This window comes from Oncorhynchus mykiss, chromosome 12, assembly GCF_057628025.1.
Source record: "Oncorhynchus mykiss isolate SJ-2025 chromosome 12, ASM5762802v1, whole genome shotgun sequence".
Taxonomy (NCBI): Eukaryota; Metazoa; Chordata; class Actinopteri; order Salmoniformes; family Salmonidae; genus Oncorhynchus; species Oncorhynchus mykiss.
Window position 1 is genome coordinate 32,118,452 of NC_143033.1, and position 113,308 is coordinate 32,231,759.

The 113,308-nt window shown below is 42.9% G+C and overlaps 1 protein-coding gene and 1 long non-coding RNA gene across 2 annotated transcripts; both read left to right on the forward strand.

Moving 5' to 3' along the window:
* Positions 1-1,452: 1,452 nt before the first annotated feature.
* Positions 1,453-2,906, forward strand: LOC110537444 (uncharacterized). The gene is made up of 2 exons (XR_002475626.3): positions 1,453-1,714; positions 2,544-2,906. It is a non-coding gene; the product is annotated as an uncharacterized LOC110537444 (long non-coding RNA).
* Positions 2,907-37,176: 34,270 nt separating this feature from the next.
* Positions 37,177-98,364, forward strand: LOC110537445 (nuclear receptor-interacting protein 1). Its single transcript, XM_021623497.3, has 2 exons — positions 37,177-37,490; positions 91,720-98,364. Exon 2 carries the CDS (start codon positions 92,189-92,191, stop codon positions 96,041-96,043), a length of 3,855 nt encoding a protein of 1,284 aa, XP_021479172.3. The 5' UTR covers positions 37,177-37,490; positions 91,720-92,188; the 3' UTR covers positions 96,044-98,364.
* The last annotated feature ends 14,944 nt before the right edge of the window (positions 98,365-113,308 follow it).

The window sequence follows — 113,308 nt, forward strand, 5'->3', positions numbered from 1 at the left end:
ACATCAATTTTAGAGCTCTCATGATGAACAGAACAACATGTCTTCTCCTCAATCACTCAGCCCCCCTCCACCCCCCATGGAGCAGAGAGAACAGCTCTCATCACCCCATCTGCAAGGAGTTCCTTCTTGATTTGTGTAACGCCTCAGCATGTGCATGATCAGAATAAAAATACATCTGAAAGGAGACACAACTTATGTAAACAGACAAAGCTGAAAGGAGGATTGTTTAAGTTTGTCATGGCAATGCCTGCCCAGTACTCGCTGCCTGCCTGCGTTAGTAATACAAAAAAAAAATGCTATTGAGCTGCATCACCATTCTGTGTTCACACGCTCAGATGTTTCATTATGTTGCATCTCATCTATAAAAAGGAGGATGTTTTGTTGATTTTACAAACAGTAAGAAGATTAATCTTTTATAGTGCATGGATCCAAATAAATCACACGCTAACAGGGCTCAGTATTGTTCAGTCCTGATATGAGAATGAACACTGACATGTAGGATACAGTCTGAGTGTTGCTGCGAGAGGATGAATTGTCTTTAAGTCGGCATTGGCCTTCTTCTGACCCATACTCCTTTCAAAGGGGGCTGTGTAGGAAACAGCTAAGCACCCTGACTAGTCATGCCATGTTTTAAACCAGGACAAGGACAAAAACAATGAGCTGTTCAGCCCGAGACAGCTTCAGGGAACAGCAGTGAGTGGGAGGAGAGTGAAAAGATAACATCACAAAAAAACACAGAGACAAGAAAAGGAGAGGAGAACAAGGCAGAAGGAGGAGGAGGAGGAGGAGGAGGAGGGGAGAATGGGCAAGCAGGGATCAGGGTGACCCCGTGCCAGCCGCTTGGGAACATGTTCTGCTGAAGCCGGAGAAAGGCCTAAACTAAACTACACCAAGTAGTAATCTCACCACCACAGACACAAATCCTGGGAATCAGTCTTGACGCCAACTGACCCCTCTCCATGGAACAGGGCTATGCTGCTCTCCCAGTCACCCAGTCCCATAGCACAGAGGAATGGGATGACTCTGACTCTGAGGAGCCACGCGGTCAAACTGCTCATAAAAGCAGCACCAGCTCCAATCTGACCTGACAGCAGTCAGTGGGATTAAATTGACAGGGCTCCCTGTGATGTCCATCTGCCCTCTCATAAAGGCCCCATTAGGACATTGTAAGGAGAAGGTAGGAGAAAACACTTAAACAACCACGATCAAAGCCCCACTGTCTTTCTGTCACACCTGTGATGATGGGCTGGTTTAAAGGGTCAATAGAAGATTCAAGGGAAATTTCACCGCTGCTCTATTTCACTATATATGTCCATAGATATGTTTTTAAAATATCAGATGTGCCATGAAGATTTTGAATTTCCTCACTGCACAAAAATACGAGCATTTCTGCATCTTACCGGTAGAAACGGGCCAGCTGCATTTACTGGTTGTAAGCAAACCACAATATCCAGAATTCATAGCGATTTCAGGACGTGGAGAATCGCCCGGTGGAGAAGTAGGGTATCCAATTGATGGGTGAAAAATCAAAATGTCTGATTTTGTAGCCAGCACTTTCAGCTAGTTCTAAACGGAATTGAAGTCACAACTGATGGGGTTGCCATGTCGTCAAACATTGAAAAGTGATGCTATTCCAGTGAATTTCCCCTTCACTTCAAAGAGGAAGGCATCCGATCAGCCGACATCAGTGCAGCAGAAAAGAAGGCAAGCTGAGGTAACGTTATCTAGCTAACTACCATCGAACTACATTTGTTTATCTAAACCAAAATCTAGCTAGGTAGCTTTTATAATGCGCTGGCTAGACATCCCAAAGCATAATAATGTAACTAGCCAGCTGCTATCTGGCGATGTTATTTGAAACTTTGCAAGCTAACATTAGCTTCGTTAGGTTACGTTAGCTGTCTAGCTAGCTAACTGCCGCAGAGGCTAACATGACTAGCATTATGGGTTTTATTTAAAGTCTCACCCCATCAACATCTGCAGCGGCAATAAAATCAAGCTCAGGGGGGTTGGGATATGCAAACAAGACAAAAATAAGGGGAGTGGACCCGTTGGGTAGATAAAAGCTTTCAGGCTGGAATAAGCTCAAGCTCAACATCTGACTTTGAAACAAGCCAGGACAGCCAAAGGTATTTATGAAAGCACAATACCCTCTCGAGAAAACAAAATCACCAATAGCTAAACTATCTACAAGACAAGTGTCCCTCCAACTTTTTACACCCTTGCATTCAGTTCTTTGGTATGAGGGAGAGGGGCTGTTAGTATACTCATCTAGCCTATTTACTCTATTGTTGGCAGTGCTTGTCTACCCAACAGCACAACTGTAGGTGCTCACACACAACTATACATGACTAGATGGTCTACAAGTCAAGCCCCCCCCCCTCAACCTTTTCACATCTTTGCTAATAGCCCATCGCAATGCCTTATTATTGACTGTGTGTAACAAAACACATACCAGTCTACTGTACCCTTTTTTGTTTAGAGATGAACATGGTTTATTGTATGATTACACACCCCCATGATAAGTCATCGTGTCTTTCCAGGAGACTTGGAGTACATATAAAGCTTCTGCAAGAGGTCGAAGCAGTGGGTGGTGAAGAACACCGCCACCGCGCCAAAGCCTGCTAAACCAAATGCCATTACCCAACACAAGAAGAGGTTCACCAGCTGAAGAACATTCAGGACCCTGCCTGGAACATTCAGGCAACACAACATACATATTCAGTTAGACTGATGTTGTAGTATAATATAGAATGCCCAGTATGCTCACAACTGCATTGTGGTATAGATATTTCTAGCTCTTGTACATATGTATATAATGGTGTTATATAATATTTTTGAATGTATTAGATTCAGTGAGTAAACAATTCCAGGTGCATCAGAAACCAATAAAGTGTTGACTTCAACTTCTGGATGAATTCATTGTGATATTCATGACATGTATTTGGTTAAACTAGCTTCAATCTTCCTGATAAAACAAATCATGCAAGGGGTTGGTGTATCATTTAAACTTTAATTTGTTGCCAAGGAAACATGTTTTAATAAAACAGTAGATTAGTCTGTCGATATAGCAAATAATTACCCGTGGCTTGTATTCAAGGCGTGTATTTGCTCTGGAGACCTAGGTGCGTTTACACAGCAGTATGCAGGAACAGTTATGGCAGTATATGACATACAGTAGAAGAAAAATATACCACTAATGCTTATAATGAATACTACAGTTCTACCAAGTGAATACTTGCATATGGTGTGTGTGGATGGTGCAGTGAGGTGTTCGGAGTCACTTTGATACAAGGGGAGATTGTTGTTATGGGACCTTTCACATCTTTTGAGAGTCATCAACTTCTTTGTATCCAAGCGATATTGTCTGCAAGAGAAAGATGAAAACGCTATCAGACATTCATGGGCAATCGTTGTGTACTGTCTGTATTCCTACTGTAGCAGCATGGTGTAGAAATATGAGGTATCCCACAGACACACATTAGCTAGCTAGATGGATACAACACACAGGTATAGTTACTCCAAGACTAATATGAGTCATACAGCCAAAGTCATTCCTTTACTCTCCACCATCAAACATTTCTCCAGTTTTGCTCCTAATGAAAGGCACTGAGGCTAGCTCGGTTAGTTAGCTGACTAGCTATAACGTTAGACTACAGTACATTTTAGGTATAGCAAAGACAGTTAGCAAAACATGAATCCATTCATTTTTAGATCAGGCAGCAGGCTCAATCAACCAATGGTGTCATTGTCACAGCTATCAGGGCACAAAAATTCAGAAATACAGCTGTATTGCATAATTATGTCTGAAACACCCTCTCATCACTCGTAATTATGTAAGGAGACTGGAAAAACACCCCAAATAGTGTCTAGCGGTGAAGTTCCCCTTTACCATGTGATGTTTCCACCAGGGTTGGGGTCAATTCCACTTCAATGAGGAACATTGGAATTTCAGTTTACTTCCTGAATTGAAAGGGAATTGACCCCAACCCTGGTTTCCACTGTTCAATTTAAAGTTCATTCCAAATTCGACCTCGTATCAGCCCTTGTATTGTATTCGCTCAGTTGATTACATTTTATTGGCAGTGTCTGTCTAGATACATAAAAACAGGCTTAACTGTGAGATCATGTTTATTTTTTTTTTAACCAGGTAGGCTAGTTGAGAACCAGTTCTAATTTGCAACTGCGACCTGGCCAAGATAAAGCAAAGCAGTGTGACACAGACAACACAGAGTTACACATGGAGTAAACAATAAACAAGCCAATAACACAATAAACAAGTCAATGACACAGTAGAAAAAAAGAAAGTCTATATACAGTGTGTGCAAAAGGCATGAGGAGGTAGGCAATAAATAGGCCATAGGAGCGAATAATTACAATTTAGCAGATTAACACTGGAGTGATAAATGAGCAGATGATGATGTGCAAGTAGAGATACTGGTGTGTAAAAGAGCAGAAAAGTAAATAAAATAAAAACAGTATGGGGATGAGGTAGGTAGATTGGGTGGCTATTTATAGATGGAATATGTTCAGCTGCAGCGATCGGTTAGCTGCTCAGATAGTTGATGTTTAAAGTTGGTGAGGGAAATAAGTCTCCAACTTCAGAGATTTTTGCAATTTGTTCCAGTCGCAGGCAGCAGAGAACTGGAAGGAAAGGTGGCCAAATGAGGTATTGGCTTTGGGGATGATCAGTGAGATATACCTGCTGGAACGTGTGCTACGGGTGGGTGTTGTTATCATGACCAGTGAACTGAGATAAGGCGGAGCTTTACCTAGTATAGACTTATAGATGACCTGGAGCCATTGGCGACGAATATGTAGCGAGGGCCAGCCGACTAGAGCATACAGGTCGCAGTGGTGTGTGGTATAAGGTGATTTGGTAACAAAATGGATGGCACTGTGATAGACTACATCCAGAGTAGAGTGTTGGAAGCTATTTTGTAGATGACATCGCCGAAGTCGAGGATCGGTAGGATAGTCAGTTTTACTAGGGTAAGTTTGGCGGCGTGAGTGAAGGAGGCTTTGTTTGTGAAATAGAAAGCCGATTCTAGATTTTATTTTGGATTGGAGATGTTTAATATGAGTCTGGAAGGAGAGTTTACAGTCTAGCCAGACAATGTGTGTTGTTGTTCCACAGGATCCATTGATAGACCCATCCCATCTTGAGGTTCTCTCACCTCATGTTTAAATCCATCTCATTGAGATGTAATGGCAAAGCCATCTACAATCCTTCTTCCTCCCTTGGCCCCTTGTAAACACTTCTGACCTCTCCCTTTGGTCCTTTGTTAGTACAGCAGTGCTTCAGGATATACTGTCATTTGCATTTTACAATTGTTAAACAAATACCCAGCCATTGCTCCCTCTTCTACCACCCAACGTGACCCTGCACCCACCATTGGTCTTCTAGGTCACCTAAATGTAAAACCAGGCACACTGCAAAACTTACTACAAGAAAGAAGGAATACACTCAAAACCACAAGTGATCCTTTAAAGATGGAATTTGCATTAGGGGAAACAGCACCACTGTTCACCCCCAGTCCCTTTGTTTTTGTGCAGCATGGTAAAAGCTCTGATGAAAGTCTGACGACCAAAAGCTTAGCTTATTATTTTAAATCGAAAATTGTGCATTGATCCTGAGTGTGCGAAGACTTCTTTTCATTTCAGTGTTACTCTTTATCACCTGCCCCTCAGCAACTGTCGGGTGTGCGACAGATTCTCTCAAGAGTAACGTTTGCTAAAAAAAGTTGCTGTTCTATCGTGCGTATAATGATGTCTGCATTCACCTGAAGATAAGACTTTCTGTACAAGACATGCTAACATATGATGGGGGTACCTGGGTTGCCGGTTTGCCTGGGAGCGGGTCCCTGGGCAAGAAAAAGTTGAAGAGGCCTCTGTGCTAAAGTACTGTTTTTTCAGTGATCAATGACTGAACACAGATCACTCCTTCATAGTATCATGCAGAGTTGTGGACTCGAGTCAGACTCGAGTCACAAATATGATGACTTGCAACTCGACTGACTTTAACACCAATGACTCATGACTTGACTTGGATTTGACCCTTATGACCCTCCCCAAGCCCAAATATGAAAAATTATACTATTAAAAAAAAGTGTGCAGCGCATCAACTCTTCATTTAACGGATTACCGTTTGAATCGGACAGCAGCCAATCAAATTGTGTCAGCTGAGAAAAAGTTTTGCGTGGCAGTGCAGAGGAACGTCGGAAGAGTGAATTCAGATGGAGCCCTTGGAAAGAATGATACCCAAAATTATTATTTTAGGATATAAAGATGACGCTGTATCAACAAAAAACGGATTGTAACTTGCAAAACATGCGGGAAGAAAATTATAGACGGAGGTGCAACAATTTCCAACTTTGTTCGACATTTGAAGCTGCACAAAGAACGGTAAGTCGTGGCTAATATAGCCGACAGCTATATATTTTATTACTTTACTGGTGTAATATGTAGGCTAACGTAAAGTTAAATAAATGAGCCTCCACACAGTCAGTCAGTGCGGGAATGTGATCATTGCACCCAAGATTGAGCTACAACTGGCTAGGCAGTTAGTAGCCTAAATCCTGCCTGATGTTACTGCTCTTCCTAAAACCATTGACATACGTTAGCCTACTGTAACCACAGAGAGAGAGAGTGTGCGTGTGTGTGTAAGGTTGGGCAATTGTGTACAAGCCTACATCGCCTGATTGCGCCCCTTAGCGATCCTCGAATGTCAATCACTATTAGGGGGGGTGTGTCTTTCTTATGGCCTCCCATGTATTTCCATGGAAATATAACGTTTATTTGGAAAGTAATTATTATATAGATATTTTTAAAAGCATTCATTATTTGTGTAAATGTAATATACTATTACCCTTGTTAAAAATATGAAATTGTATTACATTTGGTGAAGAGCACATTATGACTTGTTTAGGACTCGAAACTCAAAGTTTAGGACTTGAGACTTGACTTGATACTTGACGGTCTTGACTTGAGACTTGACTCGGACTTGCCTGTCTTGACTTGGGACTTGAGTGTTAAGACTTGAGACTTACTTGTGACTTGTAAAACAATGACTTGGTCCCACCTCTGGTATCATGGATGTACCAGGCATCATTGAACTGAATGCGATGAGTCATTGTCTCATGTACATTAGCTGATGATGTCAGCAGTGGAGTGGGAGAGGAGAGGAGATGGGCAGTTGTATTGCATCACGGCCTCTCTGACGTTACAGGATTTTGGTGCTATAGTACACTATAGAGAGAGGCCTGTCGTATTGGGTGTGTGGTGTGTTCGACTGGAGATCAATAACAGGCACCTGGCGTCGGGACAGGTAGACTCTGGTGTGCTGCAGTGCGCTCTGGGAGTTTCCTCTGGGGAGGAGTAGGTCACAGGGGTGAGGAGCATGGCAGAGCACTGGGCTGCTTGTGTTGTTTAAGATGGGAGGACAGGCGAGGAGAGCGTGGTGTGTTTGTGTTGCAGCTGCTGATGCGTGAAATGGAACTCAGGTAGCCAAGCGGCCCTGAGGCCTTCCCTGTATCTTCCGCCCACTGATTACTTTACTCTATAGATTTTTTTCTCCACTCTTCCAGTGATCTGGGACGAGAGAGAGAGAGAGAACCATGCAGGTCAAATTGATTGACCTGCATGGTCCTGAGGTTCAGCGATTGACAGCAGAACCTTAACATACAATATGCTCCTCTTAGTGTGATAGCTAGCCTTTATGACCAACATCCTGCTTCTACCAGTAGCTCTATTTCACAAATCCCTTCAAATGATGTTTTCCTAGACAAACATACTGTGATGCACGTAAAATAGGAAATTACCCATAGGTACAATTTTGAATAGCACATTAAGAATAATTTAAGCACATCTAATATGTTCAATTCGTACTAATATCTTCTTCTCATTTCACGTAATGGTTGTATGCATGGTGTGTGCTTAGTATTATTTCCCATGCTCTTATCAAGGTCTAGTAACCTGACTTAGCTAGACAGATACACCACTGGTCAAAAGTTTTAGAACACCTACTCATTCCAGGGTCTTTCTTTATTTGTGCTATTCTCTACATTGTAAAATAATAGGGAAGAGATCAAAACTATGAATACCACATATGGAATCATGTAGTAACCAAAAAAGTGTTAAACAAATCAAAATATATTGTAGATTTCAGATTCTTCAAATAGCCACCCTTTGCCTTGATGACAGCTTTGCATACTCTTGGCAATCTCTCAACCAGCTTCATGAGGTAGTAATCTGGAATGCATTTTAATTAACAGGTGTGCCTTCGTAAAAGTTCATTTGTGGAATTTCTATCCTTCTTAATGTGTTTGAGCCAATCAGTTGTGTTGTGACAAGGTAGGGGGTGGATACAGAAGATATTACCCTATTTGTTAAAAGACCAAGTCCATATTTTGTCAAGAACAGCTCAAATAAGCAAAGAGAAACGACAGTCCATCATTACTTTAAAAGACATGAGTGTCAGTCAATATGGAACATTTCAAGAAGTTTATTCAAGTGCAGGCGCAAAAAACTATCAAGCGCTATGATGAAACTGGCTCTCATGAGGACCGCCACAGGAATGTGAGACCGAGAGTTACCTCTGCTGCATAGGGATAAGTTCATGACAGTTATCAGCCTCAGAAATTGCAGCCCAAATAAGTGCTTTACAGAGTTCCAGTAACGGACACATCTCAACATCAACTGTTCAGAGGAGACTATGTGAATCAGGGCTTCGTGGTAGAATTGCTGCAAAGAAACCACTACTAAAGGACACCAATACTAAAAAGAGACTTGCTTGGGCCAAGAAATATGAACAATGGACATTAGACCGGTGGAAATTTGCCCTTTGGTTTGGAGTCCAAATTGGAGATTTTTGGTTCCAACCACCATGTATTTGTGAGACTCTGTGTGGGTGAAAGGATGATCTCTGCATGTGTATTTACCACAATAAAGCATGGAGGAGGAGGTGTTATGGTGTGGGTTGCTTTGCTGGTGACATGGTCTGTGATTTATTTAGAATTCAAGGAACACTTAACCAGCATGGCTACAGCAACATTCTGCAGTGATACACCATCCCATCTGGTTTGGGCTTAGTGGGACTATCAATTGTTTTAAACCGGACAATGACCTGACACACCTCCAGGCTTTATAAGGGATATTGTACCAAGAACGAGAGTGATGGAGTGCTGCATCAGATGACCTGGCCTCCACAATTCCCCAACCTCAACCCAACTGAGATTGTTTTGCCAACAAGTGCCGAGCATATGTCGGAACTCTTTTAAGACTGTTGGAAAAGCATTCCAGGTGAAGCTGGTTGAGAGAATGCCAAGAGTGTGCAAAGCTGTCGTCAAGGCAAAAGGTTGCTATTTGAAGAATCTCAAATATAGAATATATTTTGATTTGTTTAACACTTTTTCGGTTACTACATGATTCCATGTGTTTTTTCATAGTGTTGATGTCTTCACTATTATTCCGCAATGTAATAAATGTTAAAAATAAAAACAAATCCTTGAATGAGTTGGAGGCAAATAAAATGCATGCATTATACAGTATATACAGTACGCCTAAAATGCATGTCAGAACCTATAGTGGTTTGCGAATGTCAACACTCACCTAAGTGTCAGTGATATTGTAGTTATATTATAGAATAGAAAACCATGTCTTCACTTTTCCATAGAGCTTCCATAGTACGATATTGTTTCTGCATATGGTATGTGGACAACACACCAAGTGAACTTCTCACCATTGACCAATAGCACCCACAGCCTTACAATTAAATCCCATCATATGGACAGAGAAGGATAAATGGTAGATAAGTTGTTCAGCGTTAAAGAGAAACATCTCAGTTTAGGCAGGCAGGGTGAGAATAATCCGATCCCATGCGTTAGCCATCTAGGTGATAGATAAGGTCAAACACAATAGTATTATTGGGCCATCATTAGGGCAGGAACCCTGTGAAGGCCACTGTCGTAATTAAGACCTGGGACCTGCGCTTAACACCGGCACACTCTAGGTCTGGAGAGTGATAAGTGCTTGATCCTGATCAATAAGACGCACGTCACTGTTGCCACCCGCAAAATCAATATTGTTTTATTTGTTGTTACAATAGGCTTGTCTGGTTGCAAATAATGTTTGAGTCGCAGAGCTACTTTGGAAGTGGAACCCATACTCTAGAGGTCTGCCCCAGTCCGCTTTAATGAAGAGGTCAGTGATTGTCTACATTAGTGTCCTTTCTCTAGCCCACTGCTGAGGTACAGGTGACCTCTCTCTAGTCTCTCCAGCCTCACCAGCCCCACTATACTGCAGGGGTTACTCAGAAGAGAGAGGAGTGAGGGCATATGACTGGTCTACAGACTACAGACAAACATGCTCACCATCCTTCCTCTGCGTTGGCTTGACCAGACATGTAATTATTCATCTTCAAAATTATGCAATAGTAGGGCTATGCGTGCATACTCATAGTTATCATACTTGTTTTACATGTAGTACCAGACATCTTTGTTCTAATGTCAGCCAGGGTCAAATGAAGTGTGACCACTATTTCAATAAGCATTTTTATAGCTATGAACAGTAGGCAACTTACTGTACTGTAGTACTTAACATCTACTGTAGCAGTGTTAATTCTCCCAGACACCAAGAAAGTCTTTAATATAATTGCCACTATTGTCTTCATTAATCATCTTCAAATGTTCTATGCAAGTGTTGGTGGCTTGAGTTCATCTGGATTTAGCAAACATGATGTCCCGTATTAAGAGCCTAATTGTAGTGCTAGAGACATGATTGCGGGAGGAACAATGACTTATAGATATAAATCAACAGATTTGTGGATGGTGGGTAGTTGCGATAATAGACGGAAGGTCAAGAATAGAAGGTCGTTGTAGACTCTCCAAACGTATTGGTTTAATGAGAATGTACTGTGTCTTTCTGCAGTGTGATCATACAGTTGCTCATGCTAATGTTCCTCTTGCTAATGCAGATCTCACCTCGATTCTAGTCTTACCGTCTCCAAATTGTATTTTGGGCTGATATCGATACCATTCCCATGCTTTCACTGACGTACTGTAACATAGAATAGTATAGGTATTTTGCAGTGTCCATTTTTAATGCTATTTCATCTAATTATGTTTCATAGCACAACGCCTTTAATCTGATAAAAATGTCTGATGCAATTTTATGGAAATATTAGTCATGTTATTTATGTTTAAAGATTAAACCATGCTTATGTATTTTGTCAAATATTGCAGAATGATTATGTTGATGTTATCTCGTGTAGGTTTCTGTATCCCCCTGAACCCCCTTTCAGACATTGTGTTAACCATATATGGCTGTAAACATTACCTTTGTCTGACCTCGTCATGCAAATTAGTTCAGTCAGTCAGAGGACAAACAGGAGACACACAGCAGCACACAGCCTGCTACCCGCATCTGTCTGTCATCCCCTAACCAAACACACACACACACACACACACACAAACCCACCCTCCATTATCACTGGGCTTTCATAAAATCAAATCAATAATGTAGCACATAAGACACAAACGCCTCAAAAGATTTAAAACCTCCATTACCGCCACCTCCATCCTCACAATCTGCACCAACTTAATTACGACACTGTGCCACAAAAAATTTGCTACCCCAAACCACAAACCATTTCACCATTCCCCCATAATTCACCTGGGCTCGCTCCTGCGCTTCATCCTGGCCAAATGGCAGGGCTAATAAGGCTCGATAGCTCTCCTTGATTATTATCAGTGACTGCTCGGTCAGGAACCAGCACCCCTCTGCTGGCCCTGTGTGCGTGGGATGCTGAGGCCCCTTGGCCCTGTGGCAGAGCAGCCTCACCCCTCTGACACACACACCACCACACAGGAGAAGAAAGCAGAGAGTTGAAGGGGCTGAGCTAGTGTGGGTATTTCCTCCTGCCCACAGCCGCGCCCCAGCGCCATGGCTCAGCCGTACCTCCAAGGCCCCAAGGCTGTTCTGTCTGTTCAGCATCTCCCTTTAACCTTCATCTGGGAAACAATAAAACAAGAACAGAGAGGAGGGGAGGGGAGGGAGGGGAGAGAGGTGTGTGTGTGTGTGTGTAGGTATCTGGTGTGTGTGAGATAGAGAGAAATGCTGGGGACATTTAACACATCTCCTTAAGCCAGTGTATCCTTTATTATCTTTGGCAGCCCTTATTGGTCCTGCTAATCAAGTGAAAGGGAGTAACACTGTGTCAGGGGCTAACACACTCCGTGTGACAAATATATTATTAACTGGAGGGAGACGGGCGACCTTGCCAGTGTCACCTGAGGACCCCGTCGGCACTCGCTCTGCCATCAGGAAACGACCTTCATATTAAATCCCTGAAGAGGTCAATAAACTAAATAATTCACAAAGGTTATTCGCTTTGCGCTGAAATCTGCTTTTTAAAAAAAAGAGCGAAGAGAGAGGGGGAAAAAGAAGACAGCAAATCTTTTAACTCCTCAGTGACCAAAAGAGGGCTGGGTGTGTGTCCTTGTCAGAGTGCAGTCTCTTTATCATTTGGGGGTTTATATGAGCGTGTTAGAGGACGATGTAAATCCTGAATCTCTCTCTATTTCCTCACCGCTGTCACTCCGCAATCGATCCGTCATCCTGTGTCTGTTTCAGTGTCAGCATGTGTGTTTGTGTGTGTGTGCGTGAGAGTGGACCAGAGCCTTCACAATAGGACCAGAGCAGGCGTGCTTTTGAAAACTGTTATGAATCTTTTTTCTCTTTTCAATTTATGACAAGAGATACCGATCCGAGGCATTCTATGTACTTCTCAAAAGGCAGTTTCAAAATCATTATGGACATTTACAGTTTTCATTACACCAGACATAATGCTATCACTAAATTATCACATCTATTCAATCCCCCCGCATCTGCAGGGGAAGGTGGCCGAGCTACAGAGGTGTTTGCCAGACCTTGAAACATGCCGAAAATTGGTCTTCTTCCGAAAACATCTGTAGCGTCTGAACAGTGTGGACTACAAACTATTATGGAAAGGGGAGACTCTCAGAAACACAATGGTCTCCGTTTGGCTCTACGACTCCCACAAGTGTCACGGGACTCGTCTGAGGGAAACCCGTACAAACTAATAGAAGTATGGAGGTAGTTTTGTGCTTTCTTATATCTCCTAGATAAAGGACAGACTCATCTAAATATTATTTCTTATGATTTAGTTTTTTACCATTCATGAATTTGTATTATTCAATGCATTTCTATGGGCTATAGTAAGTAGCAAAGGACAAATGCAATATTTTAACAAATCATTTTCAAATATATATTTTTTATATACCTAAAGGGGTCCTAAAATTCCAAATCAAATAACTCAATTATCCAGGGTATGACCATCTTAAAACAAATCCATATGCTTAGACTTTTAGAGGTTAATGAATTATGATGACTTATCTCCATTACCATTTCAAAGTGGTGGTTGTATCCTGTTTGTGATCATCCACACAGGCTATTCCTGTGTGCAGGAGGTATAGCCATCACGGCTAAAGGTCAGGGTTAGAAAAAGAAAACTGGGAACCAAGCCAGTCATTTATTCTGAGATAAAGTCATTCACACTTTAGTCGTTTACCAGATGCTCTTATCCAGAGCGACTTACAGTAGCAAGTAGGGTTAAGTGCCTTGCTCAAGGGCATATCAACAGATTTTTCACCTAGTCGCTCAGGGATTCAAACCAGCAACCTTTCAGTTACTGGCACACAGTGCTTAAGTGCTATGCTACCTCCCACCCTTATTGATGTCAATCCCCAATTACTGGAAATCTGTCTGGACATTTAACCGATCGCTGGGGCTGTGCATATACTCAGTATTTCAAAAGTAAAGGTTTTGGTCATCAACACAGCAAGGTCAGTAATAGATCTTTGTGCATTTCACTTTTATGATGTTCTGTCCTACCCTGTAAAGTCCTCACACATGTTCTCTATGCATGGGCGATTTTAATTTATTTAAATGTCTCTTTAATATTGTTATGTATAATATTGTATTCATTATATATTTATGGGATTTCATACTGTATCTATAGGTTGTTTATCTTCTGTATCATTGTGTTCTAATCCTCTCGCTCCAGTAGGTGTTAGTAATATTCTAGAGCTTAACCATGTGACTTGTTTGCCCCGGTTAACCCCTGACACTTGATCAAATCCTCTCATACTATATAGAAGATAGTATGTTTGTCAATCTTGTTGTTTTCCTCAGCTCTCATTTATTCACTGGTATTATTGATCGAGCAGTAGAAACTACAGCAGTACAGTAGGTTAGATTAGTAGGGGCTGACAATGCTGTCCAGATGGTAGTAGAGGTGAATCACAGGACACTGGTAGTTGCCTGGCTGGTGTTGGCCTACCCTTGAGCAAGGAGAACCTAGCAGTTGGTTAACAGTGCACAGGGTGTTTAGGACCAACACACAACACAACACACTGTCTTGAGAGATGACTTGCTGTATGTTAAAGCAAATAGTGCAATGTAAACCAATTTCCCAAACATCTCGTCGGTGGTGATTTAGCAGGACTTATTTTCCCATAAACAAAAAAATATGTCAGTTTGAAATCCCATCTCCATGAAGTTGACAATGCATACGCAATCACACACAAACACACACACACATACATACACACAGCGAGTTTTGGACTGTTAATGCACGTAATTAGACATTGCGTAACTGACATCTGGAACTTGCTGACACTCTTGTAATTTTCAGCAAATGCAGCAACTCTTGAGGCATCCTATACATCAAGGGGCTTGTGCTGCTAACCTGGCAAGGCAACGCTGTTTTAGCTGCTGCCTTCTTTAGCGTCAGATATTTCACAGCTCAAAGAGTCTGGGAAGTTTTTAATGTGACTGTAATGTCTGCTCTGTGTCTCTGGCGTTCTCTGGGCTTTGAACACACTGGGGTATCAGACACATCAGTGCCATCACAATGTTGTCATGAGGAACGCACACAGGCACACAGCTTTAAATAACACTAGCAGACTAACGTGTTCAAGGAGCCTGCCATGAAAGGATGACAGAGGTATCAAAGGTTGTTGAGTAAATGTTTCTCCCGTGTTCTTTTTTTTAGTGGCACATGTAGACATAGACTGTAGTGCATAGAGAGGAGGAGGGGGGAAAGGCAGAAAAATAGAGCTAGTAGGCAGTAGAGAAATAGAGAGAAGAAAATTGAGCGATTGAGACACACAAAGGGAGACAAATGCTGTAGATGAAGGATAGACAATTGAAAAGGGGACAGAGAAGGAGTGAGCTAGAGAGGAAGAGAGAGAAAGACTGGGATAAGAAAGCAGTGAGAGACAGGCAGGGTGTGGTGGATGAGAACGTGTGAGAGACAGGCAGGGAGAGGGGGATGAGAAGGTGTGAGAGATGGGCAGGGAGAGGGGGATGAAAAGGTGTGAGAGACGGGCAGGGAGAGGGGGATGAGAAGGAGTGAGAGACAGGCAGGGAGAGGGGGATGAGAAGCAGTGAGAGATAGGCAGGGAGAGGGGGATGAGAAGCAGTGAGAGAGGCAGGGAGAGGGGGATGAGAAGCAGTGAGAGATAGGCAGGGAGAGGGGGATGAGAAGCAGTGAGAGATAGGCAGGGAGAGGGGGATGAGAAGCAGTGAGAGATAGGCAGGGAGAGGGGGATGAGAAGCAGTGAGAGAGGCAGGGAGAGGGGATGAGAAGCAGTGAGAGATATGCAGGGAGAGTGGGATGAGAAGCAGTGAGAGAGGCAGGGAGAGGGGGATGAGAAGCAGTGAGAGATTGGCTGGGAGAAGGGGATGAGAAGGATAGACTTTAACTGTCTGAAGGACAAAGCTAGTGACCCGCGGATCATTTAGAGGATTGCCTTTCAGTTTCACAGCAAGGTCAGGCTGCTTATTTTACCTCAGTGTTTTCACTAATCTGCTTTTTGTCTGACGCACACAAACACACACGCAGCAGGCCTTGCACACACTGTAGACACAAACACTGTATACACTCACCCACACTCACTGAAACTAAGCCTGTCTCCTACTGTTTTAAAACAATAAGAGCCTTGGTAATATGCATTGTATATAAACATAAACATTAGAATGAGGCTGTGCAACTACATGAGCATTATAGTGCAGTACTTGCCATGATTTTCAGTTGAGTCCCACACACCACTTTCTCAATTCTAATGGGTATAATAATATTTTCAGGGTTTCTTTTTTTAACATTATTACATTATTGTTACACATCTGACTTGAGGTGTTTGTATAATAATACAATGAGTAAAAAAAAAAGTACCATGGCTAGCTAGCAGGAGACACTACATTTCTGTCAACACATTTAGTGATGATGATCAGGGAGGCTGCTGCTAAGCACTAGCATTCCCTCAGGGCCTAATGATGGTGCTGCTGGAGGATTCGCTATTTGTACTACTGGGCTTTAGGCTCACTCTCCCTCTCTCTCTCTGTCACTCTGATTTTTGTTTCTCTGTCGCTCTCCTTGTCTCTGTTTCTCTCTTTTTCTCTCTCTAGGTTGCTGTTTCTCTCTCTCTCGTGCTTTTTCTCTCAGCCCTGAATTAAAACCCTACAGAGAGAGATTAGCATGATATCCGTCCTACAGTCCGTACAGTCCTTACAGTATGGGCACGTATTATTATTTTACAGTAGAGCCAAATCTCTCCCGGAGCACAGTTAGTTATTTGAACCCAATATGTGTGTCCCATGCTGATCTGATAATGACTGAGCAGGGTCAATAGTAGTGATGGGGGGGAAGAACCGATACAGTTACATATCGCAATATTATTTTGGACTAGCTAGTGCTAGTCAGATGTACCTGCGCACAAACTCTGGTATTTTTAATCCAGTATCTTCTTTGTAAATATCCAATACATTAAAAACTAAAAAATTATATTTGGAGAATAGCAAAAACAAGCAAAAATTACCCCAGCCATTATTAGTTGATATAGCTTAATTTACCTCAGTCGACCTACATACTGTACACATAGCCAATAAGCTATACAATTAGCCGCTACACATTAACTCACATTAACTCAGCACTAGGATATTTATCTTTTTTAACAATACAAAACATACACATACAAAACAACAACACAGAGACACACACAAACCTCCACAACATCACCCCAGCCCAGACCCACCTCCTCACACACTCATAGGCCAGCGCCCATAACACTCTCTGCCACATGGCTTCAAACTGCACCATTTTGTTACACTCTGTCACCCACGCACTTTCAACATTTAGATAATAAAGCATTTGACCTTTGCATTGTGTTAACGATGCAGGATTGATTTCCAGTTTTTAAGTATACGTTTTTTCAAGATGATTGACGAGTAAAGTCCAACCCATCGGGTAGCTCCCGAGTGGTTCAGCAGTCTAAGTCACTGCATCTCAGTGCAAGTGGTGTCACTACAGTCCCTGGTTCAAACTCAGGCTGTATCACATCTGGCTGTGATTGGGAGTCCCATAGGGTGGCGCACAATTGGCCCAGCGTCATCCGGAGTAGGCCGTTATTGTAAATAAGAATTTGTTCTTAACTGACTTGCCAAGTTCAGTAGGTTAAATAAATAAAATATCTCATTGCACCCTAATATCCCATATAAAATATTAGCCAATCAACATTGAGATCAACTGTGAATGGTCCAGGTGCACCAAAAAAAAGTGTCAAGGGAAGCCAGTTTGGATTTGGCATCACTCCTATCACAGAGATATATTTCATTGAGAGAAACAATTTGAATTGTGTTGTTGTCCTCCGGTGGCTAGCTAGCTAAAATTGATGCTTTCCTAAGTTAGCCATGGATGGAGATGGGGATTTGGAATTGTGGTTTAATTTAATTCACCGTACTAGCCAAAGATTATAACGGCGATTCTGATTCAACCATAAGAAACATTGTACCCCTGGACTGAGAGGATGGAATTTCAATATGTAGCTAGATGTAGATGGCTAATGTTAACTAGCTAACGCTGCCCATGAAAGGAAGTTAGGCTAGCGAGCAAGCATTTTAGCCTAGGACAAAAAAATAAAAGTGTGTACTGTATGACAGACTCATAGACCAAAAAAATAAAAAAATAAATGTCATCAATATGAAAGAGAGGAGGATGGCATGGCGTTTATCTAAAAGTAGGGTGAGTCAACATGTTTTTTCTACTTACATGAACACAAACACACAAAAAAATCAGAACCATGGACAGCCACATCATACTTAGCTTACGTTGATTGGATTAAATCGTTTTTGGCATCTTTTAGTTGTCACTGTATTAGAGTAAGCATAGTTGATTTGATGATGTTGAAATGTTAAAGTTGAAATGGTGCAGGATTTTTTTTTATATATATTTTTTATTTCACCTTTATTTTCCCAGTTAGGCTAGTTGAGAACAAGTTCTCATTTGCAACTGTGACCTGGCCAAGATAAAGCATAGCAATTCGACACATACAACAACACAGAGTTACACATGGAATAAACAAAATATACAGTCAATAATACAGTAGAAAAAAAAGAAAACAAAATAATCTATATACAGTGAGTACAAATGGGGTAAGATAAGGGAGTTAAGGCAATAAATAGGCCATGGTGGCGAAGTACTTACAATATAGCAATTAAACACTGGAATGGTAGATGTGCAGAAGATGAATGTGCAAGTAGAGATACTGGGGTGCAAAGGAGCAAGATAAATAGCTGCTCTGACAGCTGGTGCTTAAAGCTAGTGAGGGAGATATGAGTCTCCAGCTTCAGTAATTTTTGCAGTTTGTTCCAGTCATTGGCAGCAGAGAACTGGAAGGAAAGGTGACCAAAGGAGGAATTGGCTTTGGGGGTGACCAGTGAGATTTACCTGTTGGAGCGCATGCTACGAGTGGGTGCTGCTATGGTGACCAGTGAGCTGAGATAAGGCGGGGCTTTACCTAGCAGAGACTAGTAGATAACCTGTAGCCAGTGGGCTTGGCAACGAGTATGAAGCGAGGGCCAACTAACGAGAGCGTACAGGTTGCAGTGGTGGGTAGTATATGGGGCTTTGGTGACAAAACGGATGGCACTGTGATAGACTGCATCCAATTTGTTGAGTAGAGTGTTGTAGGCTATTTTATAGATGACGAAGTCGAGGATTGGTAGGATGGTCAGTTTTATGAGGGTATGTTTGGCAGTATGAGTGAAGGATGCTTTGTTGCGGAATAGGAAGCCGATTCTAGATTTAATTTTGGATTGGAGATGCTGAATGTGAGTCTGGAGGGAGAGTTTACAGTCTAACCAGACACCTAGGTATTTGTATTTATCCGTGTATTCTAAGTCAGAGTCATCCAGAGTAGTGATGCTGGACAGGCGGGCAGGTGCGGGCAGTGATCGATTGAATAGCATGCATTTAGTTTTACTTGCATTTAAGAGCAGTTGGAGGCCACAGAAGGAGAGTTGTATGGCATTGAAGCTTGTATGGAGGTTAGTTAACACAGTGTCCAAAGAGTGGCCAGAAGTATGCAGAATGGTGTTGTCTGCGTAGAAGTGGATCTGAGAATCACCAGCAGCAAGAGCGACATCATTGATGTATACAGAGAAGAGAGTCAGCCCGAGAAGTGACACTCTGCGGTTCTAAATCAATAGTTGTTTAGTAGTCTGAAAATGTCGGAAACATTAACTTTCTTGACCATGCTGTAGGTCATGTAACTGTTTGTTACATGCAATATGCTTTGTGGACTTCACCGGACAGAGGTTGGTTTTATGATGAAACAAAGGTGTGATTGAATTTATTCTGCCACTGTGTCTTCTTATTGTCTCGGCCTTAGACATATATCACGGTCACAAGGCAAATTAACTAACAGGTTATAGGGCACACAACGCAATTATAATAACACATATGTTGTAAAATGGCTTTTTTTCTGGCTTGGCTTCCCCAGTGATTCTCCAGAGATTTTATCCACACACCGCTACTGTCACGCCCTGATCTGTTTCACCTGTCTTTGTGATTGTCTCCACCCACCTCCAGGTGTCTCCTGTTTTCCCCATTAGTCCCCAATGTATTTAACCCTGTGTTTTTTGTCTCTCTGTGCCAGTTCGTCTTGTTTTGCCAAGTCAACCAGCAGTTCTCCTATCTCCTATTTTTCCCAGTCTCAGTTTTTTCCTAGCCCTCCTGGCTTTGACTTTTGCCTGCCCTGATGCTGAATGCACCAGCCTGACCACTCTGCCTGTTCTGAGTCACTGTTAGTTTTACACTTAAGAACAACTTTGCCATTGTGCCGTAGAATTTGTGAATTTTGTCTCTTATGTCATGAGACTAAATTAGTATATACTAGATTAAACATACATTTTTGTTAACTGTAAAATTATTATTATTAATTATGTTCCAACATTCCCTCCATCTTGTGCCAATATCAGTTATTTTTAAGCCTTGGTGTAATGTTTGTCGTCAGAAGGAGACCAAGGTGCAGCGTGGTAACTGTTCATGATTCTTTAATTACTCAGAACACCAAGCAAAAAGAATAATAAGAATAACGAACGTCATGTTCTGCAGGCTTCACAGAGCTAACAAAAAACAAAATCCCACAAACACCAAAAGGAGAATGACAACTTATATGTGATCCCCAATCAGAGACAACGATAAACAGTTGCCTCTGATTGGGAACCACACTCGGCAAAAAAAACAAAGAAATAGAAAACATAGAAATAAAGAAACTAGAATGCCCACCCTAGTCACACCCTGGCCTAACCAAAATAGATACTAAAAGACTCTCTATGGCCAGGGCGTGACACTTGGTTCCAGTAGTTTTTTTTTTTCTAAGAGATTGTCAGTGTGATAGGCTCTCTGAAAGGTTTTGTATATCTTACTTATTATATGAATATAATTTTCTGACTGAAATAGGATTCCTTCAAGATTGCTCTGATTTCATGATATGAAACTTTTCTGTTGCATGTATTTGAAAATATCTACATTGGTCAGTCCAAAATTGTTTTTTAATTCTCTCATGGAAATAGATGTATTTCCTATTACAAAGTAATTTATGGTTTCTGAGCCTTTAGTTCTCCATGTGGGCCAATTTATCAATGAATTCTGAAAAGCTATCCAAGGATTGTTCTACAGGGTTGTGTTTTTAGGGAAAGATATTGGTTCTAGTAGAATACATTTCATTTTTTTCCATATTGTTATTGTGTTCTTAACTATGAAGTTGTTCATTTTCTTAGCTTTATCCTTTGAAAATAGACACGTGAAAAGATTCTAGGGATGAGCATGCGCATCTTAAATATGTACCCATTATTCCTCTTTAGTGCATTTAACTATATGTTGCAAGTAAAAGCCCTGGGTGGCAAGTTGATACAATTCCAAGTCTTGAAGGTTAAAACCACTCTCAGACTTAGGAAGATGTAAAATATTCAATTTGATTCTGTGTTTTATTTGCCCATACCATTAAAAAAAGTCTTATGACCGAGTAGACTTTTTTTAAAGAATGTCTTCGTGGGGTAATTGGTATTACCAGGAATGAATATGAAAACTTTGGGAGCCATGCAATTCTGAGGTTTATTCTACATGTAAGATTAATGGAATGATTGTTCCATTTAATTAGATCTGCTTTTCATATTGTTGAGTAATGGAATAAAGTTACTATTATACATTTGTTGTTTGTTGTCACTTATTAAGCATCCTAAGTATTTTATATTTTTTGTGGCCCACTTAAAGGTTTGCTGTAGATCATGAGTTATTGTTTTTTTCTCCTATTGCCATTATTTTGTTTTATATCCTGAGATTTTAGAGTATTCTGAAAATAAAAAACAGGGTAACATTGAGTTTTCAATATTGGTCAAGTATATCAGGAGATTGTCAGCATATAAATGTAGTTTATATTCATGTTTACCAACGCTGATACGTGTTACGTTTGGTTCCTGCCTAATTCTTTCTGCAAGCGGTTCAATTGCCAGTGCAAACAGGAGGAGGGAGAGGGGACATCCCTGTCTTGTGCCCATTTCCAAAGTAATTCCATCAGATAATGTTATTATTTGTGTATATTTTTGCTTTAGCACATTTATATAATATTTTTTATTACATTTATTATTTCTGCTGGAATGTTGAAAGGCTATTCAAGATGGTCAAATGCCTTTTCGGCATCAACAACCATTATTGATCAAATTATATCTTGTTTTTTAGCATATTGTATTAAATTGAAACATGTCCTTGTATTTGTTTGTAAGTGTTTATTTTTATTAAACCCTGTTTGATTGATATGTATCAAGTCTGGTAAGACTTGGTGGGACTAGGAAGCACTGGTGGGACTAGGAGTCTGGTGGGACTAGGAAGCACTGAATTGAGTGACGTGTTGTCATTTGTGTAAATAGAGCTGCTACAAAATGTTAAATATGGGAAAGCCATCCATTCCAGTGTCTAATATTTATTTCTGGGTGATCTGTTTTTAGTGATTTATTTTTTGTCTGCTGATAATTGCTTCAGGGTTGTTGAGTCTAAGAAGGCCGTAGGATCAGTCTGACTGTTGTCTAATTCTAACTTATATTGATTTTCATAGAAGCTTTTAAAATGGTAATTCATCACATTGTTGTTTCTAATTAACACATTGATATCTTTATCTTAAAAAAATATAACTGATTTGGCATGTACTTGTTTTGTGAGGGCTGAGAGATGTTTGAGGTTTATTTGTCATTAAGTAGTATTCTTTATTTGAGTTTAACCTGTAGTTGTTGGCTCTCTGTATTGAATACTCAGGGAGAAAAAGGTGTAGATTCACTCGTAGAGCACAGCAGGTGTTTATTTCGCCTTCGAAGGAGGCAGGAATCGTGGTAACAGGCAGGCAAAGGTTATACACATGTAGGAAAACAGGTAGGTGAATCAAAACTAGGACTGAAGGCTATAACTGGTTCTCACAAATGAGCTAGTAAAAAGTTAAGTAGAGTCAAAAATGAACAATGCCTCACAAAGGCACGAACAGAATGAACTGAACTAAATAAGGAGCTGATGAGACCATGTGAGTAACTAACACAGGTGAAATCATTGAACAAAAAATGAATGACAGGGCTACATTCACGAACACAAAGAAACAGGGCTACGTTCAAGAACCCAACCAAACAGAACACAAGGTTGACTAAGAAAATAAATACAGAACCTTACACTCTCCAAAAATAAAATATCATATTCCTGCTTATGTTCAGATATTGTACTGATTTTTTATGGGCTTGTAAGGGAGATATGAGTCTCCAGCTTCAGTAATTTTTGCAGTTTGTTCCAGTCATTGGCAGCAGAGAACTGGAAGGAAAGGCGGCCAAATGTGGTGTTGGCTTTGGGGATGACCAGTGAGATATACCTGCTGGAGCGCGTGCCACGGGTGGGTGTTGTTATCGTGACCAGTGAGCTGAGATAAGGCAGAGCTTTACCTAGCAAAGACTTATAGATGACCTGGAGCCGACAAGAGCATATAGGTCGCAGTGGTGGGTGGTGTATGGGGCTTTGGTGACAAAACAAATGGCGCTGTGATAGACTGCATCCAGTTTGCTGAGTAGAGTGTTAAGCCAAGCTTGTCCAAATCTCCCATCCTTGCCCACCCAAGCTTGTCCCTACCTCACATCCTTTAAAAAAATGTTTAACCTTAATTTAACTAGGCAAGTCAGTTAAGAACAAATTCTTATTTACAATGATGGCCTACCGGGGAACAGTGGTTCCCTTGTTCAGGGGCAGAATGACAGATTTTACCTTCGTGATTTGATCCAGCAACCTTTCAGTTCTAACGCTCTAACCACTAGGCTACTTGCTGCCCCAAATCCTTCACCACCATTAACCAACCAAGCCACGCTTGTGCCAATCTCCCATCTTTTCCCACCATCCCTATCTCTCAGACACACTCACCCATCCATCCATCGACTTCCTTCCCACCCAACATATGCATTCACACACCCCTTCTCTCCCTCCCACCCTCCTACACATATTCATATTCACCATCCCTCACTCTTCCTTCACACTCCCATTCATATACACAAACACACACACACACACACACACACCTACACTCCCACACGCACACATCCATTGAACAGTTATTGACATACATGCTATATTTTACCCTTTGAATGATCTTTTCAGTGTCCATGTAGCCTATTGGCATCAGCTACTTCTATCGTTACTTCATAGAGAAGAACAGTTATTTGGGGAAAGTAGAGTATAGATTCTATTGGGGGAGGGGGAAAGGATATTGTCTTAATTTATGATAAGCTGGTCTTAGGCATCAATGTATGTAGCCTAGTGAGCTCATCGTTTCTTCCTACTTTGTCCTATTCTCACAACAGGGGGCTCTCCTCCTTCAACTGGGAAGGTTTCTTGTAGCTTGATTAGGGCTTCATTGGCTGTTATGAACTCCATCCTTTGCGTTTTCTTCCATACCGCAGCCCAGCCGGGATGCGGAGCTGAGACTTGATCCTCTCTTCCTCCAGCGACTGTCTGATCGGAATGTATTCCTTGCGTCTCTCTCTCAGCTTAGCAGAGGTCCTGGAGGAATCTAATGGACCGGCCGTGGATTTTGATCTTCTTTCCCCCCTGTGCCCTCAGAATGTTTATTTTGGTCTGATAGTTCCACAGTTTAAAGATTACCATGCGTGGGTATTTAGCATTCTTCTGTTTCACGTCAATCCTATGGCATCGTTCCAGATCATCTAGTGATATATCCACATCAAGTTCCTCTGATATCAGTTTGACCACGTGGCTGGAAAGGTGTCCTTTTTCTCATCTTCCGGCAAGGACAATATTCTCATGTTGCTTCGTCTCCTTCTGTTTTCTTGCTGGTCCAATTAATATTCTAAAGTTTGCAACTTCGTTTCCAAAAGGTGCATTTTGTTATCTTGTTTGTTCATGCGCACGCCTTGTTTGTGGGTGTCTAACGTGATAGCCTCTATTTTCTTTTGAGTGAATCTGCTTTTGTATTAACAGATTGTAGCAGTTTGTTTGTTTTGGTGTGCATTGAGAGAATTTTAGCTATGTTTTCGCTATTGTTCACATTTGCATCTCCAAGTTACTCCTTGTCTTTTCCTCTGGGGGAAGCCATGGCTTGTTGGATTCGTGTCTCTACACCCGCTTTACCAACAGATTTGTTCGCTGTTGTACATAACAAATCTCTCACACTCTCCCAGTTGTTTGTGGATATGTTGATTTATCGATTTTAGAGGCTTAATTTAAACTATGTTGTCTGATTTCTACTCACTCCCCATGCGTCCTTTTGGTACGCGCATGCACCTCTTCTGAGAAGTATTTTATTAACAAAAGTTAAACAAATATGTTTGCTTTACAGAACTTTTTGTTGCAGTTTTACTGCTAATTTCCTGAAATTCTACACATTTTGCCATGACTTATGTCATGTGGATATGATATCTTAGTCAGAGGGACTAACAAAATCAATGGGGCCTCCTGGAGGTCAGGGCACATGGGCACCTGCCCTGCGTGCCTGACTGGTCATTTGCCCATGATTACCACAAGTTTAGCTAGCTGGCTAGACTAACTAGACTAATTTACCAATCACCAATCTAAATTTGTTGTACTGACATGGGCTAATTGGGTGACTGTCAGTGAATGACATATAACAAGAGGAAAACTGCTGATGCACAGCCAAGTTTCAAAATTGCACCTTGTGTATTCTACTCTCAACAGTAAAAAAAAATTGTCACCAAAAATTACGAGGTCCGGAATTCAGTGTCCTCATATGTGGCTACAGCCCTGAATAGAATGTTAACATCCCCCCGTTTGAACTGGTGGAGGAGGGATGGGTGGAGAAGTGGATGGGTAGGTGGGTGGGTGGATGGAGGAGGGATGTGGCCCCAGCTAGTCAGCCAGGGCTGGGGAGCCAACAGTGTTGTCTTTGGGTGCTCGCTCTACTGTGTCTGTGTGTTTGTCCCATTCAGGCAGCAGGAGGAGGGAGGGAAGGAAGGGTGAGGTGCCTCTGTCCCTGACATTTGACTCCCCTGTGCTCAACCCCCTCCCCTCCCTCACCCCTTCCTCTCATTAAAGGCCTCAGTCAAACCAAGTAGAAGGTAAAACCAAAAACATCTCTCTGAATGAATCAAAGGTCTTCGAAAGCCAAGTCAACAAACAGAACACTGACCATCTCGAATCCCACCGTACCTTCTCTGCTGTGCAATCTGGTTTCCGAGCCGGTCACGGGTGCACCTCAGCCACGCTCAAGGTACTAAACGATATCATAACCGCCATCGATAAAAGACAGTACTGTGCAGCCGTCTTCATCGATCTGGCCAAGGCTTTCGACTCTGTCAATCACCATATTCTTATCGGCAGACTCAGTAGCCTGGGTTTTTCTAATGACTGCCTTGCCTGGTTCACCAACTACTTTGCAGACAGAGTTCAGTGTGTCAAATCGGAGGGCATGTTGTCCGGTCCTCTGGCAGTCTCTATGGGGGTGCCACAGGGTTCAATTCTCGGGCCGACTCTTTTCTCTGTATATATGTATCAATGATGTTGCTCTTGCTGCGGGCAATTCCCTGATCCACCTCTACACAGACGACACCATTCTGTATACTTCTGGCCCTTCCTTGGACATTGTGCTATCTAACCTCCAAACGAGCTTCAATGCCATACAACACTCCTTCCGTGGCCTCCAACTGCTCTTAAACGCTAGTAAAACCAAATGCATGCTTTTCAACCGTTCGCTGCCTGCACCCGCACGCCCGACTAGCATCACCACCCTGGATGGTTCCGACCTAGAATATGTGGACATCTATAAGTACCTAGGTGTCTGTCTAGACTGTAAACTCTCCTTCCAGACTCATATCAAACATCTCCAATCCAAAATCAAATCTAGAGTCGGCTTTCTATTCCGCAACAAAGCCTCCTTCACTCACGCCGCCAAACTTACCCTTGTTCTCAACTAGCCTACCTGGTTAAATAAAGGTTAAATAAAATTTAAAAAAAATAAAAATAAAATAGTTATTTTCACTGTATTTGCTCTTTCTGTGTGTTATGTGCCCACCTGGAGCATTAGCAAGATATGTCCAATCAATTCACTCTTACAGTCAATTCTAACATTTAAAAAATGACAACATGTTGTTGAAAAATAGGTTGAAGTACAGACATGTTGGCAATTCTAGTAGTTCAATAAAACATCATTTTTAAGCAAATTAAAAGATTTTTCATCCACTTGACTTGAAGACAGATGGCTTCATCCACTTGACTTGATTTGGCAGTGTATACATTAATGGTATATCTATAGCTCATTATACTTGCAAATGGACTCCGGGAGGGGCCATAAAGCACAAGGTGAAAGAGTAATTAGATCACCCAAATATAAGTAATAAAACCTCACACACAAGACAGCATGTCACTATGTATCACTAAGAAAACTCCCATTATATGTGTAAACTGATAGGGTAGCATTTATAGCTGTGTTATCTGTGTTAGGGGGTTAGGTAGATGCTGGTGCTACGTAACCAGGTCCATGTACTATAATATGTACTTACCGCTCGCACAGTGGCCTACTTGCATACATGCACGCACACACACACACACACACACACACACAGGAGGAGGAGAGAGAGGGCCGTGTGATCTTTGGTAAACAAGGCCAGGTAAAAGGGAGGGAAAAACACAACAGGAAATATGCCTTGGTTTTAGTTCTGTGGTTCCCGTAATAAACTGGGGTGTCAGTATCAGACCCAACTCAGCTAATAAGATGGCTGCCATTCAAGGCTAACAAAGGAGAAAGAGAGCGAGAGAGAGAGAGAGAGAGAGAGAGGGGGAAGGAAGAGAGAGAGAGAGACAGCAAGGGGGCACTGAAAAAACATTGCGTGTTGTGTTGGCAGGCATTCCAGTCAAATCCCTTGGCAGTTCAGAGATGTTGTGAGGCCCCGCCTTTGCCATCTGATATTCAAATGTAGGGGAAACCGGAGCAGAGCTCCTCCCAGACCACCCGCAGAACTGCCATGGATTAGTCAAATAGCACCAAGTAGGTCAACAAGATGCAGGGGCCACTGCACGTACAGGGGGACAGACAGGCAGCGCAACTCACCCAAAATGCAGGCTGGTCTAGGCCAGCTGGAGTCACTCCTCACTTCTCACACACACACACACACGTTCATGCACACTCACACACACACAATGCATGCTCCTACACTCAGTCCCACACTCACATGGTTAGGCAGTGACCTGTTTTTCTCATTTTGACAGTGATCCAGAAACAGCTCTAAAATTCCTCTTGATTTGTGAAAGCAGTAGATATGGGTTAAGCACTGGATGTGATGTGTAGAAAAGCATTGGGAGATGTGAACATTCCCTCTGCTATCAGCAGTTTCAAATTATGACAGAACACTGCTTCTCCGAGGCAAAGGAAAACGTCAATGAGTACACTGAATTCACTTTTACACTATTCTTAATATTCAACAAGAAATCAATAGGGTTTATACAGTATGTGTTTAACAATTTAGTCTGTTGATTAGCAGCTTTTCTATTGGTGGTTGTTTATGTTGATTTTTCACTGCTCATGTATGTGCATCAGACAAGTATATCAATCACATTTTCTTCACAAGCAAGTCTTTATTTCAGGTACAGAAAGAAAATGGTTTCATGCTAGATGGCCTTGGTGTTTTACATAAACTAGAGTGCTTTGTGTTGCCTTTCCTTTCCATGCCAATACCACAGGGGAAGTACAATGAGAAATGAGACATCAGTCCCAAACATCATAATATCCCTCACAGAGCAGCGTGTGGAGTGCAGATCCCTTCATAGAGATCAGTAACCCTCAGAAGAAATACAACATGGAAAAACACCCATCACACAGAGAATGGAGCCGTGAGCCTTGACATACCATGAACTTAGAATGTAGCGAGAAATGTCATATTTCTAAGTATAAAGCTGTGGTAAATAACTCCACATCAATGTGTTAAAAATATATTTGAAAACAGATTTGATCATTTAAAAAAATCACACATGCTTCTATGTTCCAAAGTTATTTTGATGTACTTGACCTGCCACCATAGCAAGCTTGGATTCCAAGACCTGTGTTATTACACATTCCAGGAACAACTGATAGGGATTCTTGTGGGAAAAGAATGAGGTTATGGTCATGATGCAAAGTCAAGGCTGACCTTTGTGTTGCTCCCCACCATCTTAGATAATAAGTCTAGCATAGATAGTATATTTTCCCTTTCAGATATGCAGTCAACTAGAGGAGAAATATCTAATATCCTCACATCCTCCCCTTTTCCTTACCAGAGAAAGATAAAAGAGGTGACACAAGTGTCAAATAGCTGTCCATCAACTAGGATTAATTTGTGCAAATTGGTAAATCCAGCATGTTTGCATGAGTGCTTATATTCCATTATTTAACACTTACACCATAATGACAGTAGCAGCAGTTGATGGACTTCCGTATTTTTTATTTGCCTTATATACTTTACATAGATCCTCAATTATGTTGGACTCATTGTTAATTAATCCATTCTACCATAGATGCCAGTCAGGGTATTTATTAAAAAATATTTCCTTCAAGGAGGGAGAAGTCAAATATTCAGAACTTCTAGAAAATGTTAGATGGTTGTGAAGAATCTCTGCTAGTCACAGTGTTATATCATCTGTGTGTATTTACTATTTTTCCTGTCCTTTGTTTGGTGCACCAATAAAGTCAGTTTAACTTGTTAACGAGTAATCCTCTCCTTGTGAGACCTAGAACCGTAGAAATTGGTTGAGTAGACAGTACACAACTTTTAAGGTGAGTATTTGATGGAAGCCAAACAAATTATGTTGGTTGAACTTTTCAAATTGGGAAAATATTGAAAACGTTTGAAATTGATACAGTCAATCAGTCTACAGTCAGTAAGGTTGAATTCCAGACAATTTTCAATAGTGTCTCCATAATGTTCTAGTCGATTAAGATTGTAAATTTGATCAAAACAGAACCTCAATATATTCTATTTCCACACCTCAAGTTTAAAGGTCAAAGTACAGCTCTATCCATTCTATTTCTATACATGGGATGTCACTATCATTCTTTACTAATTTGAGTCCAAAGGTTACAGTATATTGTGACTTTCAAGAGTCCTTCTCCTATCCCAGTTTGCACCTGCCTGCCCCTCCCTCCACTCTAAACCGTAGGAGACGTTCTGGCTGAAATTGGGGAGTAGAGGTTAAAGGTGTGAGGTTAATGTCTGCTGGCACTCTGTCTCCAAAGGAGAGAGCCAATCAGGCATCTGAATTTCAACTCTCCTCTGTTTGCAATACTGGGTTCAGGAGACCAGCCGTGGAGCACCACATACCTTTTGTGTAAAGGTGGTCACGCTGCTTGCTTGGCGAGTACCACTTTCTCCCGATTCGGCACATAACTGGCTCGAGAATGGGACCTCTGCTTCACAGGCACACATGACCGTCCTCCCTCAAGCCTCTCTACCAGTCGTGGCATTTAAAAGCTAGCTATTGAGCGGTGCAAACATGGACACTTAAGGCTGAGGAGTACGTTTTACACATCTCTGTGTGCTACATTTGCATTTGGATTCATATAATTTCCATGTCTCTTTATTTCTTCATTGAAATGTTAAGATGGAATGTAATTGCACAAAAGCTTTTTTTTAGGGGGGGGGGGTTATTTCGGCCTATATCACAAAATTTAGAAAAGGCTGCTGCCTTCCTGAAGACAAACAATGTATACGAAATGCTTCAGTCTGGTTTTAGACCCCATCATAGCACTGAGACTGCACATGTGAAGGTGGTAAATGACCTTTTAATGGCATCAGACCGAGGCTTTGCTTCTGTCCTCGTGCTCCTAGACCTTAGTGCTGCTTTTGATACCATCGATCACCACATTCTTTTGGAGAGATTGAAAACACAAATTGGTCTACACGGACAAGTTCTGGTCTGGTTTAGATCTTATCTGTCGGAAAGATATAGGTTTGTCTCTGTGAATGGTTTGTCTTCTGACAAATCAACTGTAAATTTCGGTGTTTCTCAAGGTCAGGTTTTAAGACCACTATTGTTTTCACTATATATTTTACCTCTTGGGGATGTCATTCGAAAACATAATGTTAACTTTCACTGCTATGAAGATTACACACAGCTGTACATTTCAATGAAACATGGTGAAGCCCCAAAATTGCCCTCGCTAGAAGCCCGTGTTTCAGACATAAGGAAGTGGATGGCTGCAAACTTTCTACTTTTAAACTCGGACAAAACAGAGATGTTTGTTCTAGGTCCCAAGAAACAAAGAGATCTTCTGTTGAATCTGACAATTAATCTTAATGGTTGTACAGTCGTCTCAAATAAAACTGTGAAGGACATCGGCGTTACTCTGGACCCTGATCTCTCTTTTGACGAACATATCAAGACTGTTTCAAGGACAGCTTTTTTCCATCTACGTAACATTGCAAAAATCAGAAACTTTCTGTCCAAAAATGATGCAGAGAAATTAATCCATGCTTTTGTTACTTCTAGATTAGATTACTGCAATGCTCTACTTTCCGGCTACTGGATAAAGCACTAAATAAACTTCAGTTAGTGCTAAAAACGGCCGCTAGAATCCTGACTAGAACCAAAAAATGTGATCATATTACTCCAGTGCTAGCCTCCCTACACTGGCTTCCTGTCAAGGCAAGGGCTGATTTCAAGGTTTTACTGCTAACCTACAAAGCATTACATGGGCTTGCTCCTACCTACAGTATCTCTCTGATTTGGTCCTGCCGTACATACCTACACGTACGCTACGGTCACAAGACGCAGGCCTCCTAATTGTCCCTAGAATTTCTAAGCAAACAGCTGGAGGCAGGGCTTTCTCCTATAGAGCTCCATTTTTATGGAGAGACGCAAACTCGGTCTCAACCTTTCAGTCTTTACTGAATACTCATCTCTTCAGTGGGTCATATGATTGAGTGTAGTCTGGCCCAGGAGTGTGAAGGTGAACGGAAAGGCTCTGGAGCAACGAACCGCCCTTGCTGTCTCTGCCTGGCCGGTTCCCCTCTTTCCACTGGGATTCTCTGCCTCTAACCCTATTACAGGGGCAGAGTCACTGGCTTACTGGTGCTCTTTCATGCCGTCCCTAGGAGGGGTGCGTCACTTGAGTGGGTTGAGTCACTGATGTGATCTTCCTGTCTGGGTTGGTGCCCCCCCCCTTGGTTTGTGCCGTGGCGGAGATCTTTGTAGGCTATACTCGGCCTTGTCTCAGGATGGTAAGTTGGTGGTTGAAGATATCCCTCTAGTGGTGTGGGGGCTGTGCTTTGGCAAAATGGGTGGGGTTGTATCCTTACTGTTTGGCCCTGTCCGGGGGTATCATCGGATGGGGCCACAGTTTCTCCTGACCCCTCCTGTCTCAGCCTCCAGTATTTATGCTGCAGTAGTTTATGTGTCGGGGGCTAGGGTCAGTTTGTTATATCTGGAGTACTTCTCCTGTCTTATCTGGTGTCCTGTCTGAATCTAAGTATGCTCTCTCTAATTCTCTATTTTTTTCTCTCTCTCGGAGGACCTGAGCCCTAGGACAATGCCCCAGGACTACCTGGCATGATGACTCCTTGCTGCCCCCAGTCCACCTGGCCGTGCTGCTGCTCCAGCTTCAACTTTTCTGCCTGTGATTATTATTATTTGACCATGCTGGTCATTTATGAACATTTGAACATCTTGGCTATGTTCTGTTATAATCTCCACCCGGCACAGCCAGAAGAGGACTAGCCAGGTTCCTCTCTAGGTTTCTTCCTAGGTTTTGGCCTTTCTAGGGAGTTTTTCCTAGCCACGGTGCTTCTACACCTGCATTGCTTGCTGTTTGGGGTTTTAGGCTGGGTTTCTGTACAGCACTTTGATATATCAGCTGATGTACGAAGGGATATATAAATACATTTGATTTGATTTGATTTAATTCCTGGATGATAAAAAAAATCTAATCTCCTGTGTATCTCATCCAGAGATTCAGATGCTAATCTGCCCCAGTAACCGCTCACTGATCCCTTGCTCAAGTGGAAGGTTAATCACAGTTGAATGGCTATTTTCAAGTATTTAATGGAGGAATTTAGGTAGCCTAGCATTTAAGAGCGTTGGACCAGTAGGTGAAAAATCTGTCGATGTCCTTTGAGCAAGGCACTTAACCCGAATTGCTCCTGTAAATCGCTCTGGATAAGAGCATCTGCTAAATTACTAAAATGTTATAATGATGAGAAATTCCACATTTAGACATGGAAAACAACCGTGCTAGTTACCTTTATGAAACAATTTGTCATTTTAACACTGACAGTTTGGCTTCTTGTGGGGTTTTCTTATAATATAATGTTTTCTTTAAGTTTTAATTAGTTGATGAGTAAGCACTTTGTTAGAGAAAGATTAATAACATTCTACACAAGAATACCAATTATCTTTGTGATTTCCACGTTTTATTTTTATTGTATTTTTTATATTAATCTATTATTGTTTTGTATCACATCAGCTATTCAGGATTCTTGTATTGCTTTATTAGGTATCACAGTTATTTTGGTAATGTCCCATGATACAAAATCTAAACCTAACACTTTTGAGTGTTCTGCATGACAGAGCAAGCAAGTGTGTTGGGTGTTAACAAGATTGTAACTAGTGTGTCCTGTAAAACATCAGAGTGCATTTACAAATGGCTCTTAAATGCCTTGTTAATCAGCCCCCTTAAACATCCCATACCGTCTCCTTTTTTCTGTCTTTTTGATGTTTGCCACACTCCCACTATCGTCACGGTTATCCTTATGACTGCCCTGATCGACTTCACCCTCACCACTTCCACAGTAGAATGTATCAAACAAAGCATGATGTCTATTACCAGAGACTTTGTTTTGTGTGTGATTATTTTCCAGTATTACTCTGTTTACCAGCAGACTTCTTAATATGGCCACAAAAACAGCCGCAGGCTGTCCTGCCCCTTGGGTCAAAGTTGGTGGTTCTTTGAACCACATTTCTGTGAAAAGCTTTGGGGCAGAGGTCAGGGGAGTTCTGGTGGGGGAAGGAATGAAAGGGAGGATATTATGTCTCCATTCATGTGGCATTTGAGGTCAAAGTTCAAAGATGAAAGGTCACTTAAGTTCAGACAGAGGTTACGAGATACTGTTTAAATTGCTGAGGCAGTTTGCTGCCCCTAACCTAAAGTCTGCCCTCTCAGTGGTCAGGAAGAAGATTCTAGATGTATTGTGCACATTTAGTTAGACAATTAATTTGCATACATCTTTATTCACATAAGGATATCAAAGTTACGCCTGTTTCAAGTGTAGTATCTAGTCAGACAGTGCTAGCCATCAACTGAGTGAATACAAGGTTGATATGAGTGCCAGTTTGGACTGAACTTTAATCTATGAGGCCTACATTAACCTCAGTTACACTGTAAAATGCAAACTAAAGGTAAGACTTGCCGTGAACAATGACCTTGTAAAGTGCTATACAATTTACCTCAGTGACAAGTTGAGTGTCAGTTCTGTATATAAAACTGACATTTAATTTAATTGCTGTATAAACATTATGGTGAGGTTATGAGGCATAGTATCCATTGGTTACCTAAATGCTGAAGCTTTGTGTGTGTGTGGGTGTGTGTGTGTGTGTTTGCACATGCACATGCACATGTGTGCGTGCTCGTGTGTATGTATGTATGTACAGTATGTACACTACTGGTCAAAATTTTTAGAACACCTACTCATTCCAGGGTTTTTCTAAATGTTTTACTATTTTCTACATTGTGGGAACTCCTTTAAGACTGTTGGAAAAGCATCCCAGGTGAAGCTGGTTGAGAGAATGCCAAGTATAAATATAAAATATATTTTGATTTGTTTAACACTTTTTTGGTTACTGGTAGTGTATGTGTGTGTCCTGTTTAAAAAAAGCCAATAACATGGAATGATAAAGATAGTAAAAGATCAGTGAGGAGGGAGAAAACTGCACTGCCCATCACACCTGCCCACCCTCAACACCCTCAGTCTGAAAATAAAAATAAAATATTTTCTCTGGAAGAAGGGCTGTGCATAAGAGAAGTAGGTTATGTTGTTGTGTTTTTATTCATGACAGAACACGGAGATGTTCCCCAGGTTCTCTGAGACATTTTGTTCAAGGCTAGATGAGATAGAAGACTGTCTGTGGGCCATCACAGTAGATACCACAGAGATTGTCACGACATGCCACAAAAAAAAGGAACTAAGGCTAAGTAATAGTAGAAATTCACAAAGTAAAAGGGTCTGCTAAATTGCATATACAGTACATTTGGAAAGTATTCAGACACCTGAATACATTTTGTTACGTTACAGCGGTCTAAGGCACTGCATCTCAGAGCTAGAGGCGTCACTACAGACACCTTGGTTCAAATCCAGGCTGTATCACAGCTGGCCGTGATTGGGAGTCCCATAGGGTGGAGCACAATTTGCCCAGCGTTTGGCCGGTGTAGGCCGTCATTGTAAATAAGAATTTGTTCTTAACTGACTTGCCTAGTTAAATGAAGGTTAAAAAAATAATTATAAAATGGCTTAAACAATTTTTTCCCCTCATCAATCTACACACAATACCCCATAATGACAAAGCGAAAAAACATATTTGTAGAATATTTAGCTAATTAATTAAAAATTAAAAACAGAAATACCTTATTTACATAACTATTCAGACCCTTTGCTTTGAGACTCGAAATTGATCATCCTTGAGATGTTTCTACAACTTGATTGGAGTCCATCTGTGGTAAATTCAATTGATTGGACATCATTTGGAAAAGGCACTCACCTGTCCATATAAGGTCCTAGAGCTAGTGCATGTCAGAGAAAAAACCAAGCCACGAGGACTTGTCTTGTCTCGGAATTGTGTTCCGAGACAAGATTGTGTCGAGGCACTGATCTGGGGAAGGGTACCAAAAAATGTCTGCAGCGTTAAAGGTCCCCAAGAACACAGTGGCCACCATTATTCTTAAATGGAAGAAGTTTGGAACCACTAAGACTCTTCCTACATCTGGCTGTTCGTCAAAACTGAGCAATTGGATGAGAAGGGCCTTGGTCTGGGAGGTGACCAAGAACCCGATGGTCACTCTGACAGGGCTCCATAGATCCTCTGTGGAGATGGGAGAACCTTCCAGAAGGACAACCATCTCTACAGCACTCCACCAATCGGGCCTTTATGGTAGAGTGGCCAGACGGAAGCCACTCCTCAGTAAAAAGCACATGACAGCCCACTTGGAGTTTGCCAAAAGGCACCTAAAGGACTCTCAGACCATGAGAAAAGATTTTCTGGTCTGATGAAACCAAGATAGAAGTCTTCGGCCTGAATGCAAAGTATCACGTCTGGAGAAAACCTAGCAACATCCCGAAGCATGGTGGTGGTGTGGGGATGATTTTCAGCAGCAGGGACTGGGAGACAAGCCAGGATCGAGGGAAATATTAACAGAAAAACGTACAAAGAGATCCTTGATGAAAACCTGCTCCAGAGCGCTCAGAATCTCAGACTGGGGGCGAAGGTTCACCTTCCAACAGGACAACGACCCTAAGCACACAGCCAAGACAATGCAGGAGTGGCTTCAGGAGAAGTCTCTGAATGTCCTTGAGTGGCCCAGACAGAGCTCGGACTTGAACCCGATCGAACATCTCTGGAGACACCTGAAAATAGCTGTGCAGCGACACTCCCCAACCATCCTGACAGAGCTTGAGAGAATCTGTAGAAAAGAATGGGAGAAACTCCCCAAATACAGGTGTGTGAAGCTTGTAGCGTCATACCCAAGAAAATCTGTTTTTGCGTTGTCATTGTGGAGTATTGAGTGTAGATTGATGAGGGGGAAAAACTATTTAATCTTTTTTAGAATAAGGCTGTAACGTAACAAACTGTGGAAAAAGTCAAGGTGTCTGAATACTTTCCGAATGCACTGTATATCCTTTCTGTCCTTCAGGGTTTGTAAGTAAACCCAGTTTATAAAAAGTTAATTAATTGATATTATTTGAAATTAGCCATGTGTATACTAGGGCTCCCGAGTGGCTCAGCATCTCAGCGTCACTACAGACCCTGGTTCAATTCCAGGCTGTATCACAATCTACCGTGATTGGGAGTCCCATAGGGCGGGCACAATTGCCCCAGCGTTGTCCAGGTTAGGGTTTGGCCGTGATTGTAATTAATTTGTTAATAACTGACTAGCCTAGTTAAATAAAGTGTCAATAAAAATGTATGAACTAATATTAAAAATATTATAATTATGCAACATTTGAGTTGTATTGTATTTATAAGTAGTTTATAATGAAGTCTAATGATACAGTACATTTGGAGAGTAGCAGGAATAGGTTGCTAAAGCCACTGCTCCTTTAAGGGTGGTGTCAGCGGCAGAGAGTAGGAGTGTCGCCTCTGCTGAGTTCTCGGGAGCAAGGGGATTCCGAGAATAAACAATTCGTCAGACTCGACTACAGGTCGCAGAGCCTGATTACTTCGATCCAAATCGTTTTGAAACAAATCTACCGTTTGATATTCATTTTTCATCATTAATGCGCGTTAGAGAAATGCGACCTTTTTACTGAGACTATCGGATGGATTTCCTCCTGTCGAATAATGATGCGGCTTTTCGGTTGAGTGGGGTCCACTGCCAGCCAGCGGTGTAGACAAACCCAAGCAGGTAGGCTACGTGCCGAGCTAAATGTACAGAATAGGCTGTGGAATTATTATGAGTCTGTAAAATCCGCAAGCACACAAACGGGGTGTGTGTCATGGATTTAACATGTTTACACGATGTTTTCATGGATTGAATGATGTTTATCTCTCGAGCCCGAGTCTATGGGCGCATACTGGTTATAGCGGTGTGGACGCTGCGTAAAGAAATCGGAATAAATCAGCCAGTGCTGTGGTGGTAGTGTCGTTTCCATTTTGTTAAATGACATCAACGATACATTACAGCCAGTTTGAGTTGATTTCCTTCTCAACCCCCCCCCCTCCCCACCCCTCCAAAAAAACGAATCACCGCACGTAGACATTTTATATTTAATATTTGCCATAGCAAGAGCCAATGTTTTTGTCGCCAAAATCTAATGCCACAAACATGAATCATTTAGCTTGCTCGTGCTGGCTACTTTGTTATTCCGTATTTTTGTCACATTCTTGCATTGTCGTTACAGTGTTGTTACAATGTGAAATTGTTGTTACAGTGTTTGTTGTTACGGTGTTACAATTGTTGCACTGTCCTCGCTGTAGTCTAGTTTACGTATAAAAATTATACAAAATGATAGGCCACAGATATCTGTTCAGTTTAACCTGCATTCAAATGCTGCATAGGACTAGTAGCCTACTAAGTAACCAGGTGTATAGCCATTACCTACTGATACAGATAATGAAAAGTATTTCTATGAACATTAGTAAATAGGCCCAGTAGGCTATTGATATTATGACTGTATGACTGTCAGCATCAGCTTGGCTCTTTCGTAATGTGCTCCATTGTATCCAAATTAGTCATAATTTCAGAGTTTTGTGTGGTGGAGTCTAGCATTTTAAATGCATTATAATGCTTCATATTTAAACTGGATTCACTCTTGCTGATGATTCTCAATGAATATTTTGTGCGTCCTTATTCCTTGTCGAAAGTGACACAAATGTTTGGCATTGCATGCCTCAAATGTTAATTCAGCATTGGTACACTGCCTGGAATAATGGACAATAGCAAAATGTACTCACTTTATTTTTAGAGGATTATTTGATATTCAGTTCATAAACCAGACTGTACATTGTGGATTTCTACACAGCATGTACTGGTGTCATCGTATTACTACTGCTTAATTATTTTATTATTATTGGTGGAGTTGTTATCTACATGTTAGATCATCTTTATTTTGCTATGGTTTAATTCACAATCTAAGTAGTAGGCTAATGACAATTGACAGGTAGACTGGATTTGAACTATTCCAGGGTTTGGAACAGTGACTGGTTTGGAGTAATCATCACAAGATGTCATCTTGTTTCTTTTGACCATGGGATCAGTGGAGAGACAAAAGGTCAGGGGCTGAAGGTTGGCCGGGGGGAGTCACAGGGGAGCGAGAGGGCAGGAACACACTGTTAGTTCAGGTGTGCTTAGCCTTAGCCACCCTGGCTAAACTTCCCTCCAACAACAAAGCTGTTTACTTATCATGATTTGGAACACATCAGCACATTCATATGTGTACTAAATGTACATTTACAGCAAACTTGGGTGGATTAGTCAAACATAGGCCTGAGCTTTGTTGAAGTGAACTTGTCTGACTTTTGAAAAGTTTAAATACTCTGTCTGTCTGGGGTTCTGGCTTTTAGTCCTCCTTTTGTGAAGTGTTTAAGCTGCTTAATTATTTGACCTGATCTTGTACAGGATGTTCAAGGGTAACTGCGTATAGTGCTCTGTACTGTACTGGAGCCATAGATAACTAAAACCTCCACATTTAACATAGCCTTTCTCTTGAATAATCTGTCTTCAATAATGTGGTGCACATGTCAGCCATCTTCCTCCTTTACTGAGCTAGAGTACTGTACTTTACACAACTTGTTTTGTTGTTGCTATGGGTTGTCTAAGGAGCCACTGATGATGACTGATGTGCAGTATCCCACCACAGAATCAGAAGATATGTAAATGACAAATATGCAAATTATGTTAGGTCTGCTGAACGGTCACAATACTGGACTCTGGACCCTGGTCTGACAGATCAAGGGTCTATCTTCTCAGGACAATACATTCATCTACCTTTCGGGGACCACTTTTGGCTCGTGAGCGCTACTTTCAGAACTACTGGCTAAAAAGTATGCAAAGTACTGGAGAATCTCTTTAATGCAATGTCTTTGCTATAGTTTATGTATTCAAATAACACAGAAGAAATATACCCCAATTGGTATATTAAGGGTCAAAGAAATATGCAATTGTAGAGGAAGGTGTTTATAGGCCTATACTGTTAGAGTGTGTGTGCATATGCGTGTGTGCATACATCCATTCCTGTGTGTGTGTTTGTGTTGTGTGCTGAGCCACTGAAACGAGCTAGCTGTGTTTGGATTACACTCAGTCTCATGTGTCAGGACAGTGTAAGGTCATTTGTCAACTATCTGCATACTGTAAACTACTGGGTATGACAGGTGTCATAGTGTGTCCATGATAGGTCTGTGTAGGCCTTATGAACGTGTGGTCGGAGTCAAGCATTTACTATCAGGCCTTTAGGTTGTTGTAGATTAAATCATAATGCTGATTGTGTTGCAATGACTAACCTCTTAACTGTACAATACTATAGTACGGTCATTCAGTGGCTACTCATTAGACATGTTGCTTGGGTAAAATACACTCTGATCTCTAACAGTAGGCCTAGATGGTGAATTAGTGGAGTTGAAATACATTGTCATGTCGATCATGCTTTCACACCATCACTCCAACTCTCCTAGGCTGTCTTTTCCAATCTGGGAGAGGGCGGTAGGGAGGAAGAGAACCAAAGTCAATGGGACTCATTTTGATGACACGGCAGGAGCAGCTAAATGCGTCTTTATTGCTGTGGCTCCTGAAGGCAGGCAGGCAGGGTGGAATGATGAAATGGAGGGATGAAAGATGGAAGGAGGCTAGAGCAGGCAGGAGGCAGCCCCGCTCCCCCCACCTCACTCTCCCCCACCCCCCGCACCCTGGCCTTGGAGCACTGACAGGGCCTCTCAATTATCCACACACATTGATTGTTACTGATTGCGATTGCAGTACATTATTTATCACTCCCAAAGTGATCCACAGAGAGAGGGAGAGATGCAGGTCAGATAAATGAAGCATGTAACCCACACGAAAACGTTGCACCCCATTTCAGAAACAACAGCTGTGGAACCTAACTGTGCCGATCAATAAAGCAGGGACAACGAGAGAGCAGAACAGTGCTACGTTGTACTATTAAACACATACTTTTGCCTTACTACTGCTGAAATGTGGATATAAAGCCCAAACCTACAGGGTGATGTGAGTAGACCTAACTGTCTCCTTGGGTTGGTTAGTGTGGTCACAACAGAGGAGTAGGGTAGAGTTGACTTTCTCTCCCTGCTCCTGAAGTAGAGATGGTGGCCTCAGGCTGTGGAGGTACAGCATAAAGCAGAAAGCTTATCCTATGTGTGTGGCTGCTGCAGCAGGGAGAAGGTCTCTTCACTTCTTACTTTATCACAAACAGGCCAATTTTACTGGCCAGGTAGAGTGTGGGTGCACTGCAAATTAAACAGGATCAGACACTCATGAATACAATAGAATACACTAGTTGTAACTGTAGTTGTTCTGGAGCAAATTAGGGTTAAATGCTTTGCTCAAGAGCACATCGACAGATTTTTCAACTTGTCAGCTCGGTATTCAAACCAGCGACCTTTCAGTTATTGGTCCAGCACTCTAACCGCTAGGCTACCTGCTGCAACACAGAAGAACACAGCTAGGAGGTTAAAGGTTAGCACAACAAGTCACAAAGTCCGATTAGGATGTCAGAAACACCACAGGATTCTTGCGGCCTTAGGGGAGTGTTACTCAACTGTCTTATTTTAACCAGGTTATGTGCAGGGACTGAGAGCAGAGCAGATTTCAGAGCTTGGGGAGAGAGAAGCTGTCCAGGCTAAGTGAAAATGCCACTCATTGCTGACGAGTCCCTGGCCTTGTGAAGGTTAGTGGCTTGTCTTTGTAAGCTGAGGGATTGATGCATGAGTCTGTCTGGCGAAGAATTCAAAGTCCAAGGCCATCGCAGGCAGGCAGGCAGGCGCAGTCCCAGCACAGCGCTCCCTCCCAGCCAGCCTATCACAGGGGCCCTGTCCTTCCCAACTTCTTAGCAGCCTGTCCTTTTGGGACCTTGAAGCAGCCCAGGCAAGGACACAGCGTCTGGTGCAGTAAGCCTGTGCTTTACGTAACGCTGCCTGCCCGGCTTGCCTCTGCTTTAAACATGGGCATATGTGACTTCCTGACACCACGTAAAGTAGCGCAGAGCAGCACACATCCCCCCGGCCCCCAGCCTAGCCCCCTGGATAAGGAGGGGGCAGAGAGATCCCGGTAACTTTATATCTTTCTCTTTTAAAAGCTTTCGTTTGAAATTAAATTTCCCAAGTAATTAACTAAAGAGGAGTTTTCAGAGTTGATTAATGAATGATTGATATATTGCACAGGAAGACAGGAGAGGAAAGGAGGGGGTGGAGGGGTGCATATACTATATGTGCTGTGGGATTGTGTCTGATTTATTTCCCTCAAGAAGGGCTGTGTTCGGGAAAATTGAAATGGTGTAAAACGTTATCCCTTGAGTAGTTAGCTGTAATACTCCAAGACCAAGAAAGAGCACCGACCAGAGAGTTCATAGTGCACAGTGTGGCGGTCAATATATGTCAACCCACGCTCACACATACACAGACACGCACACCTTGTTGTCTGACACTATAGGCAGACTGAAATCTGAGTCATAAGACTTTGCAAGTGAGATGAAAGAACAGAGCTAGGGTCAAGTTCAAAGGGAGTAGGATAATGATGACATCACAGTGACTGTGTGTCTGTTTGTGGTAGTAAGAGCTGCTAGCTGGGATTCCCCCAGTCAGTCGGTGCTTCTTTCAGACACACATCCTTTATCGTTTTGGTGCTGTGGAAACAACCTGATCCCTTTTGTGTACTGTACTCCCCAACACCTCCACACCACCAACTGTAATTGTATAACTTTTGTGAGCTCTTTTAGGCTTTTAGTGATGAGGCAAGCTGTTGCTGGGCAACAGGGGACCTTGTGCAGGTGGCTGTGCTGTGGGGAGTTTGAGGAGATCTACAGTATAGCCTACTGCACAGACATGCTACTGAGAGATAAATGGACTATGACATAAAACCAGCGAGAATTTCAGCTTCTAAGTAAAACAAAAGAATCCTAAATGGTTTATTCACCTACTGACTACATACCAGTAAATGCGTTATTACATTTTGGAGTGATACTTTATACATGACAAATGTAACATGTTGCCCCTTGCTTTTCAGACAAGAGTTCATATGACGTTACAATATCTTGCCTGAACATGCATAGCCTCTCACACATTGATGAATAGTATTTTTCAAGACAAATAACATTTTATTGGTCGCATACACATACACTGAGCATACCAAACATTAGGAACACCTTCCTAATATTGAGTTGCATCCCCTTTTGTCTTCAGAACAGCCTCAATTCGTCAGGGCATGGACTCTACAAGGTGTCGAAAGCATTCAACAGGGATGCTGGCCCATGTTGACTCCAATGCTTCCTGCAGTTGTGTCAAGTTGGCTGGATGTCCTTTGGGATACTGTTGAACATGAAAAACACAGCAGCGTTGCAGTTCTTCACACAAACCGGTGCGCCTGGCACCTACTACCAGTGGTGTAAAGTACTTAAGTAAAAATACTTTAAAGCACTACTTAAGTATTTTTTTTTGGGGGGGGGGGGGGTATCTGTACTTTACTTTACTATTTATATTTTTGCCAACTTTTACTTTTGCTTCTCTATATTCCTAAAGAAAATAATGTACTTTTTACTCCATACATTTTCCCTGATACCCAAATGTACTTGATAGGAAAATGGTCCAATTCACACACTTATCAAGAGAACATCCCTGGTCATCCCCACTGCCTCTGATCTTGCGGACTCACTAAATACAAATGCTTTGTTTGTAAATGATATCTGAGTGTTGGAGTGTTGGAGTGTTGGAGTGTTGGAGTGTTGGAGTGTGCCCCTGGCTATCCGTCAATAAAAAAGAAAAAAAGAAAATGATGCTGTCTGGTTTGCTTAATAAAAGGAATTTGAAATGGTTTCTACTTTTCCTTTTGATATTTGAGAAATTCCATTTACTAATGATACTTAAGTATATTTAAAACCTAATACTTTTAGACTTTCTCAAGTAGTATTTTACTGGATGACTTTCACTTTTACTTGAGCCATTTTCCATTAAGATATATTTACTTTTACTCAAGTATGACAATGATGTACTTTTCCTACCACTGCCTACTACCATACCCCGTTCAAAGGCACTTAATTAAATATTTTCTCTTGCCCATTCACTCTCTGAAAGGCACCCTTACACAATCCATGTCCCAATTGTCTCAAGGCTTTAAGTTGTCTCCTCCCCTTCATCTACACTGATTGAAGTGGATTTATTAAGTGACATCAATAAGGAATCATAACTTTCACCTGGATTCACCTGGTAGGTACATTCATTAGTAGAGTAGTGATACTAATGCAGTCGTTGTGTGCATCCCAATCAAGGTCTGCTTTTCTGCCTGCCCTGTGCAGCGTGAGAGAGAGAGGCCATTTGAGAGAGGAGAGAAGGTGTCTGCAGGCAAGCGCTATGACCTATTACTTAGTGAGAATGGACTGGTGACCAGAAGATTGCTGGCTCATACTCTGCTGTTCTCCTTAACCTGGATTCGGCCAGTAAATATCTAGCATCCCCCCCCCCCCCCCCCCCTCTTCTGAAAATTACAATTTTTCAGAAGGAGATGTAATCATGTGACACACTTCACCCAACATTAACATGACTAAGAGGGGGCGGGGGGGGTGACTGACTGACTGTAGCATGCAAGCAGAGCATGCAGCTGTGGGTGTTGTCCCCCTGTTGGCCAATCAAACCAGTCAACGGTTGAACATGGTGGAGGTCAACTTGTTAGAGCCAGGCATCCCCTAGTCTCTACCCCTCGGGTGACTCCTGTCATGATCTGAGCTGGAGCAAACAAAATGAAGCCCCACTAGTCCCGCCTGAGCCCTGGGCCCTGCATGCATTATTGTAATGGCAGCCAATGGCAGGTCAGGCAGGTTTAGTCAACATCTCGATCACTGATCCCAGGGCATGTCAGTTTGAAGGTCAGTCTGTGACTAAAGTGATTCATGTCCTTGCAGGATTCATGTTATTACAGTTGTCTTGAGTCAGTCCTCTCGGCTACTGCAGCTGTCCCACTCTTTAAACTGTACCTGCTCCTGCCATACTTCCGCTTTCTTAGATGCTGACTGCTTTTCAGAGTATTTTTACTCAGTCATTATAGTATTTTTGCCCTTCTGATGTATTTGCCATATGTGCTGCCTAGTGAATGGAGCAACCTGATCTCTGTGTTAACACCACATTAACACGTCCCAATGAAACTCTACGATTTCCATGAAGTGTGTAATGATACATTAGGCAGCAATCTCTCACTCACTCAGTATTTCTCCTCTCTTTCATTCTCTCTCTCTCTCTTTCTCTCTCTCTCCGCCTCCCTCACTTTCCCCTCTACCCTTTTCTCTATCTACACAAATGTAGTTAGTTTGAGGTTATAGGACTTTGGCTCAAGGGTTAATTAGATGTTAAGTTCTTTTTATGGAATAAAGTAGGCTTTATGAGCTCAACGCATATACAAAGTGGACGGAAAATCTGTATTTTCTAAGGTAATACTTGAGTGATAACAGAACTGGGTAACATAAAAGGGGTATTTTCAGTATGTAACCTAGGTGTTTTTCATACAGACAGACAGTCAGACAGACATTTTAATAGAAGGGTTAACATGTAGGGTTAGTAGCCCATGAGTAACCCTCAGCTTGTATACCTTGTTAGCATGTCAAGATATGGCAGTAGCGCTGCACAAACACACAGCAGCTTGTGCAACTGTATTTACAGTGGGGCAAAATAGTATTTAGTCAGCCACCAATTGTGCAAGTTCTCCCACTTAAAAAGATGAGAGGCCTGTAATTTTCATCATAGGTACACTTCAACTATGACAGACAAAATGAGAAAAAAAATCCAGAAAATCACATTGTAGTATTTTTAATTAATTAATTTACAAAAACCTGTATGTCCATATCTACCTCAATTACCTGGTACGCCTGCTCATCGTCTCGGTACTGGTGCAGTGTGTACATAGCCAAGTTAGTGTTACTCATTGTGTTTTGATTCCTTGTGTTATTATCATTTTTTTCTTCTATTATTTCTGTTTTTTTCTCTCTCTGCATTGTTGTGAAGGGCCCGTAAGTAAGTTAGTATACACCTGTTGTTTAACCAAGCATGTGATAAATAAAATGTAATTTCATTTGATCCGTTACTGATGCTAATGTACAGCTTGTGTAACATGGTTCGTCTATACCAGAGCTGTTCTATGTCGGTCCTGGTTTTTCTTTCTACCTGGAAGTTAATTGCAATCACCTGGTGTCCCAGGTCTGAATTAGTCCCTTATTAGAAGGAGAGGACGAAAAACAGAAGTGTGTTGGCTATCCTGGACCGACATTGAACAGTCCTGGTCTGCACGCACCCACGCATGCACACACACACACACACACACACACACACACACACACACACACACAAGTGCTTGTGTCTTTATGTGGTTTAGCAAAGCCAGGCCTCTCTCTCTCTCTCTCTCTCCCTCTCTCTGTGTAAGCCACCTGCCGTTCCATTCAGCAGCATTGACCTTGGTGATTATGAGATCAGGCCTGACCTACACCCCAAAAACAGGTTTAGATTGTTCCACTTACTAACTTTTCCTAGGGAATGTCAACCATCAGAGGCCACATCAACCTATCTGACACACATTCACCCACAAGAGAAAAGGCCATGTTCCTCTGTTCTCACCTGCTGACGTTGCTCATTCACATCAGTTGTGGGTGTCTTGTGTTTTTGTCCAGGGTTTTGAGCCAGGATAGGCCAAGCGTAGGGGAAAGTGAAGCAGTAGCAGGGTTCATGATGATGACTGTGTCTTTGAGGCTACATCAGGTCTGTGTATTAGCAGCAGCAGCACAGTAGGTCACCATTAACACGCAGAGGCTTAGCACTCTGCTGCTGAAAGTCTAGCGCTGGGTCAACCTGCTCTCTTTGCTTTTAAAGTAGAATGTCAGGCAACGGCTAATGCTATTCAGTTCACATGCAACCACATAGCAAATGCGCTGCTGCTTCCACCGGTGTTACTCGGGTGCTTGTCCACACTGGGATGAGACATGGGCTGAACTAGCTTACCCACCACTGGGTAAAATCAATATGTTTGACGAGTTATCGCGGAGTGCTTTGTGAAAACGAATGATCACGTTAGCAGATAATTGTGTTGTTGCTTGGTACTCTAATTGCCTTTATAGCATCATGCATGTGTCTCTGGCTGACATTCGTTCTGCCTCACATTATACCAGTCCTGGATTCTCCTAACTGTTATCAATTCAAACAGTGTCAGTTTTGTATTTTAGACCGTTGACGTGCCTTGAACTTTGTTGTTGTTTTTAAATATGTTTTATTGTGTTACAGACGTTAAGTAACATGCAATCCCTCATGCACTAGTGCCTGTTGGGTAGTGTCCCAATTGGCACCCTATTCCCTATTTAGTGCACTGCTTTTTGTTTTCAAAAGCCGTGTGGCTCAGTTGGTAGAGCAGGGTGCTTGCATTGCCGGGGTTGTGGGTTTGATTCCCATGGGATCTAGTACCAAAAAAAATTATGACAAAAAATGTCAAATGTAGATCATCCTCAGGAACAAGAGGAGTTGTTGTCATGTTATCTGCTGCTGTTGTCACTACAGCTAACTGAAAACCATGGCTAATTCAGGGGAGAACTCATGCATGACTGAATGCTGGTTAATGAAGAATTGTGTAATGGTGGTGATACCATGAGCTACAGTGTCAGGTATTACATTGAGGGGCTAGAAATGCTACTAATTATTCTTGTCCGATGGCATGTCATACCTACCTGTACGGGTGTTAATAAATTAGTAAAAAAGCACTGTTTTAAATAAGGCAAAGGATCCCATTTAACATTCTGAGTAACAGATGAGCAAATGTTCACCTCCGAGCTGAGTAGGGGTGGGGTGGGATGGGTGTGTGTGTGTGCATGCATACGTTCATGCATGCATGTGAATGCAGTAGACTGGCTGGTGTTTGTGCCCTGGGAGCAGTAGGTAGTTGTTTAATGAAGGCGTGGGAGGATTGCTCTTCCTACTGTACATACAGGCCAGGCCAAGCTGATAAGGGTCAACTCTGCTTCAAAGGCCACAGGAGCGAGATCTCACAAACACTAGCGCTCATGAGGGTAGTCTCTTGTCTCTTTCTTTCTTTGTCTCTCTCTCTACCCCCCTCTCCTTGTCTCCCTCCCCCACCCCTTTGCGCTCTCTCTCTCTCTGTCTCCCTTGATCATACTCTGCAGAACTCCTAGCACAGTCTCAGGGAGAAAAAGAAAGAAAGAAAAGTGGGTCAGGGCGACCTATTTTTTCCCACAGTTCACGGAGGCAGAGAGTGGCAGAGTTATCATCAGTTAGACTGTAGAGGAGGGAGGAGAGCCGAGCAGAGCCTGATAGGGAGGCAGGGCCCTGGCTGTCACGAGACACAGGCAGAGGCAGCCACTCAGAACTGGGTCAGCAGCAGAGGCTATGTCTTGTAAACGGCTTGTCATACAGGGTAGAAAAGCTGCAAATGAACCATAGATTATACGCCCCAAGCTGAGCGCTGAGGTCTCTCCTCACCATTCCTCAGCCCTACATCACACAGAGACACACACCACACACACAAATATATACACTACACACCCTACAGAGAAACACACACACACGGATGGCCTACAGTAGTGTATGAGTCTGTGAAGTACTGCCACCTCCTATAAGCTCCTCTGTTCTCCCCTTCATCTCTAGTAATAGCATTTGATTACTGCAGTCAAAACTGACAAGCTCAAAGCCAAGCCAGTCAAGCCACACACACTCAGAAGAAATGAAGCTCTTTGCATTCTCTTCTTCTGACCTCAGCTTGTTATTTGTCTAAAAATATCCCAGATTTCTCCCAGAATCCTTCCCCCCTCATCACATTCAGGTAAGGGTATTTACAGTGCAGTTGTCCGTGTTCAGTGGTAGCTAGCTCCTGGTGGATGGGTGATGGGACAATACTAATGCCTACTCCCCCTGAAACGATAACCATGCATATCGTTTGTATTTCCAAACAACTGTCATCTGATTCTGGATTCCCCTGTTATGTAATAACTGATAGGTCAAGCAGTACACTCTTAAAAATAAAGGTGCTATCTAGAAGGGTTATTCGGCTGCCCCCTTAGGAGAAACCTTTGAAGAACCCTTTTTGGTTCCAGGTAGAACCTTTTTGGGTTCCATGTAGAACCCCTTTGTGTTCAGTGTAGAACCCATTCCACAGAGGGTTCTACATGGAACCCAAAATAATTATCCCTGGAACCAAAAAGGTTCTACCTTGAACCAAAAAGGGTTATCCTATGGGGACAGCCAAAGAACCCTTTTGGAACCCTTTTTTCTAAGAGCGTAGCATGTGTATGTATGTATACTATCAGTCAGTGTGTAAGCTAAGCCTTCGTCTGATGTCATCATTTTACATCCAAGGCAATCTCCATTCTCCATCGAGGAGCTAAATTATGAAGGCCATTGATGCTATGGGAGATTGACTACTGAGCAACACCAGCCCATGCTGATTCCCCTCACATCCTCATTAGTGTTGGAAGATATCACGATAGTATCCTCTATCGGCAATGATTGCCAGCCATTGACAATGATTGACAGCCATTGTTGATTGTGACGAGGTTGTGATGTGACAGATGATGGTTTAGCCTATTTGAACTTGACTGGCGCCATAGTTGGATACAAGAGACATTCCAATTAATTTGCCTATTCCTATTTGCTATAGCCTATTTTAATGAATATGTTAAATACAGAATGCAAGAGGGGAATGTAGGCCAGAGAGAGAGAGAGAGAGAGAGAGAGAGAATTCCACCAAAGCAGCACAATGTCGGATGCGTAGGCCTCATACCCTAAACCTATTCCTTTTTTTTTTATATAGGCTATATTACGGACACTCCTTAACTATCGCGCGTCTAGCAGTAAAAAAAAACGTATATTCCCTTCTATCTCCATTCGATAGGCAATGAATAGTACTTTGAGCTAGGCTACGCTTTCATCATTTCATGCATGTATTGCTTTCTCCCGATCAAACAATGAATGAATCCAACGGAGTTCCATCTCAAAAAGTTATTTGAATAGCCTAAAAATGTAAGGTAGCCAGAGGACTATTAATGAGAGAGGACATACAATATCAATAGCCAATAGAAAAATCGAATTTCAGCTTATTAAGAAAGAAATTATCTGTGTGGGGCGGAGAAATCTCTCCATGCGAGGTTGAAAACCAAATGGCCCATCCAATCATAAAAGCTTTAAGACAAGTAAAAGTTATGAACAGTAGCCTATTTCCCAAATATTCGAATAGCCTAAGAGTGTCCGTCCGAAAGTTGCCACTTTCAAAAAGAACAAGAAGGAAAGTCAGAGTCTAAACTCAATTACAGCTTTATGAGACATTGAACAAACGATAATAAGAGCAGAGGATTAGGCAAATAAACTATTATTATCCAGTTCAGAAGACGGTAGATTTTGCTTCTATCCAGCCCATGCTTTATAACCTAACTCGGCAAGACAGCCTGTTCCTCATTAGTTGACTGTCACTTTGCTTGGTGATGTGCTCGCCAAACTGACACAGACAGACACACTCAAACCTGTTTCATGCTAAAGCTCCACCAGAAAGGAATATTAGAAAAGATTTGCTTGCACTTAGCCTCTGTCCAAGCTTTCAACAACATTATCTTTCGTCATGATTCGTCCAGTTGAATGATGCGATTTTGAGCTATAGCCTAACAGTGATTTTTAGCTGTTTTATTTAAAACATTTCACAGGGGAAAAAAGGTTGGCGAATAGGGGGCGATACCATCAATATCACAATGTTTTCTAAGTACATAATCATGATAGGACAAAGGTTGACATCGCCCAAACCTAATACCCATTTAAACCCTGTGAAATACACCACAGTCACTCACTATAAGTTATTGGTATTGACTTCAACACAAATGTATTAATTCACTTGGCATTGTTTATGTCTCCAAAAAGACAAAGCAGGATAAGCAGGGGTTGACTTGACAAAATGTTTTCTTAGAAAATAATTGCCTGACTTTGCTGAGCTGGAACCTTGGAATTGAAATCAGGGCTTATCCTTGGATTGGATTTGTTTATGGACCAATTCAATGTTCAGACAGTCCGGTAGCTCTCATTCATATTTCACTATGTGGAACAGAACTGCTTGTAATGAATCTCCTAGGCATTATAGAAGAGAGGTTCCACACCCCAGTCAGATTTTAGGCTTCTCGTCCTCCACAGTTTGAGAATACTTTTGTCATATTGAAATGTGTGATTATTATCATATTAATAAACACAGAGCTAATTTCTCCACTGTTTGTAACTGTTGATAACCGTCCTAGGATAGCTAGTGGTAATTAGATGTTTCACTAACAGCAACCTCATTAAGCAGTGGCACTAACAACACAACATAGAGTCATGTCCTGAGGTGGGGAGCTATACATGGAGTGTGTAGTGTAGGATTAGCTCTTAACTCTCTCTCTCTCACATGCACACACACACACACACTGCTCTATGAAGTAGTCTCGCCTCCCTTTGCTTGTTATTCCTAGCCTCTGAACTTGTCTCGGTAAGAGAGCACCTTCCACTAATTGAGGAGTCTGTTTGTTGCTCATGTCACCAAACAAGAGTCCCTGAGGACACTCATATGTCACTGTGTGTCTGTCTACATGTGTTGTGTGTGTGTGTCATGTGCGTGGCATTTGTGTGTTTTTCTATATTTGTGTGAAGGTGAAACATACTGAGCAGTAAACCAGTTAGATCCAGAGCTGGGCCTGGCCTCTCCAGCCAGTACCAGAGCAGTGTTTAGTGAGGGGGCTACAGCCGCCATGGTGCCTCTAGCAAATGGTTTCCAGCAGGCCTGCCTGCGTATGACATGTGATAACATTACAGTCATGAAAGGTCAGGCATGAAGGGAGCTGCAGGGGAGAGGGCTGGGCCGGTAGTGCGGGGGGGGGGGGGGGGGGGGCTAAGCCTGTCTCTCTGCTGCTCCCCCTAGTACACCCCTCAACACAGACCTGGCACACACACACACGCACATTGACACACAGACACTGATACACGCACACACACAACACTGAGATTCCTGGAAGTTGTATTAGCTTTAAAGGCGAAAAGTCCACCCCGCATTTCCTTCTAGTTCACATATTGAAACAGCATCTCTTGGTGCAGTGTAAATATTAGCTCTATTCCATGAAGCTGGCTGACCTGCACTGTGCATCATGTTGAAAGGGAGCAGTGCTCTGCCTCTGTGTGCTTTACAGTAGCTTAGGTTGAGTTTCCAACCCAGGTGAAAGTAGCAGTAATGACTGGCTAGTATGACAGTACAGAATGAGAGGAGGACTTGGTTCAGTGAACCTTGGTGTAGGGATGTGTACAGTTGTTTGAATATCCGAACGGACGTTAGTATTCAAATACTTTTTATTTAACCTTTATTTAACTAGGCAAGTCAGTTAAATAACAAATTCTTATTTACAATGAAAGCCTACTGGGGAACAGTGGGTTAACTGCCTTGTTCAGGGGCAGAACGACAGATTTTTACCTTGTCAGCTCGAGGATTCAATCTAGCAACCGTTTCGGTTACTGGACCAACTCTCTAACCACTAGGCCACCTGCCGCACTAATACTAGTGTGAGTTTTCATTTCTGCGGCCCAAAAAATGTATAGGCTTATTTTAACACTGAAAATACTTTTTGTAAATTAAAATAAAATAGTCATGTGATGTTATTACGTACAATGATATACCATGATCAATTTAATAAATAAAACTTTCCAATGTAGTTTTTAGGAATTGTGCCCCCCATAAAAAATACTTGGAGCTCTCTGGTAGTCTTCATGTGTGAAGCTTGTTGTTTATGTTGGCCAATCAAAGCAGCTCAATTTGTAGCAAGTGTAGTGAGAGTTCACTAACGCAATGCAAGATGGAATAACATTACAGAATTAAAAGTTAGCTAAAGGAGTAGGCTACAATGAGCAACCAACAGGTAGGCCGTTGGCATAAAATATGGCCTCAATTAGCCTACATAGCAAACTTCTCTTGGCTACTCCAGTCAAGATAGGCACTGTTATATGGTATGATAAATAACATAGTGGCTGTTACAAGTTAGGTAGCCTTGGCTGTCTGCCCCCCTCTGCTCGCTCCCATCTCACTGGCACCTCCCCAGCTGCACTAATAGAGCGCAAGCCTCAGCCTCACCCTCGCACAGCAGTGCTCAATATCCGGATACCCGCCAAAAATGTATGATACTATTCTAATAGTGAAATTATTTAAAATCCCTACCATGGTGTTGTTTACCCATGTAAATGTCACATTTCTTCACCATGACCTAGCATTCCTGCCAGTCACCATGGTTTGCCTGTTCATATCGACTGCCAACTGTTTAGATGCTTCTCCCCTTTCTAGTTAGTTAGAGAGGCAACCTATTCAGCTGATGATTCAACACAAAGCTGTCAGATATCTAAAAGAGAGAGCAATGGGATGTTTGTTGGGAGAACCAGCACAGAGTCCTTGTGCCAACAGCCCGGAAGTGAAGGGGGGAAAACAGTCTGGGATTTCCTGGTATGTACCCAGCTAACAACAAATGTACCCACAACTTTAGAGGACGTTCCCATAAGAGCTGTCAGATATCTAAAAGAGAGAGCAATAGGATGTTTGATGGGAGAACAAGTACAGAGTCCTTGTGCCAACAGCCCGGAAGTGAAGGGGGGAAAACAGTCTGGGATTTCCTGGTATGTACCCAGCTAACAACAAATGTTCCCACAACTTTGGAGAATGTTCCCTTAAGAGTGTCATTAGGTCAAGGTTTTCATAGGAATATTCCTGTGATGTGCAAGTAATGTTTCCAAGAGACTATTCCCTTAATGTCAAATAGAACTTACCCAGAACCAGGTTGCCATGTTTTCAGATCATAAGATATTCATTCATGTGGGGGCAGCAGGTAGCCTAGTGGTTAGAGCATTGGACTAGTAACCGAAAGGTTGCAAGATCAAGTCCCTGAGCTGACAAGGTAAAAATTGGGCATTCTGCCTCTGAACAAGGCAGTTAACCCACTGTTCCTAGGCTGTCATTGAAACTAAGAATTTGTTCTTAACTGACTTGCCTACTGAAATAAATGTGTCCTGTTTTCTCTGGGTTTGGAGAATTTTCCATCAACGTCCCACCAAACATGGTTGCCATGTTCTCAGAACATAAGATATGAATGGTTTAAACACGTTTCATTGGAATGTTGCAAGAACATTTGTGTCCAAAGAAAAATGCATGACAAGATGTCTTGTTACTCTTGCCGAGCCAACCGTGATTGGTGAACCACGGATCCATTCATAGCTCTTAGTCTATTGGCAAGGGATAATCACACACAGCACTTTTAACATACACATCTTCAACTTACATACTTGACACACTTTGACATACATGATTGCATTGTGCGTGTTCATTTATACAGTAATTATTATTCAACATGTCCGCACAAAGGATGTGAACTCACAACCTCCTGGTTATGTTACCCCAATCTTCCTGCTACGTCACCATGTCCGTGTCAGGTCTAAACTAATCTGACTATTCTCTAATCATTGATTTTATTTACTTATTTAAGCAATTGAAGGGCTTCCTTTATAGTTGTCTAATGTTGGTGGGGCATATTAAGTTGTTTTCATGATACTCCTGAATGACTATTATCAATAAAATATGTTTAACAGAGCTGAGATTTACTTCAAAGTGCATTCACAATATTGTTTAGACCTAACATGTTGTTTCAGATCTACACAAGTGCCTAGGTAGGAGGGTTTGGGTTTCATCTGGACAGGGCCTAACTATACTAACCCAATAAGCACATGCCCTAGAGATATCCCTTATTGGGACAGCGGTTAGGGCATTTGATGTTGGTGGCCTGGGTTTGAGACCTGCTAGGGAAGTCATCCTATTCTCAAATTCTATTGCACATTATACCGAAACTTAGGTACACTATATATACAAAAGTACGTGGACACTCCTTCAAATTAGTGGATTTTGCTGTTTCAGCCACACCCATTGCTGACAGGTGTATAAAATCGAGCACACAGCCTTGCAATCTCCATACACAAACATTGACAGTAGAATGGCCTTACTGAAGTGCTCAGTGACATTCAATGTGGCACCATCATAGGAAATATTTGTCCAGGTAAAAATGTATTTGAACCCGCTTATCACGATCTGACATAACGGTAGCCTACTTTTTGGGCTTTACATTGGAGATTTGCAATTTTTTCATGGTTGTAAGGTCGATTGCATTTTGAACAAAGAGCCATTTGGGAGCCAAATGAGCTAGGTCTGTTATGTGAATGGATCCAAATGAGTTGGCTAACCAAAAAGCCCATAACTAATTCACTAGCCACAAAGTCAGATTCCACAGCCATGCTCTGCCTCACGAATGACGTCATCCCTTTCTTAAAGAGAGAGCGCACACTTATATAAAAGAAGAGCTTGCTTCTTCTATGCAAATGTTGTTGATCAGTACAATAAAATAATATTTTCTCCTAACAGTTTTCAATAAAATAAGTCCTAAATGGAAGGGATTGTTTGTCATTTGTAGCCCCATGAAATCAGCTAAAACAAGCTTAACATACAGCGTTTATCAACTTACTTATTTGACACCCTTAGATATACTTTACACTGAGTGTACAACACATTAGGAACACCTGCTCTTTCCATGATATAGACTGACCAGGTGAATCCAGGTGAAAGCTATAATCCCTTATTGATGTCACTTGTTAAATCCACCTTAAGTCCATGACTTTGTTTTTACCAATCTAACTACAGAACAATATAATGGTAATAATTTATTTGAATGATAAATCTCTATTGCACCTATTATACAGGTGAATGTATATTAAATCAAATCAAATTTTATTTGTCACACACACATGGTTAGCAGATGTTAATGCAAGTGTAGCGAAATGCTTGTGCTTCTAGTTCCGACAATGCAGTAATAACCAACGAGAAATCTAACCTAACAATTTCACAACAACTACCTTATACACACAAGTGTAAAGGAATGAAGAATATGTACATAAAAATATATGAAAGAGTGATAGTACAGAACGGCATAGGCAAGATGCAGTAGATGGTATCGAGTACAGTATATACATATGAGATGAGTAATGTAGGGTATGTAAACATATAAAAGTGGCATTGTTTAAAGTGGCTAGTGATACATGTATTACATCAAGATGGCAAGATGCAGCAGATGGTATAGAGTACAGTATATACATATGAGATGAGTAATGTAGGGTATGTAAACATTATATGAAGTGGCATTGTTTAAAGTGGTAAGTGATACATTTTTTACATACATTTTTACATTATTAAAGCGACTGGAGTTGAGTGAGTATGTTGGCAGCAGCCACTCAATGTTAGTGGTGGCTGTTTAACAGTCTGATGGCCTTGAGATAGAAGCTGTTTTTCAGTCTCTCGGTCCCTTCTTTGATGCACCTGTACTGACCTCGCCTTCTGCATGATAGCGGGGTGAACAGACAGTGGCTCGGGTGGTTGTTGTCCTTGATGATCTTTAAGGCCTTCCTGTGACATCGGGTGGTGTAGGTGTCCTGGAGGGCAGGTAGTTTGCCCCCGGTGATGCGTTGTGCAGACCTCACTACCCCCTGGAGAGCCTTACGGTTGTGGGCGGAGCAGTTGCCGTACCAGGCGGTAATACAGCCCGACAGGATGCTCTCGATTGCGCATCTGTAAAAGTTTGTGAGTGCTTTTGGTGACAAGCCGAATTTCTTCAGTCTTCAGAGGTTGAAGAGGCGCTGCTGCGCCTTCTTCACCACGCTGTCTGTGTTGGTGGACCAATTCAGTTTGTCCGTGATGTGTACGCCGAGGAACTTAAAACGTACTACCCTCTCCACTACTGTCCCGTCGATGTGGATAGGGGGGTGCTCCCTCTGCTGTTTCCTGAATCCACGATCATCTACTTTGTTTTGTTGACGTTGAGTGTGAGGTTATTTTCCTGACACCACACTCCGAGGGCCCTCCCCTCCTCCCTGTAGACCGTCTCGTCATTGTTGGTAATCAAGCCTACCACTGTAGTGTCGTCTGCAAACTTGATGACTGAGTTGGAGGCGTGCATGGCCACGCAGTTGTCGGTGAACAGGGAGTACAGGACAGGGCTCAGAACGCACCCTTGTGTGGCCTCAGTGTTGAGGATCAGCGGGGTGGAGATGTTGTTACCTACCCTCACTACCTGGGGCGGCCCGTCAGGAAGTCCAGTACCCAGTTGCACAGGGTGGGGTCGAGACCCAGGGTCTCGAGCTTTGATGACTAGTTTGGAGGGTACTATGGTGTTAAATGCTGAGCTGTAGTCGATGAACAGCATTCTCACATAGGTATTCCTCTTGTCCAGATGGGTTAGGGCAGTGTGCAGTGTGGTTGCGATTGCGTCGTCTGTGGACCTATTGGGGAGGTAAGCAAATTGGAGTGGGTCTAGGGTGTCAGGTAGGGTGGAGGTGATATGGTCCTTGACTAGTCTCTCAAAGCACTTCATGATGACGGAAGTGAGTGCTACGGGGCGGTAGTCGTTTAGCTCAGTTACCTTAGCTTTCTTGGGAACAGGAACAATGGTGGCCCTCTTGAAGCATGTGGTAACAGCAGACTGGGATAAAGATTGAATATGTCCATAAACACACCAGCCAGCTGATCTGCGCATGCTCTGAGGATGCGGCTGGGGATGCCGCCTGCAGCCTTGCAATGGTTAACACGTTTAAATGTTCTACTCACGTCAGCTGCAGTGAAGGAGAGTCCGCAGGTTTTGGTGTCAGTGGCACTGTATTGTCCTCAAAGCGAGCAAAGTAGTTGTTTAGTCTGTCTGGGAGCAAGACATCCTGGTCCACGACGGGGCTGGTTTTCTTTTTGTAATCCGTGATTGACTGTAGACCCTGCCACATACCTCTCATGTCTGAGCCGTTGAATTGTGACTCCACTTTGTCTCTATACTGACGCTTAGCTTGTTTGACTGCCTTGCGGAGGGAATAGCTACACTCTTTGTATTTGGTCATGTTTCCGGTCACCTTGCCCTGATTAAAAGCAGTGGTTTGCGCTTTCAGTTTTGCGCGAATGCTGCCATGAATCCACGTTTTCTGGTTTGGGAATGTTTTAATAGTTGCTGTGGGTAAGACATCGCCAATGCACTTGCTAATTAACTCGCTCACCGAATCAACGTATTCGTCAATGTTTTGTTTGACGCAATGCGGAACATATCCTAGTCCACGTGATTGAAGCAATCTCGAAGCGTGGAATCAGATTGGTCGGACCAGCGTTGAACAGACCTGAGAGCGGAAGCTTCCTGTTTTAGTTTCTGTCTATAGGCTGGAAGCAACAAAATGGAGTCGTGGTCAGCTTTTCCGAAAGGAGGGCGGGGGAGGGCCTTATATGCATCGCGGAAGTTAGAATAACAATGATCCAGGGTTTTACCAGCCCTGGTTGCACAATCTATATGCTGATAGAATTTAGGGAGTCTTGTTTTCAGATTAGCCTTAAAATCCCCAGCTACAATGAATGCAACCTCGGGATATGTGGTTTCCATTTTACATAGAGTCAAATGAAGTTCGTTCAGGGCCATCGATGTGTCTGCTTGGGGGGGAATATACGCAGCTGTGATTATTATCAAAGAAAATTATATTGGTAGTTAATGCGGTCGACATTTGATTGTGAGGAATTCTAAGTCAGGTGAACAGAAGGACTTGAGTTCCTGTATGTTGTTATGATCACACCACGTCTCGTTAATCATAAGTCATACACCCCTCAGCCCTTCTTCTTACCATAGAGATGCTTGTTTCTGTCGGCGTGATGCGTGAAGAAACCAGGTGGCTGTACCGACTCCGATAGCGCGTCTCGAGTGAGCCATGTTTCCATGAAGCAAAGAACATTACAGTCTCTTATGTCTCTCTGGAATGCTACCCTTGCTCGGATTTCATCTACCTTGAGACTGGACATTGGCGAGTAGTATGCTCGGTAGCGGTGCGTGATGTGCCCGTCCCCGGAGCCTGACCAGAAGACCACTTCGCCTGCCCCTTTTACGGCGTTGTTGTTTTTGGTTCGCTGGCTGGGAATCGATCCATTGTCCTGGGTGGTGGGCAAAACAGAGGATCCGCTTCGGGAAAGTCGTATTCCTGGTCGTAATGTTGGTGAGTTGAGGTTTCTCTTATATCCAATAGCTCCTCCCGACTGTATGTAATAAAATCTAAGATTACCTGGGGTACCAATGTAAGAAATGACACGTAAAAAAACAAAATACTGCATAGTTTCCTAGGAACGCGAAGCGAGGCGGCCATCTCTGTCGGCGCCGGATATATTATTTAATAGGAGTGCGTGCATGCATTGAAAAATTCTATGCATACACACAAGTGACATCAGTAAGGGATAGGGTTGCACATTTTGGGGAATATTCAGAGGTGGAAACTTTCCGTGGGAATTAACGGGAATATATGGGATTTAACTGGAATATGTGAAAATTAATGGAAATATAAGCAAATTAATATTAATACCATTTAAATGTAAATGTTTTTTGCATTGGATATATTTACCATATCATATGGAGACAGAAATATAAACCTTTACCTTATCATAAGTAGACATAATTGCAAATGATTAAATCCTTCCAATAGAAAAAAAATATATAGATTTTTTCAGAATTTAACTTTAATTAAATGAGTTGACTCTTCACATGGGATAATTTCACTGAACAACAAAATGGAATATTGAATGATCCCCAATGATCCATTGCATCTCCCAAAAACATTTTCAGCATACATCTGTAAAATGATAGTCTAGAAACTAAAGCTTTGGTTGTCTTCCTCTCAGGCTTCCATGTCTTCTCCCTGGACCTCCTCAATGTCCACCTCTTGAACATCAGACTCTGAGGCCTCATCTTCAGTCACTTTCCAACCTTGTTGAGGATGGCTCGTTGTCAGGCTCAAAAAGCCTCAAATTTGCCCGGATGGCGACCAATTTCTCAACCCTTGTATTGGTCAGCCTGGTGCGTGCTTTGGTGTGTGTTCCCAAACAAGGACCAGTTGCGCTCTAAGGTGGCTGATTTTGGTGGGATTTGGACGATGATGGAGGCAACAGGGAAAAGAGCCTCAGGTCCACAAAGTTCCTTCCACCAGGTAGCTGATGAGATATGTTGGCATGACTGCCATATTGCATCTACATCCTAAAGCCCTTGCTTGGAAGTGTACTTCGCCAGATTGCCAAGAACCTTGCCCTCATCCAGGCCAAGGTGGCGAGACACGGTATTGATGACACCATAGGCCTTGTTGATCTCTGCACCAGACAGGATGCTCTTGCCAGCATACCTGGGGTCCAACATGTACGCTGTGGCGTGTCTGGTCGTCAGGGAGAAGTCTTCACGCTTTTTGATGTATTTCAGAACTGCAGTTTCCTCTGCTTGGAGCAACAGTGAAGTGGGCAGGGCAGTATGGATTTCTTCTCTTACATCTGCAAGCAGAGTCTGAACAACGGACAGGATAGCATTGTCTCCCTCAATCCGTGCAATGGCTACTGCTATAGATTTCAGGAGTTTCAGGCTGCTTACCACTCTCTCCCAAAATGTATTATCCAGGAGGATCGTCTTGATGGGGCTGTTCGGCAGACTGTGATATATCCATTTCTTGGAGAGACTCCTTCCCCCCTGGGCAGCATCAATGTGGTGCTCTTATTCTCACTTTGCTTGGTGAGGTAGATTGATGCGATAACTTAATGACCCTTCACATACCTAACCATTTCCTTGGCTCTCTTGTAGAGTGCATCCATTGTTTTCAGTGCCATGATGTCCTTGAGGAGCAGATTCAATGCATGAGCAGCACAGCCAATGGGTGTGATGTGAGGGTAGGACTCCTCCACTTTAGACCAAGCAGGCTTCATGTTCGCAGCATTGTCTATCACCAGTGCAAATATCTTCTGTGGTCCAAGATCATTGATGACTGCCTTCAGCTCATCTGCAATGTAGAGACCGGTGTGTCTGTTGTCCCTTGTGTCTGTGCTCTTGTAGAATACTGGTTGGGGGATGGATATGATGTAGTTAATTATTCCTTGCCCACGAACATTCAACCACCCATCAGAGATGATTACAATACAGTCTGCTTTCTCTATGATTTGGTTGACCTTCACTTGTACTCTGTATCCAGCAAATGAGTAGATAAAGCATGTCTGGTTGGAGGGGTGTATGCTGGGCGAAGAACATTCAGAAATCTCTTCCGATACACATTGCCTGTGAGCATCAGAGGTGAACCAGTTGCATACACAGCTCGACCAAGACATTCATCAGCATTTATCTGACTACGTTCCTCCATTGAGTCAAAAAAACGTCTGATTCCAGGAGGACCATGAGCTGTTGCTATCGATAAGGTGTCTGATTCATTATTTTCACCTCAAATATAAGTAGAATTACTTTTGCCAGAGGTTTCTTGTTGTGAGCCCTGAGGGAACTTTATGCACTTGGCCAGATGATTCTGCATCTTTGTTACATTCTTCACATATGATTTGGCACAGTATTTCTAAATGTACACAGCTTTTCCTTCTACGTGCCTGTGGCATTTTCCTGTAAAGATTAGAAGATAAAAATCAGTAAAACAAATACAATTCCATGTACAAATAAATAGCTAAGCAGTTAGATTAAACAACTTCTTTGTAATAAATGTTTTAAAATGAAACATATATGGAAACAGGTGAATTGACACTCCTCGGTTAGCAGGCTCAAGCAAGCTAAAACCCACATGGTAGCAAAAACTAACTAGCAGAAATTGTTAACAAGTTAAAAATTATTTAAACACACTTTGCTGTAGGCTACTATTTACTAGTTAACAAAAAAGAATGTATGTCATATAAAATATATTCACCCCACCCAGTATTGTAATAAAACCTTACCAGAAAGCATGTAGTCCTTAGCTCAGACACATATAGTAGTGTGGGCTCAATAGCATCTCATTAGTGTACAAGATCTTGAGAATCAGCTGTACATGTGATGGAAGAGTTCACTGTGCATGCAGAGGGTTGCAATTCCATTGAATTGGGGATAGTTTAACCAAAATATGCCACAAGACCTAGAATTACCTTATGTGTATCCCACAAAAAAGTTTCACTGTTATAAGCTAACATTTTTGATGAATTTAAGCAAAATTCCCCAAATTCCTGGGCTTAACTTCCCATGGAAAATCTCCGGAAATATTCCTGGTGTTCCTAATGTTTTGTACACTCAGTGTACAGTATGTCTAAGGGTGTCAAATAAGTTGAAAAGCCTGTATGTTAAAAGCACTGGGTGTGTGTGTGTGTGTGTGTGTGTGAGAGAGAGTATCCCTAACTTTGGCAACAGACAAAAAGAGCTGGGAATCAGTGGATCAGTGGTTCACCAATCAGGGTGTTGATGGGCTTGGCAACAGTAACAGGACATGATGTGTAATGTAACACATTTTTGGGGGGGAATGTTTCCTTGGCACCGTCAGGCGACGCCCTGACAACTGATACACATAAATGTTCTTGCAAAGTTCCCATGAAACGTGTCAAGAACATTAATATCTTATATTCTGGGAACATGGCAACCATGTTCTGTGTATGTTTAGTGACGTGTTGTTGGAATATCAAATCAAAATCTAATTAAACGAATATGTCACATACTACGTAAAGAACAGGTGTAGACTAACAGTGAAATGCTTACTTCCCAATAATGCGGGAAAAAAGAGAAATGATAGAAAAATAGAAAAATCATAACACAAGTAATAAATACACAATGATTAATGATAACTTTGCTATAGAAACGGGGTACCAGTACCGAGTCGATGTGCAGGGGTACGATGTAATTGTACATATAGGTAGGGATAAAGTGACTAGGCAACAGGATAGATAATAAACAGTAACAGCAGCATATGTGACGAGTCAAAAGTGTTAGTGTAAAAAGGGTCAACGCAAATAGTTAAAGTGGAACTGACAGCGGTTTAATTACTTTGTAATATATGAAACAAGCAGACAATCATAATATCAAAATTCCCATTTTATTCTACCAACCCAGCTTTATAAGAGGTTTTAAAAATAGGTTCTATTTGACTCAAAATGTAATAACGTACAGCAAAGCCTTGTTGGCAGAATAGATGGATGCAGTTCAATCCATGATTAATATTAAATCACCAATAGTCCCAAAAATATTGCCATCAGGTTGTAAATCACAGCTGGCCTGGAACATTGTTTGCTTCCTCCACCCATTCGGAATGCATTCAGATGTATTTTGTGGCTTTGGACGATAGCTTGCGAATTATCTAAATTTGCGCTGTTGCTACTTTCTGTAAACACACTCCAGTTCAAAGCGAATGATGGCAGTCCCGTGTGGCAAATTACTTATTTGCATAAAGGCAAATTGCTCTGATTTGCTATGGTGCAGCGTTCTGCATAGACTTCAGTCCTGGATGAGACAGATGTTTTTATTCGGTTTTATTTACTGCAGTGTCTATTAATTGTCCAAACACACAATTTCCCACTCTGTATTGATATAGAATTGTCACAAATGTCTGACTGTACGTCATTCCCAAACATTCTATGAATTCATGAAAAATGACCATATCTAAGGCCTTCCTTCAGAAAATGTTTTTTAAAAAGGTGTCCTATTGTTATGCCCTGACCTTAGAGAGCCTGTTCATTTCTCTATTTGGTTAGGTTATGGTGTGATTTTGGTGGGCATTCTAGTTTTCTATTTCTTTGTTGGCCGGGTATGGTTCCCAATCAGAGGCAGCTGACTATCGTTGTCTCTGATTGGGAATCATACTTAGGCAGCTTTTTCCCACCTTTAGTTGTGGGATCTTGTTTTCTGTTTAGTTACTGTTGCCTGAGAGAACTGTGCGTTGTCTTTTTCTATTTTGTTAGAGTGTTTTGTGAAGTAAAATCATGAACACTTTCCACGCTGCGTCTCTTTCTACCAACAACGAGAGCCGTTACACCTATTCTTTCTATGGGTGTATATGAACATATTTTAATAAGATTTCATGTGGCTAAAACGCTGTCAGTTCCACTTTAAATAGTTAACCAATAGCTACCCTGGCATTTAGCAGTCTTATGGCTTGGGGGTAGAAGTTGCTCAGGGTCCTGTTGGTTCCAGATTTGTTGCATCAGTACCACTTTTTTCACCTTTATTTAACCAGGTAGGCTAGTTGAGAATAAGTTCTCATTTACAACTGCGACCTGGCCAATATAAAGCAAAACATTGCAACACAAACAACAACACAGAGTTACACATGGAATAAACAAACATACAGTCAATAATACAATAGAAAAAATCTATATACAGTGTGTGCAAATGAGGTAGGATAAGGGAGGTAAAGGCAATAAATAGGCCATAGTGGGAAAATAATTACAATATATCAATTTAACACTGGAGTGATAGATGTGCAGAAGATGAGTGTGCTGGTAGAAATATTGGGGTGCAAAGGAGCAAAATAAATCAAATAAATAACAGTATGGGGATGAGGTAGTTGGATGGGCTACGTACAGGTCGAATCTCTGAGCTGCTCTGACAGCTGGTGCTTAAAGCTAGTGAGGGAGATATGAGTCTCCAGCTTCAGTGATTTTTGCAGTTCGTTCCAGTCATTGGCAGCAGAGAACTGGAAGGAAAGGCGGCCAAATGAGGAATTGGCTTTGGGGGTGACCAGTGAGATATACCTGCTTGAGCGCGTGCTACGGGTGGGTGCTGCTATGGTGACCAGTGAGCTGGGTTAAGGCGGGGCTTTACCTAGCAAAGACTTATAGGTTACCTGGAGCCAGTGGGTTTGGCGGCAAATATGAAGCGAGGGCCAGCCAACAAGAGCATACAGGTCGCAGTGGTGGGTAGTGTATGGGGCTTTGGTGACAAAATGGATGGCACTGTGATAGACTGTATCCAATTTGCTTAGTAGAGTGTTGAAAGCTATTTTGTAAATGACATCACCGAAGTCAAGGATCAGTAGGATAGTCAGTTTTATTCTAGATTTATTTGGAGATGCTTAATGTGAGTCTGGAAGGAGAGTTTACAGTCTAACTAGACACCTAGGTATGTGTAGTAGTCCACAATTCTAAGTCAGAACCGTACAGAGTAGAGGTCGATCGATTATGGTTTTTCAACGCCGATACCAATACTGATTATTGGAGGACCAAAAGAAGCCGATACCGATTAATCGGACAATTTTTAAAAATCTATTTATTTATTTATTTGTAATAATGACAATTACAACACTACTGAATGAACACTTTTATTTTAACTTAATATAATACATCAATAAAATCAATTTAGCCTCAAATAAATAATGAAACATATTCAATTTGGTTAAATAATGCAAAAACAAAGTGTTGGAGAAAAAAGTAAAAAGTGCAATATGTGCCATGTAATAAAGCTAACGTTTAAGTTCCTTGCTCAGAACATGAGAACATATGAAAGCTGGTGGTTCCTTTTAACATGAGTCTTCAATATTCCCAGGTACGAAGTTTTAGGTTGAGGTTATTATAGGAATTATAGGACTATTTCTCTCTATACAATTTATATTTCATATACCTTTGACTATTGGATGTTCTTATAGGCACTTTAGTATTGCCAGTGTAACAGTATAGCTTCCGTCAATCTCCTCGCCCCTACCTGGGCTCGAACCAGGAACACATCGACAACAGCCACCCTCGAAGCATCGTTACCCATCGCTCCACAAAAGCCACAGCCCTTGCAGAGCAAGGGGAAGAACTACTCCAAGTCTCAGAGCGAGTGACGTTTGAAACGCTATTAGCGCGCACCCCGCTAACTAGCAAGCCATTTCACATCGGTTGCACCAGCCTAATCTCGGGAGTTGATAGGCTTGAAGTCATAAACAGCTCAATGCTTTAAGCACAGCGAAGAGCTGCTGGCTAATGCACGAATGTGCTGTTTGAATGAACACTTACGAGCCTGCTGCTGCCTACCATCGCTCAGTCAGACTGTTCTATCAAATATCAAATCATAGACTTAATTGTAACATAATAACACACAGAAATATGAGCCTTTGGTCATTAATATAGTCGAATCCGGAAACTATCATTTCGAAAACAAAACTTTTATTATTTCAGTGAAATACGGAACCGTTCCGTATTTTATCTAACTGATGGCATCCCTAAGTCTAAATATTGCTTTTACATTGTACAACCTTCAATGCTATGTTATAATTATGTACAAATCTGGCAAATTAATTACGGTCTTTATTAGGAATAAATGAACTTCACACAGTTCGCAACGAGCCAGGCGGCCCAAACTGCTGCATATACCCTGACTGCTTGCACAGAATGCAAGAGAAGTGACACAATTTCCTTAGTTATAAGAAATGTGTGTTAGGCAATATGAACTAAATATGCAGGTTTAAAAATATATACTTGTGTATTGATTTTAAAGAAAGGCATGGATGTTTATGGTTAGGTACACATTGGTGCAACGACAGTGCTTTTTTCACGAATGCGCTTGTTAAATCATCACTCGTTTGGTGAAGTAGGCTGTGATTCGATGAGAAATGAACAGGCACCGCATCGATTATTTGCAACGCAGGATTATTACTAGATAAACTAGTAATATCATGAACCATTTGTAGTTTACTAGTGATTATGTTAAGATTGATTGTTTTTTATAAGATAAGTTTAATGCTAGCTAGCAACTTACCTTGGCTTCTTGCTGCCCTCGCGTAACAGGTAATCAGCCTGTTAAAAGAACATCCACAATCGGTGTCCAAAAATACCGATTACCGATTGTTATGAAAACTTAAAATCGGCCCTAATTAATCGGCCATTCCGATTAATCGGTAGACCTCTAGTCCAGAGTATTGATGCTGGACGAGCGGGCAGCTGTGGACAGCAATCGGTTAAAGCATGCATTTAGTTTTACTTGCATTTAAGAACAGTTGGAGGCCACTGAATGAGAGTTGTATGGCATTGAAGCTTGTCTGGAGGTTGGTTAACACAGTGTCCAAATAAGTATACAGAATGGTGTCGTCTGCGTAGAGGTGGATCAGAGAATCACCAGCAGCAAGAGCAACATCGTTGATGTATACAGAGAAAAGAGTCGGCCAAGGATTGAACCTTGTGACACCCCCATAGAGACTGCCAGAGGTCCATACAACAGGCCCTCCGATATAGCACACTAAACTATGTCTGAGAAGTAGTTGGTGAACCAGGCGAGGCAATTATTTGAGAAATCAAGGCTGTTGAGTCTGCCGATTTTTATTTTTTATTTTACCTTTATTTAACTAGGCAAGTCAGTTAAGAACAAATTCTTATTTTCAATGACGGCCTAGGAACAGTGAACAACAGATTTGTACCTCAGCTCGGGGGTTTGAACTTGCAACCTTCCGGTTACTAGTCCAACGCTCTAACCACTAAGAATGTGGTGATTGGCAGAGTTGAAAGCCTTGGCCAGGTCGATGAATACAGCTGCACGGTATTGTCTCTTATCGATGGCGGTTATGATATCGTTTAGGGCCTTGAGCGTGGCTGAGGTGCACCCATGGCCAGCTCGGAAACCAGATTGCATAGCAGAGAAGGTACGTGGGATTTGAAATGGTCGATGATCTGTTTGTTAACTTGGCTTTCGAAGATCTTAGAAAGGCAGGGTAGGATGCATATAGGTCTGTAGCAGTTTGGGTCTAAAGTGTCTCCCCCTTTGAAGAGGGGGATGACCGCGGCAGCTTTCCAATCTTTGGGGATCGCAGGCGATACGAAAGAGAGGTTGAACAGGCTAGTAATAGGGGTTGCAACAATTTTCGGCAGATCATTTTAGAAAGAGAGGGTCCTGATTGTCTAGCCCGGCTGATTTGTAGGGGCCCAGATTTTGCAGCTCTTTCAGAACATCAGCTATCTGGATTTAGGTGAAGGAGAATTGGGGAAGGCTTGGGCAAGTTTCTGTGGGGGGTGCAGGGCTGTTGACCGGGGTAGGGGTAGCCAGGTGGAAAGCATGGCCAGCCGTAGAAAAATGCTTATTAGTGCAGTGGGCAGCTGGGAGGAGGTGCTCTTATTCTCCATTGACTTTGCAGTGTCCCGGAACTTTTTTGAGTTTGTCCTATGCAAATTTCTGTTTGAAAAAGCTAGCCTTAGCTTTCCTAACTGCCTGTGTATATTGGTTCCTAACTTCCCTGAAAAGTTGCATATCGCGGGGGCTATTCGATGCAAATATAGTACACCACAGGATGTTTTTGTACTGGTCAAGGGCAGTCAGGTCTGGAGTGAACCAAGGGCTGTATCTGTTCCTGGTTCTACATTTTTTGAATGGGGCATGCTTATTTAAGAGCGTGTGGAAAGCACTTTTAAAGAGTAACCAGGCATCCTCTATTGATGGAATGAGGTCAATATCCTTCCAGGATACCTCGGGCTAGGTCTATTAGAAATGCCTGCTTGCTGGAGTGTTCTAGGGATCATTTGACAGAGATGGGCGGTGGTCGTTTGACCGCAGACCCATTGCGGATGCAGGCAATGAGGCAGTGATCGCTGAGATCCTGGTTGAAGACAGCAGAGGTGTATTTGGAGGGCAGGTTGGTTAGGATGATATCTATGAGGGTGTCTGTGTTTACAGATTTGGGGTTGCACCTGGTAGGTTCATTGATCATTTGTGTGAGATTCAGGGCATCAAGCTTAGATTGTAGGATGGCCGGAGAGTCCCAGTTTAGGTCGCCTAACAGCCTTGGGCTCTGAAGATATATGCGGGGCAATCAATTCACAAATGGTGTCCAGGGCACAGCTGGGGGCAGAAGTTGGTCTATAGCAAGTGGCAACGGTGAGAGACTTGTTTTAGGAAAGGTGGATTTTTAAAAGTAAAAGTAGACAGAATTCTGCAGGCTATCTCTGCAGTAGATTTCAACTCCGCCCCCTTTGGAAGTTCTATCTTGTCGGAAAATGTTATAGTTAGGCATGGAAAATTCAGGGTTTTTGGTGGTCTTCCTAAGCCAGGATTCAAATACGGACACGACTTGCCATGCAGTAGGTGAGAGAACAGTCTATGACTTGGGTGGCTGGAGTATTTGCCAATCTTTAAGGCCTTCCTCTGACACCGCCTGGTATAGAGGTCCTGGATGGCAGAGAAGTTGATCCCTTTGATGTACTGGGTAATTTGCACTACCCTCTGTAGCACCTTGTTGTCGGATGGCAAGCATTTGCTATACTAAGCAGTGATGCAGCCAGTCAAGATGCTCTCAATGGTGCTGCTGTAGAACTTTTTGAGGATCTGAGAACCATGCAGAATTTTTTCAGCATTCTAAGGGGGGAGAGGTGTAATTCATTACCTGCTCAACTACAGCCTCATCAATGTGGATGGAGACGTGCTCGGCCCTCCTTTTCCTGTAGTCCACAATCAGCTCCTTTGTCTTGACGTTGAAGGAGAGGTTGTTGTCCTGGCACCACACTGCCAGGTCTCTGACCTCCTCCCTTTAGGTCATCTCATCGTCGTCCGTGTCAGGCCTACCACCGTTGTGTCGTCTGTAAACTTAATGATGGAGTTGGAGTCATGTGCTGCCACGCAGTTGTGGGTGAACAAGGAGTACAGGAGGGGACTAGGCACACACCCCTGAGGGGCCCCCGTGTTGAGGGTCAGCTTGGCAAATGTGTTGTTGCTACCATCACCACCTGGGGGTGGCCCGTTAGGAAGTCCAGGATCCATATACAAAGATAGGTGTTTAATCCCAAGGTCCTTAGCTTAGTGATAAGCTTGGAGAGCACTATGGTGTAGAATGCTGAGGTGTAGTCAATGAACAGCATTATCATGTAGGTGTTAATTTTGTCCAGGTGGTAAAGGGCAGTGTAGAGGGCATTAGAGATTACATCATCTGTGGATCTGTTGTGGCGGTATGCGACTTGGAGTGGCGCCAGGGTATCTGGGATGATGGTGTGGATGTGCGCCATGACCAGCCTTTCGGAACATTTTGTGGCTACAGATGTACAGATTTAGACCGGTTACCTTGGTGTTCTTGAGCACAGGGACTATGATGGTCTGCTTGAAACATGTAGGTATTACAGACTGGGTCAGGGAGAGGTTGAAAATGGCAGTGAAGACACTTGCCAGCTGGTCAGAGCATGCTCTGAGTATGGGTCCTAGTAATCCCCCTGGACCTGCAGCCCTGTGAATGTTAACCTGTTTAAAGGTCTGACTCACATCGGCTACTGAGAGCGTGATCACACAGTCGTCCAGAACAGCTGGTGTTCTCATGCATGGGTCAGCTCATCTGGTAGGCTCCCTTCACTGGACCGATAGCTGCTGGGTTTCCCTTTGTAATCCATGATAGTTTGCCACATCCGATGAGCGTCAGAGCCAGTGTAGTAGGACCCGATCTTAGTCCTGTATTGACGCTTTGCCTGTTTGATGGAGGGTGTAGCGGGATTTCTTATAAGCATCCGGATTAGTGTCCCACTCCTTGATAGCAGCAGCTTTAGCTCAGTGTGGATGTTTCCTGTAATCCAGGGCTTCTGGTTGGGATATGCACGTACGATCACTGTGGGGATGATGTTGCCGATGCATTTATTAACGAAGCCGATGACTGATGTGATAAACTCCTCAATGCCATCGGATGAATCCCGGAACATATTACCAGTCTGTGCTAGCGAAACACTCCTGTAGCTTAGCATCCGCTTCATTGGCCACTTTGAAAGCATCTCTGTGTGTGGAGTAAGGGTGATATAGAGCTATTTCACCTCTTGTTGCACAGATGATATGCTGGTAGCAATTAGGTAAAGCAGAGTTCAGTTTTCCTGCATTAAAATCACCGGCCACTAGGAGCGCCGCCTCTGGGTGAGCATTTTTTTGTTTGCTTATGGCCCTATACAGCTCGGTTGGTGCGGTCTTAGTGCCAGCTTCGGGTTGTGTTGGTAAATAGACAGCTACGAAAAATACAGATGAAAACTCTTGGTTAATAGTGTGGTCTACAGTTTATCATGAGGTATTCTAGCTCAGGCAAGCAGAACCCTCAGACAACTGGACATAGGAATGTTCTTGCAATGTTCTCATGAAACGTCTAGAACCTTAATGTCTTATATTCTGAGAACATGACAACCATGTTTTCTGTATTTTTCATGTGATGTTGATGAAATATTCTAGTTACCTTCAGTGGATAGAATGTTCCCCTAACTAACACAAAACTAGACACTCAAACATTAGGGGAATGTTATGGGTAACATTACAAAAATGTTCTCTCTCCCTAGAATTGTTAGCTGGGTAAATAACACCTCAAGTGGACCCCTGCTCTGTCCTGGGTCAACCGCACGCACGCACGCACGCACGCACGCACGCACACACACACACACACACACACACACACACACACACACACACACACACACACACACACACACACACACACACACACACACACACACACACACACACACACACACACACACACACACACAGTGTATTCCAAAAACACTCCTCTCCTGAAATGGCATTGGTGCTCCAGCCAGTAGAATGAGGAGGAGGGAGGTTTAAAAATATATCCACACAACCAGGCCGTTCAGACATTTTGATATTCTGTCTCTATCTTGGTCCGATCGGGAGGTCTTGATAAACCTCTTCCCACCGTGGGGACAGATAAGAGCAGCGCAGATTGAATAAAAAATAGCTAGGGAGAGATGGAGGGAACAAGAGAGAGAGGGGTACAGAGGAGGTCTGAGATGTCTTTTAAGTTTGTTTTGTCTTGCAGATCCAGTTCAAGGACGCCCGCAGGCGAGGCAGCGGCAGCTCTCTCTCTTGCCGTGCCAACGATGCCACTCAAGGTCATATGAGCCAGCCCTGTGATATTAAACAGGAGGGGGGAGGGGTGACAGCAAGGGAGAATGAGGGGGGGGGGGGGGCATAGAAAAACATCACCCAACCAACAACTCCCTTCCCTTTCTACTGAGTAGCAAGGAGAAACAACCTTTAACTCACTCCACCATTCAATTTCTCAACATTTGGTTTTAACGTGAGTTTTGTTGGAGTGGGAGTGTGACTGAGCTGGTTTGGTGATCATGAGTAACCTTGCCTGAGACCTGAACAGTTGCATTGGCACCATGAGTCACTGCCAAGACTTTGGCATGGTGGCCTATTACGCTCTTCTGGCATACACTGCAGGAGTCTCAGGTTTGAACCTTGTTGATCACAGGGGCACAGGGCATTTTAAGGGCTGTAATGAGTGTCTTATTCTCTCTCGCCTCAGAGCCCAGAGATGATTGGATAACTACTTATCCAACTGTTGTTGTTGCCAGCAACACACACACACAGACAGAGCTATTTGAGTGTGATAAATCAGGTGATGGAGGGATAGTACAGAAAAGGTCTTAAAGGTTCGATGCAGACATTTTTATCTCAATATCAAATAATTTCCCTTGCACTGCGCTGCTTTGTAACCTTTTGCTTAGTTGTTTCGGTGGAGTGTCCCTTGTCATCTCTTCTGTAATTAAAGTAGTCCCACAGTTCGCTTCTGCAGCTGCTGGTGTGGAGGTATGTTTTCGTTTGAAGAAGCCATTATGTCTGCATTTCTCTCTCTCGCATGCTTCTCAAAGGTGGCTCACGCTGTGTCAGTTGCATGTGCAAGCGTAGCCTGGCTAGCTACTGCCCACTTGAAAAGATTCTGATAAATTACTAGACAGACTCGATCCTCTCAATTTGTATATGACATGAGACACATTTGACAGTAGAACTGAAAGTAACACAAATTCCAGTACCAAACCGTTGTTTATGTACTAGTATCAGCAAAGCACCAACTCTTTTGTATACTGTGCAACACTAAAAGAGGCCTCTTCATTGTATCCTTGCCATTATGGTGTCTGTGACAGCATTGAAGCGATCTCCATTTTGAAGTAGTCCATTTTCATCTTCACGATTGCCTGATCGCTCCTGATGACCCAGTTGGACATGAATCTAACAGGGTCACCAGGAGGGATCAGCCAATGAAGTTGGAAGTCCCACCCAGTTGACTACATTAAAATGGTGGAAGCCCTCATTGGCGCTGCCCATGCTAAAACTGCCTTTTGACCACTAGAGGCCTCTATCATTCTCTAAGGTAACAATTACTGTAAGCACCTTACTGTGATTGTTTTAAATGAAAATGGTCACAAAGAAACAAAAATAGCTTCTTAGCAAAGAGTATCTGGGAATGGTCTGTCTGGGAATGGTCTGAATGGGGAAGGGAAAACTGAAAACTAGTTGTTATCGGCAGAGAGGTATGGAACTCTCTTTCTTATTGGTCTATTAACTACACTGAAACTGAACAAAACATAAACGCAACATGTAAAGTGTTGGTCCCATGTTTCATGAGCTGAAATAAAGGATCCCATAAATGTTCCATACACACATCCTTTGTCAAGATAAGGAGCTGAGGAGTATTTCTGTCTGTAATAAATCCCTTTTGTGGGGGAGGGGGGGGGGGGGACTCATTCTGATTGGCTGGGGCTGCCTCTGCAGTTGGTTGGCCTGGCTCCCAAGTGGTTTGGTCTATGCCCTCCCAGGCCCATCCATGGCTGTGCCCCGGCCCAGTCATGTGAAATCCATAGATTAGGGCCTAATTAATCTATTTCAATTAACTGATTATATAAACTGTAACTCAGCAACATTTTTGAAATCGTTACATTTTGCTTTTACATTTTTTGTTTAGTATAATTTACCACCTGGTAGACCAAAACTAAGCTCTTACACTAAAAGTGCATTATAATAATTTTCACAATTTCACAGTATTATTCCTACCTTATAGTGTGGAAATATATATATATAACACAGGAAAATCTAGTTTTAGGCTGCACTGTGCATTTAAAGTTCTTTAAAGATCCAATGGTTGTGGTCTCCAAATCCTCATCTGTTGACTTGTGTTGGCTGGTAGGAGTTAGAATACTGAAGGGATAACCCATTCATTCTGCTCTGGACAAACTGGAGCTGCTAACAAAAGAAAGTCAACAGGGTGCCTATTCTTGCTTCAAGAAACCTTCTGATGTTTTACTGAAGACTAGGCTGTTTCTCTTTTTAGCAGCTCGGTTATTAAGAAGCATTATACCAAAATGGAGTAAATTAACCTTGTCTACACAGACTAACTACAGAATGGTGCTTGAGGGGATGGCTGCTGTTTTACGGGCTCCTAAACAATTATGCTATTCTGTGTGTTTTTTCGTGTTGTTGTAATCTTTTTTCTGCCACCATCTCCTATGACCGAAAAGAGCTTCTGGACATCAGAACAGCGATTACTCACCTCGGACTGAATTTAAAAAGTGTATTCAGAATCAGAGGCGAATCAGAGGTGAATGGATAATCCGCCTTTACCATCTGTCCTACTGGCGAACGTGCATTCACTGAAGAATAAACTGGATGAGCTCTGTTTGAGACGATCAAACCAATGGGGCATTAAAAACTGTAATATCTTATGTTTCACCGAGTCGTGGCTGAACGAGGTCATAGATAATATACAGTTGGCTGTGTTTTACGAGCATCGGCAAAACAGAACTGTAACCTCCTGTAAGACTGGGGTGGCGGTCTGTGTCTATTTGTCAACTAAATCTGGTGCGCGATTTCTAATATTAAAGAAGTCTGAAGGTTTTGCTCGCCTGAGTTAGAGTACCTCTTGATAAGCTGTAGACCACACTATTTACCAAGAGAGTTTTCATCTGAATTTGTTGTATTTATCTATTTACCTCCACAAACCGATGCAGGCACTAAGACCACACTCAACGAGCTATATAAGGCCATAAGCAAACAAGAGAATGCTCACGCAGAAGCGACACTCCTAGTGGCTGTGGACTTTAATGCAGGAAAACTTAAATCCGTTTTACATCATTTCTACCAGCGTGCCACATGTGCAACCAGACGGGAAAAAAACTCTAGACCACCTATACTCCACACATAGAGACGCGTACAGGCTCTCCCTTGCCTTCCATTTGGCTAATCTGACCTTAATTCCATCCTCCTGATTCCTGATTACAAGCAAAAACTCAAGCATGAACTACCAGTGACACGCTCAATACGGAAGTGGTCTGATGCCACGGATGCTAAGCTACAGGACTGTTTTGCTAGCACAGACTGGAATACGTTCCGGGATTCTTCCAATGGCATTGAGGAGTATACCACATAAATCACTAGCTTCATCAATAAGTGCATCTACGACTTCGTCCCCACAGTGACCGTACTACGTACACTACCATTAAAAAGTTTGGGGCCACTTAGAAATGTTGTTGTTATTGAAAGAAAATCACATTTTTGTCCATTAAAATAACATCAAATTGATCAGAAATACAGTGTAGACATTGTTAATGTCGTAAATGACTATTGTAGCTGGAAACGGCAGATTTTTTTATGGAATATCTACATAGGCGTACAGAGGCCCATTATCAGCAACCATCACTCCTGTGTTCCAATGGCACGGTGTGTTAGCTAATCCAATTTTATCATTTTAAAAGACTAATTGATGATTAGAAAACACTTTTGCAATTGTGTTAGCACAGCTGAAAACTGTTGTGCTCATTAAAGAAGCAATAAAACTGTCCTTCTTTAGACTATCTGAGTATCTGGAGCATCAGCATTTGTGTGTTTGATTACATGATCAAAACGGCCAGTAACAAAGAACTTTCTTCTGAAACTCATCAGTCTATTCTTGTTTTGAGAAATGAAGGCTATTCCATGTGAGAAATTGCCAAGAAACTGAAGATCTCGTACAACGCTGTGTACTACTCACTTCACAGAAGAGCGCAAACTGGCTCTAACCAGAATAGAAAGAGGAGTGGGAGGCCCCGGTGCACAACTGAGCAAGAGGACAAGTACATAAGAATGTCTAGTTTGAGAAACAGACGCCTCACAAGTCCTCAACTGGCAGCTTCATTAAATAGTACTCGCAAAACACCAGTCTCAACATCAACAGTAAAGAGGCGACTCCAGGATGCTGGGCTTTTCGCTACAGTCACGAGTTTCAAGATATGAATTATGAAGTAGATTGTTTTAGTTTTTTGGCACCTGCCCCCTGAAAGGTCTGTGCACGGACCTAATCGCTAGTTGAGTCATACCAAAGACTTGAGAAATGGGATCCGATGCATCTACTTGGCACTCAGCATTAAGGAGATGGATTGATTGTAAGGCCCTACTTACATCAAGCTGCCTCACTCTACAGAAACAGTAAATAGGCTCCTGCCCTATGGGCCATTCTGGTTCGGACAAGGCTACTTAGACAAGAAGACGGAAACAAATCTTTGGTAACACTTGGTGTATATAGTCCCCGATAGATGTTTTATAGATGTTTAACTAGTTAACTTAACAAATGCTGCTACTTTTCAAACTAGCTAAACATGCTGAAACCGAACCACAAACAACCTCCCCCATCTCAGTCAGTCTCACTTGTTCGATTTAGATATTTTTTGTTGTTGATAAAACAGAAAACAATTTAGAGAAAACAATCAATAAGGAGCAATGGCGGTTGGCCAGGGCATAAATCTTGCTGCTTCCTGTTTGGCAGGCAGTACTCATTGTATAATTTCTGCTGATTATTTCTTCCATTACTAAAAACAGATGTATTGGGAGATGATGAGATATCCAATTAGGGGCTGTTTGTCAGCCATTTGATATCTGGTGTACTTCGAGACACAATGTTAAGTCCTCTATCTCGCTGTCTGTCTGTCTCTCTGTCTGTCTGGTGGGGCTTCCTCAGAACTTCTCTACCAGCATGGCTGATTAGACAGATGGTTTAGTGTGGATAAATTGTGGGACAGCTACCATTAAATTTAGAACACCCTATGATTATCCTCAACCAAGGGAGAAAGCTTTGGGAAACTTGCTGTTCTTTCTTTCTTTCTTTCTTTCTTTCTTTCTTTCTTTCTTTCTTTCTTTCTAGACAAGTCTCCTTCTACCTCTCCTTTATCATTTCATCACATCTGCAGGCTATTGATAGAGAGGAGACATTGTCATTGACAAATCTCCCAGGGAGAGAGAGAAAGAGAGGGGGGGGGACTCTTTGAAATGTCAAACTCAGCCCCAGTGGAAAGGCTGTCAGTGAGCTCTGATAATGTCCAGTGTTAGTAAGAGAGAATGGCATAGGTGGTGGTTTGATATTAAACGTAATGTAACGCAAATAGTGACTTCAAAACCCTTCCTGACCCATTCCTCCTCCTTCTCACGTTAGAGGTCAGACACACCGAGAAAACTGACGGCCGATAGGTACTTAGCACAGTAGGAAGCCTTCTTTCAATTGCTAGAACAAAAGACGTACCTGCTGCGTACCGCCCTGATACCGATGAACCTTCCATTTCTACTTGTAAAATTGGCCTGCACGTCAGTGGCCGACAACTTGACTTTGAGCCAATCAAAGAGCACAAACCTCCACGAGGGGTGGCCGACCGGAGTGACGAGAAAAAGTACAAAAAGAGGCTGTAATCCACCCCCTTTTCATCATAATTGTTCTAACTAAAACAATAAACCTGCATAATACATCTTACTTTTCTAGACCACGTTTTTAAACAAACATTACAATAATTCACTGTGGTAATTTAATGATAATTCTTCTTCCGGTGTTCTCTGCATTGTGCATCACATAAAGAGTGAAGAAATGCACGATACAAATCAGTACATGATAGTAAATAAGGTTATCCAAACAATAATTATATCCCTAGAGAAGTAAAATAATATACATACATATGCATACATACATACACTACCGTTCACAAGTTTGGGGTCTCTTAGAAACGTCCTTGTTTTTTAAAGAAAAACAAATTTTTTGTCTATTAAAATAAAATAAAATGTATCAGAAATAGGGTGTAGATATTGTTAATGTTGTAAATGACTATTGTAGCTGGAAAATGATTATTTTTAATGGAATATCTACATGGGCGTACGGAGGCCCATTATCAGCAACCATCACTCCTGTGTTCCAATGGCACGTTGTGTTAGCTAATCGAAGTTGATCATTTTAAAAGGCTGATTGATCATTAGAAAACCCCTTTGCAATTATGTTAGCACAGCTAAAAACTGTGGTCCTGATTAAAGAATAGCAATAAAACTGGCCTTCTTTAGACTAGTTGAGTATCTGGAGCATCAGCATTTGTGGGTTCGATTACAGACTCAAAATGGCCAGAAACAAAGAACTCTCTTCTGAAACCCGTCAGTCTATTGTTTTGAGAAATGAAGGCTATTCCATGCGAGAAATTGCCAAGAAACTGAAGATCCCATACAACGTGTACTACTCCCTTCACAGAACAGCGCAAACTGTCTCTAACTAGAATAGAAAGAGGAGAGGGAGGCCCCGGTGCACAACTGAGCAAGAGGACAAGTACATTAGAATGTCTAGTTTGAGAAACAGACGTCTCACAAGTCCTCAACTGGCAGCTTCATTAAATAGTACCCATGTAAAACACCAGTCTCAACGTCAACAGTGAACTTTTGAATGGTTGTGTACATACATACATACAGTGCCTTGCGAAAGTATTCGGCCCCCTTGAACTTTGCGACCTTTTGCCACATTTCAGGCTTCAAACATAAAGATATAAAACTGTATTTTTTTGTGATGAATCAACAACAAGTGGGACACAATCATGAAGTGGAACGACATTTATTGGATATTTCAAACTTTTTTAACAAATCAAAAACTGAAAAATTGGGCGTGCAAAATTATTCAGCCCCTTTACTTTCAGTGCCGCAAATTCTCTCCAGAAGTTCAGTGAGGATCTCTGAATGATCCAATGTTGACCTAAATGACTAATGATGATAAATACAATCCACCTGTGTGTAATCAAGTCTCCGTATAAATGCACCTGCACTGTGATAGTCTCAGAGGTCCGTCAAAAGCGCAGAGAGCATCATGAAGAACAAGGAACACACCAGGCAGGTTCGAGATACTGTTGTGAAGAAGTTTAAAGCCGGATTTCGATACAAAAAGATTTCCCAAGCTTTAAACATCCCAAGGAGCACTGTGCAAGCGATAATATTGAAATGGAAGGAGTATCAGACCACTGCAAATCTACCAAGACCTGGCCGTCCCTCTAAACTTTCAGCTCATACAAGTAGAAGACTGATCAGAGATGCAGCCAAGAGGCCCATGATCACTCTGGATGAACTGCAGAGATCTACAGCTGAGGTGGGAGACTCTGTCCATAGGACAACAATCAGTCGTATATTGCACAAATCTGGCCTTTATGGAAGAGTGGCAAGAAGAACGCCATTTCTTAAAGATATCCATAAAAAGTGTTGTTTAAAGTTTGCCACAAGCCACCTGGGAGACACACCAAACATGTGGAAGAAGGTGCTCTGGTCAGATGAAATCAAAATGGAACTTTTTGGCAACAATGCAAAACGTTATGTTTGGCGTAAAAGCAACACAGCTCATCACCCTGAACACACCATCCCCACTGTCAAACATGGTGGTGGCAGCATCATGGTTTGGGCCTGCTTTTCTTCAGCAGGGACAGGGAAGATGGTTAAAATTGATGGGAAGATGGATGGAGCCAAATACAGGACCATTCTGGAAGAAAACCTGATGGAGTCTGCAAAAGACCTGAGACTGGGACGGAGATTTGTCTTCCAACAAGACAATGATCCAAAACATAAAGCAAAATCTACAATGGAATGGTTCAAAAATAAACATATCCAGGTGTTAGAATGGCCAAGTCAAAGTCCAGACCTGAATCCAATCGAGAATCTGTGGAAAGAACTGAAAACTGCTGTTCACAAATGCTCTCCATCCAACCTCACTGAGCTCGAGCTGTTTTGCAAGGAGGAATGGGAAAAAATGTCAGTCTCTCGATGTGCAAAACTGATAGAGACATACCCCAAGCGACTTACAGCTGTAATCGCAGCAAAAGGTGGCGCTTCAAAGTATTAACTTAAGGGGGCTGAATAATTTTGCACGCCCAATTTTTCAGTTTTTGATTTGTTAAAAAAGTTTGAAATATCCAATAAATGTCGTTCCACTTCATGATTGTGTCCCACTTGTTGTTGATTCTTCACAAAAAAATACAGTTTTATATCTTTATGTTTGAAGCCTGAAATGTGGCAAAAGGTCGCAAAGTTCAAGGGGGCCGAATACTTTCGCAAGGCACTGTACGTACGTAACATGACATAACATATACAGATAAATAAATACTGATAAAGGAAACACATATAATTGTATGTGTGGGGTACAGAAATAAGGTAGTCATTAAAAAACAAACATTTTAAACAGTATTATTGTACACAGATTAAGTCCATGCAACTTATTATGTGACTTGTTAAACACATTTCTACTACTGAATTTATTTAGCCTTGCCTTAACAAAGGGGTTGAGTACTTATTGACTATAAATTTCAGCTTTTCATTTTTAATTAATTTGTACAAATTTCAAAAACATAATTCCACATTGACATTATGGGGTATTGTCTATAGGCCAGTGACAGAAACATTTATATTTAATCCATTTGAAATTCAGGCTGTAACACAACATAATTTGGAAAAAGTCAAGGGGTGTGAATACTTTCTGAAAGCACTGTATGTCCTCCATTGCCTCCATTGCCTCCCTCGATCCCTCTCTCTCCCCTGCTCTCTCCGGCTCTGCTGTGCTAGGCTGTATGTGTGTGTCTGTGTGCGTATGTTTGAGGGTGACAGCTGCCTAATTGGGCATTCTCCCCTTGTTGGAGCGGCTGCCTCTCTTCTCTCCTCCAGCCTGGGCCGGGGCTGCTGACGAATGGCAGCGGATTACAGATGAGGACACGGTGACCCCCCCGACCTTGCCGCACTGTTGCGCGGGAGGGAGGAGGTTTAGGAAAGGAGAAGGGGCGTGGGGTGGGGGGGAGGAGCGAACTGCATCGGGTCACCGGAGTATGAGGACAGGGGAAGGTGGGGACTGCCAGGTGGCTGCGTGGCTGATGACAGAGTGTCACATGACAGGGGCCCCATGTCAGTATGTCAAGGGCACAAGCCTTGTGGCACGAACACTGCGGCATTTTCCCCTTCTTTTATTTATTTATTCACACTCTGGTTGGGGTATTGGTCAGTTGGGCAGCAGCAGCAGTAGCACAGACGATGGCAGATCCCTGAGTGTGAAGAATTTAAATTTCTACCCCTACTCCCTTCCATCCCCTTCCCCTCCGCCCCACCCCCCTGCTATGCGTGTTAGACTACCAAGGTGAGGTTGCGTCCTCTTGTTAAGAGCGATTAATGGCACTCGTTATGTACATAATGAAATATCCCTGCTGATGCGTAGGGTGGCGTTCTTCTCTCCTATCTGTGCTCCACGGCTGGCCTGTCTCTGTGTGCACACACACTGGGACCGAGGACGCACTGCTCCTACCTCCACGTAGAGAGACAGACAGACACACTAGAGGAACTGTTTGATACTGTGGAGACAGATAAAGAGACAGAGAATGAGACCCCCCTCATAAACCATCTCTGTCAATTCATGGTTGTCGAGTTTGTGCCCTTCATTTGAAATGTACACAACACCATGAAGCAGTGTTCATGAAGTGTGTTCAGAGAGAGAGAGAGAAAGAGAGATAAAGAGGCATGGTTTGCCAAAGGTTCCATTTTGACTGTAGGTGTAAATTTAGCTCTAATCGTGTTGTGCTGCGAGTTATTTTATAACTGTTCTCCTGCTGCAGCTTTTTTATGCTGACCTCGTTTTAGTAGGGCCAGACACTTCTGGGTTGTTATAGGTTTTATTTTGACCTCATTGTGTGAGTGGATGAGTGTGTGAGTGTGTGTGTGTATTTGTGTTTGTGTGTGTATGTGTGGCTGTGCTATTCAGTGCCTGAGTCAAGCTGTGCGAGCTCTTTAATCCCACGGCCCGGTGCACGTAGGCCTGATTAGTGGCAGCAGCTATCTGTGCAGAAGACAGCACGCTCTCCTTTAGCGTTTGGTCAGGTCTGGGGCACAGGGGGATGTCAAGTCATGAGAAAGGTGAGCGAGGAAGGAGAAAGAGAGAGGACGAACAGAGGGAGGGAAGGAGAGAGAGAAGAAGGAGAAGAGGGATGAGAATGAGGGAGGGTAGGGCAGTATAGGGCCTGATTAATATTCTGCAGAGCGCTCCTGCCAGTAGAGCACATTGATTACTACACTTTACCTGTATCAGCCTTCACAGCTAAGGATGACATGGTAGGGGAGAATTATGTGTGTCTGTGTTCACCTCACAATCAGAGAAGACTTGTGTTAGCTAGCCTACAGTGCATTGCTTAGGATAGCATTCACTACAGACTGCTACTGAATTATTAATTTTCTATTCACTTCCTGAATTAAAACGGAAATGAGCCCTAACCCTGATCAGGGCCGTATGGAAGGGTGTGTAGCTACTAGCTAGCTAGCAGAAGTACTGTAGTATAATAGCACTGAAGTGTATGTGGTTTAGCTCAAGCTGTAGCACAAGCAGGGCCGGCGTTGTTGGCTGGCCTTAGGGGGCCTGGCCCGCCGTACCGTACCTCCTTGCCCGTCCAAATAAAATATTTAAATATTTATCATTTATTTGACTGAGACGCTCTCCAACAGAAGGATTCATCAATCTCAGTTAAAGCATCCGATTGAGCGAAACAGCTCCCCTCTATGGGAATAATATGCAGACCTAAGCTTGTCGCCTGCCTTCGCCCCTTTGGGACAAATACTCTTATTGTTGGGGCGGAGACATGAGCATCTCGTCATTATATACAGATCTTTGGTTCCAGCCTCTTGGAAAGGAAAGTTTGCTCGTGCACAGTGCACTGTCGGGATGCTAGATTGTCCTAAAGTAAATTGATATTTGGCCAAAATTATATAATTACTCCTGTCTAAATGAAATCATTCAAAATACTTCATCAAGGAGCATGACTTAGCCACAGAGGATCATTAGCTTCTTTAAAAATGTTTTGCTGTGGATCGTTTCAAATCACAAGTGTGTTTGGGAAGCCCGCAATTTGGGTAGTGCATGTGGTAATAGGTCTAGCTGATTGAGGTGCGGCTGTCAGTGAAAAGCATATAAAATATGTGTGAAGATAATGTGTCTTGAGTGTAATTTAAAATGTTGCATCTAGAAGAAGGGTGTGTGGTGAAGATATGGTGTCTCTCTCCAGAATGCATGCGTATGTAGGAAAGTGCCCATTTGGCAATGTCTGATTCTGATTGTCTTAACTCACCACGTACACCACACATTTTTTCTTCGCCTCATACAAGTCAACGAAGTCAGTTTTTTAGCATCCACTGCGAATGATAGTTCCACAGCATTTGAATCTTTCCAACACTTCTAGCCTCGATGATCACCAAGCCGGGTGAAAGAGCAAAATATCATGATCTGATATGATCACATATCCAGTGGAAATGCCATAAAAAACAGCTTTCTGTCTTGAGCTCAGGGGCCAGGACATTTTCAGGGCCCAGAATAGGCTAGTTGATACAATGTTATAAGTTCGCAAGAGACAGCATCAGGCCGGACCAAGTGATGATTTGATACAATGTTGCACTTCACTAGCAGTAGCTCAAGTCAAGACAGATAAAAGAGAGGCAGACAGGTAGAATAAAGAGATGAATGTGATTGAAAGAACCAGAATTTTCATCAGGATATTTTCTACTGTTTTTATTCATCAGCTTTAGGCCTATGTATTTTACTTAGTTGACGATGAACGTTATAGGCTTACTGCTGCGTCTCTGACTTCTATGCTCTCATTTCTTTAGCCTCTAATGGATCACAGTGTATCAGTTTGTCCATATGGCAGAGGCTAGTGCTCTCAGCATACAGTGCCTTGCGAAAGTATTCGGCCCCCTTGAACTTTGCGACCTTTTGCCACATTTCAGGCTTCAAACATAAAGATATAAAACTGTATTTTTTTGTGAAGAATCAACAACAAGTGGGACACAATCATGAAGTGGAACGACATTTATTGGATATTTCAAACTTTTTTAACAAATCAAAAACTGAAAAATTGGGCGTGCAAAATTTGGGCGTGCAAAAAAAACTCACAAGCTGCCTATGGTGCACACAAAGGAGGTCCTGTGAAAAAACGTGCCCCCCTATGGAATTCAAAGGCCCATCCAACTGATTCGTTCTGGCACCGGGTCTGAGCACAAGGAGTACTGGATCTAGCTTAGAGCTCCAGGGGTATGTGTAGTCCTAATCGTGTTGAGGTGTCCTGGGATGTTTATTGGCATATGTTGGCTTCTGGCTTGACAACTAGATTGGTGCTGCTGCTGTGCTGCCTGCCTGCTCGAAAATGTCTTCCAAAAGGTAATGCATAATTGTGGTTTCCTTTAGTGGGTTAAGTGCACTGTTTAATTGTGTTTAATTGTGTGACTCTGAATGAGATGATGAGATGATGTTCTTAGTTGTATCAAGAAACAGAAAAAGTAGAGTGGTGGAAAGAGAAATGATATAGCCCATTGTACCCAAATCATGCCCCACCCTGCCATTCCCAGAGCTCACTGTGGGCAGAAACATTAGAATGATTGAAAGACTCCTGGCGAAGTAGGTCACTGGAGGCATTGTGAATTGTGGAACGATGGGCGAGAATGCAAAGATGTTCCCTCTTTTTTTGTCACTTAGTCCTCTGTCACAGGATGGCTTTCCTATTCACAAAGCATCCCATAATTACTCATCTTATAATCAGCAGATTACTCCTTTAAACTAATAAAGACCTATCCTGCTGACTCCCACAGAGAGAGAGAGGGAGCTGTTTAGGATAGAAGCCAAGGATATTATGGAATTTGTTCATTAAAGGCCAGGGTTTTTTAGCATGGTTTAGTAGCCAATGTTCTGGGCAGCAGCAGCAGCCTGACACAGGGAGGGACAGATGATTTCAATGGGAAAGTGGCCTATTTACCTCAGCCATTATCATCATGATCGCCAGCCCAGTGGTCTGGTTCAATACATTCAAAGGGCTTCTAGATGACTAGATGTGTCCTTTGGCTTCATGGCCCTGGGCTAATCAGCTGTTCTGGCTTCCAGTTCCTCCAACCTCAATCACCCTCAGCTGAGGCCGCTTCCCATGGAAAATGGCTTGTTGCTTTGGGGTGGGGATTTTTTTGTGCGTACTTTGAATAGACAATGTTAGCGTAAGATTAGCATGGAGGCCCAATAGGAATGAATTGGTATAGATTGGTAGCGGCCACAGCTCATTAAGATATGGGAATGTGTGCGTGTGTGTTTTAATCAACACACTAATTCCCCAGCCCTCTCTCTCTCAGGAAATTGCCCTTGGGTGGGTCTTCCACCGCCACACAAATATTTACTATGGACACAAACATTTTGATAGCCTTGCTGTTCTATTGTGGACCCAGGGCCATGCAGGCCATCCATGCAGGCCAGGGTACAGTGGGGAAAGAGTGATATCATCCAGGGTCATCTGGATTTAGCTGTGTCCTCCCCTCTGATCATCCTGCCAGTCTGCTAGGCTCTGAATCGCTAAGATGACTCATCAATGTGCATGAATTATTTTCTGTTGTCCCACTGAGAACTCTTTGTACTGATGTGTACAGAAGTTAAACCTCCCTCTCCTCTCGTCAAGGCCTGACACTGACATAGGCCAGGAACTGTAACTGGGGAACTCTGTTCGCTTCATGTTTAGTCAGACAGTGATGTTAGTGTTAGGTCATCACGCAATGTTCATATTCACATGTTAGACTGGGGAGTATGGCTGTTTCAACAGGATGGTGTGTGTTTAGAGTGTGGACGAAGTACATCTTTGTGGTTTTGAGTCCCACGGTAATGTCGGTGCGTTTTGGAATTCTAACACCTTTTAAACATTGTTTGAGCTACAGATTGCTAGGTTGTTGCATTGGATTTCTCTATGTCTTCTAGAGGTCGACCGATTATGATTTTTTTAACGCCGATACCGATTAGTGGAGGCCCAAAAAAGCTGATACCGATTAATAGGCTGATTTTATTTATTTATTTGTAATAATGACAATTACAACAATACTGAATGAACACTTGTTTTAACTTAATATAATACATCAATAAAATCCATTTAGCCTCAAATAAATAATGAAACATGTTCAATTTGATTTAAATAATGCAAAAACAAAGTGTTGGAGAAGTAAAAGTGCAATATGTGCCATGTAAGGAAGCTAACGTTTAAGTTCCTTGCTCAGAACATGAGAACATATGAAAGCTGGTGGTTCCTTTTAACATGAGTCTTCAATATTCCCAGGTAAGAAGTTTTAGGTTGTAGTTATTATAGGAATTATAGGACTATTTCCCTCTATACCATTTGTATTTCATATACCTTTGACTATTGGATGTTCTTATAGGCACTTTAGTATTCCCAGTGTAACAGTATAGCTTCCGTCCCTCTCCTCCCTGGGCTCGAACCAAGAACACAACGACAACAGCCACCCTTGAAGCAGCGTTACCCATGCAAAGCAAGTGGTGTTTGAAACGCTATTTGCGCGCGCTAACTAGCTAGCCTTTTCACTTCGGTTACACCAGCCTCATCTCGGGAGTTGATAGGCTTGAAGTCATAAACAGCGCAATGCTTGACACACAACAAAGAGCTGCTGGCAAAACACACGAAAGTGCTGTTTGAATGAATGTTTACACGCCTGCTTCTGCCTACCACCGCTCAGTCAGATACTTAGATACTTGTATGCTCAGTCAGATTATATGCAACGCAGGACACGCTAGATAATATCTAGTAATATCATCAACCATGTGTAGTTAACTAAAGATTATGATTGATTGATTTTTTTTTTATAAGATAAGTTTAATGCTAGCTTGCAACTTACCTTGGCTTACTGCATTCGCATAACAGGCAGTCTCCTTGTGGAGTGCAACGGTCGTTATTGCGTTGGACTAGTTAACTGTAAGGTTGCAAGATTGAATACCCCGAACTGACAAGGTGAAAATCTGTCGTTCTGCCCCTGAACGAGGCAGTTAACCCACCGTTCCTGAAAATAAGAATGTGTTCTTAACTGACTTGCCTAGTTAAATAAAGATTAAATAAAGGTGTAGAAAAATATATATATTGGCAAAATCGGTGTCCAAAAATACCGATTTCCGATTGTTATGAAAACTTGAAATCGGCCCTAATTAATCGGCCTTTCCGATTAATCGGTCGACCGCTAATGTCTTCTGCATCTGCTTATACAAACCATTTGCTAGAGCGGTGTTTGTGAGCTAGGGCGGAAACAGAAACAGTTATTCTCACATAAATGTCTGTAAAGTCTGAGCTAATTGAGATTCAAACTATTATGACCTCACATTTTAAAAACTTGAGACTCTCAGGAACACATGTTTTGCTTCTATGACTATGACACTCACAAGCCACACAAGTCGTTAGAAGGGAAGAGATTCTTCTACATAGAAGATCATAGGAAATCATTGTGTCTATAATACTCTAATAAGCTCACATAGTTGCTGTCACAAACTATAAACTTCACACAGTTGTCACTAACTATATTATATATTAATTACACACTGGGCAAACAAATTATATAGTTACAGCATTCTTTTTAAATACATTTTTTATCATGTTTTTGCTATGTGGACCTTATTTGTTTATTGACATTTGTCAATAAATCTCATGAATGCAACTGTTTTGTGTCAAATAGTTTTGTCTTCTACTTGTAGCTCTGGTTGTCCTTAAAAGAAAATGGTAAAACTCTTCCATGTGATGCAAGCAGATTAATAAAAGTGAATTTCAATGTTTTCACTGTGGGAGGCCTGGGACCAATGGAGTTCCTTTTTTCTTTAGTGTGTGTGCGTGTGTGTGCGTGTGTGTGTGTGTGTGTGTGTGTGTATGTGTGAGAGAGTGAGAGTGAGAGGGAGTGTGTGCACTATGCATGAGTTGTTTGGTCAATGCGGCCTTAGAATTGGGTCAGAGTGCCCTAGTTCTTGTGTGTGTGTGTGTGTGTGTGTGTGTGTGTCCGTGTGCGTGCGTGCGTGTTTTCCTTGTTACTTGGTCCTGATTTACTTATCTCTAACATAGTCTTTGGTTGTGGTCTCACGCTGTTCAGTAGCATGTTATTCTCTTGTTTACCTCTGCCAAGGTTAGACAGAGCTTTTAATTTGACTTTCCCACTGTGTGTAAGTTCACTTGTGTTCCCAGTTTGAACAATTGCATTTGGTCAGGTTGGCTTTTTGTCTTATTTAATCATGTCAGGCCCGGGCCATATTGAATTTACAAATGGCCGTCACGCTGCATGTGTAAGTGAGGTACCCTGTTGAGTATGTGCAGCAGGTTGGCCTGCAGATTACATGATATAATAGTGTTTAGGCATCGTCTCTCCTTTTAAATTCCTTTAACCTTGACTCCCCTTTAATGCAGGGAGAACACATCTGCCAGGCTAGTGTCAGACGTTAGTGATACACACCGCTCGGGCTGCATTGTCACTTTTTATTAACGCCCAGAGCTTTGCATGGACACCAGCTGTTGCGTCAAGTGGAAAGCCTGGGCGGTGTGAATGACCTTGACTTTAACTGCCTGCTCCTGTGGCTCTTCCCCTTTTTAATTCTTTTGTTTTGACTCATACATTTTAAATGGCTTAAATGGATTACCATTCCTGACAATGAAGGTCATTTAGGAAACTCTCATTTTGAGGAGGGTGGGGAGGGGGATGAGTGAGGGGGATTGAAGGTCAGACTTGGATATCTAATCCCTGACATCTGCATCGGGTCGTATTCATTCCAGTTTTCTGGTTATTCCACAGATGAAATGGCTGATGTGCACTGACCTTCCTGTTCCTAGTGCTTCTAGAGAAACGGAGGAGAGGAGAGGAGAGGAGAGGAGAGGAGAGGAGAGGAGAGGAGAGGAGAGGAGAGGAGAGGAGAGGAGAGGAGAGGAGAGAGCAGTACAGGGGAGGAGAAAGGAGGAGAGGAAAGCAGAAAGTAGAGGAGGAGAGCGACCAGTCAGTCGGGGGGATGATAAAGCTCTCGTCTCCATAGCTATCTTCCCTTTCGCCCATGGCCACTGTAGTAAAAATCACTTTAGAATGCGTTTAGGTGTCATTGCGTGACATTGTCAAAGATAATGGATAATCACCACGGTAACTGGAGTCGGTGGAGGGTGGCTCATTGGCCCTCTGGTGTCTCACCATGGAGATGGGGAGAGGGGTCATGTTTTGGGGGCCAGGAATGATATGACATGTTAACAGATGCGTAAGGTCATTTTCAATATATACACCAGGCGAGATAATGTAATAGTAATACACACGCCGTATCGCCTGTGCTGCTGAAAGCAGAGGGGGGTCTGGGCTTTAGGGGCTAGGCTTAGATGACAGGCTCCATATATTAAGGTCATTTATTTGTTCACAGTGCACAGTGCTGCCCCTGCAATTCCAGGCCTTTTTTTTTTTTACCTCTGTCATGGCTGCTGTCAAGGGCCCTGTCCTTCACAGTTCCCACCAACCCCACCTATCCACAGACAGAACAGGGCACCTACCTACACTTAGATTTACGTTATGAACACAGTCCACTTTAGGGTCCTTGTAACCCTTTATTACATTTTATTTCCAGTTGATTATTATATTTTGATGGGTTATAGACAAGCTCAATGTCAAGCCTAAAATACCTTGCCACCAGCCGAGAATATATCCGGTTTTGAACATGCTGAAAGTATGTAGGCCAGAATGCCAGTTCATTTTCAGGGTCTTTCACATTTGTAGAATTTTTTCCATGGTTTGAGTCTCAAGCACACACACACACACTGTCTCGACAACTAATCTTGTGCTGACACACAATTCAGTCCCATTCAAAATACCATTTTCCCTAACCCCTAAACCTAACTCTAACCCTAACCTGAACCGGAAAACCTAACCTTAACCTAAACCTATCCCTAGCTCCTAATCCTAACTCTAAAACTAACCCTAGCTCCTAAACCTAATTCTAACCCTAATGCTAATTCTAACCTTAACCCTAAACCCCCAAGAAATTGCATTTGACCTTGCGGGGAATATTAAAATGTCCCCAGTTGGTCAAATGTTTATTTGTTTACTTTTCCAGTATAGTTAAACCCTGCCACATATACACACACATACACACAGGTCTCTAACTAAGTGACTATGTTAACTTGACAGTACACATGTATTTAAGTGTTTACTGCTCCTACCAAAAGCATTCATTGTGTTCCTTTTTTAATTGAGTTAAGCCCTCGGGTCGGCCAGCATGGCGGGAAAATAGACCTAATCCTGCCATCTAAGATTAGCAGGACAGCAGACGTCAGATGGTCTGTCGCTCCAGTCCAGGGGGTGAGCAGGTTGGCTTTTGTTGTGGTCAGATTTGGGTCAACAGCATAAAGCTGGCCTTGAACTGTAATCGACGCTGATTGGCCAATCTCAATTAAGTCATTTCTGATCTTGGCCATTCGTGTTCCTTGGCCAGACGTGTTCCCAGACGTTTTTCCTTAAATCCTTGAGTTACAGGCTGGGGTTCCTTTGCTTTTCTTGTTCCACCCTAGTATTTAATTGCAGGCTGTCGGTTGGGCTAGCTGATCAACTGTTATCCCACAACTAATTCCCAATTATTTTCAAGGTTGCACTTTGGTGGACTTTATAGTTGTGCCAACCTGTGGACCTGGGCCATCCCATGAGATGGATTTCACTCAGATTATAGACAGCCTACTGTGCTGTTGTTGATCCTAGCTGCTTCATTACGCATATTAATAAATAGGTTAGACTGATTGCATCATCACTGACCTCCAGTCATTATGATGGGCTATACTGTCCTGTACCACGGTTAGTCTGCATCATCACTGACCTCCATAATTAAGGGATAAGGCTAAATCCTATCTGTCCTTTCGTTGCGACCCATATTATTTAGGTTAGACAGCATTATCTATGACCTTCATCAAAATCAAGGGCCTCATTGTAATCAAGAGGTTCACTATACTGACTCCTGTCGTTGTGACCCTGTATGTCGTCCATCCGGCGAGTCACACCGAAGGTGGGGAGAGACGTTGGGAGTCAGGGAGAGACGTTGGGAGTCAGGCAGGCAAGCAGGAAGGTAGCTGAGGTGGCGGTAGAAGCTCTGTATTAATTAACCCTGATGGGCCACGGCTCTGACTGTGTGACGTGGCCCGTAACCATGGAGACCAGCCTGACAGGGTTCACACTGCGGGTCTCTTAGGACATTGCCATGTCAACTGACAACAGTGGTCCGTCGCCTGAGTGTCAGTGTCTTGCCCTCCTGACAGTGGCACAGCCACAGTGTGACAGGTGCACCGGATCCACACACACACACACACACACACAAACACACACAAATAAACAAACACAAAAACACACACACCTGGCAGCTCGACCGAGCCATATCCTGTCTCTTCTCTGTAGAGGCCAGTGTCAGTACTGAGGAAACCTGTGCTGGCTTTGTACATAATAACCGGGCTCATGTCAAGTCAATGCAGTTCTGGTTTTGTGGAATACCTTCAGCTCTCATGTCATTGACAATGATAGCTGAAGTGCGGGTCCATATCTTGTCCAGACAGGGATCAACTGAGGCAGGTGGTGATAAGGCCAGTGCTCTCCATAGGCACCAGGGCAGCCAGGACTTTACCCAGGTGGGAGAGCACTGAGCCACTATACCCTCTGCGGCACTGGTGTGTGCGTGTGCGTGTGCGTGTGTGTGTGTGTGTGTGTGTGTGTGTGAGAGAGAGTGAGAAAACGGAGGCAGGGTAGTGTGAGGTGCTCAAGTGCAGGAGGAGTGGTAGTAGGGAGGGAGGAGGGATAATCCACTCAAATGACAAGCTGTATAAGAAATGATTCACAGCTCTCACAGGCCCTTCACTTTTGAATGAAAGCACAGACGCATTGCAACGAGGGCCTTACAGCTTGAAGACCAATGTTTAGGTAGTGGTAGTGGGTTTGAATTTAAAAATGTGAATAAAATCTGACCCTAATCTACATTTGTCGTCATCGATTCAGTTGAAATAAAAAAAGACACAGGGATTAGGGGTTACCATGTGCAGTCAAATTGAAATGTTGCCAAGTAACAGGCATGGTGGACAAGGTGTTGAAATGAATGTGATGTAGTGCTGCAAGTCCCTGCTTCTCACGCTGTTACTCTCTCTCTCCCAATCTCTCACTTTCTCCCTCTTTCTCGCTCTCTCTTCCCTCTCTCTCTTTCTCTTCCCCCTCTCTCTCTCTATGTCTCTCTCTCTCTTCTCTCTGCTCACATAGGTCCCCCCTCTGAGATCAAGTGAGCGGAAAGGCACCACGGAGTGAACCGCTCTCAGGCTTCCTGACAGACAGACATCCGAAACATCCGCAACCACGGAATGCATCAAAATCACTGTGGTGGTGAAACCCGCTGACTCCTCGTTCCTCGCCGTTCGCTGCATAAGCTTGGACCCGGGCATTCTGGGAGCATTCTGAGGCACACAGGAATGCCAGTAACGGCTGGGTGAGAGCCCCTAAATGGCTCCGGTCATGGCCACAGTTTCTTTGTGTTAGTGTCATTTTCCACTTTGGAGAAGGGAATACTGTACATTGAGCCAGTGGAATCCAGAACCTGTAAAATACTCTAGAACCTGCCCATGTACATCCTCACCTCTTATCAATATCTGGAAGTTCTGTACCTGATGACCTAGTGGACCTTGTTATTCCCAGTAGCAGTGCTGAACCATACGAGGGGATCCTAGTATTGAACATGACTCATGGGGAGGAGCCTGGCCCTGAGACACACACGGATTCAGCTGTTCTAACTTATCTGGAAGGTTTACTGATGCATCCCGTGGCGGCTGGGCCTGGGGCCACGGCAACCCGGAGATCGGAGGCTCCCCACGGGCACGGCAACCAGATGGAACAGGTCAACAAGGCGGCCCGGCCCTTCCAGCTGCCCAGCCACAGTCCTGCTATTGCCGCTGTTCAGAAGGCTGGCAATGGGAACAGTCCCACACTGCACCATGGGGCCTCCCAGAACCTGAAGAAGGCCCGGCTGCTCCGCTCAGGGCCCTGGAACGAGCCTGGGGCCCAGAGGCTAAGCTCCCCCCCTGTGGAGCTGAACGGCCAGGGAGGAGGAGGAGGCGGCCTGCAAAACGGGGCCCTGGAGGGCTCTCCTCACGCTGGGGAGAGCACACTGCTTGCCTCCCTACTCCAGTCATTCAGCTCCAGACTGCAGAGTGTGGCCATGTCGCAGCAGTCCACCAAACCCCCCAGCGAGCACTCCCCGTCCACCGATCCTCCTCCTCCTGCAGACAAGGAGCAGCTCCCCTGCTACGGAATGGCCTCCAGCCGCCTCAAGGGCTTGATGAGGAAGACCAAGCTGCAGAACCACAGCAGCACGCCTTACAGCCGGCGAGGCCACAGCCACGGCCACAGCCAGGAAAGGTCCTGTGAGTCCCCCCGCTCAGTGCAGAGCAGCACGCCTCCCTCCGCCCCCACTGTTGCTGCTGCTGCCACTGATGCTGTGTCCTGTGCTGAACGGCTCAAAGCTGTGGCCAACCTGGTGAAGATCCGCTCCAGCCCTGCCCCCTCTCCCAAGCCCAGTGTGGCCTGCAGTCAGCTGGCCCTTCTGCTGTCCAGTGAGGCCCACCTGCAGCAGTATTCCCGGGAGCACGCCCTCAAGGCCCAGCTCTCTGGACGCTCGGCCAGCGAGAGGCTGGCCGCCATGGCAACGCAACAGACCCAGGACAAGAGACCGCCCAGCACAGAAGATGCTCCGCCCACCAGCGCCACCACCACCACCCTAGACGTGCTAAGCTCCTTAACCTCCCAAAACGGGACAACGACAGCAACACTCCCCCGACTGGCACTAAACTCCAGCTCCAGCCAGCAGAGCCCCTCTTCTCTGCTGCCAGTCCACAGCTCACCACACCCAACCCCCCCTCCTCTGTCCCTCACCCCCAACACCCAGACCCAACCCCAACCCCAAACCCCCACTAGGGAGAAACGGGGATTTGATTCGCGCGCCACCAGGCCCCCCCAGACCTGCAGCAGCCTGCTCCTGCTGCTCCTCAACAACCACAACAACCAGAAACAGCTGACTAAGAACGGGCACCTTGAGGACGACTGCGGGGTCCTGCCTGCCAGCCGCAGCTCCTCAGTCACTTCTGACAGTGAGTGCTCTGTCCAGGAGAAAAGCCTGGCCAAGAGAGAGGAGAGCTGCAGCGATGCAGAGATCTCCTTCTCCAGCTGCTCGCCTATTGACCTCTCTATGAGGAGCAGGGCTAGCACCAGAGCTCCAGAGACCAGGCCTAAAGCCACCTCCTCCTCCACGTCTGCTTCTTCTTCTGCTGTTTTCTCCTCTGCCCCCACTGTCTTTTCCTCTTCCACTACCGCTTTCTCTTCCTCCTCTACTGTTCACTCCTCTTCCTCCACCACTTTCTGTTCCTCCTCGTCCTCGTCTCTAGACAAACTTACTGAGTCCCTTCTAAACAAGTGGAAGCCGGATCCCTCCGGGCCGAAGGTCACCCAGGTTAAGAAGGAGCTTGAAATGAGCCCAGACCTTAAATCCCAGCCCAAGGTCACTCTCATGCAGCTCCTTCTGGAGCGCAGGAATAACGACAAGGTAAACAAAATTGTGGTTAATCCAGATTTGCAGCATGACGCAACTCTGTCCAGTCTGTCACGGGTCCCACTTAAATCACTGGCCCCCTGGGAAGAAGTTAGGATACAGAGCCCTCTGGACAGACCAGGCCCAGCCCTTCCCATGTACTCTCTCAGCCGAGACCCCAGCAGCACCTCGTCCCCGTTCTCCTACCCCTCTCCCTATGTCCAGTCTAGCCCTCTGGATCTATGTAAGTCCAAACCCTTCCCTGTTGAGAAAGCTGCAACTGAGCCGGCGTTCAGCGCCAGCAAACTGTTACAGAACCTGGCCCAATGCGGCACCGCCTCACCCTCCCCGCCCATGGTTCCCAGCAAAGTACCCTGCCAGGATCTGGAGATGGGTGGTGGCAGGCCTCTGGCCCTGCTGGAGAGGCTCAACGCCCCCATCCAGAGGAACACAACATGTACCCCCCTCTCAGACGGGCCCTCAGGCAGTGGCACACCGTCGTTCAGCCGTTGGGGGGAAGTGTCGCCCCCAGCATCCCAGATCGAGAATCTTCTAGAACGTCGCACAGTGCTGCAGCTCCTGCTGGGAGCAGGTTCCTCCTCTACGTCCTCCGTGGCCTCAGCCACCCACAGAGACTGGTCTGGTGGGAGGGGCAGTGTGGAGACGGCGGCAGGGGGCTGCTATGAGAAGCCCCCTGGCACTTCTGTCATCTGTGACAACTCCAACGGGCCTACGGCAGCAGACGTCAAGGTCAAAACTGAACCGGGGGAGGAGGGCCTGGACCTGTTGTCCTCTGCTGTGTGTGAGGATGTGACGAGCCAAAAGAGACGGGGAGGAGGAGCAGTGTATAACTACAGGCATAACCCATTCTCTGAACCCCAACAGGACCTAAAAACAGAGCCCCGGCCCACAGAAGTCATTGCTAAATATGGCCTCCTGAGCCAGCTCTTAAAACAGCAGAGCGCTACCTACTACACCAGCGCTGCACAACTGCAAACAGATCGCCGGCCCAGCCCTGTCCATGTAAAGGAGGAGCAGAGAGACTACCACCACCAGGGGCCCAGCCCTAAAAAGATACGTCTCTGCACGGAGCTGGCTGAGAGCCTGAACAATGGCAGCCCTCAGCGGGCAGTGGTGGACAGTGGAGGCAGCTACAGCTACAGCAGCCTGGTTCACAGCCTGGTCCATAAGCAGATACAGGAGGAGCCTGACTACCACAAGGCCCTGAGGGGCCCTAAAGTGGAAGAGACCCCAGCCAGGAGCCCCAGCAGTGAAGCTCTCCTCCCTAGGGAGAGCCGGGGCTTCAATGTGCTCAAACAGCTGCTCTTGTCTGACAACTGTCTGAAGGAGCTGTCCCAGCATCCCCGGGGGGGACCCAGCCCCTCTGTCCTGCAGGCCAACGGTAAAGCCAATGGGAGCGTCCTTAACCTAAATCAGCCGGGCTACAATCACCACAACCTCCTCAACCTCCCTACCCTGCCCTGGCACCACCCCAACCCCCATAACTCCCTCAGTTCAGGGCCTCCCACCCACCTCAGACCGCAGCCAACAACCCCCCCAACAGGGGACAGCAGCCAACGCTCCCCCTGGGGGCGCCACACTGCCCTCCCACCCCACCAGGACTCGCCCAAACGGGACCCCACTCCAGTGAAACGGGAGCCGGAGAGTCCAGGGCAGTGGGCAGGTCGGGACCGGGAGGAGGAGGGCTCTGATTCGAGCCCAGACTCCCCCCGGCTGACCCGCTCCAACCCCATCCTATACTACATGTTGCAGAAAGGCAGCGCTCAGCTGAGGAGGGAGGGGAGGGACCAGGCAGAGGGGACCCAGGGGTCAGTGCCAGGGGGGGTGAGGGTGAAGGAGGAGCCGGGTACTAACAGCAATGATGCCTACAACCACAGACTGAGCTCCACCACCACCTCCACCCAGCACTCCTCCCTGTCCCCTCCCTACAACAACGACAAGCACAGTCACAAGAACTATAGGCTGAGTGACTCATCTGATAAATGGTAGTTTTATGAACGAATGACTTTTATGAACTAAAACATAAAAAAGACACAAGGGGGAAAAGATTGCAATGCTTCTTCTTTTTCTTCCTTTTTTACTGACTTGCCAAATTCATTTGTAGTTTAATGAGAAGAAGTAACAGCAAGTAATGCAGGAGTGAGGATTTTGAAAGAGAAGAACAGAGAAAATGAGTTCAAGGCATTCGTTTCATTATTGTATCATAATTCTAGATGGCTCAGGTTACAGGATGGGTGGTACGATATAGCTCTACTTCAACAGAATGTCAAATTATGTGCACCAAAATAATCGTCAAATTTGAACGTTGCCCACTGGTGATTTCCATACAGTATGTATTTCACATTCTCAAATGATTGAAAGAAGGCACCATTCATTTTACTCCAATGATTTGTGCCTGTATTGCACACATATCACTATTCTGTGTCCTCTTTGTTGCTACTCGTAAAACATTGATGAAGAACATTTCCAGCTACATTTATTATTGATGACTCCACAAATGTTAGCGCTCAGTTCACTGCATATTTATTTATTTTTTTAGATTAACAGAGAACATCACTTTTAGATCAGACTCTAAATAAAGTCATACCGGGGCAAGCACAGCAGTACATTAAAATGTACAAGTTAGAGACATTTTTAAAGGAAAACCTTGTGAACAATGTTAATCAAATCCACTAAAGGTACCTAGAGTTCCATTCTGTTTGAATGCTCTGTATTGGTTGCTACTGTAACTTCTCCTCAAGTGTGATTTAATTTTTTGATCATCAGTGAGTCAGCTGTCAACTGATAGACTGGGCTCATGTGGTCACAACGCATTGCATTTTGCTTTGATCTGGAATGAACTTGTTGAGGCTTCGTTTTGACAGTGCAAATGCAAGGTAACATTGTCTTAATAGATGGTAATACAACGGGTAATACAGCTATTACTAAATAGTAGTAGTAGAGGGTGTTTTAAAACCTTGCCGAGCCTACCTGTGGGGTATACAGGTTCGGCGCAACAGTTAAAAGACTGCAGTGTCTGCATTACTGTTACATTCCAAATGAATTCTAAATTAACACAGCTCTCTCACACATACTTCATCTTGATTTTGAAATATAAATTCATATTCTGAAATAAATAATACAGTCTCATTTGATATTGTACCCCTGAGTTTGCACTGTCAAAGTTTAGCTCTTGGTGACCTTAAAAATAATATGTTTATGGCATGTAATGAAAAACTGTCAGTGTTGTTATCCGTTGAGAATTTGACAGTTTGTGAAGCCTATTTTGTGTTTATTGATTCTCGTGCTTTATGGACACCATTTACTTTTTTTGCGGTTTCTTAGCTCATATTAAAATGTCTAAATATTTGCATGGAAATAAAGAGAAAACCGCAGGTACATTTGAAAGCAGCAGGACATGACGTGAACCTGCCACCCAAGAATCATTGAGATATTTTTGGTGTCTTTTGAGGGCTTATCTGATGTCTAGCTCCTTATTTTGATTGTACTGTTTCTGGTTTCAGTTTCACACACTGCTGTCATGCATTTAGTCTTACATGTGCTATTTTTTTATACATATACATATGAAGTACATATGAAGTAGATGTTTCTTCTATTATTAAAACATTTTCACAATGGTTAAACATATTTGTGTAAATAGTACTTTCATTATGAAAGATAACTATTTTGTATTGTTGAAGAAAAATATATGACCCTAGTTTTTAATGCCCTGAAAAATGTAAATATGAATTCAATGCCTATTAATGTACATACATACAAATGGCAGAGGATACTATGCCCGTTTTTTGTTTGGTTTGTTCTTTGCATGTGTCTATGTGGTAAATGATAATCTATCTTGCGCCGTGTTGTGTAATACTGTCTGACTCTCCTCACTGCTGCCTGTTGCATGCAGACGCATGGGAACTACCTGTGTATCCCTACTGGTGATGGGGCAAAATGTCAAGTCTTAAAATAGGTATTTTTATCACAGAGAGAGGGTCATTTAGAACATGAACAGTCCCTAAATAACCACAGACTGCTGAGCAAGTGGAGAAAATGTGTGAAAATAAAACGTGCATTGAATATTTTTGTGATTTTATTTTCTGTTACTGGTTGACGACAGAGCTCGGATGGACGGCGCTTGAGGGTTTTAGCGGATGAATGAAGTACAATCATCATTGTGCATCGTGCATCTGAAACATGCATTTGTAGAAAAAAAGATGTGTTTCGTTTTTCCATGTGACAACCTGAAACATTATTTCATTTTTTATGTTTGAATTTTTTTGGTGTTCATTTGCACTGATATCTCCAAAATAAAGTACTAAAATGCTTGACTGAGTTATGCTCCTGTTTCACCTTCCCTAACTATAATATGTTATTATATTACTACTGTATTTCATATTATTTATTTAATGGTTTATTCCTCACACATTGAATGGTTCTTATTTATTTGTTTTAAATTTCTCTATATTCCCACGCACATAAGGTCAGTGTCAGTGCGAGTCAGTTGCTGTTCAGTTTCCTCATTCATAGTCTATTCTGAGTAATGTGGACGTGATCTATTTTCTGAGTTCAGAGAACTTTGATTCTGAGTTCTTTGCCAGATCTTCACAAAGGCAGGAAAGGCATTGAAAAGAGTGAGGACAGGAGTGGAGGTCAGCAGATGTGCTGCATGCATCATGGTATACCCTTTGAAGCTGAATCCACATCACATTTCTTCCTCAGACTAAAATAGATCACATTATATTATCGCCATAAAACCTGAAATCCTGTTTTCAGACATTTCATGAAGCAGCAGCTCTGCTCAGAGACAGAAAACAGCCCTTAGTGAAAGAGAAGGAAGAGAAAGAGGAGAGAGATTTTTTAAAGGTGCAAGGAAGTTCACCCCAAACTTTCTTTGTCCCTGGGTCCTGAATGTTGAAGTCCACTAGGTGAACAGCCAGGTTTTTGTCCGTCTGCAGACAGTGCACTTTTGAAATCCTGCTTGGTTTTCTAAGCAGCCCTAGCCTGACTAGCTTCCCCTTTATTTAATCCTCCCCATGACTGGCTGCACTCTCTAAACTCTCAGTAACCTTTCCCCTGGGTGAACTTCTCCCTCCCAAGATCCTTATCAAGGCCTGAACTGCCAATAACCCCTCCATTTCCTCCCACTGCCATAACAGCGGTGAGCATAAAGGAGGCAAATCACAAGTTTAAACCGAGGTCAAGGTGTAAAACTTGACAATCGGCTGTTTGTCTGTGCTTCCCCCTTTGATTTCCTGACCTCAGCATGGGGCCAGCAGGATGTGAACGCAGCACAGCAGGTCACCAATGATAAAACTGAGTCAAACAAGGCCTTTTGATGTCAAGAGAACTTGTCTTTTCTCATAGGCTTGTCAGAGGCCTCAAAAACAAGTTCCCGGTGTCATTTAAAAAAGCTCACAGCGTGAAATAGCTCACAATCGATGATTGTGATTGACGGTGAACTTCTTCAAGCTTATAACACATGCCGTAATTATCCTCACAGCATGAAAATTATCAATGGTCAATTGCTCGCGCTTTGCTTCAATTCTGCTTCCAGGTTATCTGTGTTTCTTAGGTGGATAACGTCAGTGCCTGATTGAAATTGACACTGTAAACATGAATAAATAAGTATTATCACTTTCAAATATATTATCGACTCTTTTGCGCTTCTGTCATGGCTGGCTACCTAGCTAGTGTCGGGTAACTTTAGAAACTGTGGTGAAAGGCAAGAGTTGGCTGTTTATGCATTAGCATAGTGATTGCTGCATTAGCCGCCAGTTTGTTAGCTAGTTGTATAGATGGCTGCGTTCGTGCATATCTCTCACCCTCTCTCACCCTTGAATTACAGTGCCTTCCACATTTTGTTGTGTTACAGCCTGAATTCAGAATGTATTAAAAAAAAGTTCTACCCCATAATGACAAAGTGAAAACATGTATTTAGACATTTTTGCAAATGTATTGTAAATTAAATACAGAAATATGTCATTTATACACCCCTGAATCAATAATTTGTAGAACCCTTTGGCAGTGATTACAGCTGTGAGTTGTCTCTAAGAGCTTTCCACACCTGGATTGTGCAACAGTTGCATATTATTGTTTTCAAAATTCTTCAAGCTCTGTCAAATTGGTTGTTGATCATTGCTAGACAACCATTTTCAGGTCTTGACAAAGATTTTCAAGCAGATATAAGTCAAAACTGTAACTCAGCCACTGAGAAACATTCAACTCATCTCCCAGTGTCTGGTGGAAAGCAGACTGAACCAGGATTTCCTATAGGATTTTACCTGTCCTTAAATCCTAGAGGAAAATGTTTATTTTTTATTCTGAAAAACTCCCCAGTCCTTAACAATTACGAGCATACCCATAACATGATGTAGCCACCACTATGCTTAAACTCAGTAATGTAATTTAGGAATTTGTAGCATTGGATTTGCCCCAAAAACATAACACGGTATTCATGGCAAAAAGTGAACTGCTTTGCCAAAAAATGTTGTGCCTTGTTGCAAACAGGAGCATGTTTTGGAATATTTGTATTCTGTACAGGCTTCCTTTTGTTTGCTCTGTCAATTTGGTTAATATTGTGGAGTAACTACAGTGTTGTTGAGCCATCCTCAGTTTTCTCCCATCACACACATTAAACTCTGTGACTGTTTTAAAGTCACCATTGGCCTTATGGTGAAATCCCTGAGCGGTTTCCTTCCTCTCCAGCAACTGAGTTAGAAAGGATGCCTGTAGCAGCATACCACCCAGCATCCCACTGCTGGCTTGCCTTGGAAGCTACTGTAAGCAGGGTTGGTCCTGGTTGGTACTGATTGGTCCCTGGATGGGAGACCAGATGCTGCTGGAAGTGGTGTTGGTGGGCCAGTAGGAGGCACTCTTTCCTCTGGTCTAAAAAATAATATCCCAGGGCAGTGATGGGGGACATTGCACTGTGTTGGGTGCTGTCTTTCAGATGGGACATTAAACAGGATTTCTGACTCTCTGTGGTCACTAAAGATCCCATGGCACTTATTGTAAGAGATGGGGTGCTAACCCTGGTGTCCTGTCAAAATTCCCAGACTGGCCCTCTTACCATCATGGCCCGCTTCCAATTGGTTCCTTCATCCCCCTGTAACTATTCCCCAGGTCGTTTCTGTAAATGAGAATGTGTTCTCAGTCAACTTACCTGGTAAAATAAGGGATAAATAGAAGTAGTGAGGGTGTGTATTCATACACCATCCAAAGTGTAATTAATAACTTCACCATGCTCAAAGGGATATTCAATGTCTGCTATTTTATTTTTACCCATCTACCAATATGTACCCTTCTTTGAGAGACATTGAAAAACCTCCCTGGTCTTTGTGGTTGAATCTGTGTTTGAAATTCACTGCTCGGCTGAGGGACCTAATTGTATGTGTGAAGTACAGAGATGAGGTAGTTGTTCAAAAACAATGTTAAACACTATTATTGCACACAGAGGTAGTCCATGCAATTTATTATATGACTTGTTAAGCACATGTTTTACTCCTGAACTTATTTATTCTTGCCATAACAAAGGGGTTGAATACTTATTGATTCAAGACATTTCAGCTTTAAAATGTTTATTAATTTGGAATAACATAATTCCACTTTGACATTATGGGGTATTGTGTGTAGGCCAGTGACAAAAAAACATCTAAATTTAATCAATGTTAAATTCAGGCTGTAAAACAACAAAATGTGGAATACTTTCTGAAGGCAGTGTAGCTAGCTAGCTAGCATAATAAACTGTCAGCTGGTTGAGATTACTTGGGTAACACTTTATTTGGAAAGACCATCTGTAGATCAGTAACATTTCAACTATCTACTAACCCTAGCTCTAACACTAACCTTAACCCTTATTCTAACCCTAAACATAACCCTTACCCTAGCCATAACACAAACCTTAACACTTACCATAACCCTTATTCTGAACGTAACCCTAAACATAACCTAGGAAAGAATGGTGCCGGAGGGGATGGCAGGAGGGGATGGTTGCCGTATTACAGGCTCCTAACCAACTGTGCTATTGCGTTAGTTTTTTCGCATTGTTTTTAACTTATTTTTGTACTTATTTTGTACATAATGTTGCTGCTACCGTCTCTTTTGACCGAAAATAACTTCTGTAACATCAGAACAGCGATTACTCACCTCGAACTGTACAAAGATTTTTTTGTTAATGAGTCCGACGCGAAGGATATACTGCCTTCTCGGGAATGGGCGCAAATCCCTGTCATTTGCATGAAGAAAAGACAGAGAAAAGGGGGCGGATGTCGGCCTTCTGAGAATTCGTAGGCAAGTGAGTAAACCTCCACTACCATCTGTTCTATTGGCCAACGTGCAATCATTGGAAAATAAATGGATGATATACGATCAAGACAATCCTACCAATGGAACATTAAATACTGTAAGATCTTATGTTTCACCAAGTCGTGGCTGAATGACGACACGGATAATATAGAGCTGGTGAGAGTCTCCATGCATCGGCAGGACAGAGAAGCTACATCTGGTAAGACGAGGGGTGGGGTGTGTGTCTATTTGTCAATAACAGCTGGTGCACGATGTCTAATATTAAAGAAGTCTCGAGGTATTGCTAGCCTGAGATAGAGTACCTTATGATGAGCTGTAGACCACACTATCTACCAAGAAAGTTCTCATCAATATTATTTATAGTCGTCTATTTACCACCACAAACCGATTCTGGCACTAATAAGAAATCCTGCTACACCGTCAGACGAACAGACAAAGCATCAATACAGGATTGATATTGAATCCTACTACACCAGCTCTGACGCTCGTCGGATGTGGCAGGGCTTGAAAACTATTACAGACTACAAAGAGACACCCAGCTATGAGCTGCCCAGTGACGCGAGCCTACCAGATGAGCTAAATGCTTTTATGCTCGCTTCAAGGCAAGCAACACTGAAGCATTCATGAGAGCACCAGCTGTTCCAGACAACTGTGTGATCAAGATCTCCGTAGCCGATGTGAGCAAGACCATTAAACAGGCCAACATTCACAAACCTGCGGGGCCAGACGGTGTACACAAAGCATGCACAGACCAACTGGCAAGTGTCTTCACTGACATTTTCAACCTCTCCATGACCGATTCTGTATTACTTACATGTTTCAAGCAGACCACCATAGTACCTGTGCTCAAGGGAGCGAAGGTAACTTGCCAAAATTATTACCGCCCACATAACACTCACGTTGGTAGCCATGAAGTTCTTTGAAAGGCTGGTCATGGCTCACATCAACAGCATCATCCCAGATACCCTAGACCCACTCCAATTCTCATACCGCCCCAACAGATCCACAGATGATGCAATTTCAATCGCACTCCACACTGCCCTTTCCCCCCTGGACAAAAGGAACACCTATGTGAGAATGCTATTCATTGACTACAGTTCAACAACATAGTGCCCACAAAGCTCATCACTAAGCTAAGGACCCTGGGACCCTGGTACTAAACACCTCCCTCTGCAACTGGATCCTGGACTTCCTGACAGGCCCCAAGGTGGTAAGAACAGTCTGCCACACTGATCCTCAACATTGGGGCCCCTCAAGGGTGCGTGCTTAGTCCCTTCCTGTACTCCCTGTTCACCCACGACTGTGTGGCCAAAAACGACTCCAACACAATCATTAAGTTTGTTGATGACACAACGGTGGTAGGCCTGATTACGGACAACGATGAGACAGCCTATAGGGAGGAGGTCAAAGACCTGGCAGTGTGGTGCCAGGACAACAACATCTCCTTCAATATGAGCAAGACAAATGAGCTGATCATGGACTACAGGAAAAGGCGGGCTGAACAGGCCCCCATTAACATCAATGGGGCTGTAGTGGAGTGGGTCGAGTTTTAAGTTCCTTGGTGTCCACATCACCAACAAACTATCATGGTCCAAACACACCAAGACAGTTGTGAAGAGGGCACAACAACACCTTTTCCCCCTCAAGAGATTTGGCATGGGTCCCCAGATCCTCAAAAGGTTCTACAGCTGCACCATCGAGAGCATCCTGACCGGTTGCATCACCTCCTGGTATGGCAATTGATCAGCATTTGACCGTGAAGAGCAACAGAGGGTAGTGCGTACGGCCCAGTAGATCACTGGAACCAAGCTTTTGGGGTCCCAAACATTTGTGTGTTGAAAATTTCTAACCACTTGTAAAGTCTATTTGCATAGACTTCAAACAGACATACAGTTGAAGTCAGAAGTTTACATACACTTAGGTTGGAGTCATTAAAACCAGGTTTTCAACCAATCCACACATTTCTTGTCAGCAAACTACAGTTTTGGCATGTCGGTTAGGACATCTACTTTGTGCATGACACAAGTAATTTTTCCAACACTGTATCACAATTCCAGTGGAAGTCAGAAGTTTACATACACTAAGTTGACTGTGACTTTAACCATCTTGGAAAATTCCCGAAAAAATTATGTCATGGCTTTAGAAGGTTCTGTAAGGTTAATTGACATAATTTGAGTCAGTTGGAGGTGTGCCTGTGGATGTATTTCAAGGCCTACCTTCAAAATCAGTGCCTCTTTGCTCTACTTCCGGCGCCGACAGAGATGGCCACCTCACTTCGCGTTCTTAGGAAACTATGCAGTATTTTGTTTTTTTAATGTATTTTTTATTTTTATGTATAGAACTTCATTGGACTCTATGTAAACTGGAAACCACATATCCTGAGGCTGCATTTATTGTAGCTGGGGATTTTAACAAGGCTAATCTGAAAACAAGGCTCCCTAAACCATCAGCATATCGAATGCGTGAACCGGGTTGGCAAAATTCTGCATCATTGTTACTCTAAATTCTGAAATGCATACAAAGCCCTCTCGCGCCCTCCTTTCGGCAAATCTGACCACGACTCCATTTTGTTGCTCCCAGCCTATAGACAGAAACTAAAACAGGAAATGCCCGTGCTCAGGTCTGTTCAACGCTGGTCCGACCAATCTGATTCCATGCTTCAAGATTGCTTCGATCACGTGGACTGGGATATGTTCCGGATAGCGTCGAACAACAACATTGATGTATACGCTGATTCAGTGAGCGAGTTTGTTAGCAAGTGCATCGGTAATGTTGTACCCACGGCGACAATTTAAACCTTCTCCAACCAGAAAGCGTGGATTGATGGCAGCATTCGTGAAAAACTGAAAGCTCGAACCACTGCTTTTAATCAGGGCAAGGCGACCGGAAACATGACCGAATACAAAGAGTGTAGCTATTTCCTCCGCAAGGCAATCAAACGAGCTAAGCGTTAGTATGGAGACAAGGTAGAGTCGCAATTAAACGACTCAGATACGAGAGGTATGTGGCACGGTCTACAGTCAATTACGGACTACAAAAAGAAAACCAGACAAACTTCTTTGCTCGCTTTGAGGACAATACAGTGCCACTGACACAGTCCGCTACCAAAACCTAAAGGCTCTCCTTCTCCGCAGCCGACGTGAGTAAAACATTTAAACGTGTTAACCCTCGCAGGGCTGCCGGCCCAGACGGCATCCCTAGCCGCATCCTCAGAGCATGCGCAGAACAGCTGGCTGGTGTGTTTCTGGACATATTCAATCAATCCCTATACTGGCCTGCTGTTCCCACATGCTTCAAGAGGGCCAGCATTGTTCCTGTTCCCAAGAAAGCCAAGGTAACTGAGCTAAATGACGATCACATCGTAGCACTCACTTCCGTCATCATGAAGTGCTTTGAGACACTAGTCAAGGATCATATAACCTCCACCCTACCTGACACCCTAGACCCACCCCAATTTGCTTACCGCCCCAATAGGTCCACAGACGACGCAATCACAATCACACTGCACACTGCACACTGCCCTAACCCATCTGGACAAGAGGAACAGTATCTCCACCCCGCTGATCCTCAACACTGGGGCCCCACAAGGGTGTGTTCTCAGCCCTCTCCTGTACTCCCTGTTCACCCATGACTGTGTGGCCATGCACGCCTCCAACTCAATCATCAAGTTTTCAGACGACACTACAGTGGTAGGGGAAAAAGCCCCTCATCAACCTCAGTAGGCTGAATAAATTTGGCTTGTCACCAAAAACACTCACAAACTTTTACAGATGCACAATCGAGAGCATCCTGTCGGGCTGTATCACCGCCTGTTACGGCAACTGCTCCACCCACAACCGTAAGCCTCTCCAGAGGGTAGTGAGGTCTGCACAATGCATCACTGGAGGCAAACTACCTGCCCTCCAGGACACCTACACCACCTGATGTCACAGGAAGGCCAAAAAGATCATCAAGAACAACAACCACCCGAGCCACTGACTGTTCATCCAGAAGGCGAGGTCAGTACATACTGGCTCAAATCTCTACCCACTTTAATAATAAAATATTTGATGTAATAAATGTACTACTAGTCACTTTAAACAATGCCACTTTATATAACGTTTACATACCCTACATTACTCATCTCATATGTATATACTGTACTCTATACCATCTACTGCATCTTGCCTATGCCGTTCGGTCATCGCTCATCCATATATTTATATGTACATATTCTTATTCATTCCTTTACACTTGTGTGTAAAAGGTAGTTGTGAAATTGTTACATTACTTGTTAAATATTACTGCATGGTCGGAACTAGAAGCACAAGCATTTCTCTACACTGGCATTAACATCTGCTAACCATGTGTATGTGAACAATAACATTTGATTTGATTTGACATCATGTGATAATCAAAACAAATCAACCAAGACCTCATAAAAAATTTGTAGATCTCCACAAGTCTTGTTCATCCTTGGGAGAAATGTCCAATGCCTGAAGGTACCACGTTCATCTGTACAAACAATAGCACACAAGTATAAACACCATGGGACCTCGCAGTCATCATACCGCTCAGGAAGGAGAGACATTCTGTCTCCCAGAACAACAGCAAAGGACCTTGTGAAGATGCTGGAGAAAAAGGGTACAAAAGTATCTATATCCACAGTAAAACTAGTCCTATATCGACATAACCTGAAATGCCGCTCAGCAAGGAAGAAGCCACTGCTCCAAACACCACCATAAAAAAGCCAGACTACAGTTTGCAACTGCACATGGGGACAAAGATTGTACTTTTTGGAGAAATGTCCTCTGGTCTGATGAAACAAAAATAGAACTGTTTGGGCATAATGACCATCGTTTTGTTTGGAGGGAAAAGGGGGAGGCTTGCAAGCCGAAGAACACCACCCCAACCGTGGAGCACGGAGGTGGCATTATCATGTTGTGGAGGTGCTTTGCTGCAGGAGGGACTGGTGCACTTCACAAAATAGATGTCATCATGAGGTAGGAAAATTACGTGGATGTATTGAAGCAACATTACAAGACATCAGACAGGAAGTTAAAGCTTGGTTGCAAATGGTCTTCCAAATGGACAATGACCCCAAGCATACTTTCAAAGTTGTGGCAAAATGGCATCAGGACAACAAAGTCAAGGTATTGGAGTGGCCATTACAAAGCCCTGACCTCAATCCTATAGAAAATTTGTGGGCAGAATGAAAAAGTGTGTGCGAGAAAGGAGGCATACAAACCTGACACCAGCTCTGTCAGGATGAATGGGCCAAAATTCACCCAACTTATTGTGGGAAGCTTGTAGAAGGCTACCCAAAACGTTTGACCCAGGTTAATTGGCTTTAAAAAATAGAAAAAAAGCATCCCTCCTCTTTCTAAAGATCAAATTTAACTGTACTGCATATAAAAATAATACTTTTTCATATATTATTACGTTCTATGTTGACCCCAGGAAGAGTAGCTGCTGCATTTCCAGTAGCTAATGGGGATCCTAATAATCTAAATTAAACTGCATTAGGAACATTGGGGCTAGTTGTGGTCATATACAGTGCCTTGCGAAAGTATTCGGCCCCCTTGAACTTTGCGACCTTTTGCCACATTTCAGGCTTCAAACATAAAGATATAAAACTGTATTTTTTTGTGAAGAATCAACAACAAGTGGGACACAATCATGAAGTGGAACGACATTTATTGGATATTTCAAACTTTTTTAATAAATCAAAAACTGAAAAATTGGGCGTGCAAAATTATTCAGCCCCCTTAAGTTAATACTTTGTAGCGCCACCTTTTGCTGTGATTACAGCTGTAAGTCGCTTGGGGTATGTCTCTATCAGTTTTGCACATCGAGAGACTGAATTTTTTATCCATTCCTCCTTGCAAAACAGCTCGAGCTCAGTGAGGTTGGATGGAGAGCATTTGTGAACAGCAGTTTTCAGTTCTTTCCACAGATTCTCGATTGGATTCAGGTCTGGACTTTGACATTCTAACACCTGGATATGTTTATTTTTGAACCATTCCATTGTAGATTTTGCTTTATGTTTTGGATCATTGTCTTGTTGGAAGACAAATCTCCGTCCCAGTCTTAGGTCTTTTGCAGACTCCATCAGGTTTTCTTCCAGAATGGTCCTGTATTTGGCTCCATCCATCTTCCCATCAATGTTAACCATCTTCCCTGTCCCTGCTGAAGAAAAGCAGGCCCAAACCATGATGCTACCACCACCATGTTTGACAGTGGGGATGGTGTGTTCAGCTGTGTTGCTTTTACGCCAAACATAACGTTTTGCATTGTTGCCAAAAAGTTCAATTTTGGTTTCATCTGACCAGAGCACCTTCTTCCACATGTTTGGTGTGTCTCCCAGGTGGCTTGTGGCAAACTTTAAACGACACTTTTTATGGATATCTTTAAGAAATGGCTTTCTTCTTGCCACTCTTCCATAAAGGCCAGATTTGTGCAATATACGACTGATTGCTGTCCTATGGACAGAGTCTCCCACCTCAGCTGTAGATCTCTGCAGTTCATCCAGAGTGATCATGGGCCTCTTGGCTGCATCTCTGATCAGTCTTCTCCTTGTATGAGCTGAAAGTTTAGAGGGACGGCCAGGTCTTGGTAGATTTGCAGTGGTCTGATACTCCTTCCATTTCAATATTATCGCTTGCACAGTGCTCCTTGGGATGTTTAAAGCTTGGGAAATCTTTTTGTATCCAAATCCGGTTTTAAACTTCTTCACAACAGTATCTCGGACCTGCCTGGTGTGTTCCTTGTTCTTCATGATGCTCTCTGCGCTTTTAACGGACCTCTGAGACTATCACAGTGCAGGTGCATTTATACGGAGACTTGATTACACACAGGTGGATTGTATTTATCATCATTAGTCATTTAGGTCAACATTGGATCATTCAGAGATCCTCACTGAACTTCTGGAGAGAGTTTGCTGCACATATTCAAAAAACAATTGGTTGTTGTTTCTCTGTAGCCACCTAGCAATTTTATGAACTTGGCTTTAGCTAGCCTAGATAGGTTTCCAGTCTCCCAACCACATAATCAGCTACAAAGAAGCCATTTCAGGCTATCAATCAAGTTAGAGTAGTTAGCTTGTCTAATGTTTGGTTGACTTTAGAAGAGCAAGAAATTGCTAAATGTACTGAATAAGATTCACATTCCTTTCAATATTTTACCCTGATTTTAGCATAGATGCAGAGAGGGTTGGCTAGATTCTTAACAAAATAATAATCACCAGTCAGGAGGATAAAGACAGCTCAAGACGTATGCTTAGATATGTAGAACAATAAACATATTTTTGTCATAGAATGAAGCATAATGATTATGGCTCTAGATAGCAGGAAATAAACAGTTTCAGGTGTTTTGAAAAATGCTTTATTCTCCAACTACCCGACGGGGCCCCTCCGAACCATCTTTACATATAGTGGGGCAAAAAAGTATTTAGTCAGACACCAATTGTGCAAGTTCTCCCACTTAAAAAGATGAGAGAGGCCTGTAATTTTCATCATAGGTACACTTCAACTATGACAGACAAAATGAGAAAAAAAATCCAGAAAATCACATTGTAGGATTTTTAATGAATTTATTTGCAAATTATGGTGGAAAATAAGTATTTGGTCAATAACAAAAGTGTATCTCAATACTTTGTTATATACCCTTTGTTGGCAATGACAGAGGTCAAACGTTTTCTGTAAGTCTTCACAAGGTTTTCACACACTGTTGCTGGTATTTTGGCCCATTCCTCCATGCAGATCTCCTCTAGAGCAGTGATGTTTTGGGGCTGTTGCTGGGCAACACGGACTTTCAACTCCCTCCAAAGATTTTCTATGGGGTTGAGATCTGGAGACTGGCTAGGCCACTCCAGGACCTTGAAATGCTTCTTACGAAGCCACTCCTTCGTTGCCCGGGCAGTGTGTTTGGGATCATTGTCATGCTGAAAGACCCAGACACATTTCATCTTCAATGCCCTTGCTGATGGAAGGAGGTTTTCACTCAAAATCTCACGATACATGGCCCCATTCATTCTTTCCTTTACACGGATCAGTCGTCCTGGTCCCTTTGCAGAAAAACAGCCCCAAAGAATGATGTTTCCACCCCCATGCTTCACAGTAAGTATGGTGTTCTTTGGATGCAACTCAGCATTCTTTGTCCTCCAAACACGACGAGTTGAGTTTTTACCAAAAAGTTATATTTTGGTTTAATCTGACCATATGACATTCTCCCAATCTTCTTTTGGATCATCCAAATGCTCTCTAGCAAACTTCAGATGGGCCTGGACATGTGCTGGCTTAAGCAGGGGGACACGTCTGGCACTGCAGGATTTGAATCCATGGCGGCATAGTGTGTTACTGATGGTAGGCTTTGTTACTTTGGTTCCAGCTCTCTGCAGGTCATTCACTAGGTCCCCCCGTGTGGTTCTGGGATTTTTGCTCACCGTTCTTGTGATCATTTTGACCCCACGGGTAAGATCTTGCATGGATCCCCAGTCGAGGGAGATTATCAGTGGTCTTGTATGTCTTCCATTTCCTAGTAATTGCTCCCACAGTTGATTTCTTCAAACCAAGCTGCTTACCTATTGCAGATTCAGTCTTGCCAGCCTGGTGCAGGTCTACAATTTTGTTTCTGGTGTCCTTTGATAGCTCTTTGGTCTTGGCCATAGTGGAGTTTGGAGTCTGACTGTTTGAGGTTGTGGACAGGTGTCTTTTATACTGATAACAGGTTCAAACAGGTGCCATTAATACAGGTAACGAGTGGAGGACAGAGGAGACTCTTAAAGAAGAAGTTACAGGTCTGTGAGAGCCCGAAATCTTGCTTGTTTGTAGGTGACCAAATACTTATTTTCCACCATAATTTGCAAATAAATTCATAAAAAATCCTACAATGTGATTTTCTGGATTTTTTCCCTCATTTTGTCTGTCATAGTTGAAGTGTACCTATGATGAAAATTACAGGCCTCTCTCATCTTTTTAAGTGGGAGAACTTGCACAATTGATGGCTGACTAAATACTTTTTTGCCCCACTGTAATTTGTGCCCCCTCTGATTTTTGGGATGAATGACACCCCTGATCAATTTAACATATTTGAACAATGTAAAATCAAAATAACTGATAGTGGAGATGTGGCTGAGGGAAGTGAGAGGAAAGAGATCCGCAGCCACGTGCTCAGCCATCTACAGAGTCAGTGTTCACACCTTGCTAACAGGCTTGCTGCTAAATCACTATGCTGACGCATAAACAGCTACAGCAACTCTCGCCATTCCATCCAGTTGTTTTGTGCCCGATAGAAGCGCAAAACAATCAATAATATATTTTAAAGGGGATCATTACTTTTTTATCCACGTTTGAAGGGTCAATTTCAATCAGGCACTGACGTTATCCACCTAAGAAGCACAGATAACTTAGAAACAGAATTGAAGCAGAAGTGCAAGCAAATAATTGACCTATGAAAATTCTAAAGCTGTGAGCTTTTTCACGCTTTGACGTCACAACCAGAGTCAATCAGAAGCGTGAAAATAATCACAATAATACGATTTTTCACATGGCATCCGACATTGGTAGCATTGTTCACTTGAAATTCTAAAGTTTGTCAAGGATCTGCAGATCTTTCCACTAATGAGGGTAATTCAAATGTACAAAAGTTCACAAAAGTTTTTTTTTTTTTAAACAACTTTTATTGGTATGATGGTCATTGAAACTGTTGTTTTTATTTTCTGTCCTATTTTATAAAATCCTTTTGTTTACTCACATGGGGGCCATGCACTGCCAACACTTGTCTTTAGTTGTCATGGTGATTGTTCTAATGCATCCCCCCACAGATGTTCAGTCATCCCTGCTTATACTAGTATTTGATCTTTGAGCACATGGTTTGACCTGCCGTGTTATGTACTGTAAACACACACAACACCTCCCTATGGAGGAGTGCAATTAACATTTTATGGGTAATGTGACCTCCTTTGAAAGAGGTGTGTCAGGAGCTCCTTGTCCTGATGAGAACTTCACAATTAGAAGTAAAAGAGTAAAAAAAAAGAGTAAACATACTAAGAAGCCTTAAAGCATTTTTTATTTGATACAATAGATAAGCTCTTTGAAATTAGATGGTTTTAATACTTCAATGAATGGATGAAATTTGAAAGTAAAAGTAAAACTTGAAGAGAACCAACATAAAATCAAATACAAAATAGAATCAACTAACCGGGGGAGGAAAATCCTGTTCTTAGAGAAAGAGGTCACATTTGTTAATTTTCCTGCCCTAACCTGTTTCCCCAATGGGGCCTTAGCTTTTGAAGATGTACCTCTTGTGAAGTCTGGAGCCTTAACCCCCAAAGGTCATAACCTCTGAACCTCATCTCAGCCTGACCGCCCTCTGTCTCTTGGCAGCCCAGGATCAAGTGTTGCCCCGCAGCTGTGAGCCGGGCCCCCCTCCGCTTCACAATTCCATTCTTCAAAGGGCCTCCGTAAATATAACAACTGGCAGCATGATTTCAGTTCTTTCTTTTAATCACACCTGATAGCCTTTTGACCTTTGACTTTCTCTGCTCCCCAGACCTCTCTGTGGGTGAACATAAATGTTTTGGTAATTATTACATGTCATAAATGTGTAATTATCTTGATGTGTGGAATTGCGCTTTACGACGATTTCCGTGGTTCTAGTGATAGTTACAATTCAATAGGTTAATATAGAATGGACTGAAAATATGATGGTCTATTAGAGCTAATGGATAACTGCTCTGTTTACTAAGACACTGTTTACTGTGTCAAGGAAACCTGTCTCAAAGACGCACAGGGTTCACATTTATTCATTTATTTTTCTTCTTTTTTTTTGCAGTAAAAAAAGTGAAAGACAAAAATACAGATAAAAAATAAATAAATAAAACAGTTTGCAGGTGAGGTTGGATGCCCAAGGTCTTATATGAATACCAAACCACAAAAAAAAACGATATACAATACATAAGTACACAAATTTAATTGATCAGTAATC

Coding starts and splice junctions, on each gene's coding strand:
- LOC110537445 (XM_021623497.3), top strand. CDS start 92,189: ATGACTCATGGGGAGGAGCCTGGCCCTGAGACACACACGGATTCAGCT.